The sequence below is a fragment of the Vitis vinifera genome, chromosome 18 (genome assembly GCF_030704535.1).
Source record: "Vitis vinifera cultivar Pinot Noir 40024 chromosome 18, ASM3070453v1".
Lineage (NCBI taxonomy): Eukaryota > Viridiplantae > Streptophyta > Magnoliopsida > Vitales > Vitaceae > Vitis > Vitis vinifera.
The window spans coordinates 7,705,619-7,827,514 of NC_081822.1; the positions used below are offsets into that span (position 1 = coordinate 7,705,619).

Consider the following 121,896-nt stretch of genomic DNA (forward strand, 5'->3'; position numbering starts at 1 on the left):
GGTGGCTGGAATTAATACTCTGATACAATGAAAGAGTACCCACCTTCTTGGATTTTTAGTAGAAAGAGGGATAATCAATGTGTCAAGCTCACGTAAGGCTCGCAGCACGTGAGCAGTGAAACTACTCTAAAATACTAGTCAAGTCTTCACATTACTTGGGAAGCTAGCAAATGGATGTTTGGATGGGAACTTGTTTAATAACAATGGGCCTTACGAAATGGATTTTTTTTTTCTTTTTTAACTTTTCCTTTTTTTTTTTTCTTAAAAAAAAAAAAAGAGAAGAAGAAGAAGAAGAAGACTAGTAATGAACCAGCTAGAACGTTTCAGAAAATGGAAAGACCGATTGCAAGTTGATGTAGGACACAAGATGAATGCTTTGTTTTACATATGGTATACTCCAAGTTGAAAAGAGCGCTCTCTTTTAATGGTTCTTCTAAGCAGTGTTCTCATTTTGCAGTCTGTACTTGATAAAATTGTACTCCAACAAATAAGGAAATTGAAGTTTTAGACTGCAGTGTTCTATCAATCATAGAAAAAAATGAAGGTGCAATAGTCAGATGCATGAAATTTATAATAATTTTATATTGGCTTTAATTTGAGTGCTTCGTATTTTTTATTCAAAATTTTAGATAGTATGGCAGTCTTGGCAGATAACTCCATCCTCACCAGCAGACATGGAATTGCAGGGTAAATCTTCCAAGAAGCTTCCTTTGACAAGTCGTTTGTATGGATGATCTGTACGGTTAAACTTCCGGGTCCAACGGTGTGGTTTGGTGGGCAAGGAAAACAAGGATGACAGATAACGCAAACACCCAACCCTTTCTAGAAGAGAAGGGAAAAGAAAAGATTGAAAATGAATCATACAAACCCCAACCCTTTCTAGAAGAGAAGGGAAAAGAAAAAAGATGAAAGGGCGGTCGTGTTTGGGTGCAATATTTTTAGTAACGGTGGTCTCCCACAGCCAATTCAATAATCTGGCGGCGGTGAAAGAAGTTCCTACATTCCCGGTCATTAGATAGAGTTTGGGTCTAAATGCCCTCTAAGCCCTTAAAAAGGTCACTTGTAAAAACCCTTTCAAATTTATTATCAAACTAATATCTTTGATGCCACTTAGAGTCAGCTAATTTATGTTTTTTTTTTTTTATGAAATTAATTTAAAAAAAAGGTTCAACCCATATTTTGGAAATACAATTCTATGAAAACTAAATAATACACTGTAGGAAGATATGACTTTGAATTTAAAAGAAGAAGGAATCACATTCAAAAGATGTAAAAGATTTATGAGGATGTAAGAGATGCGCAATTCATTAACATCATAATAAACATCTCATACATTAATATTAGGGGTGCAATTTCGGAGTTCAATCCAACCCAACTTGATTTTGAATGATTGGGCTTGTTTCAAAAAAATATAAACCAGATAAAATTTGAGTTAGGCTTGGACTTAGACATTAGATAACTTGAACCCGAATAAAATATTTAATAATAATAACAATAATATATATATTAAAATTAAATTGTCCTATCTAATATCCATAAGATTACTATATATGTTTTGTTCTTGTATATACTAAAATGTGAACTTCCATGGGTAAGTTTTTTTTTTTTTTTTTTTTTTCACTTGCTAATATATTATGCACCTTTTTGCGTTTTTTTTCCTCTTGGTGCAACCCAACCTCATCTAATAAGCTAACTCAAGTTTTGACCTAACTAACCCATATAACCCCCTCAGTTCGACGAATTTGAGTCCAACTCAAATATTTTTCTTCAACGAAGTCTAACTTGATTTCAACCAAAGCTCATAGAAATAAATTTTTGGGTTAAGCTTGAGTTGGGGTAACTAAGGTTACAAATTAAATTATATTAGACTGTAGGTAGATTTGATTTATCCTTAGGTTTAGCTTGGATTGACTATCAATCGACTTATCTTGCTTGAGTCACTCCTCTAATCAAACATTAAATGGGCATCCCATGCATTGACATTGTAATGGGTGACCAATATATAATCTACTCATACTACCATTAAACATAAAAGTGGTCTTGGTACCTATAACACCAACACAAATGACACGATCATATTAAGGGTAAGCACTATAAAAACTAAAGCAAACGTCTTTGATGGTAGGTGAAATTTATCCACCATCTCTTTATTGAACCTTATGATCATTTATGACTAACTTGACTATTAGAGAGATGTTGACTACTCTAGTACCTCCTCATTCTAACCATGTATGCGTAGAACGATTGATTGAATGAATTTTCCAAGAGAAATATTGCAAGGCAATTAGAGGGTGAATGGAGTTGTCATGTTTGTGGGAAGCATTGAAAATATTTAATTGCCATAGTGCAAATGCAAACTAACAATTATGACTCTTTGCAATCCAAAAGATTCCACAAACATGTAAAAGATATGGAAAGGAGACTTGATCGTGAAAAATAAGAGATGTTTGGGAAGGATGGAAAGTTAACAAGAAAAACACCAATTGATACATTCAACCTCTCTCATTCTATTCCAAAATCCTACTCTTACTACTTCTTAGAATTGAGGATTAATTCTAGAAACCAAGCATCAAGACTTATTACTAAGGTAAATATAGCAAGTCTTAATACTATGATTTTCAACTCGATACAAAAAAATAAAAAAAATAAAAATAATCCTCAATTCTAATAAAATAATTAGGAGTCAAATTCATGACTACCACTACTATCAAGATGTTTGATAGTATTATGATTAAAATGATGTAGTGAAACTGTGAAACCTTAACAAAAGTGAAAAAATGTCACAACAATTGCAGTGCAAGCAAATGAAGCCCATCTTCAAGTGCTCCACCAAAATGAAACTTTCTTTTGGGTGTAAAGCATGAACTCATCATTTTGAAGGAATGCTTGAACTTTTACGTAAGGATGAACAGAGAACTTATAGTCATCCATAGTACCTTCGAAAGAAGCCTAAGCAAAAAAATAAATAAATAAAAGATGATCAACAAAAGAATAATAAGAAACAATGAAATAAAGAGTCTTATATCTAATAAACACTTTAAGTAATACTTTTGGGACACCTCAGAGAATTTAAAAAAGGTCACTACATAACTAAATGATACATCTACTTGAATTGACCCTCTTACACGGATTTTCCTGCTCATGATTTAATCCCATAGGAAATTTGGAGAGGAGAATAGGGGGAAAAGGAAGATATAGGAGCACTCAAAGCACTAGGGATACAAGTCAATCCAATAATAAGTAAATTGGACGGGATGTTTATTACCTAGAGCTAGCATTTCTGCTAGGTAACCATGAAAAAAGATTCGCCCTTATTATGATGCATTTTATGTGAGATTATTTCTCCCATAATTACAGTGGTCGAAGAATTTCCACCACATAGTTCACATCTCATCAATCATGAGGATGTAATCGACGTTCCATGCATTAACACCATAATGGATGTCCCATTTATTGATACTATAACGAGTGGCAAATATAAAATGATCAACTTTTATTCATGTTACTAATAAACACAAGAGCAACTTTGTAGCCTATAATAATATCATAAGTAGTGTGATCATAGTAAAAGGAAAGTGAGAATTATAAAAATTAAAGTAAATGTTTTTCACGAATAGGTAAAATTTATGTTGTATCTATTTTTTGAACTTTTTGATCATCTATGCAGAAGAACTAATTGGAAGAGTCTTTGAAGAGCCATGTGATAAGACAATTAATCAGATAGTGGCATACTCTATAACTCATCAAAGATTATTAGAAACATAACATTAGGTAACTTTTTACAAAATAATATACACCAAGTGTAGAAATAAATAAAAATCTACCATCATTTTCGCTCATTATCCACATAAACCATTCAATACGACTTAAACATGGTTGGACTGTTTCATAATAAAATAGATAAAAGTTATCACGCCTCAAAACCCACTTCAAAGCTATGACGGTCATTTTACACCTCAAGCCTAAACGTTCCGAGTGGAAACGATACAAACATTTATCTTGTAATTAAAAATTACCAATTACCAAATTCCTTTTCAAAGTAGTGGAACAAAATTCTCACATCTCTAAATATCACCTTTAAAACTAACATATCAAATAAAGTATTATTATTCAAGCAATTTCAAACTTAAATGATATAGCTAATAGAAATCGAATTATGACATTAAACAAAGTCCCAACAAAGAGTTTAAACAAACATCCTAATAAAGTCAAATTCCCCTCTAACCACCACTTCTCGCCCTAATTGAGAGTACCTGAAAAAATTTATTAACAAAAAATGATGAGCTCAAAGCCCAATAAGAAACATTTATACAGTTTCATTAATCAAATAATTTCAATCATACTTGCAAATAGGAGATATAAGATACGATCATTTTTATAAAAACGTTTGAGTTCAAATATACTAATACATATTAAATTGTTTAACCAAACATTTTCATATCTATTAAAACCATTTCACATCAAATCTAAATTGAACACATTTCAAATATTTTCACTCTTGTTATTATATAACAAATGATGCTCAGTTAAGTGAGACTTTACAAATGAGTGACTACTTTCAAATGTGTTCAATTTAAAGTGAACAAAACTAAATATCAATAATTATAACCCATTAACTAGAGTCATAAGGTAAACTATTATAACCCGTGGACTAGAACCATATAAATTAGAATCAAACACTTTATTTCATTAATTCAAACTTTAAAAAAAAAAATCATATTTCCACAATTTTCATTTTTTATTAAAAAAATGCTCAAACATATTTTTCATGCAAAACATTTATTTTATCCATGCATAAAAATAAAATAATATTTTTACACATTTCAAAATACATAAAAATAAAATTATTTCTTTTTACAAAATTTGCACTAATTTCCCTGACTTTGAAAAAACGCTTAAAATCTTAAAGAATTGAGTTTGAAGAATTTACTTATCACCTAACATAATAATATATACAAGATTTATTATTGGTTATTTATCTAAAGATATAAATTTAACCATTTTAAAAATATTTTATTTAGTTTTAGTAATTCTAATTAATTTCTTATGTTAACATTATTATCAATAATATTATTTTCAACTTCCTAAACAATAATAATTAATTTAGTGAGTTTCCAAATTTTTATAAAATTCATATTCCTTCCTAATTCTATCCTAATTATTTATTTCTTTATGTATTTAAATCAAATTAAAACTTGTACCAAAAATTATTATTATTATTATTATTATTATTATTATTATTATTATTATTATTATTATACTAACTAATACCTTTTTCTTTTCCACTTTTTAAATAATATTCATGGACTTGAATTTTTATTTTTACACCAACTCTACCATTTATTATCATAATAATAATAAAAACATTTCTCTTTTTTTTTGTTTCCTCCCATTTAACTTCCTTCCCAATCCGTCCAAACGCATCCATTTTTTTTGTAACCCTACAGGCCTACACTACACTGCTATACACATCTACTTTTTTTTTTCTTCATACGTCCAGAAAAATCACATTATTTATTTATTTCCTTTTTCACACCCTATAATCCATATGTTTTCTTTTTCAAAAAAAAAAAAAACCTCTCATTATTTATGATTTAGAGTGTGTTTGACAGTAATTTTTAAAAGTATTTTTACTATTTCTAATACTTGAAAATTTTTATTTTTCAAATATTAAAAATATTATAAACATTTTCTAAAATCACTATCAAACACACATTTTTTTTTTCATTTGAATATTCGAAATTCCCCTATTTTCATCAATAAAACAACATATATTCATAAATTTTTAATATTGTAATTTAAAAATTAAATAAACTAACCCTAATTTAGATTGAAATCTTTCAAAGAATTTTTAACTGTTCAAAACTAATTAACGAATTTAAAATAATAATTTAAGGGTCAAAAATCTTACTTGAAAAATTGATCTTCAACTCTAAACCTTCAATTTTTTAGTCATACATTCTCTGATCTTTTTAATCTCTGTGTAAAAAAGTTTTTTTGAATAAAGAAGTTTAAAAGCAAAAAGACTTTTCTACCCTTATTAAATTAATTAATTTTTTTCTAAATTAAGGCTTTACCCCTAAATTGGGTTTGAGGCATTACAAAAGCATAGCATTGGGAATATCCAATTCCCAATTGGGGATATCATGCAACCATACATCACCTAAAAAATTATAAGATTTTTAGAACTTTGCTTTTATATTTTCTATTTTAATATAAAGTGAGAAAAACTATTACCTATTCATGCACTTAAGAGGTGTCAAATGGGTCGCGTTAGGCCAGTACAGGCCAACGTGTCAAGCTATCAGACCGGCACGACCCACTTAAAAATCGTGTCAGGTCGTGCTGACCCATGCAAGACAAATAGGTGGTTTGGCACGACCCATAAGTCCACGTTCTAATCGTGTGGTGTTAGGTCGGGCCATGTCGTGCCAGTGGGCCGTGGCCCATGGGTGTGCACTTTGTTAAAAATTTTAATTTAATTTTTTAAATCATTTTTTCTTAATTTTTTTTCATTATTAAATAAAATTTCTTTTTGTTACTTTAAACAACTCTAATAATTATATTTTTTTATTTTTTATACACCTTTAATAATTATACTTTTTATTTTTTTTACATTTATATTTATCAAGTTTGTAATTGTAAAATTTATAGAAATGTTAGTTTTTTGTTTTTAAAAATAGTAAAAAAAATTATATTTGAATTTGTTTATTTTTTATCAAAATAAAAATAATTTTAAAATAATGGAATATAAAATGAAATGAAATATAAAAAAATAATTCTTTTATTCAATATTTCAATAAATTACATGAAAAAATAAGGAGAAAAAAAAGTGAGATAGTTGATTTACTTTTTTACCTCTAAAACTAGTTGGTATATAATTATTGAGAGGGGTATTATAGATATTTGACATATAATAAAAAGTAAAAAGTGAAATTTAAAATGGCCAAATGGGCAAACACGGTGGGTCGACGGGTTGTTTCTTTAAGCCTAGCACGACCCACTCCTTTGGGTCGTGTCGACCCAACCTACTACAGTGTTGGGCTATGTCGACCCGGCCCGACCTTTTGGCGTGCTGGGTCACGGGCCAAAATGGGAGGCCCAATCCAATGGACACCTTTATGCACTTTAATAGTGCTTTCAAATTTGTTCCAAAGTTGCCCTCAAAAGTAAATGATAATTGTACTTTTATTTTTTTTATTCCTCTCATATCAACTTTCTCTCACATCTCACTTACCACTTGTCAGTTCCCATTTTTTTTTCTTTATTTTCCTTTCTTACCATCATATTTATTGTCACCTATTATATTTTTTATTATCATTTTTCTTCTTTTTCCTTTGACAAATTTTAAAATATGCTCATGTATTCTCTCATAAAACTTTTTAAATTTTCATTTTTTTTCATTCTCTAATCTTTCCATATTTATTGATTTTAATTATTTTTTAGACATATTAAACTTAAAATGATAATATATAATAAATAACTAATATAACAAATTAAATAAAAACAAAAATATATAATGGATAAAAATGAAAATATTATTTTACAAATAATATACTTGATGATTTTAAATATTAATTATAATAATACATTTGATAAATTAATATTTAAATTTTAAAAGTTTATTTTATTATTTAGAAGTTTATGATATAAGATTTTTTTATATTAATGCTAAATAAAAGATTTATTTATTTTGAAAATCTTATTACATGTAAAAGTAAAAATATTTTTATAATACTATTTAAAAAAAAATGTCAAAGGAAAAAAGGAAAAATAACAGTAAAAAATATAATAGGTGACAATGGATATAGTATTAATTTAAATTTTATCTTTTCGGAAATGACTTTTGTTGACTATGAAAAAAAAAGTATTAATTTAAATTTTATTCATTTTGCAAACCTCAATAAAATTCAATATAATTTAGTAATTTGGAAAAAAATACACCCTTTTAAAAAAAATAAAAAATTATTACTATTATTATTTAAAAATCAAATATCTTGGAAAGTATATATTTTTAAAATTGTGTATATAAAAAATAACTAAAAATATGTCAAATTTTTTTTTTAAATGATATATTTTTAGAGTATATTTTTAAAAAAATTAGTTTTCTAAAAATAATAAATTTTCAGGATAATTATTAAAAAAAGATTTAAAATCGAAAAGTTTATCAAACATTATGGTATAATATAATTTTGAAGAGTATATTAGTTTTTTCATATATTATATTTTGTCAATCAATTATATAATTTATACGAATCAACACTTAATTTTTGGGTCAATCCAGGTCTAAAACACAATTATTTTAAAAATAAATTATACATATACTTATTGACCTATATTAAAATGATAGTACACTTTTTCCTTTACTTTAAAGGATAATTTTGAAATAAATTTGAAAGCACGATAATTTTGGAACAAATTTGAAAGTAATATTGGGGTGGATGAATAGATACACTTGAAAAGGTAAATAAAAATCTTTTATTTTTTTTAATCATTGCATGATTTACCATTGCAGTTTTTAATATAAGACCAAGTACTATCGTTTACCTCGTGTCACTTGTATTTTGGTCCACTTTCTATTCCCCGTCTTTGCTTTTCCCCGGTTGAAGTGTCACCAGTTGCCCCTTTTGCAGACAAAAAGGCTGTGGTAAATGCCAAAATAGTAGTCTCTAGACTCTAGTACATGGTTTCCTTAGCACTGGACCACCGGGAGCAAGGTGAACAGGTCAAATATAATAGAGGATGAGATTAGTGGACGCCACATGGCCTTTCAACCCCCATGGAAACCACGAGCCCTCCCCAATATAATATTATTATAAGTTTGTATGTGAATGGCTTCTATTTGCAACGGATTTACCAAATTTTCAATCACCTTTTTTCAGATACTTAAGTATCCAAGTACAAAAGTGGTGGGAGAAATGAAGTGTAATTGGAGGTGGGGTGGGAAGGAAGTTGTTTTCAATTACAACCACAACGGCAATAGCATTCTAAAGCTTCTCTCTACTAACATCGTCACATATCCAAATTGTATTGTTGAAATGACTCAACATTGCCTTCCAAAATTAGAAACAAAATGCAGCATTTATAAGCTCAAACTACTCAAGTCAATAAGGTTGGGTTCTGAGTGCATGTAAAATCAAGTAGAGTTGACAAATATTCAGCTGAATTAGCTTCAGTTCAAAAGTTTTTCTTACCACTGATGAAGATTTAGACCCCAAGAAACCGCCATTATCAACAGTAGATAATTGACTTTATTCAGTGCTGCTCCCTATGCTTATAATGAAAAACACAGACATACCAAGACCAACGTTTAGCGATTAGTATAGTATGTCCATTAACTGAAACAATAAACTTCCAGGTGAAGTGTGTTTCTAACTGTAAACAGTGCTCTTTCTCTTTCCTTTTCCTTCATGCAATTTTAAACATTAGTATGCGATCTTCCAGAATTATTCACATGGTTGAAGAACACCAAATTTGACAAATATTGTGCATAAAACGGAGTCTACTGGAACGCACTCCCGGATTTCTTGTAAAGACAATAGCAAAGCAGTGTAGAAATGCCTCCATGTACCTACTCCACTTTAGAATGCTATAATCAATTTCCAGAACCACCAAGACACTTAAGGCATCTTGGACATATTTTCTTGTCTGGAAACTCAGCTGAAGTTTGTGAAAACATCTAAAATCTGAAGTTTTGGCCAAAAATATATTTTTATCCAACAAATCTTCAGAATTAGCAATTGATCAGCCTGGCTTTTTGAGGTGAACTAATTCAAAGGTCAGCCCGTGCATGAGTTTCCATGAATACTTGCATATTCATGCCTGGAAGGTTGAATTGTAAAGGGCCACGATATCAAAAGAGTACTACTGTGTGACAAACAAACAACAAGCTCAAGGGTATTACAATGTTTGGACATCATGTAAGAAACCCTGGAGAATGAATTAAGACCATTCATCATCACCTATGAATTAAGACCACGCTAAACCATGGTCCACTGGAAAATTCCCAAAGTGGGAACTTTCTTATTATTCTATGTGTTTAGATATATAATAATAATGCAAGGATTATTGCCGGTGGTGACAAAAGGCGTTGTTGGGCTGCCTGGGTTATCCCTTGGAACTCTGCGTATTACTAGAGTGATGGAGAGAAAATAAGTGCCCAAGTGATTGAGTTTGAATAATGGGTTCTTTCAAGGCCGATTAAGAGTAAATAATTAGAGGAGAGAGGTGCAGGGGAGCTGGGGTGGTGGGTGGTTTTTGTAATAATTCTCAAATTTCTAGTATTCACTGGCGGGTAGTGTGTAGTAGATTCCGATTCATTCCATCTGGTATGGACGGTGATGGAAAATGGGGAAAATGGATCATGATGATAGCAATGAGCAAAGAGAAACAAAATTTGAGTGGATTTATAGGAAAGAGGAAATGAAGAATGGTGAAAGCAAATCATAGTGCACCCTTGTTTCAAAGTGGGAGCCCACCCAAATGACATTAGTTGACAAGGTTTTTTGAGCATAATAAATAGAGGGTGAATAAGATATGTGTGTGCTGGTGAGCGAAGCATATTAATACTCAGAATATTTTGAGTTTTTTTTTTTTTTTTTTGAGAACAGGGAGTGGATGCGAAGAAGTGATCAAAAGAGGAATAAATGAGAAAAATAAAATAAAGAAGAGAGAAGAGAGAAGAGAGAGTGAGATAATCATATCCTTACCCAAAAAAGTAGAAGAAAACAAAACTTGAAAAGCAACCGCATGCGAAAATCCAATGGTGGAGATTAGAAGAGGAGATGGCCGCGAAAACACGGAGCCGCTCGTGCCCAGAGTTTGGAAGATATTCCAACAGCAGCATAGACTCCACCGTCAATCAAACTCAACCTAACCACAGTTACCTTTAACCTAACCCCACCACTGGCCACTATCCTCCTCTCTCTTAACGTCCTCCAAGCCTCACTCCCTCCTCCCCACTTTCTTCTTTGCTTCCAACTCAAGAAACACATTTCCTACTACCGTCGGATCGGAAATCCGGGGGCTGGGGGCGGGGGAGAGGAGATCTGACGGTCAGGGGAGATGAGTTGCAACGGGTGCCGCGTTCTTCGAAAGGGATGCAGCGACTCATGCATTCTGAGGACGTGCCTCCAATGGATCGAGAACCCTGAGGCTCAAGGCTACGCCACCTTGTTCGTCTCTAAGTTCTTCGGCCGCAGCGATCTCATGTCCTTCATTTCTGCGGTGCCCGAGAACAAGAGGCCTGGTATGCTTTTTCAATCTATTCTTTTCTCCTTTATCGTTTTTGGAAAATGTTTTATAAAGATGCTTTCTTTTTGTTTTTTCTTTCCCTTTGTTGTTGTTCATATGCGCGGTTTCTTTCAGCTCTGTTTCAGTCTCTTTTGTTCGAAGCCTGTGGGCGCACTGTGAATCCAGTGAACGGCGCCGTCGGTCTTCTCTGGACTGGTAATTGGCACGTGTGCCAGGCAGCGGTGGACACAGTTCTCGCCGGAGGCACCTTGCGGCCGATTCCCGGAATTCTGGCCGGACCGATCAAACCAGGTTTCGATGAAGCTTCTGCGACGTTCTGTACCGACGCGTGGAAGCTACGTGACGCATACTCGCTGTCGAAACCGTTCATGCGTGACAATGCCTCTGAGGAAGCCAAAAGAATTGAGACTCAACCGCCTCACCTCGGAATCTCCGCGACGGCGCGCTTCTCGAACAAGATCAACGCCGGGAGAGGGAAGAGGTCGGGTACATCGTTTTGTTCGGAAGGATCATCGGGAACGATGAGCTACGATGGAAGTGACGATGATCGTAACATGTCTGGATGCCAAGAGCGGAAGCTTCTCAACCTTTTTATCTGAGCGGAGGTTTTTGGTGTTGAAGTTGCCGACGAGTTAGGACTCAGTGAGTGGTCTTAATGTAAAAGTTGTTTTTTTTTTTTCTTTCTTTCTTTTTCTTTTTCTTATGAATAAAATTTTGGGAAATTCGAACCATGTTGCATGATCGGAATTGGGAGCTGGTGGGCGTGGGATGAAATTGAATGGGGGAAAAGTGAGGTGTGGGCTGTCAGTTAGTGAGTAGGTGTGGAAGCCACCATGGAGTTGTCCGGAACCGTACTTGACTTTAGAAGCGGGTGGCCAACGGTGCAACGGTGCCACTGCGCCACTCTCTCAACATTATTCATCATTCGACACGTACATGCTGTCATATTGCCCCTGTTTAGACCACCTGGACGCTTGCATGTTTCAGACCCTCTTTCACTTATTATTGGCCCTTCTAAATATCCTTCTCCCCACCTCTTCAAATGTCTCTTCTATTTTTTTGGAAAAAAATAAATACATATATTTGCAGTTAAAATGTTTAAGAAAAGAAGATATTAGAATTATAAGTTTTTCTTCTAAAAAAAATAAAGGTGCCATATGATCCTTTGAAATTTTTTAGGGTTATCACGATTTGCAATGAAGTTCATACGCAGCAATTTCGAGGTCAGTAGAAAAATGGGAATAGAGTTTATTTGAGTATAAACAAATGAACAGAATACTTACCGCGAATCACGGTGTGATAAGAACACATTAAGATATGTAAAATATGCAAATGAAAGCGTGGTAAATAACAGGTGCTCAAGCACCAATGGAATTGAGCATCTCAAGTCCTTTCTTTTTTTATCAAAGTCAAAATAACAAATGAATTGACACGATGTATAGGAAAAGGGGAAAGGGCGCATTAAGGGTTTAATCATGCCTTTTTTTAATTTGGAGGAGTGGAGTTGGTGAATACTCAAAGATTTAGGTTTTTCCCCAATCCATAATTTAGGAATGAATTATGAGCCTTCCAACCGCCCAACCTCCCTTTTCAACCTTCAAACATCCTTAAACTTAATTAGATTGAAGATTTTGTTTCACCCAATATTTTCGCATTGACTAAACGTGAAACACTAGAGAGTACAAAAAATATATCAACTTTCAGCGCCCCATTTTAGTGATTTCAAGGAGAGGGTTAGCGATTAAAAATATTTCACGTCACTAAATTATTATTCATTTGAGAAGCGGGCAAAAACATGGTCGAAGTTACTTGGAATTGGGAAGCAGAAATCAGAGACAAGTAGTCGGCAGTGGGCAGTCGACTTTTTGGAACAGAAAAGTTTTGCTGGTTCCACCAAAATTCACAAGAAAAGCGTGTTGAGTCAATAGTCATATCATCATTGGGATGGTTAGCCAAAACAGGAACAGGGAAGAGATGCAGTGCAATGGAGATGGGAACTGACTCTCACAGAGAGGAGGGGATGAACTGAAAGGAGAAGAGGAAGGGGGGTGGGGTGGGACCCGAGCAAAGCAACAAATGGTGGGAAGCACGTCAGCCTCCTCCACAAAATCCTCCTCCGTTGGAAGTGGGATCCACGGCATCAACCCTAACCCCCTACACCCCCCTACCCCCTACCCCCTACCCCCTCACCTCAACTAGGTTTCTTTTCTCATCTCCCATTTGAAAAAAGATAGCCATCCATAGGACAATTGAAATTTTACCCATCAGATTCGCTGTCATACGTCTCGCCGCATCTGCTGTGGATCCCACAGCCGCCTCCTTTCCACTTTCACTCCTCAGTCCTCATTCTCAATCACAAGTCACAACTACACACCACTCCCTCCCTCGCCACCACCCCGCATACAGCTATCAACTGTCTCCATTCATCATTCTCCCGTGTGCTTATATTGGCTTAGAGAAATACACTAGGAAACAAATGGGTCCATCAGACACCATTCGGCGGATTTTCCAGATTAGGAATTGTAGCGCATCCGTATACTGGTAATAATGGTTGCATATTCCAATTTGGTCCACCATTGATAAATTTCCTACCACATTGACTCATATTTATAGTTCCATACACATTAAAACCTTAAAATCTCAACCCCAACCATACCTGTCTTTGTTATAGATTCCCAATAACTGTTAACTCTCCCTGCAGATGAACCTAGACCAGATCCCATCCCTATATGAGTCACCATCTATTCAATTTACCATATCCTCAAATCAGCTTTTGTCTAATTCAATCACCTAAATCCTGACCCACAAATGTTTATGCAATGAGTACAACTAAATCAAATCCGATCAATATCCTGAAACCTGAAACCTGAAACCTCGACAGGGATGTGTGATGCTCTGCAAGCCTCCTTTGGATATGCAGACAAGGCAACTGAGAATCTAATACACCTCCGTAGGACAGGAGTAAAAAGAAGGGCGGATTATGCCTTTGTCAAGTGCTCCACAGTATTAAAAAGCATCTCTAGTAACTACCATTGGCACAAATGGATCAAATGAATGAATACCAAAAGAAAACAGGGAAAGACACTATTGAATGACGGGAAATTGGAAACATCATTACACATATTTACATATGCTTTCATCTAAGCCTATAGAGAAAGGACCTGTATACAAGCTAATTTAAATGAGAAAGACAATTTCCTGCCATTTTGTATCCCAACGCTAAAATGAGCACTCTTCTGCTTCACACAAGCCACAATCAATCACTCGATTCTTTGTCATTACCTCCTGTTTGGCAGCTTCAGATAAAAAGGGTTTTCACGTGATGTTAGCATGTAATGTATGCAGTCAAATGATATGTGCTTTACACTTTTGTTGTCAGGCTTGATGGTACACGATTTAGTTGTAATATATGAGTTCTCAGGCTACAATCCGTCACCTGGTTTCACAAGTTTTGTCAGTTCTGACATTGATCCATATCAACAGAAAACAAGAAATTTTCTACCCGAAAGAAAAGAGAGCTAAAATATATTGGAGAACAGAACTCTATGCACAAATGTCAACACTAACTTGGGTTGAAAAGGATATGGTAAACATATTTAAAAGAAAGAACAAATATGAAAATTTTTGGACTTCGTTATCAGCCCAAAAAAAAAACAACTGTATACCATCCTTACCTGCATGGCTGCTAGTGTTGATAAGAGATCTCTGCACTGATCAAGACAAGCTCGCTCTTTTGCAGATGTATTTGCAAGTTCAGCCACCAAGGAGTTCACCTCCTCCACCTATTAATGACAAATGGTTTTAGAAACATGAATGATCAATTGAGCAAACAAAGTCTTCAAATTACATAGGTTTATATGTTTCTTAGACAAACTTCGGTTTATATGTATCTTAGACAAACTCTAAAAACGTTGGTGAGGTATGACTCAATGCATTCTCAACCAAAATGGTCATGTAAACTTTTACATCCAAACCCGGGTACACAAAGAGAAAACCTAGCAAATATTTCTTAACATGAATCGAACTGTAAGCACCTTTTCGATGAGCAATTAAACTGCAAGGTTTTTTTCTGTACATGGTAAACATTTAAAGCACACGAGACAAGACCAAGATGTAAATTCTTGTTATTTCATAATTCAACGACCGATGCAGTTAAGATAAGACTCATTGACTTTGCTAGAAAAGGTGAGGTTATTGCCAAGTATGGGAACAAATTTGAAATTCATGTCCTACCCTGCAGAATATATTTCAAAGAAACTTAGGAGCAGGAGAAGCAATGAACAAACTAAATATTAAACAGTAAAAGTTGAGAATTTCACTGTTTCAGGAATCCACTTAACAATAGGGGTGCAAGCACTATGTATCATGGAACAATTACCATTTTTTTTCTCAGAAAATAACATAATCTTACAAAAAAAAGTGCCTAACAATAGGTGATGAATGGACCTGATTATTCAAGGAGTATAGTATACAAGGCACACGCTAACAGAAAGAAGGGAAAAAAATATATGTCTCTTGGATTAGCACAACCCCAGCCTATTGACAAAATCAAGTGAGCTGAAATAGGTATCTGCCACCTTAGACCATAAAAGCAGAGTTCTGAGAAACAGGTTTTCCTCAGGGAAAAAAAGGCTGATTTAAAAACATTGAAGGCCTTCCATTTTTCTCTTTCCAAATTGTCCAAAACATACAAAGAAGAGCCAATTTTCCCAACCATCTTGCTAGTCTTTCCTAGAAAACTGCAGTGCCAACCAAACAACACATATTGAGTGCTTGCAAAAGAACTCAAGTTACACCAGAAAGAGAAAACACCATAGACCACACAACTCAGTGCATGGCAAACCAAACCCAATAAAAACACCCCCCACAAACCAACACCCACAACAACCAAATTCACCCAACTCTCACCCTACCCCCTCACCAAACAATTTCCCTACCATTTAGGCACTGACCTATATGATTCAAAGTATCGGCTGATACCCATATGTCTTGGCTAAGTCATACATATGGTCTCAGTTATGACTACAAGGAGTTTGAGTCCCAAGTTGAGTATTGTGTGATCCGTTTATGCCTTGGGTTCCAATTTGGATATAAACTTTGACTCAGTTAACTTGTGAGATGACTTAAGAATCACAACATTATGACTCGGATATGATGAAAACAGAAAGGTCAAAAAAAAGAAAGCAACTTTGCATTTCTCGAATATTCACTTCATCAATCAAGAAAAAAAAATGACTAAATCAATAAAAAATTGTTTCAGTCTATATTTAGAAAAAAGAAATCAAAATAATTTATCTTCAAACAATTATTGATTTGTTACCAATCACATATTTTTTTTTATCATTTTCATTTTCTATTTTTAAAAATAAAAATTACTTCTTATTTAGTGAGCTACAATTTGAATATGTTTTGACATAGCAACTATAAAAACTTGGTATTGAGTATAACAATTGATATGGTAATGTCTAAAGAGTCTTCAATTCTCAATACTATCATAAACCAATTTGAAATCATGCTATTTAACTAATTAAAAAATAACAAATATGACAAATGTTTTCTTATTAGTTTGTTGACTTCATCTCATTGTAATTTTTATAATGCTGACAGCTGCAGAATCTGCTATTGGACCAGCCCATTTTCATTATGCCTTCTCTGTTGACCCAAAAGGAAAGCTTGAACCAAGCCATCAACAAGTCAGCTCCTCCCAGTGCACCTCAAGGCGCCTGCAGTTTAGTTCTTTGATGATTGTGACAACTATTCTACAGACTCTCCTGACTCAGGACAACCCTTTTTTAAAAAAAGGCCACAACCCGTCCTCTCCCTAAACCAAAAACTGAAATGGAAAAATTGTTAAAGGAATAAGTGGAGCAACCAGCCGCCTAGCTATAGGAAGAGTTGAAGAAGGTGAAGGGGTCTGGAGACCATGGGATAAAGATGAGGGGATTAACCATTTTCCAAAGGTTTTTAATCCAGAAAAGTTAGAGATGCCAGATATAGACAAAACGATGGAAACTACCTGTTCTGAGACTCAGCAGCAGCTGTTTTTCTCAATTGTAGGTTCCATGAGACTCCATGAGTGGCCTATCTATCCTTAGGGATTTAAATCAGAATCAAATTAATTGAACATTAGCTAAAGGCTACTGACAAGTAAAAAAGGTGTGCAACAAAAACAACAGAAAAATAAGGCAAGTAAAAAAAAAAAAAAAAAAAACTAAAATCTTAGTCACTCAAAATAAAGAGTTATTCAAAAATAATTTGAAAAGAATGAAACAAAATGAAAATCTTAATGACTTTAAATAAACACTTATTCAAAGAAAATTTTGAGAAGAATGAAACAAAGCACTTATACTTGGTCCCTATAGGGAATCGAGCCTAGAACCTCCCACAACCATACCCTAACCCCATGTCACTTGAGCCACACCTCAAAGACAAATAATGAAGGGAAATACGAAGTAAAAATGTAATAAAGAGAAAAAAAAAATGAGAATCTTAATGTCTCTCTAAATAATAAAATATTCAAAGCAAGTTACAGAAGAAAGAGAAGTAGCACTGATGGATCCAAGATATGCACTTTGCAAGGTCACCACAAATTCTCGCCCAAAATTTTCCAATATAAACTGAATTTTTATTTTTATTTTCTTTGGAAGATATTTTTTTTGATAAGTAAGCATATAATATATTGAAAAGAGGCCAAAAAGCCACACGCATACAGGGAGTATACAATCTAGCTAGAGCCTCAAAAAACACAGAGAAAACAAAAAACAACAAAAAGCCCACCAGCCCTTATATGGCGGCTATCCACTCCAGGGATCCTATAAGAGACAACGACCTCTCTCCACTATACATTCTCGCCCATCCCCATAAAATACAGACAAAAGAATTTTTTAATTTCTGGATATCTAACACCCCCCCCCCCCTAAAAGCAAGCCTATTTCTTTCCTTCCAAAGAGTCCAAAAGATGTACAACGGTATAGACTTCCATATCTTTTTCCTTTTTTTCCCTACAAAAGGGCCCCTCCAGCTTAATAGGACCTCCTTTACAGTTTCTAGAAAGACCCACTTAACACCAACCAAAGCACATATCATATCCCACAGGACTCTTGCCACTATACAATGTATGAGTATGTGATTTACAGTTTCCTCTTCACATCCACACAAGAAGCACCGATTAGGGAGATGCCACCCTCTTCTCTGGAGCCTATCAAGCGTGAGCACCTTGCCCCAAGTAGCTTCCCAAGCAAAAAACAAAATTTTTGTTTGAACTTTATCCACCCAAATGTTGTTCTTCGGAAAATTGTTAGCCACAGAATTTACCACCAAGTTATAGGCTTCTTTAACTTTAAACTTTCCGTTTTTCCCCCCTTTCCAAAAAACAGCATCCTCTTCTAAAGTAGGATTGAACCCCCTCAAAGTATGAAGCAAATTCCCTACCAAATCCAACTCCCAATCATTAAAACCCCTCACAAATCTTACATCCCAATCACCTTGGCCCACATTCTGGTCCCACATATCCTCTACTGTACCATTCCTATGAGCAGCCATCCCATATAGATGAGGAAACCTTTGGGACAGCACTGTACATCCGCACCAAAGATCATTCCAAAATCTGATTCTGGTACCATTCCCCATCCTAAAAGCCATATTCTCCCAACACCAATCCTTTTCCTTCATAATTTCCTTCCAAACCCCTACTCCAAAAGTCCCATTAGTCTTTTTGGTCATCCAACCAAACCCCTCTTGCCCATATTTCGCCACAAGTACTTGTCTCCACAAATTTTCCTTTTCACAAGCAAACCGCCAAATCCATTTCCCCAACAAAGCTTTATTTAACGGGACTAGCTTCCTTAAGCCAAGCCCCCCCTTTTCCTTCTCCGTACACACAATCTTCCAATTAACAATGTGCACTTTCCTTTCTAAATTTCCTCCTCCCCAAAGAAAATCCTTTTGCAATTTTTCTAATCTTCGCGCAACCAACTTGGGCATACGGAAAAGAGACATTTGGTACAAAGGTATGCTAGCCATCGTACTCTTAATGAGAATAAGTCTCCCACCTTTGGAAATATATTACCGTTTCTAGTGCGCTAGTCTTCTTCTCATCTTCTCCTCCACCCCATCCCACACGGCTGCACTCTTGTTATGGGCCCCCAATGGCAGCCCCAAATACACAGAGGGCATAGAGCCCACTTTGCAGCCCAGTTCCGCTGCCATCTCCTCCATCTCTTCCACCTCGCCAACTGGGATTAATTCACTTTTCTCCAAATTAATCCTTAATCCTGACACGGCTTCAAACCAGAACAGAATCCAACTGAGATAAGTTAGATACTCCTTCCTAGCTTCACAAAAAACTATAGTATCATCCGCAAAGAGCAGGTGGGAAACATGCACTGGCTGCCTTCCTCCTCCTCGGATCCTACACCCTGACAAAAAACCCCCTTCAACAGCCCTTCTGATTAGATTGCTCAGCACCTCCATTCCCATCACAAAGAGGTAGGGAGAGAGGGGATCTCCTTGCCTCAACCCCTTAGAACTTGGAAAGAAACCGGCCGACACTCCATTCACCAACACCGAAAATTTGGCTGTGGAGATACAACTCCACATCCATCCCAGCCACCTTGAACCGAACCCCATCTTTCTCATGACTTTCATCAGAAACTGCCAATTTAGGCTGTCGTAGGCTTTCTCTATGTCCAGCTTACAAATGAGACCTCTCTCTCCCCTTTTTTGCCATGCATCAATTGCTTCATTTGCAATTAATGAGGCATCAAGGATCTGCCTCCCTATAACAAAAGCATTCTGATCAGTGGATACTACTCTCCCTAGCACTTTTTTCAGTCTATTGGCTAAGACCTTGGCCAATAGTTTGTACAGCCCCCCCAAGAGACTGATTGGCCTGAATTCCCCAAGGTCCTCAGCCCCCCCCTTCTTGGGTATCAAGACCAAAAATGTACTGTTCATGCTCTTGATGAAGGCACTTTGCTCATAGAACTCTTTAAACATCTCCAAAACCTCTTCTTTAACTATAACCCAGCATCTTTGCCAAAAGGCCATAGTAAAGTCATCCGGTCCTGGGGCTTTGTCCCCATTCATCTCCATCAGGGCACTATGAATTTCCTCTTCAGAGAAAGGTTGTTCCAAGTTCTCTGCCTCTTGCTGATTTAGTTGCTCTAACTGCAGCCCTTCTATGTCCGCCTTCCAATCTGAATTTTCCGTAAGTAAATGCTGAAAGGCATTGGCCACCCCTTCTCTCACATCCTTTTCCTCAAACAGCCACACCCCACCTATCTTAATTCTGTCCACATGATTGAATCTACGATGTGCAGCCACCATACGATGGAAGTATCCTGTATTGTTGTCCCCTTCCCTTAGCCATAACTCTCTGGAATGCTGCCTCCAATGAGTTTCCTCCAAAGAGACCCACTTAGCATAACTATCCTTTGCTTCCTTTTTTGATACTGTTTCCTCCTCTGATAGTCTTCTCTCACATTCCACCCTGTCCCAGTGATCCACAAGCTGCAGGGCAGCAGCTTTATTGTCTTCCAATCTCCCAAACACTTCCCTATTCCACTCTTTAAGCTTCTGTTTCACTACTTTCAATTTTGTAACCAGCCTAAAGCTAGCACTTCCTCTCACCTCTATTCCCTGCCACCAGCTATGGATTAGCTCTTGAAACCCTTCTACTTTAAGCCACATGTTTTCGAATCTGAACGGGGAAGGACCGCGTCTCATAGTACCACCCTCCAGCACCACCGGGAAGTGGTCTGAAGCTGGCCTGGGCAGTCTTTTTTGAATCACACTGCTAAATTGATCCATCCAACTTGGGGTAACCAAAAATCTATCCAACCTGGCCCAATAACGATTATTTGGCCCCCCACTCCACGTATAATCACCTCCTTGCAACGGGAGATCAATCAGGCCTAACTCATCTATAACCTGAGCAAATTTCCTCATTGCTGCAGAAATTCTCCCTTGCCTATTCCTCTCATTCTGAGAGCGAATGACGTTAAAGTCCCCCCCTACACACCAGGGCTCTTCCCATAGACCTCTGATAGCCCCTATCTCATCCCACATACAATCCTTTTCATTTTTTGTGAACGGACCATACACCCCCGTGAATACCCAGACAGCCCCATCTTCCACCTTCCTAAACCGGCAAGAAATAGTGAATTGCCCCTCCTCCCAATCCAACAGCTCTAGCAACCTTTTATCCCAGCAGACCAGAATACCTCCTGCCGTACCCGAAGCATCCACAGCCCTCCAGTCTAAGAATCTTCCCACTCCTATGCTTCTAACCACCCACTCGGACATCAGATTAATTTTCGTTTCCTGGATGCAAAGTAAGTCTACTTTCTGACTTCTCACAACAGCTTTAATTATTTTCCTCCTAGAGCAATCATTTGCTCCCCTCACATTCCAACATAAGATCTTAATCTTCATTAACTTCTATAAGCTGGCACCCTCTAACCTGAGAAGAACTTTCCATTGATATGAAAACCATCCACTAGATTTTCCATTGATCTACTCTGTTGGCTACATGAATCATTCTTTTGAGAACTTAAATCCAACAAATTAAAGGTCAGATATCTTATAGTCACGGTTTAAAGGTTCGCTAACATGTTCACAAGTCAAAAGATATATGCTATGATTTTGAAACCTAACAAATGGCAGTAGCTCTCTGACATTCTAATTAGACTAGCATCTGACCTCCTAAGCTCTTGAAATTCACCAAAAACAATTTTCTATACAGAACAAAGCAGAACCTAAAACAGCTTTTACAAGGTCTTAATAAAATCGCAGCCATTGCTGAAATAAGCACATTTAAACTCCACCAGAAAAATCTTAAGCAACTAACAGCTTCTACTGTGATTCAAGTGATATTTCACTCATTAAATGTGAACTGAAGGTTGCTTTGAACTACTTGGCAACAGCAGAATGGTAGGCTGTTTGGTGGGATGGAGGATTTGGTTCAATGTTTGAAGATTTTTTTCTTCACTTCCTTTCTATGTGGTCCAAAGGTTGTTTGGGTGTTGAGTGTTCCTATCTGCTTAACTTCATTGGTTGTATGGGGTACCATTAATTTTTTGCTTAGTTAGTCTCTTGACACCTTTTGTATAATCCTGGTGTACTATAAGTCACACCCCCCACCCCACTTTTTTAGGCTGGCCAATGTTTTCTGTTTGCCTATTAAAAGGGGAATAGAAGGGGAAAACATAAGCGAAGTTGGAGAAAACATGCAAGCACTGTGATAAAATATTTGGTATATCAGCAACAATATAAACTTAATTTGTCCCTTTAATATATTTGCGCTCATTTATCAAAAAAAATATAAACTTAATTTGTGTTCACTTAAACAGTATTTTTTTACAGCCATTTTTCACATTATGCAAATGTTTAATACAAAATTCATACTTCCTGGTAATATATAACTTTCCTAGAATTCATAATAGGCACCTAATTTTATTTGGATCTTCACTATAATTCTTTCTCAGGTGTTAAGAGGCAAAAACTACTGAAGAAAATAATTCAACTTGATGAGAGGTGTACTAGCATTCATAAGTTGTTGACTTCTATTTATGATTAAATCTAGTACCAAAGCTGTTCCAGGTAATAATATTTTATTTAATTATTCTTTTTTGCTTCTAAAATTTACAATATCATGTAACAAAATAATTTCCAAATATAGATGATAATACCTATTTAATATCAGGCAGCTAAAAATCCATTAAAGAAACAGCATTATGTTAATAACATTCCCATATCATGAAATTAGCAGAATTTTTTCCCAATTAATGAATAAATAAATCAAGATTATAAAAAACATAACAGACAAGACATGAGAGTCAAAAGAAAAAGGAGATCACCTTTGATAACAAAGAGCATATTGAGGATGCCATTGCCTGCATCACATCAACTGCTGAACAAATTGCATCCTTCAAATTTTGGATGTCTGCCTGAGGAAATAGGTAGCCAAAAAATAAGGAATTTTATCAAACCCGAAAATTGCCAATGTGTTGGACAACTGAAATGTCACATAACATATTAAAAATAAAGATAAAACAGAGACATACCCTTGCTCCACTAACAACAGGAAGGCGGAGAGTGCTGGCCTTCAAAGCTTCGATGGCCCCGGACAAGGAATTTGAGTGGTCCCTGTCCATAGGACCCCACTCGTCCAAATACATGATCTGCACCCATCAAGTTAATCAATTTAGCATGTGCAGTTTAACAGATGAACTGTAATAAAACCTCTTTATGAACAAGCATGCAACTCAATATTCCATGTTTAACACAAATAGACATGAAAATGATTTAAGATACCAACTCCAATTGAGTCACAGTATCATAACAGAGATATTGAATCTCTCCCTTGAATAATTTTGTGTTCTCCACATTCTTGGCCCATAATTATAATCATGGATGCAAATTCTTATTCCACAGCTCAGGCCCTTTGGATCCTTTCTTTTGGGAAAATTCAGGAACAAAGAGAGAGAGAGAGAGAGAGAGTCCAGTTGTCTCCAAAAAGGAATACAAGAGGAGACAAATGACATGGAAGATAATCAAATACAACTCAGAGTAATAAAACCTTATCCAAATTATCATTGAACGATTTTAACAAGCAGATTTATATTGATTGAAAGTTTATAAACATGAGAAAACAATGAGAATATGCTGAAGCAAAATATTTATCGAGTCATGAATCCCTAAGGAGCATAACTAGAAATCTTTCTTCCTAGCACTTTTAATATATTCTTATATTTTACCTTTAAAAAAACCAGAAATCTTTTGTGTCCCTTGTGTGTGTGTGTGTGTGTGTGTGTGTGTGTGTGTGTGTGTGTGTGTGTGCGCGGGTGGGTGAATGGATGCAGCATGTTCTTGAGGTGCATAACCAGAATGAAGTTTGAATCTGGATCTTACTTGCCCCTTGAGGATTGTTGTTAGCTTCAACTTTTGCCTCATCAGTTGTAACATCTTTCTTTTGTCCCTGACAGAATCACGCAGATCCACAATAGCTACCCGTGCATTACACAGGCTTTGCTGATATAAATAAGAAAATTCAGATAAAATAAAATAAAAATAAAAAAAAACTCCTCATGGGATTTAAACATGTTAAAACTAAATAAAAAAAAGAGAATTGATACACAGCTAATTATCTGAATACACAAGGATAACCAGGACATGAGTATGTGGTGTACCTCAGGAAGGTAATGACATCATCAACATATGGAAAAAATAAATAAATCCATCACACACATTGCATGCTCCATGTTAAATTTTCAAAACTGAATACGTCTACACTCTACAGTTAGAACTTAGAAAACCTAATAATCATTTATAATCATAGGTGGCATGTAAAAGAAAAAAAAAATGAAAAACCATATCTAATTATAATTCTTAAATGTGTCTGACATACCCATAATTACAAACAATTTTTTCTCTTTCTTCTCTTCTTGTCATATTTTTATCCTTTCAATTAAAGATCTTCTAGCACATTATTTGCAGAAGAAATACTTTAAAAAAATGATTTTACAAAAGAAAATTAAGAAACCCTCTTTACATCGGTTCGGCAAGGAGCTTTAACAGAACCATGTAAAAACGAAAGATCAGAAGATATTCGATTGGTTAATAAAAATCTACGACAACAAATAACAGATCATGATTATCATCATCACAGCCAGAATCCAAGTGATACTGTTAAGCTTACTTTTCTTCAAGTTACTCACAACTTCCTTTCTTTTTTATGGAGATGGATGGAGTTGCTCTCAACATCCATTGTGAATCAAACCAGATTGCATTCCAAGAACTTAACAAGTTTTCATTACTAACCAAGTTTGCACTGACAACTTGAAAGTTGTGAACTAGCTATAACAATTACAGAAGATGCTATACATCTACATGGTTTTTGTTCTGGAACACCATATAATTGCTTAGCATTTGCTATCCATATCTCTCATTCTCAAGTGAGAAAAGGCTGCCCATTTTTGTGTATCCCTCAACCTTGTTTGGCCTTTGGTGCCTTGTGCACACCATGTATGCTTTTGTGCACCCTTTTGTTAAGTGGTGCTAATAAAATTGATCTTTGCCAAGGAAGAAAAAATATACACCTCTTATTTTCACACCATTAGAGCAACAATAATTTTCATTCCCATCCTTTATGGAAGGGATACACTAGGAGCAACATCAAGTGCTAACTTCACATGGAAGTCCCAAAAATTTGTTCCAACTTGTAGATGGGTCAACAATATTGTTTTATTCATTTATATTGCATGCCAACAGTCTCAAGAAGTAGAGAAACATGTAAAATGAAATATAACCATCAAATTCTACACATTAAATGGTATTCCTTTGAGCTAAAAGAAATTATAAACCCATGTATCTGCATCTATATTAAGGGTTTTAAAGAATTATAAAGGTTACAATATCCTGTTGGCTTTGAAATAGGAAGATCACAAATGATCAAAGAGCTAGCTGAGACCCACAACCAGTTGATGAGAATGGCTTTGACTATCATTCAGAAAATAAGAAGCCTGGCAGGTAAAAAGCCCAAAAGCTTCATAATTCCAGTCCTTTTTTATTAATGAAAAGGGCCATTCCACAGTCCTTATGTGAGAGTATAACATAAGGTGCACCCCAACAGTCCCTTTCTTAGTTTCTTGAATTCCAGAAAAATTTGGGGTTCATTTTTATGCCACTTAATTGATTTAGACCTAGATAACAAAAGCTCAATTCATGGAGAATTTCAATTTAGTTCCGTCAAGTAGACAACAAAATTTTTTCAAGCCATCTTATTATCTGTATATGAATATATGTCTCACACTAATAATATCTCTTCTCTTCCAATTTTTCTTCATCCACTTTCTTTTGCACCATTTAAGTAATCTTCTCTTCTCTTCCAATTTTAGAAAAAGGTTATTAGTGAAGTTGGTCATCCAGCTTTCTTTTTCATAGGCTTTTCTTTTATAGATATACCAATCCCTCTTATTAACAAACATCCTCAATTAGGTCAATGCTACCTTACCCATCAAGCTTAAACTCAACAGTACATAAATCACCCCCCTTTCTATATTGTTTTTCCTCTTGTCTTCTCCTTTTCCCCATCACAAATTTTTACATTTGTAAGATAATATGGTAGGAAAACACAAATGCTAGCACTTGATACTTTCCATCATCACACACTGAAATCAGCACTACGGTATGTTCTAAGTGATATTGTGTTAACTGTTAATTAAATTTCCCATAATAAGTTCAGCACCCAAATCAATATTGAGAGAGAACACTTTTTTTATGGGTAACCAAGAATACATCCATAGATCCTGACTGAGGGTCAAGACAGATAAGCAAACAAGGGTCAAGACATGCAATCAAATAATACACCATAGTATCCCATGCATAGGCTACTAATAAAAACCAAACAAATGCATTACTCCATCAAAAGAATTGCAACAGAGGGAAAAAAAATAGTTAACATATTCCAAAATAGTAAGTTGTAAAGTCTGAGGAGACTCACCTCCGCATTCATTCTTTGGACCAACAAGGAAGCATCCGCCCTGGCATTTATAAATCGCCATTGCAAATAGCGGTTATGCAAAAGCCTCAATAAGTGTGCATCAACCATACGGTTCTCCCCCACCTTCCCCCGCCGTACATCAGCAGCAAAACTGAGAATAGATGGGTTGTTGCTCAAATTACCATTCAGTGAGCCAACCACTGCCCTAACCCGAGTTGGACTGGGCATCCCCCTTAAGGGAGAATATGTAGAGGTTGTCACAAGCTTACTTGGCGATGCCGGCCTAACAGGCCCACGTAGAGGAGACTGCCCCCTGCTAGGTAGGATTCCCCGGGGAGACGACATAGGACTGTCAGTTAACAATTTCTTAGGCGCAATGAGCTTCGGTGGGACTGCCGGTGTTCTCAATCCATTGCTCTTTGACTGTGGTGAGCTGGGCTCTGGTGTACGGCGCAACCTATTACTAGTCTCTTGCCAAAACCTTGCGGGCACCATGATCCCCCGGGGCACACCCCGCCCTTGAGTACCACCACCTCCGCCACCAGACTCCTGTGCTCCAGACGTGCTTCCAGAAGATACACTTTCTGTATCAGAAGCAGCAGGATCAGATGTCATAGTAGATCCAACAACTGAATTGGCATTAACAAGTTCATTTGCCTTTCCCAACTCGGCATTGCCCGAATCCAAATTCAATCTTCCATCCAATGGAGTCCGATTTCTTTCATCAATCATAGATTGCTGCAACGACCTAGCCATAATCCCAGATCCACCCAATTTCTTCTTCTCATCAGTACAATCCATGCTTCTAGTCAATGAATTAACCTGCCGCGACCTCCCAGGCCACCGATGCTGATCAACAGGCTTAGAATTCTCCGTTTGATCCGCTCTCGTCGGCGTTGGCTTCCTCCTCTCCGGAGTACCTTTCCTCACACTAGCCGGCGCCGGCTTTGTCTTACTAACCCGAAGCGAGAACGACTCCCCCTGAAAGGAAACCGACAAACTCCTGGCGGACGTAATTAACATCTTAGAAGCGGTGGTCACTTCTCCAGCATTGCCAGGTCTGAAATCAAAGGTATTGGGACGAGGCGTCACCGGGCGCCTCCGCTCCACAGACTGCGACCTCTTGATCAGAGAGGAAGGCGCAGGCATCGGCGTCATAACAGCGGAGGAAGACGCGGTCCTGGAAACCAATGGAGATGCGCAGCGCCTGGAAGACGAAGAGGAAGACGTGGAAGAAGAAGTGGAAGTAGAAGTAGAAGAAGATAGGTAGCGGGAAGTAACCTCTCTACCCTTAGGTCTTCGAAGAGCCACCCCATTGTCGGCCTCAGAAGGAATCAGAGGAGGCCTTGTAGGGTTCTGATGACTCCCTTCTCGCGACGAGGTCTTCGGATTTGGTGTAGCTGATACTGCAGCAACCATCATAGAAATTCACAGACGCCCTCTGAAACCCTAATTTTCTCTCTCATCATAAACCCACACCAAAACCTGCAAGCTAATTTTAGAGAGAGAAAGTAAGAGAGAGACACAGACAGACGACAGAGAGCTAAGAGTGTTGCTCTTAGTGAGAGAGTGAATCTACTCTTAAAGGGGATTAGAATTTAGAAGAGAGGTTTTATGGCTCCTCTCCCCTTTTTTGGTATTTCTATTTTTTAATAATTGATATAATTTGGAAAGCGACCGTCATATAACCGTTACGCTTCCCGGCGAGAATCTACGCCGGAGAGAAAAGGAAAGTGAGAGGCGATGAACCGAGATTTGAGAGCATAACTGTCATCATAGTCTTTGCGTTTAAGCTTCAAAATTATTATTGTGTGAAATATATATATATATATATATAAACAACAAATACCATTCCCTACTCTCGAGCTCCTTGCAAAACAACAAACTCGCTTTTTCTGATGGCAACGTTCCCATATGATAGGTACTTCCATATTTTCGTATTTTGTGTAAGCGCGTGGGTAGGAATTATAATTGTCTGAACGCGCCTACACGTGTGCTCAACCTCCATTGTACACTCAGCCCTGATTTATCCCACCTGGACTGGGCCGGTTGTGAATGGTTCGAATTTTATAGTGGGTTTTATTTTAATTACCCATAAAGGTACATTAAATTCAATATAATATTAAGAAGTGATGTACAATATATTATTTTTAATTTAAATCCAACCAATGACATAAATCAATTTTATCATATTCATATGCGCCACGTGTTAATAATTAGAATTGGTTGGGTTAGAGGGCACAGTTAAAAAGGCATTTATATACATTTTTAAGATGACATGTCTTTAACTTCAATCGAATCATTACGGAGTATGAGACAGATAATTCATGAAAATACAGGAAAAAAGAAGAAATATTTTATAAATATAATGCCACGTGGCTAATGATAATACAGGGATATAAAGATTATGTTTTATTAGTCTAGGTGAAAGGATAGAATAGAAGTGTTGATTTGGGTGTGGATGGTGGGAGTAGACGAAATACAAGACAGAGTGGAGGTCACCAACTGAATGAGGAGGCAATAATTAGGTTAGGGAAGTCATTAGCGTCAGCAATTACCAAAACCAAACAAACTCTTATTCATTTGGAAGTGAAAAAGACAATCATGCTTTGAGTTATTCAAACTCCACACACATGAACACGTTCGCTCTCTTTTCTTTAAGTTAATCTTAAGTCACACTAAGCGTGGGATATCAAAAGCAACCAACTCTTTCCCACCTCCCAACCGCTACCATTTTATATTTTTATAAGTGCCACTCACTTTTGATTTAAATAAAAATTTTAAAAAAGAGTTAGAAGCATACTATTCAATCACGCGATGATAAATCACAAACCCCATGTGTATGACTTGTGAGTATTGATAAAGTATAATAATTGAAATGAAAACACGACCATCTTTTAATATGGGACGTTCACAACCTTAAAAAAACGTTTATATATATATATATATATAGTATTTCAATCGGCTAAATAGACAATTACCTTTTATGGGCTAAATAAGCCTCATGAAATTATAGTGCTAAATAGAGTTCAAACAAATTACTATATTAAGATTAAGAATAGACTTTAATACTATTTCTAATTTACTTGCTCCCAATCGTAAAAATATTGTAATCTAATGAATATTCATAACTATAAATATCATCTACACAAGTAAGAAAATCTTATACAAATATAATGTGAAAAAAAAAATTCCTCTAAGCCATCATCTAAGTTCATTCCATTTAGTTCTAAATCTAATTGTAATACAATCACAATCCCCCCCTAGTGTTGTATAGCGTTAATTAGTCCGTGATTGTACCATTGTCTTCAACGAAAATTTAAAAAGGGTCTTAAAAGATACCTTCATTTTCTCTTTGACCGTGAGTGGTTTCCCGTGAGGATCAGGTACGGATATTGGAGGGTTATTTGTAGATTGTTCTTAGAGTACATGAAACACAGACTACCACCGAGAGAAAGAGAAAGCCCTGAATGCTTTCCCCATTCTCCATACATGAAGGCTTAATGCATTCCCTTGAAGTATCGATAGAATTATTGGACAATGACAATTGACCATGAAAACAAAGGATCGCTACTGTCCATTATGGCTGCACCTTGAATTTGATTCTGGCTAGCATCAAAGCAGATGATGGTGAACACTGGAGCCGTCACAACCTCAATTAAAAGCTAAGTCCTGAGAACATATGAAGCCCACTTATGCCCATGTGATGTGAGGGTCTCCTAAATAAAAATACTAGCTAAGGCATGCGTGCACGATGGATGCCTCAAGGACCACTTGTAAAGTTCATTCCTTCTTCGACACTCAATTTCCTAAAGTTCGTTTTTTCTTTGTTATCATCTTTTATATATATATATCCCATGTCCTTGCTTTTGAGGAAGCATCAACCATTTGGGTATTGCCTCATCCTTAGATCGATAAACAAGGAAGCAAATGAGTCTAGGAGGAACCCACCATCTAGGACAAACTAGGCATTTTCAGGAACACAACAATAATCATTTTTGCGATTCATTGCCAGGATTATTAGGATTATGAAATAGCAATGCATATTATGGAGATATTTGGTTGGTCTCATGGCCCATTCAAGGTCATTGATCCAACCTCCAACCACATGAATGATGATCATATAAATGGCAATTATTAAGCTCACAATTAGTTTTATCATATCAGCTGATACAGATCATAGACAATTCATTCACCTAATCGCTGAGAGAAAAGTGCAGTAAAATGGAGAGAATTACCGAACAAACTAACGAGGAGACATGATGATGAACATGTAGCTTTCTCAAAACTATACAATAGTGAGCAATCATTGTGAGAGTTGATTACCTGGGCAGATGGATGAAAAATTAAGCTAAATCTCCTTGAAATTGCTCTCGAAGTGGCAACTGTTTCATTGCAAATGAAAGAAGCCAGCGCCCCCACCTCCCAAAATAAATGTCAGCAATGCTACATCGCTATAATTTACAAAGGCAATTGGAAAAGTAGCTCTTTCTAGGATGCTCCGTCCCATACTGTGTGTTTCTGTACAATGCCCCTGACCCTTTCCTCTCCCTATTGCTTTGGATGGGGTCTTGTTCTCAAGGGTCCCACTTCTCTCGATTTCATAGGCTCACCAGCATGTACCTTTGGAGGCCCAATTACAGTGGACATGGGCCATAGTTTGGAGGGATCAGAGGCAAGGATCAGAAACTAGATACGGTATATAGCATCATGTAGCCTTCTTGGGGAACTTCTGTTTATACCAAAAACCTGTTGAAGAGCAAATGCGTCGACCCAATTTATAAGCCTAGGAATTGGTTGATGGTTACAGCCCCTGCGCATCTGACACAGGCTAGTATGAATTGAAAGCATCTGGCTAAACCACACCAGCTTAAACAGTACTAAAGCTTTTTTTGTAAACCTGTGGCTCTGGACCAACTTTGAACTATTAGAACCAAACCCATATGTATTTTCAGCTGGATCAAACAAAATATTCCTTACGCAGCATAGATTATCACGGCATGATCCCGTCTGACCTGTAATCCTGTGCAAAATCAAGACTATTTGTGTATTGTTTCTTGTTGGATAGTCCAGTCCAAAAGTGTTCTAGAGACTAATTGCATCAATCTTAATTGATATTGCACCCAGAAAATTTAAGATACAAAAGTTAGTATCACAGTTCAGCTGTACCACTTGATGAATTCTTTACTCTTATTCTATAGAGGCTTATATATTGTCCAAATATATATATATATATATGTACTTTTGACTCAAATTATGAACGTTCTTAATTGTGAAATTGAATTAGTTTTGTTACACTATGTAGGAGACCTCGGGATTTAGGTTTGCTTAGATTAAACTGCTCAATCAGTTTTCAAGGGTTTAAGGGGGAGTGCTCTTAAAAAATATATAAATGACAAGTTTGTACCTATTATATTTTTAATCTTTTTATAATTGAAGATTTTAATAGAAGAGAAAAATTAGAATGCAACGAAGAAGAGAGGGAGAATCTTCACCATTGTAACTCTTCTTTTTTATTTGATTAGTGGATTTTTTAGTTCAGACATACTTCATGGACGTAAGGATCACATTTATTTATGTTAACATCTAAAATCTATAATACCTTGCCATGAAAATTACCTAATAATCTAGAAGACAAGCAACTGAAAACTTCAAACAAGACATGTACGTAGACAAAAACAGGTTTTCAAGAGGATAATACGAGTTCCTACTGCTATAACAAGGAGGGTATTGCTTTACTAACAATCAACATACTCTGAGAAGACCACATCAGATGAGACCTCCTACACTCACTACGTGCTTGAGCTTGAGTTGGAAGCATTAATATGATATATAGTGAAACTAACCGACAAGCTCACTGCTTGGTTGCTAAGGAAAAATCAGATACCCTCCATTTCAGTTGTTAGGTTTTGTAGGTAAACAAGCTAAATGTAAGGTTCTCTTCATTCTACTTGAGATTCCAAATGTTAGCCAAAGTCTTAGATTTTTCACCCAAGTGGGTTTCTGAAAAGCAAGATTCCAAACTGCCTTTTCCTTTTCTTGGTTCTCTCCGGAACCAAACGGGAGGAGTTTATCAAAAGAAATGAATAAACAAATAGAAAAAGTTAAGTAGAAAAAGGACAGCGTCTAGGCTCTAGGCCTGATTCAACATCATTTGTAAATCCACAGGCTGATTCGTTAATAACTTAATTCAGATGACGTTTGGTTTAACCATACTTTTATTGGTAAATGATTACAGTTAGGAGTTGGAAAGGTCTGTGACTTGAGAAACACTTCATATTATAATTGATGTTAAAGTAACAAATCCTCGTTAAGTAATGGTTGGAATTTAAGCATGGTAGCCCACATTGAAAGTGATATTTAGACAACGGAGAAACAATTTTGCAAGGTCCCGTTGCTTTTGTGACCATGATTTCCCTTTCCACTTGCAATTCAGAAAAAAGAAGTGTAACGGTGGGGAGGAAAAAGGGAATTTCCTTTGGAAGATTTTAAGAGATGGGAAAAAGAGAATGGGGTAGAAGTAATGAACTTGGTGGGATGTGGATTGATGTGGGTTGTCAACTTGCAGAAGTGTCAAGTGATATGGTGAAGGATGAATTGATATTTGAGGAAGAATCAAAATGGGCACTGAAATTAGCTTGAAGAAGAAGAGATCTCCTTGGTATTATTTGGATCAAGTCAATGCGGTTGGTGCTATTGATTATTGCATTTGCTTTGCCTTTCTGCGCTGTAGTTTTTATTTCCTGACCCACTGGCAGGGCCTTTTAGTTGCCAAAACCCTAAGAATTATGTTTATCTTTTTATGGAAAAAAGAAACTATGTGAAGGACTAGCTAGGACACTCCCCTGTATAACCTGTCTTCCTTTACATTAAGCAATTGGAACTAGGGGACCCCCAGTGGTGATGCCATGATTATCATTCTTCTCAAGCACTTATTTCTTTCAGGTGATACACCCTAATAACATCACCTACGTTATCATCCATATATGTAATATCTCATATCATATAAGGAAAAAATTTCTTAACACTACATACATAAAGATTCTAGTATAGACTCTTCTCAATTTTATAAACGTATTTTAAAATACTCACGTAAGCCTCTATTTGTTCAATCCCATAAAGAATGTCTATCTATTTCGCCTCAATATCTCGTATGACATAATGAAACTATTGTATCTACATTATGATATTCTACATTGGATAAGAGAAAAAGTTTCTAGTATTATATAAGTATGAGTTCATTTTAACCTTATAGATATGTTTTAAAATCGTAAAAACCCTTTAAACCCACAATAAACAATATATATTTATTTATCGAATACTCTTATAGTAGTAAATAACATCTAGAGATCTAAACATACAAATCTTCTTTCTTCAGTTTCTAATCATCTTCCTCACCAACCGGAAGGGGAAAATGGAGAACGGAAACCACACATGGAGGCAGTTGAGGGAGAAATGGCACATGTGCTAAGTTCTTTTAGGCGTAAATATGGAATTGCATCATTAGAGAACAGAAGAACAACTGTTAGGTATGAAAGTGGGGACGGAATTGACAGCAGGTGTCCAGAATTGGTTAGGTAACTAATAACCATTACTGTTGAGATTGCCTCATGTAAAGTTATGAAGAAAAATACTCACTGACACCAGCTGACCAGCATTGTGCCTGTGACCTGTTTGGGTAAGAGGTAAACATCAGCCCTTCAACTGGAGAGCAATACCATGCCCAATTCAGCAGTCAAGTAGTTATGATCATTCACCAAACACCACATTTTAGGCATTAACGTTCACTCCAAACCATCTAAGCTTTGAACGGTATACATTGAAATTTAGTTGAATGATTTTGAGAGAAGTCCTACTGCTAAGGGACTCCTTCAGTCTCCAGAGTTCTGTGTTCCGAAAATTCTGGCTATGTCCCTTTAAACAGAGACTGAGAGAGAGAAATCGTTTATCACTGATGCTTTATTCAAGATCAATTCAATTAGTAATCTTAATCATTTTAGTAATTTACCAGATACAGGTCCATAATAATAACAAACACATAAATATCATAAGCAATGGTCATATGAGGACCACAACAAACAGGGTAATTGAACACCATGAGAAACATGAGGTACTACATTCTTCAGGTGTCTAGCATAGACACTATGTAGAAATAGTTCTATATATGGTAAGCTAAAAAAACCCACCAGGCTTGGGATGGCCAGGTGGTGAGGGCTTTGGAATGTAAGGAATAAGAGGAGTGCCATGTTGGATAGGTCCAGGTTTTATGGAAGCCTTTGAACTTGGAACTGGATCAATGGGATGATAATCTTCCAAATTTACATTCCCTGCAATGATCTTCTTATCAGTGCCTAAGTTATGCTCATAGCCATTCACCTGCAGATTGAACAAGGATAAATCATAGTATCCCAATACAAAAATTGCAAGCATCTTGATTAATTCAAGAAAAAATAAACATTCTAATGCAAGTACCTTCAGCTTCCTGCTTGTTGCTTTCATGGTAGCACTACCCACATGATGGGTGAAGACCATATCTGGGAACAAACTCAAGAAAGTATGGTATGTCAGTATTTTAATACTTTTCTTTTGTTCTTTATTCTATTTTTATTTTTATTTTTATTTTTATTTAATTTTTTTTTCTAAGCAGTATTTGTTGGTGATAGTTTAGCGTACTTTACCTATTATAGAACTCATCATTTTTCTGACAAAAAAGAAACTGTACAGCTAGCACAATTCGGGTGGCTTATTAAGGAACTCAAAGTTGAAGCAGACATAGGAAAGGGAAAAAATGAAGAAAATAGGATCAAACACTGCACATTTCTATTCAAAGAGGTACTTTAACAGTTAGATAAGTCATGCTGGTAGAAATCCAATCCTTCAAGCAGCCCCACCCCAGAATTCTAGCCTTAGACTTCAGCCTGCGCTTCAATGCTTCACTCTTATAGAGTATGGGCATTAATTGACAAATCCCAACATTTTGTATAGTTAGAAACACCAGATCATGTGAGCACATTTCCACATCCATACTTAAAATTTAAAAAGGAAAAAGAATGAAAGAAGAAGAAGAAGAAGAAATCAGGTAGAAATGATTGGTACAACAATTCATGAAGAGAGAGCTCAAATATATAGTTGAGAGGAGGCTCTATACTAAAGTTTGGCTCATATACTAGAGTACACATTTATAGTTTCAGCAATGGTCGTAGCAGCACGGCAGTCCAAGAAAGCACCCATAAACAGAAAGCGATGGTGATCAACATCTACATGATGTTTGCATCACATGCTGCATTGCAGTTTTAACTACTATTGTCAGATGGAGGGCCAGGCCTAGAGGGTAGAGGAATTCGTGTTCATAGATGAGGCACCGAATTTTGGGTCAAAGTAGCTTTTGATCGAAACAAAAAATCAACTTTAGGCCTGTGTTGAAACGATTGTTCAAACTAGCCTTCTCCTATTTTTATTTTTATTTTAAATTAAAAATGCATTTCTTCCTTCTCTTCCACCCGCACACATCACCATGGACCCATCCATCGCTGGCGACGTTGCTGTCGGCCACTCCGTTTCCCCTTCTTCAGTCGACTTCAACCCTTTCTCCCTTGCATATTTCCTTCTTTCCCTATTTCTCTTTTCTCTCTCCATCCTACCCATCATACCCATTTTTCCTTTCCTCCAACTCCGGCTGCTACTAATTGCCGACCAGCGATGTCGTGCCATCCTTGCTGATGATGCCCACGGTTGCCCCCACCCAGACCCACACCTCCATCTTCAATTTTTTTTTTTTTAAATAACTTTTTAAAAAATGATAATGATAAAAGATGCTGATGGGAGAAAAAGAGGCCATTTTGAACAAAAGATTCAAAAGATGGCCAAAATCCACATTTGTTTGGTTAAAGAGGTTATTTTTAACCCAAACTCTGAGGCACCTCTCTGTACCCACCAGCAGTAGATCATGATAAGAGACATATTGAGGTGCAGGAACTGAGTCATGGTTTTGTGCCATGCAACATGAATGAAATGGAATCCAATAGTTGTGTCCTGGCATCTTGTGTAACTTTTATGCTTTTGCGTGAAAAGCCTGTATGACTTCAACTCAATCTGAAAAGCTGATTAATTGTATCAAGTAGCAATAACTTTGTCTTGGAAAAAACAAATTATCCTATTGGTTCAGGCAATTATTTTTAGATAAGTTCATGGTGTAATCAACCCTGCAGATATCTATGAATTTACCAAGCTCAATAAAGAGCTGCCGACACCTCCAGTCACAGTCCACCAGATCATTTGAGATTACACTTCTCAAAATTTTGACAGAAAGCCAACAGAGCAAGAGATTCCATTTCATTTCATTTCTGACCTTGGATTTTCTATACAAGCCAAATAATGATTTGACTATCAGAAATACCATCAACAAATAAACATTATGAACTGATAACAATGGGAACATATGATACCACCTTTTCCCTACAATGGACTATTTGAGCTCTGAAATCTCAATAAGAAACATGAAAAAAATGAAAAAAAAAAACTTTAGTTCTTATGCTAAATAAATAAAAACATGCAAACAACGATAGCCAAATAAAGCTCGAGTGTTCGAACTATTCCTTCTGAAATTGCATGCAATGATTTCTTTCCTTTCATTGTTCTTTCCCTTTTCTTTTAAGGATAGTATTTCACACCATTTTGAGATTAATGCAGAATCATCACCAAATACCAACAAATAGGGTTTTCTAGTATGATCATTTCTAGGATTTTCCTGTCCGACCCCAACAGTGAATAAAGAAAGGAAGTTAATTAATCGCAAACTAAAGATGAAAACCAACGGCAAACAAACAGTAGAACCCCACAAAACTCTTTCATAGCTCGTGCACAGAAAACTTTTCCAAGATAAAAACAAAATAATCGTTGTACGCGAAACAACATAAGCAAAAAGGAAGTAAGAAAAGTTACCAGGAATTGAGGAACCGGAGCAGTGTAGGAACATGAAAGGTGTCCCAACCACCAAGAACAAAACCCAGAACCCAGAAAACTTGGTCATGTCAATATCAATAATATTTCACCACTTTGTTTTCAAAACCCAGACCCCCAAAAAGGAAAATTTTCAACTGAAAAGAGTGGTATTTGCATTCAAACACTCTCCACAACCCCCTATAAGTAACTCAACCCATGAGACTTCCCTGAGAGAGATGCAAGAGAATAAGTGAGCAGGCTCTCGTCACCCAAAATTCAGAATTCCAAAGTCTACCAGAAAATCCGCGGAGATAAGAAGACGATAGTGTAGCAACCCATCTCAGAAATATGTATATATATATTTAACTTGTGGGTAAAGTCAATAATGAAGGAAGCATGTGATGTAGTGTGGGTATCATCCTGTTGCATAGCTGTAGAGATGAAGAGATTAAATGAGTTGCAGAAACAGTGGATAATGAAGTCAATTCAATGCGCGGTGTGGTGGAAAGCGAGCCTTCAGTGATATATGGAGATCGACAGGAGAATTAGCCGTTGGGCATTATTTACATTATAATCTTTGCTGGGTTGGTTTGGTTCCCTCCTCAACTTCATGTTTCTACATATGTGGGAGAAATTTGAACCAAATGAATTCGATGCAGCAAGTTGCTCATATTGAAAGGTGAACTTTCTAATGGCTAATGGCTTGTTCACTTCAAATTATTTCTGATCAATAAATTCAATTGTTAGTACTTTGAACAACAGTTGAAAAAAATGAGTGTCATCCCCCATATATAGTCTTATCTTAGACATCACAACTCACAATGGGCCCAATGGCATCCATTCCTGCCCATATATAGGTGGTGGCATAGACCACGACAGCATGCACTCTCTTTATTTTCTTCTCAGCAGGCTCAGTCAAACTGCAACTCTTATCCACAATTCATTTCATCTTGGCCACTGGGATGGTATTAAGATTCCTATATAACAATTAATTTATTTTAGTTGATCAAGTGTCTTCAAGCTTACCTCAGCAGCTGCGCCGCTTGAATCCAAACACCACCGCGTGGTGGTGGGTGGAGTGGCTGCTTGGCAATCTTGTTAAACAGAGATATGGAACGCCATATTCTTCAAAGATTTTGTTGGTTTGGGGAGAAAAAGCTTTGTTACAAAGACTTGAGAGCGTCGAAACGTTGAACCCACCCATGCCTTCTGAATTTAGTAGGATTAAATACGTGAAGATGGTCAATGAATCCAGTAGGGTATGCACGGCTAAAAGTCCAATACCCTCTGCCCATCCATCAGAGGGGACACCAATAAACATTCAACAACCTACGAGGTATGCGTTTGGAAATCAGTACCATGTGTCCCAGACACGAAAACCATAACCAAGAAATTGCCGCCACTAATATGGGAAGACTGCAAGTAAATAAGGGCCCAAAGCACTTCCAATGTGGCTATTGCTAACTGGTCCTTAGCGTTCATCTTAGCTTTATACCTCGTAAGCTGTAGCAGAAACCTCAACGCATTCCTGGTAAAAATGTTAATAGTAAAGATGTCAAATAATGTCCTTTTATTTTATCCGTATAGAAGACCTAACCTGGTTTATGAAACCCGACTTCTAGATTTATGTGCAATTGAGCAAACGATCTTACTACTGAAGTCGGCCTTCGTGGGATTCCAGCACTAGATTGAGCTTCCTTTCCCATCAAACTACTAAAATTAGGATGGTTGATTGGACAATAGGCCACCGGCGATTTTCAAGATATCAGCAATTAATATCATGCAACTTTTCACTTAGTCAACGAAAAATGACAAACATGGAGAAGGTAACATGGTGTTAAATGGGTTTCAGTCCGTCTTGGATAGTTGTATGTGGAGCAGTTTGGCATTTAGAGCGCAAAAGAAATCAAACTTTAACAATTCCTTCCCACAAGGAAAGGGACATTTCGCACCAAATATATGCAGATGGAAAATGCAAATGCGCATGGAAACCCAGATAAATCATTCCCCTTCACATCTTGCCTTGACTTTAAGAAGTTCAATACAAAATCCAAAAGAAAATCAAAACTTCCAACTTTAAGTTGTGTCTATTTAAGACTTAAATAGACACAAAAGGTACACTGTCTCTTAGGTCGTAAATTCTATTAAGGAGTATGATATATATATAGAATTCAAATCTTTCAAACTTAAATTTTTAGTAAAATTGGTAGTTAAATATGGTATCAGAATTTGGTCAACAATTTGCATTTTCATAGTTTGTTTGTAAGATGCAAGCTCAAATATTAAAAGATTAAGCTTTTAAGAAAATTGGTAATTCAGCATATTCTAGTTAAATATATTATATAATCAATAATAATATTGGTTGGTACGAAAATCGGTAGTTCAACAAATTTTAATTCAATATCTTATATACTCAATAATAGTAATTTAAAGTTGGAATTAAGAAGAAGCTACAAACAAAAATAGAATAAAAAAATTCAATTACTATAAAAACCTAAGGAAAAAGAAAATAGAAGTAACAAGAGAAAGAAAAAGGTGATAAAAAATTATATAGTTTTTTTATTTAATCGCTCATTTAAAAATTACATAAAAGGGAAAAAATTAAGAAAATTTACCTTCATCTTTTTAAAAATATGAAATGCAATACTTGTTTTTAAATAAAAATATTTTTAAAATTTTTTTATTCACCATCCTTAAAGAAAATTCTAAGATAAAAATATCAAATTAAAATTGAAGAATTACCCATAAGGGTAGACTGAGAAAAAAAATTACTAAAAAGGGTGGGTAGATTTAATAATTCTTATGAAGGCCTCATATTTTTATTAGACCAATTTACCCTGAATTTCTCAAATTCATTTACCAATTGAGAAGTACATCTTCTTTCCTAACAATTATAAAGTATAAGTACAATACAAATGCAATATAGTTATAATAAAAAAATATTAACATTACGATACATTACAATATACCAAAATAACAAAATATGGAATTCGTTTTTTACTGAACTAATGTTTCTAGGTTATCATATTGTATTCATATCATAAAGCATCATTACAAGCCAAAATTATAAAAAGACAACAAAAATACATTATTGTAATTTCAATACATGAAGTTGTTGATGGTAATCCAAATGTATAAAAAAAATCTATAAAATTAATTTTTTATATAAAAATATAAATGTACAATAAAAATACACTACAATTACAATATAAATACAATAACATTACAATACATTATGATAACGTAAAATTTTCAAATTTTGTATGAAACTAGGCAATTGTGGGTTTTTTTATATAAAAATATAAATGTACAATAAAAATACACTACAATTACAATATAAATACAATAACATTACCATACATTACGATAAGATAAAATTTTTAAAATTTCAAATTTTTTATGAAATTGGGCGGTTGTGGGTTTTTTTGGCATATATATGTCTAATATACAACAAATATTGTTCTTTATTATACAAAATATGTCTTAATTGATTACAATTTTAAGTTTTCAACAAAATTCAAATATGTTAAAAAATACCCAAATAAAGTGGTTCCAAACAACCAAGAAACAACTGAGAAAATTTTTTCTTCTGTCATGTCAAACAAATCTCAACAACAAAACTAAAGTGCAAACCTTTTCAATGGAAATCAATAATAATCATATCAAACAACCCGGAAAATAAATTAAAAATAAAAACACATCTTCAATTTGAGCAAAATAATATAAAAAAATTCAAAATAAATAAATTTAAATAACATTTTATACAAAAAATGTAATTTCTTTCTCAAAACCTCCTTCAATATTTCAGATCTAATATTTTACATCGACATTGTTAAAATTATTTACTTTTCGTTCCTTCAATCCGATTTTTAAATTATTTATTTATTTTTTCCATAAACTGATTTTTTTTTTTTTTTGACATTTAAAAAAAAACTCACCTTTAATGGATTTCTTACTAGATTCACACAAAAAAAACAAGCTTTGTGTAAACGATTACAAATCATGACCTGAAGTGCTGGACATTTTTCCTCTTTCCCTTTTTTCTTCTACAACACCACCGACAAGCTGGAAGTAGGTTAAAGAAAACTATTTTCACTTTGCTGTTACTTTTCACTTTGCTATTGCTTTTCACTTATTAAGAGTAGTCTTGGCATTTAAACAAAATAAGGTCTTTGGAGGAATTATCATAATTTTACCCTATCCTTCATAATAATTATCAAATTTACCCACCCTCATCAATCATATTTTTCCCCAGCCTACCCTTAAGGGTAATTCTCCCAATTAAAATTATGTAATAAATCTTAAAATTATTATTTTTTAAATATACATATTATATCATCATCTTCATCAAATATTTTAAAGACAAGCCCATAGCAACAATTTAAAGACCCTAGAATATGAATTTGCTATGGTTATATTTAATTCGCTAAAAGTATGAAGAAAAGAAAAACAAAATATTAAGAAAAATGATTTAAATGATTTTTTAATATTTAATTTTATTATAAAAATATAACAAAATTAAATATAATTAAAATTAATTAAAATTTTATATATTTTAAAATTATTTAATTTTTATACCATTGAGGAAATTTTAAATAAATTTTAAAAAAATATGTAAAAATAATTTATCAACTTTAAATTTATTTTTTATTTTCTTCAATTTTTTCTTTTTTTTCACTTTTTTTTCTAAATTTTCTTTCTCTCACGTCTTCCTTCAAATTTTATGAGAATCAAACATAAACTATAATAATTTCTCAAGAAAGAAAGGAAAATCAATGAATTTCTAATGTAATAATTTCCTGAGACACAAATATTTAAAAAAAAAAAAACCATACCAGGCAAACTGTAACAGTGCTGTAAAGGCCTCCGTGCTCTGTAGTGTAAACAAACGCAAGAAGTAGTCCGTCTTTCATCGAGTTCGGGCATCACCGCCTTTGCGGTGGGGCGGTGCTCCAATTAGAGTTTTAAACCAATATGAACTCTTTTATAGTTTTATGTCAAAAAAAAAAATCTCTCCAATTAAGGAATTGTCTCCGATCTGAAGCCAGTGTCCTGAGTGACTTGAATAAAATTTTGTGTTTTATAAGAATTAATACTTATTAATTAATAATTTAATTTAAATTATTTTTAAGTTATAAACTTAAAATTAATTTGATAAATTTAATTTAAAATTTATTTTAAATAATTAATTAATATATTTATCCTTATAAACTTAAATAATATTTAATACTACAAAATAAATTTATTTGTTACACATTTATATTTATTAAGTGATTACGGTGCTTTATCAAAAACATTCTTTACTAAAACTTAAAATCATAATCACTAACATTTATTTTAACTATTATTTTAGATTTTTTTATTTTTATTAAATTTAAAAATATTTTAGATTATTTTTAGTTTTTATTAAATAGATTTAATATTATAAATTTATTATATTAATTTTTTTATATTAAAATTATGTTTACAAGATTGTGGTGTTTTCAAATCTTTTAGATTTTTTTATTTTAAAAAGGTTTTAGTGTTTTTATTTTATATTAAGATATTTTGTTTATTCTTATTAAAAAAATTGGTATTTTATATATATATAATTAAGATAAAAATAAAAAGTCCAAAAATTATAATTAAAATAATCTATAGTCGTAAATCATAATTTGTAACAATTATAGACATTGAAATTTTTGGTAAATTAAATTATCGCTAAATTGATATTTAAAATTATGACTCATTAATTTGAATTTGACAAGCGTTGAGTTTATTGCATTGAACAATACGTAATTCAAAAGGTAATAAGTGACAAAATTTGAAAGAATATAAAATCAAATCAAATCAAATCAAATAATTGAAGTTAAAAGAGAATTAAAAATAAATATTCACTTAATAACAAATTTCCTAAACAAAACAAACAAATCTTTTAATTAAAATTAAAATAAATTTTAAAATAAATTTTTTTGTTATAACTGAAGTAATGAATTGATCGCTCGGATTTTGTCGTTTATTGGATCAAAACAAAATTTATAACCTAATTTACTATTCTATAACAATTTGTACTCGATCAAAAAGTGGTTTTTAGTACAAACTACTGTAGTATAGTGATATTTAGGTATCGTCCACAAGGATGGATTATTCTCGGTAATTAAGGCTTGAACGAGATGATAAGAAATGATGGTGATCAAGTGAAATTTACTTGAAATTGCATGATAAAATCTCAAGATAGCAATGTATTCAAATTGAAATGAAAATGAAGTGTAAAAGAGAAGAAAATTAATAAGATGTGAGATTCTCAGAGTTAGGATTTTCTAGAGAGCGATTTCCATGGTGAATAGGTGTTAAGATCTAATTTTCATCAAGTTAGATTGAAAACCTAAATTTTATCTAAACCGATTTTTGATTTAGCTTTAGATTTAGATCTAATTTCTCTTCAAATCAGGTAATCTAATCCAAGAGATCAATTTGAATCATAAATTCAATTCATCTTAAATTATCTTCCAATGATTCACACTATGCAACTATTCAATCTCATCAAATCTAGCATTAAGAATTTGATGAATCTACCTAGCTTGTATTGTAGTAATCATCCAAGACAATTTGAAGAGAAAAATCCCCAAATTTCAATTAATCAATCAATTGGATCAAATTACCTTAGCAATTCAAACTCAATTCTCTTATTCACCATAGATCTTGCCTCTAGATCCTCCCTCCTCCTAGAAAAACGAGATTTAGTCACTCATGCTTGGAGATTTGATCTCACAAGACATGTTTGGCTACCGAGAAAATAAGAGAATCTGAAGGAAAGTGGAGAATTATATAGAAAGAAGAAGTATGAAAAGTTTTACAATTAGAAAATGTATCAAAAAGTTTCCAAATGAATCAATCACATTTCTATTTATAGGCCAAGGTCAAGTGGACACTTGGCATCATCTAAGAGGTCTTCCGGAGGCTTCTTCATCAAGGAATCTGGAGAAAATGCATTTTCGCACAAACCCCTAGCAATTTCGCATGATGGTGCAAAGTGGAAAGTCCATTAGCTGCATTTTCGTTTTGCTGGAGCATTTTGCATGACTGTGCGAAAATTTCGCATGGTCATGCAAAATCACTTTTCACATTTCCCTTATGTGCTGCAGCCAAGCCTATTCTGTTTCATTTCGCATGACTATGCGAAATTGAAAAACATGTTTTTCCGACTCCTCCTTGCAATTTCTCCCATTTCTTCATTTTTAATCCATCTCCACCACCTCAATTAGGCTCCAAATCCCAATCCAAACCGATTGCATTGCTTCTTTCATTATGCATTTGGATCATCATCAACTTTATTTGTTTTCTTCAATTTGATTCATCTCTTTTGGCACAAATTTATCAAAATCATACCTTGAAATGACTCCAAAACTTCATAAAACTTGTTAGTAACTCTTGCAAGGGCAAAAACATGTTAATTGAGTGTTTTAAGCATGATTACTACCCAAAAGATGTGAAATTCATGAGAATTATTATCTAAAATATGCTCTTTTGAGTAGTAATCATGAATGTCACCACATTAATTATAATAAATGTTAATTAAGTATTATTTATGACTTTCATTAATACTCATTAATGAAAACCATTAATGTTATTTATGAATTCCGTTAATATTCATTAATGGGAATATTAATGGAAGCCATTTGAAAAGCCTATAAAAGAGTCTCCCATCCCCTGTAATATGTATCCCAAAACAAGAAAGAAATTTCTTACTTTCTCTCATTCTCTTTATCTTTTATTCTCTAAACTTTCTCAATTCTTTTTTGTGATTTATTTTCCCCTATTATATATTATTATCAAAGTAATATATAATTTATCTCTACTACTTTATTTGCGTTGCATTTATCCTTGTTTTACAACACGAATTGCTCTAAAGGTAATTCTCATATCTTAAACTTGAAGTTATTTATATAGAATAAAATTTTACATATTTATATTATTGTTGAATTGTTTTGTTATATATTGTTAAAAGTTATAAACATATTATTTGATTTTGTTTATGATCAAAGTTATATTAATGCTATCAATTATTGTAACTAATTCTAATGATATTGTTTTTTCATATATATATATAAAGTTATTTGACAATGTCGAATCTTACAAAACTTGAATTTGTGACACTTGACATTTCGGGAAAGAACTATCTATCTTGGATCCTTAATACTGAAATACATCTTAATGCAATAAATCTTAAAACTACAATCAAAGAAGAAAATCAAGCATCCCTACAAGATCGTGCAAAAGCATTGATTTTCCTTCGCCATCACCTCCATGAATGTTTAAAAAATGAGTATCTTACAGTAAAGGACCATTTTACTCCATGGAGCAATTTGAAGGAAAGATATGACCACCAGAAAACTGTGATTCTCCCAAAAGCTCGATATGATTGGATGCACCTAAGGTTGCAAGATTTTAAAATTGTTAGTGAATATAACTCCGCACTTTTCAAAATCAACTCTCAATTCAAGTTGTATGGAGAAAAAATCACAAAAAAAGACATGTTAGAGAAAACTTTTACCACGTTTCATGCCTCGAATGTGCTCTTACAGCAGCAATATCGATAACGTAAATTTACAAAATATTCTGAATTAATATCATGTCTTCTTGTTGCTGAACAAAATAATGAGCTTCTGATGAGAAATCACCAGTCTCATCCAACTGGATCCAAACCATTTCCTAAAGTGAATGTAATATCGTCCCAAACTTGTGGGCGTGGACAAGAACGAAAACGTGGTCGTGGTTGTGGTCGTGAAAGAAATCCCTGATACCATGGTTCTTATAGTAATAATTCATCAAATTCTTAGAAAATGAAAGTCTCATTGCACTACCAAAAGTGGAACAATAATGAGGCAAAACAAGAAAATTGGAAGCGTTTACAAGATAAACCTCCTAAGACCATGAGAATAATTGTTATAGATATGGTATGAAGGGGCATTGGTCGCGTACCTGTTGTAGGCCCAAACATTTGGTCAACCTTTACCAAGCATCAATAAAAGCAAAAGGAAAAGAGATAGAAATGAACTTTAACGATGGTGATGGATTGGACCCAACCTACTATGATATTGTTTTCTTTGGAGGTCTTAGTGAAAAAACAGATCATTTAATAAATTATGAGAAAATTAACATTGATTGATATTACTTTATATATCAAATAATATAGTATTAAGTCTTATATTTACATATGATTTTCTTTTGTTATTTACATTATATCTTGTTTTTTTTTTAATATTAGTTATATCTGAAATCCATGTGTTATTTGGTTTTAAAATGAATGAGGATGATGTATGTCTCATAGACTGTGCAACCACGCACACAATTCTTCGAGATAAAAAATATTTCCTCGAATTGACATTAATAAAAGCTAATGTAAGTATCATATCTAGTACTACAAACTTAGTTGAAGGATTTGGAAGAGAAAACATAACATTACCAAATGGAACTAGATTCCATATAAATGATGTTTTATATTCTAGCAAATCCAGAAGAAATTTGCTCAGTTTTAAAGATATCCACAGAAATGGATATCATATTGAAACTATGAATTGAAGATAATGTAGAATATCTTTACATTACTTCCATTATATATGACCAGAAGCTTATAATGGAAAAACTCCCGGCTTTCTCCTCTCGGTTGTATCATACAACTATAAAACCTATTGAATCATATGTTGTCGTGAACCAGAAATTCAACGACCCAAAAGTTTTTGTCCTTTGGCATGACAGGCTAGGTCACCTAGGGTCTTCAATGATGCGTCGAATAATCGAACACTCACATAGACATCCACTAAAGAACCAGAAGATTCTTTCGCCCAATGAATACTCATGTGCTGTCTGCTCACAAAGTAAATTGATAGTCAGACCATCTTTTACTGAAGTCATATCTGAGTCACCAATCTTTTTAAAAAGAATACATGGGGACATATGTGGGTCTATTCATCCACCATGTAGACTATTCCGTTATTTTATGATCTTAATAGATGTTTCTACTAGGTGGTCACATGTTTGCCTCATTTCTACACGTAACGTTGCCTTTGCTAGACTCCTTGCACAAATAATTAGATTATGAGCACAATTTCCAGATTATCCAATTAAAACAATACGTCTTGATAATACTGGCGAATTTACTTCTCAAACATTCATTGACTATTGCATGTCTGTAGGGATAAATGTTGAGCATCATGTTGCTCATACTCATACCCAAAATGGTTTAACAGAAACCTTCATCAAACGTCTCCAATTAATAGTTCGACCATTACTAATGAAAACCAAATTACCTACTTACGCCTAGGGACATGCTATTATGCATGCTGCAGCTTTAGTCCATATTCGACCTACAACTTACCATGAATGCTCCCCTTCACAACTTGTGCTTGAAAAACAACCAAATATCTCTCACTTACGAATCTTTGGTTGTGCAGTATATGTACCAATTGCACCTACACAACGCTCTAAAATGGGTCTCCAACAAAGACTTGGGATTTATGTAGGTTTTAATTCTCCATCTATTATAAGATATCTTGAACCTTTGACAAACGATGCTTCTACAGCTCGTTTTGCGGATTGTCATTTTAATAAGAGTGTTTTCCCGTCATTAGGGAAAGAAAAGTCGATTCCTGAAGAACGATGAGAAATTAGTTGGAAGACATCTACGATGACCCATCTTGATCCTCGTACAAATCAATGTGAATTAGAAGTTCAAAGGATCATTCATTTGCAAAATCTTGCGAATTAATTATCAGATGCATTCATTGATACAAAGGAAGTGACAAAGTCACATATCGTGGTTGCAAATACTCCAGCACGGATTGATGTCCATGTAGAACAATTAATAAATAAATCTAAGATACGCTTGAAGCGTGGTAGACCTATCGACTCAAATGATGTAACTCCTCGGAAGATGAGAACCCAAGAAAAACTAGGCACTCTAGAAGAGGCCATCAAAGCAATTGATCAGTTTAAAATTGATAAATTTATAACCCCAAAAGAGGCACAAATAATACAAAAAACCTTTAAAGAGGCACATATTGAACAAGAAGCTCCTGAAGAGGCACATATTGAACGAGAAGCCCCTAAAGAAACACATATTGAACGAAAAACCTCTAAAGAAGCATAGGTACCTAAAAATTGTGAGATCTCAATAAGTTATGTACACACGGGAGAAAAATAGGATGAAATAATATTGTTATTAACAATATTTCGTTTTCCAAGTGGCCTCTGATATCATAAGTAATGATGAAGATCCCAAACCACAAAATGTGGAAGAATGCCGACATAAAAATGATTGGCCAAAATGGAAAAAGGCTATACAGGCAGAGTTAAACTCATTAACAAAACGAGAAGTTTTTGGACCTGTAGTCTAAAAACCTGAAGATGTAAAGCATGTTGGGTACAAATGGGTATTTGTACGAAAGCACAATGAGAATAATGAGATCATAATTTATAAAGCGCGATTAGTAGCACAAAGTTTCTGGCAGAGATCTGGTATTGATTACGAGGAAACATATTCTCCCGTCATGGACGCAATCACATTTCGTTTCTTAATTAGTTTGGTGGTCTAAGAAGGACTGGATATGTATCTCATGGATGTTGTTACAACATATTTATACGTATCCATGAATAATGATATATAAATGAAAATCCTTGAAGAATTTAAATTGCTTGAAACAAATAGTGCAAAGTCTCGTAGCATGTACTCAATCAAGTTACAACGATCCTTGCATGGATTAAAGCAATCTGGATGCATGTAGTACAATCGTCTTAGCGAATACTTGCTAAAAGAAAGATATTTGCATAACCCTATATGTCCATGCATCTTCATTAAGAAATCAGAAACCGGATTTGCAATTATTGCAGTGTATGTTGATGACTTAAATTTTGTTGGAACTCCTGAAGAGCTCACAAGAACAACAAATTACTTGAAAAATGAAATTGAGATGAAAGATCTTTGAAAAACAAAATTTTGTCTCGGCTTGCAGATCAAGCATTTTCCAAATGGAGTTTTAGTACATCAATCAACATACATTAAAAAAGTTTTGAAGCATTTTTATATGGATAAAGCGCATCATTTAAGTTCTCCAATGGTTGTCCGATCACTTGATGTGAAAAATGACTCATTTTGTCCTTGCGAAAAAAATGAAGAATTACTTGGTCCTGAAGTACCATATCTTAGTGTTATTGGTGCATTTATGTATCTTGCCAATTGTACACGTCCAGACATTGCTTTTTCTGTCAATTTATTAGCAAGATACAATTATGCTCCAACTCGAAGACATTGGAATGGTATCAAACATATATTGCGTTATCTTCACGAAACTACTGATATGAGTATATTTTACTCAAGGGAATCAAAGCAACAATTGCTTGGATATGCAAATGTAGGATATCTTTTAGATCCACATAAAGGTAGGTCACAAACAGGGTATGTGTTTAATTGCAATGGTACTGCTATTTCATGGAGATCTATCAAACAAATAATAATGGTCACATCATCAAATCATTCAAAAATACTAACAATTCATGAAGCAAGTCGTGAATATACATGGCTAAGATTTATGATCCAACATATTCGGGAATCATGTGAACTATCTTCTATCAAAGGTGATCCGATAATATTATTTGAAGATAATGTTGCATGCATTGCACAAATAACAGGGGGTTATATTAAAGGAGATAGAACTGAACACATTTCACCAAAATTCTTTTATACACATGAACTCAAAAAAAAGTGGTGAAATTGATGTGCAATAAATACGCTCAAGTGATAATCTAGCAAATTTATTCACAAAATCATTGACAACCTCAACATTTAAGAAGTTAATACACAGAATTGGAATGTGTCAACTCAAGGATATCAACATGAGGGAAAGTATGCTTGTAAAAAGGTGTTAGTGTACTGTACTCTTTTTTCCTTCGTCTAGGTTTTGTCCTACTGAGTTTTACTGGCAAGATTTTTAACGAGACAATCCTAACATACTAAGAGCAACTTAAAGAATTATAAGAATATTGTAATTTTTTTCCTTCTCTAGGTTTTTCCCATAAAGTTTTTACTAACAAGGTTTTAATGACGCATATTCTTTAATGTGGTGGGCATCCAAGGGGGAGTATTATAACTGAAGTAATAAATGTCACCACATTAATTATAATAAATGTTAATTAAGTAATATTTATGAATTCCATTAATACTCATTAATGGAAACTATTAATGTTATTTATGAGTTTCATTAATATTCATTAATGAGAATATTAATAGAAGTCATTTGGAAAACCTATAAAAATGTTTACCACCCCCTGTAATATGTATCCCAAAACAAGAAAGAAATTTCTTACTTTCTCTCATTCTCTCTGTATTTTATTATCTCAACTTTTTCAATTCTTTTTTGTAATTTCTTTTCCCCTATTATATATTATTATCAAAGTAATATATAATTTATCTTTACTATTTTATTTGCGTTATATTTATCATTGTTTTACAACAATTTTCTTATTAACAAATTTTTTAATTGAAGAAAACAAGTTGTTAAAATCAAAAAGTTAAGTTCTTTGAATTATGCTGCCAAATCTCGAAAAAAACTCCAAAATTCGCATATATTTCTTGTAGTTGTACTTCTTTTACAACTAGGATTTAAATTTGAAAACATGATCACCCACTAGAATTTTAAGCTTAAATTCAAAATATGGTTAATAACTATCATTTTATCACAAAAAAATATCATAATGTTGAAAATTACTAATTGGAATTTTTTTTTTCTTATGAAGTAATTGAGGGGTTTTTTTTTTTATACAAAAGGTAAATTATGTTGATTAAAAAGCTACTATATTTAAGTATTAAATGACTAGTAAATGATGATGTATTATGATAGTGATTTTCAAATCATCTGCTTATCGTGATTATGACACTTCAAGGAGTTAATCCACAGATTTTGAATGAATCAACTCAAACATCATCTTGATAAATTAATTAAATACAAAATAAGTATATAATAAATCATTAATGAAAATAAATTTAAAAATTTAGAAGATAAGATTTTTTATATTTATACTAAACAAAATATTTATTTATTATTATCATATAGATTTAAATAAAAATATTTTTATCGTATTATTTTAACTTCTTCCTTGATTAAAATATTTAATTTTTTTTTATATAAATTAAAATATTTTATTGTGATTATAATCTTTTGTGGGCCCTTGGTTTATTCAACCATGGCGCTTTCACCTGGGGTATGTGTGTATAATCATGATTAAAATATTTTATTTTATATAAAAAAAATTATAAAATAATATAATAATAAAGAAGTAGGAGATCAAATAGAAAAAGAAAATTAAAAAGCCAATGAGAATAAAGAAGGCATTTGGATGAAGAAACATGGTCTGATAGAGAAAACTCAGAACCCATTTTCTAGATACCCATCATTTATTACATAGGAGACAGCATGAAGAGAAGGAAGAGACGGAACAATATCCACTGGGAGGGGGAAAGCTGACCTCTATACATGGTTTGGATGAACAGGGAAAACAGACACTATTGCATACCAGGCCCCCATCCCCTTCTCTTCTCTTTTATTCCACAGGATCCACATCCATACATCTGAGATAAAGCTGACCAAGTTCATAAGCTCAACAAGCTCACAAGCACCATTCATAACATGATCAAAAACTGCGGCAAAGATATGGAGCACGCTTGGCCCACTCAATTATTTTCCAATATGTTCTCTTTTTGCTATTCCCAGTGGATCTCTCAGGGGACCGACCGAGCTCTGTTTCAGTTCCATTTAACATCTCCCACATCACATGCACATCCCTATACTCACAAGTCCTCACGTCATTTCGCAGCTTCAGTAGGCCTGCTTTGTTGTCAAAAGGGGATCACATCAATCAATCAAAATTTACAGATTCTAATAAATATCTTAATCACAAAACTCAACAATCCTCTATACTCATAACTAATGAGCCGCACATGAGAAAATATAACATAAAATTTCTTTTACACCCACACATTCTGGTTCTTCGCTCCGACCAAACACAGCCTTGAGCTCCAACAGATAATAGATTTGAAAAAAACAAATTCTACTATCTTCCGAGTTCCAAGATCATACCATTAAAACTCCCAACGAACAGTCAACTATTGTCACAATGGGTATAATCAATTTCCATTTGCATTCACAAAATAATGTAAATTTGATTGCGGAAAGGCTTAAGGTTTTGGGCTTCCTAGACTGAAATTATCTTATAATTTATAATTTCACTCACTTGCTTTGTGGTTTTAAATTGAAATCCCTATGATAAATAATATTTTTTAAAAAAAAAAAATTGATAATACGGGCAAAGCCTAAAAAAGACCTTCTGAACGGAGAATGTTTGTCATACACCAAATGTTCTCTGAATGACTGAATCAATAATCTTGACGCCTTGGTGATTTAGGTCAAAAATGGAAAACATTTCAAGTGTATACAACTTTGCCTATGGCGTAGCATCACCATTCAGAAAAGCAGAGATGCTTTAAAACCATCTATCTAATTCCAGAATGATCGGGCAGAAGAAGAAGAAATCCAGATAATGTGGACGAGAATGAAGTGTTCAAAGATAAAATCCAGTTTCCAAATCGCATAAGATCAAGCAACAGTCAGAGGAGAATCCTCTCCTGTGATCAACATATTCAAAGGTTAAAAAAATCAAACGATGGCAGCACTTACCAGTTTTTCGAATTCCAAAACGCTTAGCAACGCCGTTCCAGACTGTTCGCATGGGAAACATCATCTTATCCCACCATTCCATTGCTAATTTGCTACCCCAAGTTCTGGTAATGTTCCGCCCTCCTCCGCTTCAGCCTGAAGAGAGAGATCAGAAGAAGAAGATGACCTGTACACCACCACCGGTAAAATCAAATTCAAATTCAAATCCACTATTATATCAAATATCAAAACAAGATCACAAATCGAATCATTTTGATTTGATTTTATTTTTTATTTCACATCGAAATCGAATCGAAATACTCAAAAATAAATAAAAGGGAAGAAAATGAAAGGGTAGAGGAACTGACTTTGGCGACACTTTTCTCTCTCTCACTCTCAACCTCTCCTCTGGAGCTTCTCCTAACGGGAGAGAGACTCGTGCCCGAATTAATCGGTTGGTCCTTCCCCGGCTGACGCGATCATTTTCTCTTTGGGCGCCACGTGTCGTTCCTCCCGTTGAATCCACGTCCGGATCCAATGCTTATGTCGCGTTGATTGCGACACTTTCTCGCGGAGAATGGACGCGTAGGCAACCTTGGAGTCCACGTGGGGGATAGGCATTGGCGGGATTACTGTTTAATGTTTTCATACCATGCGTAGATATTATTTTGCAAGGTGGTCCCCATTCGTTACGATCTTTTGCTCTCAGTCGTGCCTCATTAACAATTCTGTGGTGCGAGGAGCCTAGGACCAACCTGCTGAGTGACGCGTGGTAGATTCAAGTCATTAAATGAATTTTAATTTTATATTTTTTCCCTTAGGAATCAACGGGTAGAAAGTAGGAAGGAGCGTGTAGGACACGGGCTCTAAAAGGGTGTGAAAGCGCAGAAAACTTAAAAAATCAAAGCCTATCAAGTGGACTACGTGGGTTTCGTTTAGGGCGGTAGAGTGAGCTACGTGGCCTGCATAATTAAAGCAGTATTGGTACACGTGGTCCAGTACAACGGGAAACGGAAATGGATGATTTGGACACCACACCACGATTCCCACAAAGGACACCGACCATCCATTGTCTATCTATGGACCTTGATGGTTGATCCGGTCCACAATCCCAGATCTTGGACTACATATATTCTCTCCCATTCTGCCTCGATACTAAAATCCTACTGTTTGTAACTTGTACACACGATCCCTTCCAGGTCCCCAATATTCAGGTTGAAGGGATATTTTAACTTTTAAGGTAGAAAGACGTTTAAAATGAACCGTTCTGTACGAGTCAGAGTTTACTCTGGGTGCAGTGAGCAATCGACACAAATCCCGGGTAACAGTTTCCTGTTCAGTTCTTACTTCAGAGAGTCAAATGATAGAATGTAAATTAGTGATTCAGGTGTAGTGAATAATCGTCTAGGTGCGTTTTTAATACCACTGCACATCACTGGCTTAGCTGAGAATTAATTATGCTAGTAGGTCCAAGTCCTTAATTTCTGTGGTCAGATTTCAGGATTCTGTATAAGCTATATGTATCTGGTCGTCAATTCAGCTTCTGCCATTAAAACATAACAATATCAGAACAAACCATCGCACCTACCTCAAAGCTATTCCCCACACTCACCCCCACCCTCCTACAAAAGAAGGTGGTGGGTGGGGGTGGGCCTGGTTAATCAAATCGCTGTGCTACCACTGGACCCATGAAAAAATTTAAATTTCACAGGTACCCAACCGAAGTTGTATGATGACTTTTATCATTTATGCCACTTTAACTTATCAATTTCAGTCCCTTGGCGGGGCCTTACATGCACATGGAAGAATCCAAAATTCAAATTATCAGGATTTTGCAATCCACTTTAACTTATTCCTGTTCGAAAAGCTCGTTCAAAAAGTAAACGAATTTTTACATGTAAAAGAAATGTAACATCAAATTCAATAAAACAACCATGATTTTTAAAACAACAGACATGTTTTCCTGCAAATAATGAAGATTTGATTGTAACTGTAAGTTTCTCCTTATGAACTTGATCAGTATTGAGCAGAGGCAGCATTCTGTTTTGCACTTGCATTAGCTTTAACCGGTTATGTATGAGTTAAAAGAGTAAGACATCCCAATGCTAATCAGTGCACACTTTCCTTAAGCTTGCCATGTATGTCAAATATATAGTCCACAGGTATGAACACGAACTGTTCATCAATGGCTGCCACAAAGATGCCAAAAACATAATAATAATAATAATAAATAAATAAATAAGTAAAATCAATGCACAATTACTCCCAAAACAGGAAATTCAATGCACTGTACACCTAGCAGTTGGATTGCTGTGAGAATCAGAACCACTGATCAGCAATTTTGGAGAATCTTAATGTTATGTTTGATTCAAGGGAAGTTTTAAGAAAAGGAAAAAAAATGTAGGAAAATGGTTTTCTTATGTTTGGTTAAATATAAAGTTATAAAAGAAAATTAAATATATTTAAAATTAGCTCCGAGCTTAGATATTTTTAAATTATTTGAGCTTAATATAGAAAAAAAATGAAATGAATTTGAAAAAACATACAATAATAATTTACTAATTTTAAGTTTGACTTTTATTTTCTTTCCTTCTATTTTTCATCTCTGTTTTCTTTACCTCACATTTTCCCTCAAATTTTCAAGGAACCAAACATAGCTCAAGTACTTTTCAGTTGGATTTATTCCTATCTTTTATTAGTAAATATAAGCTGAGCGGTTTAAGATTAACTCCATAAATCTGATATCATTAAATCCAACCAACCAAGCAGTAGGCTTAATTTCTTAGGTGAGAGCTAAATTTTCCCCCTAAGTGTACCCCTTTTCATCAGCAACAAAATAAAGAAAAAAGTGTACCTGTAGGTGGACAGGAACAAATCTGAATGTAACAAAATCACAGATTGGCCAGTACAGAAGACCATTTAGCTGAGTTGGGAGCAGGTCTCGCTTCAATCTGGCAACAATCTCATCCCCACTTTCACCTGAGGTAACCAAAATATTGGTCAAAACAAGCAATGAAATTGAAAATTTGTATGTTCAAAAGTTCAAGCCCATATTGTTCATATCCAATAATGCTAAATGATCAAGGAGACACACATTACCATCCACAGGAAACTAACATTCCCATCACCATAATAGACTTGTTATCCAACTGAATTCACACGCTTCTTTATTTCATATTCCATCAGAATAGGTTTCCACTTAACTTCTCTTACCTAGCCAATTTTCATATCAGACTTCTTCATGCAACTCATGAGCTTAATGCTAGGACTCCAATTGCATCATAGAAAGCATTGGGAAATAATGAGGAAAAGAAAATAAGAAGAAAAAGGGAACGAACCAAAAGTAAAGAAAAAGAAAAATAAGTTTAAACTCAATAATTCTTTTCTCTATCATGATTTTTCCAATTTTATTCCTCTTTTATATAAGGAATAAAGAATTTGAAAATGTATAAGTTTTTTACTTCTGTGATCCAAATGAACTCTAGAGAAAAGCCACTCAACGTAAAGGCATTCACCACAATTATTCATTGGAAACAGATGAAGTTTTAGACTTCAAATTTGTTGCTTGTGAAAGAACATGTCTTTCACAGAATTTTAGTACAAATCTAAGGAATTCCTTTATTTCTATATTTTTCTCCATCTGCCAATTGCACTCCAGAGTTCTTTCTCGTATCTACAACTATATTATTTTATTATTTTAGCTATTGTATTGGGCAACAAGACACACAACCTGGTATCTCCCTCCCCGCCTCCCCCCTCCCCCCCCTTCTTCTCCTTCTCTCTCTCTCTCTCTCTCTTTGGTGTTCGAGCACATCATTAGATTATTGGCTTGGTCCTAGGTTGTTTCTTAGAGTTGTACAAGTCCAACAAATACCTACACAAGAAAAGATTTTATGACTTAAAGACAATGATTATGTGCATTTCATCATTCAGGTTTATTCTTTCCTTCTTTAAAAAAAAATTTATATATTAGATCATATTTTGATTTTATATTTTGCATAATTATATTCTATAATACATTGTGTGTTTCATTTCGATGTAAGTTGAATTTGCAAAAATTTAATACTTATGCTTAGATATATCCTATGTTAGTTTTGTAATAAACTTAATATTATACTTTTTGTTTTTAAACATATTTGAGATTGGCTACTGAAATTCTTCTCCACCATTCTACTGCTGCATGTGTTTTATTAGGTCTCCTTGTCCTTTCATTCACAATGTATCATAGAAAAAGAAAATCTACAGTTAACTAAAGAATCTACATAGCATTCTATCAAAAAGCTAACTAGTTCTGCTATATCACACTGAAAATTTTAAAAACCTTATGAGTAATATAGTTTCTAGTTGAATTGCTTGCAGAACATTGAATATCTAACTAAATTGCATAGCAAGAGAAGACAGATACATGGGCATGTCCAGAGCACTACAAATTTACATTTACATGTTTTCATGTGAATACACTCTCCATGGTGGCCATTCCGTATTGCCTTCTAAAGTTATATGATGCTGAAACACAAGTTGACAACAATAACAAGAAAGGTATAAATTTGCAACCAAACAATTACTCACTTTGACATTAAAAAAAAAAAAAGATAATAAAAGACCAGCGTTCAATGATGTCGAGTGGTCCGGCCAAGCTATCAAATATTCTTTCTTGTATACTTTTGTGAATTGGGCAAGAGTGTATATAGAGGATCACACTTTGTCTATGATTGACTTTATAGATTGGTTGTTTGTTAAGTAATGGGATGGGTTTCTTGTCTCCTTACTGCCTAGCTTTTTTAGCATTTATTTTGTATACTTAGTGTGTACTGTTTTCATCATTTCTAGGCGTTTTTAATGCAAACTCTTGTTTACCTATCAAAAAAAAAAAAAGGGACGTGTGTTTTTTAGTCGAGTGATTAGAAATACAAATTTCTTGTGTACCTTGCAGAGCTGCATTAACAGAGAAGAAAACAGAATTGATACAAGGTCCAAAGATAGCCTGTCCCATGATTATTTTCTTCAGGGTAGTGATCACATCTCGCTTTGGTAGGACTTTTGCCACAAAGTTAAACCACAAATGCTGTGAAGGCCCTAAAATGAGCAATCCATAGCCAGTCATACGTAATGTCCTAATAGGGTCAAAAGAGCCCGAAGGTGGCAGCATAATTTTCTGAACAGAAAACATATGATCATCAGTCAACAGGAATGCATAGTTGAGAAACATAAATTAAGAGCTAAAATTATAGTAGTATATTAAATTCCCATCCTGTGAAATAATTTTTTCTCCTTTCTACGAATTGCCTCAATTGGGATGCAGTAAAGCATAAAATTATGCACAATCTTGTAATTCTGCATTAATTTCCAATAAAAGAAAAAAAAAAACCGAAAACATACTAATGAAATCCCCAGAAATATTAAAAAGGAACGAAATTCTAGGGTTAACCTGGGACGTCAAGTCGGCAGCTGCGAAGATAAGGGAGGATGTAACGCTTTTGGTGATGAGAGGACTGGTTTCGAGCATGCCCAAATACCAGCCCAGAAATCCAATCTTGGAGGACCGCGATGATGATGATGAAAATGAACGGGAAGAAAGTAGATTAATTGGGCGAGAGATTTCTGAATTCCTAATATTTCTGAGTTGGTGAACCGATGCAAATGAAGATGGAGTTGAAGTTTTTATCTTCCATGGCTGTTGCCACTTGCCGATGATTCTCACATAACCGCTTCCCATTTCTGTCTTCCTGGAATCAAAAATCAAATCCTGTGTCCTGTATTTGGCGCGCTTATTAATTTAGAGATTAGATGGAGAGGAAGAAATTGTAACGCTCTTATCGTCTAGGGCCCAACCAAGAAGGCCCAATTTGGTTAGGGTCAAGCCCAATATCTAATGGGCTTGATTAGATGAAGTGGGCTGGCTTATTACAGAAAGGAAAGTGTTTTGTAATGCTTATTTGTTTTTGAAAAGTACTTTTGAATAAAACTCATGTGTGGCAAAATTTGGATAACATTTTTTAAAATTTTAAAAATCGTATTTTTCGGAAAAATATTTGATAGGTGATTCTCTTAAAAACATTTTTAAATAAATAATATTTTCACTAAAGACACTATAAGTAGAAACCCGCACATTATTCAAAACGTTTTTAGTGAAAATATATTTTAAAAGTGATTTTGAGATAATCATTGTTTTTCAACTTTGTAAAAGTGTTTCCAAATTTTATTAAACATTTGATTTTTCTAAAAAACACTTTTAAAATGAAAATACTTTGTAAAAACATTATCGAATTAACCAGAATAGCACATTTGATAAATCAACTTAATGAATTAAATATTATTTAATAATTTAATTTAACTCCTTAAATATATTAAACACGTTCCAAAAAATAACTTAATATCATAACTTAAAGTTAAAAAATAATTTATGTGCTAAATTAAAATAATTAACTTATTCTTAATTTCAAATTATTTTTACCTCATTTACCTAGATCAATGATAATATATTTTCTCATTTTTATAATAAATATTTTATAGTTATTTTCTCTATTTACAACACTTTAAATATATAATATTTAATAAATAAATGTATTGTTTTAACTTAATGACAATAAATATTAAATATTAGTTAAAACTTGTGGAAATAAATAGGTCAATTCAATGATTCAAAATAAATTTTAATTTCATCATACCCTTTTAACTTTTAATACTTAGAAGTAAAAATTAAGTGATAAATTAAAATCAACAACTTAAAAATAATTTAGCTTAAACTCAACTTAATTCATCAACTAATAGCTATTAAATTCTACCAAAACCTTCTAATTTTGTTAATAAAGATTAGAAGGGTACCATTTGGACTCCAATCCTGACCTTTACTGTGTGTATCTGTTTGCTGTATTCCACACAAGTACTTCTGTTTCTTGATTAGTGCTCCCATCCACTCAGACCACTCCACAATAAAGCTATGGGATGTGGAATTAGGGTGCCTTCTCTACAGCTTGAATGGGCACAGGTACTGAGCTTTAAATTTTCTGCTCTGACATCTCATATTAGCTCCTAAGCTCCTACCGGTTGTTTGGTAGGTTAATTTAAAATTTTAAAATAATTTAATAACTTGATTTAAGTTATTAAATAAATTAATTATAAAAATAATTGAAATAATATAGGATCACAAGTTAACATTTAAGTATGTATTTAATGGAAAAAAAGAACTGGTTATCTTGATTTATGTCATGGGAAGTCATTTATTCATCCTCTGATATCCAATAAGCTGCTTTCCTGGTGCATGATAGTCCGAGAATTAGAGATCAATGAACTCTTCTCTTACCTCTCAAAATTCAGTCCAAAGTGTAAGGTGGTGTTTGTTTTTTTACTTAATTTTAAATAGAACTTTAATGCTTAATAGTGTTAAATATTAGGTTGTTTATTTTTGTAGTATTTTATTTCTATTAAGTATTAAAAAGTAAAAAAATTTAATATGTTATTTTTTCTATTTAGAAAAAATTATATATTTTGATTTTTTCTATTTAGTAAAAAGTTTATAATAAATTATGAAAAAGTAGAAAAACAAACAACCTAAATTCTAAAACTAAATTGCTTTCAGCAAAAAGCCAAAAAAACAAACACCACCTAAGTGTGTGCGTGCAGTGCTCTCCAAGAGAAAAGAAGAGAGTTATCTTCAAATGCACACCTATCTCAATATACATACATGTAAATAAATTTATATATATATATATATATATATATATATATATATTACACATTACACATTTTATTTGGACTACTTGATTTAATGGGTCAGTCAAGTGAATTATGATGAACCCATAAAAAATCAAGCAACAATATATGTCCAGTCCCATTATGGATTACAATGCAAAAATTAAATTAACACTGATTTATGATATTATCAAATTGATTATGTAAGTCCATACATAAAAATTTCAACAAATTATATGTGATAAAATAACTTAATTGCATGGTTTAAAGTTCAAAATGATGTGATTTTCGAAGTTTGTTGGAACAAGGAAGGTGACGAGATTGCTGCTTCTTTTTCTAACAACATGGTTTGTGTCTTGAAAGTGCATAAAGAGGAAGGTAAGTGGTTTCGTATTGTGATGTTGTGAATAGACATGAATGAACTCACACTCTCCAATCAAGATTTATATAGACTTTGAACCACTCACGTATCCAAATGTCCATCAACTCCATAGCCAAAATAGAAATTATTTTAAGACTTAAAGCTCAAATCAACTCATTGTAAGAGTGTAAATTGCACAACCACGATTTTACCAATCAAAATAAAGAGTGTAAAGTGCCGTAGGTAAGCGACGGTGGCATTGAAGATTTGGTTGTAAGCGACGGTGGGTAAGGTGCGGCATCGATTTCATTAGCCATTTTTACGGTAGCAATGGCGGTGGCAGTGGGAGGCGGTGTAGAGTGAGAGTAGAGGTGGTGGGGGAATCTGATGCCGGGAAAAGGGAAGAGTGAGGAGGGGCTTCTTGTTTGGCGTGGAGAGGAAAGGACACGTGCTAGACAAAAGCAGTTGACAGACTACCATATTTATTAATTAAATAAATGAGTTATTTTTATCATTAATTTATTTAATCTTTGCATCTGGCTTTTGTTTTCTATTTAAAAAGGGAAGTGTAAAAAAAAAGTGATTATTATTTTACTATACCTTGGAAGTTTTTACAAATTATTATTATTATTATTAATTTAATTTGTTAATTTATTTTATCAAAAAGTTTTTACTATCTTAAAATTTAAGATTTGTGAAAATAATTTTTGATTTATTTATGTACGTATGTATAAGAATAATTAATGAAATTGATTTCAAATGCTTAGAATGATGCACCTTAGCTTTAATCAAATATCATTTTTAAAATGTAAATAAAGATTTACAATATCCCAATATTCAAAATTTTAATTAAATATTTATACATTTGATTTTATCTGATCAAATATTTAAAAAAAATATTTTTTAAATATTTTTGTAGTATTTTTCTGAAATATTTTGTTTTATTCAAAGTAAAGGATGTGTAAAATTTAATATTCATTATTTAATAACTTAACTTTAAATTTATTATTTAATTTTTACTTTAAATTATTAAAGTTATCATATAAAATTTATTATAAATCATCAAATTAATATATTTATCCTCATAAATTATAATTAAGATAAATGAGTTTAAATAACAAAGAAAATTATAGAGTAGTAAAATATTTTTGAAGGTAATTAAAATAAATAAAAATAAGAATGTAAAATAAAAATATTAACTTAAAAATAAATAAATTATTTTTATTTATTATTTAAAATTATTTTTATTTTAAATTATATTATTAAGTTAAGTTATCAAATATATTTAATTTATTTAATATCTTAAATTAAGTTATTAAGTTGGTTTAAGTTAGTAAGTTGATTTGTGAAACACCCGTTCATACTCTATCTATCTATATATATATTATATTCTAAGTTAATGTTTTTCTTTTTTAAAAAGACGAATAGGGATTTGGTCTGTGGAGGGCATCACAACGACCTGGGATTCTCTCCTCTACTGAGGAAGAAGGGTGATGACTAGTGGGCGAATAATTGTTAGATTTCGACGTTAAATTATCTGTATATTTATTCAAATCAAACGGCCTAAATTGATCTAGAGGGCTTCCTAAACCCAAAAGTTTATCGCAAAGCCAAAGGGGTTCTCCTTCTACCTGTATGATTCTGTGTTCGACGAGTTCCGTTGGATCTAGGCTCAGGCAAGCTCTTCTTTCAATTCAGGCTTAAACCCTAATTTTGTTTCTGTTTCATTTAATTTTAAACCGTAATCTTTATTTTCTTTCTTCCTGATTAGAATGTTGTGGCTTGTTATTGAATTGAGTTGAAACAACCAAAAATATAAAACTGGAAGATTCAAAATTTGAAAGTTTCTGTTTCATCGTAAAATGTATTCTGTCTTTTTCTTTTTCTTTTTAATTTATTTTATTTTAATCTTCTGTTTATGTTATCTGCTCAACTTGTCTGCTCCTGGATTTGTTAGGGTCTGTAAAATTATGATAACCGATACCGTAATTGTGGTATTTTTTTAGATCGTATATTATATTTGTTTTCTCAAATTTGCGTTTGAGTTAGTGTTATCTGTTTCATTTAATTTTAAACCGTATTCTTTATTTTCTTTCTTCCTGATTAGAATGTTGTGGCTTATTATTGAATTGAGTTGAAACAACCAAAAATATAAAACTGGAAGACTCAAAATTTGAAAGTTTCTGTTTCATCGTAAAATGTATTCTGTCTTTTTCTTTTTCTTTTTAATTTATTTTATTTTAATCTTCTGTTTATGTTATCTGCTCAACTTTGTCTGCTCCTGGATTTGTTAGGGTCTGAAAAATTATGATAACCGATACCGTAATTGTGGTATTTTTTTAGATCGTATATTATATTTGTTTTCTCAAATTTGTGTTTGAGTTAGTGTTAAGGATTTTTATTCTTTCCAAAAGAGGGGGGGAATTTTCTTTGAAGGTGGTAATGTCATTTCAGGATTCTACCGGTAGGCAAAAGCATTGTTTTTCAAGTGCAGACTTAGTTGCATTGTAGATTAGCTTTTGCTTCTCTGCTTCTACCGTGTACCAGCTGAAACATCAGTCTCAAACCGACCCCTTAGTCAGCTTGAGAAGGATTCTGATGGATCCATCCATCATGAAGCTCCTCGAAGAAGACGAGGTACCCTCCATATCTCTTCCTCAAATTTCCTAGCCTTTGTATATTATTCTGAATTTGTACATTTATTATTATTATTCTTTGGTTATGGGTATAGGATGAAACAATGCATTCTGGTGCTGATGTGGAGGCACTCACTGCTGCCTTAAACAGAGACATAGAAGGAGATACCTCAACTTCTCAGCCTTCAGATTCTGAAAATGGTGTGTATCTCACAGGGACAGATCTCATCCTTATTTCTATCCCTGATTTGTGATTTATTGGTTTGTAAGTCCCTTTACCAGGATAACAAATTGGTAAAAAGAAATTAGAGTTAGGTAATTGTTAGCATTGAAGAATCTGTTCAGTTCAAGCAATTTAGATGCTAAATTCAGTGGGGACTCTAACAGAATTCTATTTGGCATAGTCACCATAGAACTTTGAGCAGCTACATGTTTCGAGGAAATCTCATGTAAAGCATATTTATGTCTAGCATGTAAAAGGTGATCGTTGTTTAGCTCAGAAACTGATTTTAGAACTATTGAGAATTTGAATTTAGTGTATGCTACTGCAGTGGGGTTGAGTAACATCTTGGGGATTCTAGATGGGAAAAAGATTTGTCTGAAAACCAAAGGATATTTTTTTTAGAGGCTGAGTGTGCGTGCATAATAGCTGATGGGGTTGGGATGCATTTTTTTTTTTATCTGAAGGATTGGGATGCATTTAACAGCAGAACTTCTTTTTCTGTGGGAAATGGGAAGAGTTGAGTTTTGGAAGATGGATGGTGTGAGGAGAAGCCTTTGTGTGTTTCTTTTACATCTCTATTTGCTTTAGCCTCATCAAAGGAGGCTTGGGTGGTGGATTTGTGGGATCTGACAGGGCAAAGGGGTTATTGGAACATCTACTTTTCTAGAAATCTTAGTGATTGGGAGCTTCAAAATGTAGAACATTTTTTTGTTGGATTGCAAGGCAAGTTAATGAATGGAGAGGAGGAGGATAGGGCAGTTTGGATGGATTTGAAGAATGAAACCTTCTTAGTGAAGTTTTTTTATGCTCTTTTAGAGTTGACGAGCTCAATTTCCTTTCTAGGGATCATTTAGAATCAATGGGCTCCATCTAAGGCAAGTTTCTCTGCACAAGAAGCTTGTTGGCAAAAGGTTTTGACCCTTGACCAACTTCAGAAAAGAGGGTGGACAGTGATTAACATATGCTTACCATGTAAAGTGGAAAAAGAGTTGATTGATCACACTCTTCATCAGTGTCCCTAGTCAAAGGTTCTTTGACGGTTGCAATTTTCTCTACTTGGGTTTCTTCAGTTTTGTATGCCATAGTAAGACTCTACTAGGTTGGTATGGATCTTTTGTTGAATAAAAGTAGAAGGTCTAGAGAGTTGCTCATTTGTACATATTTTGGACTATTTGGAAAGAGAGAAATCAAGGTCATTTGAGAATGACAAGTTGTCCAGCCAAAGTATGAAGAGCTTTTTCCTTAGTAACCTTCTTTTGCGGGTAAAGTTGTACATTAGGTGTTGGCTCAACGTCTCTCATTAAATTTGTTAATTGGTTGGGATCTTGTTGGGTGGGAGATATCTTTTGTAATTTCACCTTGGTTGCTCCTTGGCTCTTTTTTGTTGTTTTCTTTGGCATCTTTTGCATGCTCCTATGTACTTTGTTGTGCTATTGCACTTGTTTAATATATTTCATCATTGCCTATAAAAAAAAAAAAAAAAGTGCTGATAAATGGTCTGTTGGAAGTTGTAAAACCCTCATTTTGTTGAAATTCAGCTTTATAGAAAACAGGGAATGTAATTGGTTTTTGATAAGCCAAGAGCAGAAGTTAGATGCCAGCTTCTTGTGAAGTTTGCAGTGAGTTGGATACTGTTTGGATGTTACTGGATTACAGTGGGTTAACACCAGGCTATCAATCAAATTATACTGCCACTGTTGCAAATAATTTCTAATCCTATTTTTTGGCTAGAGGATTGAGCACACTTTCTTTGATTCCGATTATTGGACTAGGAACTTATAGAAGTTCTAAAGGTTATTGTAGAGACTAGGGACTGCCTGACAAATATAATTTTGAAATTTCTTCTAATGAATAGGGGATTATTATTATTATTATTACAAAATATATATTGATGGGATTATTATTATCATTGCTATTATTATTATTATTATTATTATTATTATTATTATTATTATTATTATTATTTTTTATCAGAATTGCTATTATTATTATTATTATTATTATTTACCCTTGCTGGTTTTATTTGTGAAATATGGATAATATTGAGTGGGATTATTGCAATATGATCAGTATTTATCTTCATTCTTCTATTATTGTTACCTCTAATTTTGCACTTGAGGCTTGACTCTAGTGGTAAAGGGTTGGGGAGGGTTTGTGGGAGGTTCCAGGTTCAAGTCCTAATTGGGACAAAAAGAATTTACCTATCAAAAATTATAAAAAAAATAATTGTTACCTCTAAATTTTTTTTAAAAAATTTGTAAATACTTATATTTTCCTAACAAAAAAAAAAAAAAAAGTATTGGAAAACATGTATCACTCTCAATTTTTCTTAAAACCTTGATTAACTAGCCCATTTTAATTTTCATTACGCCTTTGGTTTAAAAACTCATACATTAGACATAAAAGTGTGCAATCTCATGCATGTGATCAACCATTTGTAACTTGGAATCTTTGGCCTTCTTTTATTTTTTTTATTTTTTTACATATGGTTAGGGATTACTTAGTTTTTTGTTCCTTATGCAATTTAAAAATGATGCAGTTTTATCTCAAGGAAGCAATCATACTTCCAGTCAGTTGTTTTCACAGTGGCAAACATCCAGCCAAGATGAAAACACGGACTCTCAAAGTCAACAAGAGCTAAAGAGTTTGCAGCAGCAAGAGCTAAACTCATCTGACTTGGAGCAAAAGCAGCATGGATCTGGTGTTGAGAATCAGCAACAAGTTGATGCCTCACATGACATAAATCGCCTCCCTTTGCAACAGAAACAATCCCAAGATGATCCTCAACAGCTGCAGTCAGAACCAAATCCCATACAGTTTTCTCAAGCACCTGGGATACAGATTTCAGAAAAGAATTCTGTCCAGATTCCAGAACCAGACAGAATTCATAATCCAGATAAACAGCATCAATTCCCAGAATTACAGAAGATAAATAATCAACAGGGAATAGCCACTGAGCAGGCAAGTAACTCGGGGAATCAAAATAAACATATACCATTTGGAATGTTGCTTCCATCTATAATACCCCACCTGGATAAAGACAGAGCCTTGCAACTTCGAACTCTTTATGCTAAACTGAAGGTAGGTATCTGACAAGCATCTATTTATGAACCATTCTGTTTTATGCGATTAACTGGATTCTTTTCCTGCAAAAATCATGGTGAGTCATTTTCTGTTGTTGTTTTTAGAAAAATGAAATCCCCAAACTAGCATTCGTCAGGCTTATGAGAGGTATCGTAGGAGACCAGATGCTCAAGTTGGCAGTAATGAAACTGCAACAATCACCGGTGAGCCAAAAATTGGTGTGATGTAATTATGATGAGCTTAGTAGTCTCTAAATAAGTCACATGTTAATATTGGGATCAATCTAAAATAATGGATGCCTGGAATTATCAGACCGGACCCAGCCAATTCCAATTACAGTCTCAAGCTTCAGCGCTGCAACAACATTTGAAAACACCATCCAGTATTGGCTCACAGTTCTCTGATCCTCATTCATTTTCACAACTTCATCAGAAGGGCCAGAGCACTCCTGCAGACTCATCTCATATGCCCTCTTCAGCCATGAAAGTGCAGACTGATTCAAGCTATCCAACCACTGAAACCAATTCTCAAAAACCCCGGGAGATGGAACGTCAGTCAGATTCACATGGAATGCAAGGGAGCCAAATGTCTTCTTCCAGCTTGAGTTCTGCCAAACAAGAAAGGGAGCACTCTGTGATGCCAATGCAAGGTCCTAACAAGCAGCAGCTACAGCAACAGCAACAGCAGCACCAACAGCAACAGCAACAGCAGCAGCAACAGCAACAGCAACAGCAGCAGCAACAACAACAACAGCAGCAGCAGCCTCAGCAACAGAAGCAGCATCTGCACTTTTCACAGACACCTTTTACTATGTATGGGAGTGCTGGTGGTAATTATCACTCATATACAGGCACTAATGTTAATACTTCAGCAACATCTACAAAACAGCAACCTCATGATTCCCAAATGAGGCAAGTGCCTCTTCACCAAAACATTGGTTCAACTCAGATGGGAGGGACAAGTCAAGCCATGAATCCAATGAGTGTGCCCAAATTTGAGAGGCAGAGTTCTGTTAATGATCCCAAGAGAGTGCAGGGTGGATCTCTTCCTCATCCATCAAACAGTTCGACATTGCAACAGAGTTCTGTTCCTTGGCAATCATCAACAAATAAAGAGCAGATCTCATCAATGGCATATGTAAAGCAGGAACCAGCTGATCAAACTAATGAGCAGCAGCAAAAATCCCAGCTGTCTACCCCACAGAGTTTGTCTTCTTTCCCTGCTGTACAGGTTGAAAAGGGAAATGCCATTCCAGGAATTTTAAAAGATGAATCTTTGGAGAAGCAGGCTTCTAGAATTGGTTTCTCATCATCTATGAGTATGTTGCCTCCAAATTCAGTTTCATCTTCCATGGGGACACATCTGGACCCAAATGTCACGGTAATATTTTATTTATTTATTTATTTGAGAATAACCTATTATATTATTTTGATCATTGGTGCTTCTCTGATCCATTAAATGTGTGAAGTCTTAGTATGTTGTTTGTCTATCTTCTTAACTAGTTGTTGGTGATGGGTTTGATGACATGGGATTTGATATGCTTGAAAAATTAAGATGAGTTGTATTGTATTATTTTCCCAAGGAAAAAAAAAAAGACAAAAAAACACCAGCTTAAATATGTTTTTTTCTCTCAATCCTCCCTTTTAATCTCTGTAAATTTAACTAAAAAGAGAAAATAAGCCCCCTATCTTTGAGAATCTGTCAAAAACCTTGCTTGTTTGGGAGAATGAAACATGTCTTCACTAATCTTGGTGAGGATTGTCTTGTAAAATGGAGAAAATCTTTTAACTATCCTAACAAGCCCTTCCACTTATAAAAAAAATAAAAAAACAAAAAAAAAACTGTCCTAACAAGCCTTTCCAAATCTCCATAACTCGAAACGGGGAAAAATTAATCCATGAAAAATTAAAGGTAGCAACTTTGTTTATATCACTATATTAAGTGAAGGTTAATGCCACTAGATCAAACTTCTTGTTTCTTCAATTTACCATGTCTTGGATCATTGAGCTAACAACAAAGAATGTGAATTGATGTAGTGAAACCTTTTGAAAGGTAAAAGGAAGTATAAGCATTTGGCTCTTAGACAATTACCTTAGTCCCAATAGTTGTAGTGGTTGTCTGCAATAGAGGACTAGGGGTGGGCCTTCTACCCCCCAACACCAATGAATATTTTATATACTAGAGGAAGGTCCATTATTCACCTTTATCTTGTATTTTCTTTTGTATATTTGACAAAATCCTTACAAGACTATAACATAAGTACTTCTCCCACCATACCCACACTCCTTAACTGGAATTTTTTTGGGTCCATTACTGATAGCCCACCACATGGATTATAATGGACAATCTAAATCATTCATCAATGTTGATGCCAAAAACAGTGCTTAATTAGCTAGAATTCAAGTCTAGTACATAGTTGGGGCCTCGATATGAAGCTCGACTTTATTAGAGAGCTTGGGCCTTTCCAACTTCACTTTTGCTTGAAAATGTTGTCAATATGATACCAACTTAAGGAACTTTGATGTTGAGGTTAGACAGAACTTTGATAAACTTTCAGCAAGAGAGACATTACATTCCTTTATTGGTTCAGGAAATGGGTTTTTAAAGCCAACGCCTTAATAAGCGAGCTCCATTAATAACTTGCCTCTGGTGGCTAAGTTGTTGGAGTGGTTGGTGATATGGATGCTGAAATAGCAGGTGAATTATGAGTTAATTCTCCCTCAAGTTTTTGCACGGTGCATACGCTTGCTTCTAGTTGTTCATTTCAACAGGCTTAGATTGAGAGACCTTGAAGCTATGACCTGAAGTTGTGGCCTTGGAGCTATGACCAAAGCTCTTACTTCAGTTTTCATGGTTGGAACTTTGGCATTCAATGGGCATAAATGGGTATATAGGGTTATGGGCTTCCCCCTAAAACTAGGTTATGGGTTCTCTTTGATCGGCCTTGTGGGCATTGTCTATATCAACCTTATTGCTTTGTGTGCAGTTAGATCCTAGTAAAAAAGCAAAATTTGTCTTAGTTCCTACCATACTTTGCTGATAAAAGGTAGCCTTCTTTCCAGTTGAGAATGGGCATCTTGATGGATGATGGTTGCTAGACCAAGTTTTGGTAGGATGTGTGGTGTGAAGAAGTTCCCCTACAAGATTGATTCCTAAAATTTTGTATCCTAGCTTCTCAAAAGAATGTTGGACTGCCTGAGCTTTAGAAAAAGGTGGAGGGCGAGGATCAGTAGAATCCAAGATTTTAAAGGAGTTTGCAAGATTGGTAGTGGCAATGTTGGGAACATTATGTGGGTGACATGGAGTCTTTTTTCTTGGGTTGGCTGTGATTGCAACTGTGGTCACTTTCCAAGGTTGGTTCCTTATATATGAAGTTTGAGAATGGAGCTCTAAGTTCAAGAGTGTAAAACTACCAATTTGACCTAAAAGTTTAATCTGTTAGGTAACAGTGGACTTGTATGTTGAGCTAATTTGAACCTTATCCTACCTCATGGGCAGTCTCATTTTAGGCTTGCACCTGGATTCAATAAATTGGGTAAATTGGAGCCTTGACTCTTAGGATGTCATGAGTTCGAATCTCAATGCATGTTTGCCCCCAATTTATTGAGCTCATGTGCAAGTCTAAAAAGAATGTTGCTTGTGAAGCTAGGTGTTACGACTTTAGCCTAGATCAACTCGATATTGTTTGTCCACCATGAGTTAACAGTTAAGTCTTTGGGTCAAGTTGGTAGCTTAATGAAGAGCTTTCTTTCAGTATCCAGAAAGGAAGTATAGTAATCCTAGGCTTCCTTCAAAGTTAGCTTCTTTCTTTCTTTGGGAGTTGGTTTTGGGGAAAAATACTCACAATCAACCAGCTTATGGGGTGCGGGAGGGCTTTAGTAAAATGGTGAGGATTCAGGTAACCACACACTTTTACATTGTTGATGTTTTAATCGTTTCTAACTTTTGTGTTCTCTTTGTTGGGGGTATTTTGGGTTCTTAAGTGATTAGTGGAGGACCCTTTGCTTGGATAGTATGAAGCTTTGTAGGGAAGGTTTGAATGAGTGTGTGATGGTTGCTCCATCTTTGTTTGTTTAGTAAAGAGCATGATAAGAGGATTATGCCTTTGACTTTTCATATTTTAGAATAAAAGATTTGTTTCAAATCATTGTTTGAATGGCCAAAGTCTTCTTAGGTTGAAAACCAAGTTTCCTTTTTAGACGTCATTGGTAGTATGTGGATGGCTTAGGTTGTTGATTAGCCTTTTGTTCTTTCTTTTTCTTCCTGTATGCTTTGGTTCTGTCTCTCTTTTGTTAGTGCTATTCCTAATCTACAATTATTTGCCTATTAAAGAAAAAAGTCAATTCATTTAATCGGGAATTATCCATAGCTATGTAGATAGTGGTGCCATTATTGTGAAATACTTGAATCTTTTTTCCACTTAAATGAAGCTACTGCATGCAAAGAGGAGCTGCAATAGCCTATGTTAGTATTAGGTTTTTCTTTCCCTTTTTCCCCCCCTTAAATGTATAGGGGATTTTGCTGTGAAAGTTGGACTAGCCTTCATGAAATACTCTACTAATACTTTATAAAGGAAAAATTTAAGTAACAGAGGCACCAGACAATTTGCCTTTTTCTCCATCATTGCTTTTTAGCTTCTCTGCCTTCTGTTGTAGAATTTTTTTTTCTAAAAAAAACCCTGGTATAGGTGGATTATTTGTTTGAATATTGGATTTACTTTATTTCTGTACCTGTTATGTTCATGCTTTGAAATCTATATGCACACCATTTGTTATCATTTTTATCATTGGCGAACTTTCTTTTGTTTTTCCAGCTAGGCTCCCGAATCCCATCTGTTACTTCTCCTGTTGGAATTAATACAAGGACACCCCCAAAAAAACCTTCTATTGGCCAGAAGAAACCACTTGAAGCACTTGGTTCTTCACCGCCTCTGCCAAGGTGAAGTAACTTTCTTGTTAGACCATGGCTTGAGAATATTTTAAATGTTTGAAGCAATTTTATGTTTTTCACTCAATCTTTGCCTTGTTTTTTAAATTTTTAACATTTTGCATGCTTATTTCATTGTGAATGTTCAGTAAAAAGCAAAAAGTATCTGGAGCCTTTCTGGATCAAAGCATTGAACAACTGAATGATGTTACTGCTGTCAGTGGAGTTAACCTGAGGGTATGGCATTATTCCATCACTGGTTCTGCCTAGTTTAAAGTATTGTTAAGTAGATATTGCAGGGTCTTCCACTTAAGAAGCTTAAAATCCTTTTGATGATCTGTTCTTAATAGGAAGAAGAAGAGCAGTTATTTTCCGGGCCCAAGGAGGACAGTCGAGTCTCAGAAGCATCTCGAAGGGTTGTGCAAGAAGAAGAAGAAAGGCTAATTTTGCAGAAAGCTCCTCTTCAAAAAAAATTAGCAGAAATCAGTTAACTTGTTTTATCCTCTTTTTTTTTTTTTCTTTTTAATGAAGTTCCGTAGTTGTGTATTCATGCATTTTGTAGTTGAAAAAGGCTTTATGAGCTGCACATAGATTGAGTATGATATGTGTGTGTGTGTGGCAGTGGCTAGATGCAGTTTAAAGAATATAAGCAATGATGTGGAGCGATGCTTATCATTGGTGAGATACTATATTCTTGGTTCTTTTTTTTTTGGGGTAGTATGTTCACTTGTTTTCTTTTTTTTTTTTTTTGATATGTTATGTTCACTTGTTTTCTTATGCAACTCAATCTTTAGTGTGTTGAAGAAAGATTGCGTGGATTTATAAGTAATTTAATCAGACTGTCAAAACAGGTAAGCTCTTATTTCTTCTTCCTGGTAATCTGAATCTTCTTGTCTCACCACACCCCCCCTCCTTTTCTCTCTTCTTTCTCCCTCTCTCTCTCTCCGACTGATTTTTAAAGAATTTCGGTAGCGAGCTGATGTTGAGAAACCAAGACATCGGAGTATTATTACCTCAGATATTCGACAACAAATCTTGATAATGAACCATAAGGCCAGGGAGGAATGGGAGAAAAAGCAGGCTGAAGCAGAAAAGCTTCGTAAACTCAATGAGGTGAGTGTAGTCTTTTTTTGCATCTTGTGAGGGTTATTATCCACTCAGTTAATATGGATTAAGTATCCAAGGAGGTTTGGGGTGGAGATGGGGAGTCCTCTAAAGTGGAACTATAGATCTGGATCAAGTGTCAAAAATTCAGGGTGGAGATGAGAGAGAGAGATGGCATTTGCTTTATATTTTATTTAAGTATTCTTTTAATCCACTATTTATTTTTATTTAATATGTGTTAATGTAGCCTGAGGGTAGTACTGGGGTTGATGGTGACAAGGACAAGGATGAAGGTCGTGTAAAATCACTCAAGGTATTAAGGATGATTGATCTTCCAAATATTATATTTGTACCACTTTACAAAAGAAAAACCTTTATTTATCATTTTAAATTTTCTACATCATGTGCAGGCAAACAAAGAGGAGGATGACAAAATGAGGACAACAGCTGCAAATGTTGCTGCTCGAGCTGCTGTTGGAGGAGATGACATGTTGTCCAAATGGCAACTTATGGCTGAGCAAGCTCGCCAGAAACGTGAAGGAGGAATTGATGCAGCCTCTGGTTCTCAACCTGGTAAAGATGCAAGCCGCAAGCTGTCTTCAACCTCTGGAAGAAATGCAAGGGAAAATCAAGAAGCAGAAAAAAGGGGCTACTCAACTGTTGTTTCTTCACCTGGTAAGGCTGAATCTCCTTGGTTAACACTTAATTTTAGAGATTTATACATGATAATTTGCTGCTCAACTTTAGATGTCATTGCTGATACACTGAGACTGAACCCCCAAATAAACTGCAATTATAAGCTTTGTGGTCTTATGCTTAGTAACCCTGGTTTAAAATTTCATGTGTCTGGGTGTAAAATGTGCTGGTATGGTGGCTTGTCCTTCTTATTACAAAAGTTTATGCACATTTGATATCGAATAACACCCATATACAGTCTAAAGGTAATTTATTTACCTCAAATGATAAATGATTGACCTTCCTCAAATCATAAATTGCTGACTCATGTATCAGCATGCTTCATCTGTTCAAGGGAGAGGTGGCTTGTCCTGCTTATTACAAAAGTTTATGCATATTCAATATCAAATGTCATCCATGTGTGCTCTAAATCTAACATTGATACTTAAAATGATAAATGGCTAATTCACCTTAAATCATAAATGGCCAACTCATGCTTCATCTAGTACTTTCACAAGAGCATTAGTGTTAGAGAGAGAGAGAGATAGAGCTTAGTACTTTGACACCACCATCTAGTACTTTCACATGAGCATTAGTGTCACAGAGAGAGTGAGAGAGAGCTTCATCTAGTACTTTGACACCATCATCCATCATTAGTGAGAGGAAAGAGGTGGAAACCTCAAATCATGAATGGCTGACTCATGTTTCATCTAGTACTTTCACACGAGTTATGGTGCTAGAGAAGGACAACGTAACTTTGGAACACAGAGACTTGAGTATGACTTTTGAGAATATGCCTTTTCTGGAGGCATTTCACTCTAACTTATTGACAAACTTGATCTGAAAGTACACCAAATTCAGAGGGTGTAAAAACTCTGCCACCATCTCCTAATCCCAATTAAAGATCCTAGATCTTGGATTCGAACAAGCAGTCATCCCTGCCCTTGCCTCTAAATAATACACCACTCAACCATCTCTATGAACTGCTAGAGTGAAAAGAGCCGAAAAAGGATACTTTTAACTTCATTTCCTCACACCACTGAGCTATCCGAAATTTTTTGTTTCATCCTTACGAATGGAGATGCTGGTTCTCACTCGAAAATCTTCCTAACCTACATATTGCTTTCTAGAGGCTGCAATCAAAAACCTCCCTACAGATCCTGGAGCACTGACCCCGCCTGCTATATCACCATACTTCCTCCTGATGTCTCTCCTCTAAAGGCAATCACGATCACAAGAAAATCTCTATAACCATTTTCAAGTAACACCTTATTCAACAGTAAGAGCCTTCTTACCTCTATGCTTCCTTTGCTCCTCTTGGAGAACACCTTGCCCCACTAGCTACAAGGATCTCCATTGGAAGGTTGACTCTCTTATAGAAACTCTATCTAAATTTTCTCCAATCTGGGTTGCACTTTCTTTGGGATCACTCAGGAAGACATGATGGAAAGGCTAGTAAGGGCAATTTTTTCTTTAAAAAAAAAAAGCTTGCCACTATTTGAGATCAAACTTCTTCCAAGAGGCCAATCTTTTTTAGATCTCATCTCTACTAAATCCCAAACAACAACAAATTTTGAAGAGGCTCCCAAATGCAAACCCAGATATATTGTGGGAAACTAACCCAGTCTACACCCAAAACATAAGGCTAGTTTCTCAACCGTCTCTACTAACTCTATTGGAATATGCTCACTCTTTTCCATATTTATTTTTAAGCTTGAAACAACTTCAAAACACATCAACACCTATCTCGAGTATAATAATTGCTTGCTGGTAGCATCAAAAAAAAAAAAAAATGAAAGAAAGCCAGATCTGTGAAGAGAATATGGAAGATCAAAAGACCACCCTATTCCCTTCCTTTTAGCTTGAAGTTATTAATGAAACCTGTGTCAACTACCCGGTCCATGTTGCGAAACAAGACTCCTAGTACCAAAATAAATAAGTAGGGAGAGAGGTGATCTCCTTGCCTGGGTCCTCTTGAACTCTGGAAGATACCAATTGGAATCCTATCCACTAACATTGAAAAATGAACTATATACATACATAATTTAATCCAATCATTGCATTTTTCCCCCGAAACACATACTGTTCATCACCCAAAAAGGAAGCTTTAGTTCACATGATCATAAGCTTTCTCTTTATCCAATTTGCGGGCCAACTCTTCTCTTGGGCTTTTGATTTTGAAGTCACTAGCCTCATTTTCAATCTAACACTGTTCGACAATTGAAGGCAGGTAGGTTGAATAATCTGAATAAACAATCAGCATTTTGCAGAACTCTAAACTACTTTTGGTGTGTCCTGTGACCCATAAAATTATAATCTTGGTGGTTCAACCACCAGTCCTGTTTGGGTTAAAAAATGCGGTAAAAACACTGTTCTGCGTTCTTTATGCTAAAAAACTAAAAAGAAACGACATGAATTTTTTTATTTCTGTAACCAAATCCACGAGTCATTGATCTTCTTAACCGTGTGTATATTGTGGAGAAAAATTAACTTCATGTTACATCATCCAACTGGCAATGTTGGAAGAAAAATTGTGAGAACATGTGATTTGGCAAAAGATGTGTCCTTGTAGATTTTGTAAGCCAAAAGAAGAGAATTCATTTAGCCAAGCTCAGATGTTAGAGACAAAGCAATCCTTCCAGTATTGGAGGATTGATATTTGACTGATAACAAATTCTGTAGCTCTGTAGAATGCAGGTGGATGTTGTTTTCTTGGACTTAGTCTGATATCGAATATGGCCCATTTGTTAGAGATATGCACATACTTCGAAGGCTATACTGTATGACAACACCTTTAATTTACTTCCTCCAGTGCCTTTGATGCACTAACTGTTTTTCTTTTTCCTGCTAAAGAAATGGGGCCTTTCCTGCAGAAAACTTCTCAATTCAACTTCTTCTCAGCATTGTGTGGTTCTTTGCATTGTCTCTGTTTTCTTACTTAACTCTTTTTTGGACAGGTGGTGTTAGAAAATTTGGAAGGAACAATGCCATAGTGCCCCAAACTAGGGTAGCTCGTAATATCACTGTTAAGGATGTCATTTCAGTATTGGAAAGGGAACCACAAATGTTGAAATCTACTCTGATATATCGCTTGTACGAAAAAATGCGCTCTGGTGCTGCAACTGAATAATCTATTTGGTGCCTGAGTTCCTAGTTGTGAATGCACCACCGGGCTTACATTTGACCCATGCTGATCTTGCAGCACTGAATACATGCTATAATTTATCTTCAATGGGAGAACTTTGCAATGGAAGGCTAACATAAATACTTGCTGTAATTTATTTTCAGTGGGAGAAGTTTCAGGGGAATGGGAACATGGATACTTGCTATAATTTATTTTGGATGGCCGAACTTTGCGGGGAAAATTAACATGATTTCAGTATGTAACCGAATGATTGCATTCTGCAATGTGAATATGAGCTCTTGGTAATTTGTTTGTACCTTTTACAATCATGACATGGCCCCATTCCCATCTGTATGTGATGATGCTAAACTAAGCAGGTGTGGTATTGGTTTAAGCTCCCAGATGTTAGATCAGAATATTGGCTGAGTCAATAAGCCACAGGTTTAAGTGACGTTTAACCTAACACGCACAAATCCCTCGTCTGATTCAGGATGTTAGAAGGCAGGGAAATCATAGCATATGTACCTTGCGAATTACCCTTCATCACAGAATGTCCTTTTGAGGTGTTTTCCCTGCCGGTTGGTGTTAGAATCATCACAGTTGGTTCCTGCCAGCCAATTAGTGTAAGATTGTTGATGAGTATGATTGGTAACATGCTCGGGCTTTTCATGCTCAAGATTTGACTTTGACTAGGGGGCATATCTTGTCTGGGACAATGAATTCCGTGGCCTCGATGATAAATGAGCATTAAATGCATGTTTAACATTCGACACTCATATACATATATATACTTTATTTCTAATTAATCATGAAGAATAGGCCCTAAACCTTGGAAGGCTGATTTTTTTTGCGAAATATAACGTTTTTCAAAATATTGAGGGGATTTGAAAAAGTCAAAAGTCTGTAGGCCAACGCAGTCAAACTTTAGAATTTCACATTGGAGTTGATAGTTTGACAATCTGTTAATCGACGTGTCATAAATAGCATTAAGTCTTAAATTATGACCAACACGCCGAGAATGGTATAAAAGTATAAAACGTTAAATCACGGAATAAATAAATGGAAAAAGGGCTTTGGAATCATGGAAGAGAGCAGCTTCAACGAGAGTGTTGCAGAGATATAAATAGCCAACTTCATACCTGATGGTTCTTGTTTGATTTTAAAGCTCCCAGATCATGTCCAGTGCTCGAGTCTACGCAGACGTCAACATTCACCGCCCCAGAGATTACTGGGACTACGAGTCTCTCACCGTTCAATGGGGGTAATCACTACTCATAAACCCTAATTTCTTCTTTCCTTCCCCACCCCTTTTTCCACTATTGATCTCGTGTTATAGTCAACATGTTTCCATGTCCCTGTTAATCGCGATCTAGGGATTATTCAAGGATTATTTATTTATTTTTTTGAAGAATCGTTATTTCTGGGTTAATGTTCTAGGTTTTGATTTAGGGTTTATGTCCGCAACAATTAACCCTAGGTTGTGGTGGAAACATTATTCATCAAAAGTCCTCTAGTCTTGTTTTTTTTCTATGCCTGTCTTGCATGTGCTGAGGTCTTTGTAAGATGCGTAGTAAAACACCGAGCAAGATATTAATAGAAAAGAAAAGAAAAAGACAAAAAAAAAAAACAAAAACAGATGGAAGAGCAAACATCTGTTGCAGTTAAGTTGTAGAATATACGGTGAGGTATCTTTCTGACCTCTCAAGAAGTTTTTTTGAGACATGGTCATCATGCGTAGTGAATGATATTCTTTGGCATCAGTCTTGTTCTTAACCTTATTTGTATTTTTCTTTTTTATATCCAGGGATCAAGATGACTATGAGGTCGTTCGAAAAGTTGGAAGGGGAAAATACAGTGAGGTTTTTGAAGGTATAAATGTGACAAACAATGAAAGATGCGTAGTCAAGATTCTTAAACCTGTCAAAAAAAAGAAGGTATTATACTTGTCTTCTCTTGGTTTAAGAGTAGTTTGTATAGGCCTAAGTGGGATATATATTTACATGTGTATATGTTCACTCATTTTGACCTTATCTACTCATTCATGAACGTTTAAAACTAAATCATTGTGCTGGGATGGGTGAGCCATGTGCTATGCATCTTTGCTTTTCTTTTTACATTGCCAAATCAATGTGTTTTGCCTATGGTTTCTGTTGTTGGACGAAGAGAGGAATGTAGTGTTTCTTTATATTCATATTCTAGGATAGTGGAATTCTCTTAACATCTCCATCTCTTTGAGAAGATTTATGAACTTACCTTTCCTAATTCTCCCTAAAAAGGAAGTGCAAAATCTTCACAGTTAGATTTTTTTTATCTGTATATTTACAGTTTACCCATTTGTTGATTATTAGTATTATTTTTTTGAACGAAATTTGTTCATTAGTCAATGAGCTCTTAAGCTGACCTTGAAAGCAACTATACAACATAATTGACAGAGTATTTCTTTTTAGTAAGGCTTGATTTTATTGATTCTATGGTTATGTTACAATATTGTTTGTGCCCTTTTTTTAGGTCGCTCATAAAAAAAATTGAAAGCAGTTCATTCCTGCAAGCTTCATATATTGATTGTTGATGAATCAGCTTCCTGCACGTGTGAATATTTTGGAAAATTCTCCTATTATAGGAAGCAAATTTTTTTGCTCCTTTTTTTTTTTTTTTTGTTTCCAAAATCTTCTTTCAAATCATTTGCATACTTGAAAATCCTTTTTGCGGTAAATTTTCCCAGGTTTCTATGGGAATTCTTATTACTGGCATATTCCATTGACTTTTCAGATATCAGTGCAACATATTTACTTCTGTTTTGCAGATAAAGAGGGAGATAAAAATACTTCAGAACCTTTGTGGAGGCCCAAATATTGTGAAGCTGCTTGATATTGTCAGAGATCAGCATTCCAAAACTCCTAGCTTGATTTTTGAATATGTGAACAGTACAGATTTTAAAGTTTTGTACCCTACATTGACAGATTATGACATACGCTATTACATATATGAGCTCCTCAAGGTTTTTCCCTCTTCCAATCTGATGTAGTCAATACTTTTGAAACTGCTTATTTTCTGTTTTTTAACAAGGGCCAATTGACCCTCAGAAAATTTCTTCATTCGGCCAAAATAGTTAACTAGGTGTGTGTAATCCATTGTTTGCATTCTTATTTGGATGGTTCACATGATCATATCACACTCTTGAAACTGGATACCAACCACGAGAGGGTAGATTCAAGATATACCAAAGGGCAGCTTTGATGGATTAATTTAATATGCTTGAATGAATGCAATTTTATTGGTGGAGTAATTTTATATGCTAGAATGTGTGCAATTTTATTACTTGCTTGTACTCAGCCCATTCTAGTTCTCTTTCTTTGGGTGATTATATTTTTATATTAGTATTTCTTTAATCACCAATTAGGTACCAGCATACCAATCTTGAGGGCAAGAAAGCATTCTTTTCCTTTCTTCCTGTTGTGAGGATGCATTACTTCTCGATCAGAATGAAATTATCCATGGATTTTTAATTGGGAACAAAGATTGTTCGTGCCATACTGAGATTTGAAGTTGGAACACCTGTCTTGGTGCTCTCATGTGACTAAAAATTGTTACACTCTAATTATTATCTTTTCCTTCAAAACCAATTTGGAAATTGCAAATATACTGACCTATTATTTTGATAGATATGGCATCACTAATTTTGCTTCTTCATTTCAGTAGTTGATAATATAATTCTTTAAATTGGCAACAAACTATTGGTTCCTGCCTTGAACTCAGCAGTCCTCTGATAGACTACTTTTTAAACTTATCTGATTTATTTGAATATCAGGCATTAGATTACTGCCATTCACAAGGTATAATGCATAGAGATGTCAAACCTCACAATGTTATGATTGATCATGAGCTTCGCAAACTTCGCTTGATAGATTGGGGTCTTGCTGAATTCTATCATCCAGGGAAGGAATACAATGTTCGAGTTGCTTCAAGGTGTGTCTTTATAAATTCCTAGGATCCTTAATCAATTCACATGGTGTTTAGTTTCCTATTATATCCTCACACTAAAGGTCTTCTTTTTTAAAAATGTTTTATTTTATTCTATTTTATTTTTAAGTTAAAGGGACAAGTACCATATTGTTTTTCTACCCATTGCTCATACCTTGAGTATTTCTTGTTAAATTTTTTATGATAGGAAATCACACTTCCATTGGATTTCTTATTATAAGAAACCACACTTCCATTGTAAGATCGGAAGGATGAAACAAACAGGAATAAATTTCCTCCAGATGCAAAATAAAAGAATGGCCACTAGTGTTAAGAAGAAAGAGAACCAACCATAACTGTGAACAACACACAAAAAAAAAAAAAAAAAGAAGAAAAAGGTTGCATAGCTGATGAGTGGTTTCTTAGAAATATCTCCATAGTTGATGGGAACATTGTTATAAGTATACTTTCAGACCTTAAGAGAGTAGCTGATGAGTGGTTTCTTAGAAATATCTCCATAGTTAATGGGAACATTGTTATAAGTATACTTTCAGACCTTAAGAGAGGAGGAAAAGTTGACCAAGGCTTAATTCCGGAGAAACCAAGTATTTAAGCTCCTTGTATGACCTTAAATAGTTAATTTAGCTCAAGTTGATTCTTAGTATATGTTATATTCTTTGATAGGCTTTTTAGTATATTATTTTTTAAGACAAGGATGGTTTAATAATTTTCAACGCTAGATTTTGTAGATTGGTTTGGAGCTCCATAGGGTGCAGATGTTTTTCGTGTGTCTGTGCCTTTTTGTTTTTGGTTTCTTGTATACATCGTGTATACTTTTCTTTTATCTATCAAAAAAGAAAAAAGAAAAAAAGGATAGTTTAGTAATTTTCATAAAGTGGGCTTAGACTAACAGCCCATGGTCCTATTAGAGTCCTTGTTTTACTTGCATTGGGTTAGTAGTTTATTTTTTTGTCCTTTGTCAATTCCCTTCACCACAGACCCCACCCCCACCCCCACCCCCGCCCCTCTTTTTCCTATTTCCAGTAGCGGAGGGAGTCATACTCCTATTAGAAAAGAGAGTTTTGAGTCATATAAACTTAATAGTCTTTAGAATTGTTCTTAAATTTTGAGAGATTTTTCAACATTTAATTAGTTTTTGAGACCATGGTTTTCTTATTTTTAGGTGTGATTACCTAGGAGTCTAGATGTGATTGTTTGAGGTGTGTTTCTTCTTTTTTCAGTCATTCTTAATGTATTTACCACAATTTATAAGCGTAGAAATTTCTAAACATGCTGGAAAGACATTGATTCTGCATCATAAGTAGTTGCTTCTTTCTTGGCTAGGAAGGCTGCTTGAAATGGATGTTCTAGGATCCATTTAGCAGATTCCTTGGCAATTGTAGTTTTTAGCCTGGTCGTTTATCTCCTTGCTATGCATGAAACTTACCAGTTTGGAATGGATCATGGGATCAAGTTAATGATTGGAATTGAATTGGACCAACTTCAAAGGAGGAGGTACTTTTTGGAAAATAGGTGTTTCTTTTGTCTCTCTGAAGTAGAGACGGTTGATCATCTTTTTCTTCACTGTGCAAAGACTCGGGTTCTTTGGAATCTTCTTTTCTCCCTCTTTGGTGTGTCTTGGATTCTCTCTTGTTCAGTGAAGGAAACTCTTCTTGGGTGGCATGGGTTGTTTGTGGATAAAGGTCGTAAAAAGGCTTGGCAAGCGGCCCCTTTATGTATATTTTGGACAATGTGGAAGAAAAGGAATTTGATAGTGTTTGACAATGAGGAGTTATCGATCCAAAGATTGAAAAATTCTTTTGTATAGAACCTGTGGTCTTGGTCTAGGGTGTTTGTAGATATGTGCCCTATTTCTCTTGTGAGTTTCATTGATTGGCTAGGTTGTAAGTGAGGGCAGGTGATGTTTTTTGTTTCTTTCCCTCCCATAGTTGTGAAAGACACGCCTAGACTCGGGGCGGCGCGGCGCCACCCTCTGACGCCTTGCTTGAAGGTAGGCGATGCCCCTTCACGAAGGCGCCGCTTAGGCGCTCACCTCCGGCAAGGCGCGACGCGGTCACCTGACTCGCCTCTGGCCAGGTACGCCTTCTCCTTCTCTTTCTCCTTCTCTTCTCCAGTCGCCGTCGGGTTGTAGAGGGTTGGGGCTAAGAAGCCCTAATATTTTTTTTGGGTCCAAAACGATGTCGTTTTGGCCCTTTTTATTTTAAAAGGAACATGCCAAAACGACGTTGTTTTGGAGCCTGTTCCTTTAAAAAAAAAACAGGCCAAAATGACGCCGTTTTGGCCCTGTTTTCCCTTCTAATACCTTTTTTGGTCTTTTTGAACCTGACACCACTCCCAATTGTGCCCTAGCCTGAGCCGTGCAGTGGAGAAGTGAAGAAGAAGAAGAAGAGGAAAAATAGGAGAGAAATAGAGGAAAAACAGCCGTGCAGTGGATTTGGATTTGTTTTTATGCTTGGAGTTCTTTATTTTTATGTTTTTTGTTGATTAAATTGAAGTTTTGGATGATATTTGATGATTTATGTGTTTAGGACAAATAAATGATTGTTAAATTTGATTATATTATATAAAAATATATATGTAAATTAGGGTGTGCCTTACTTTACTAAAGCCCGCGCCTTGCGCCTCAGGCTCCAGGACTACTTTGCCCCTTAGTGCGCCTTGAGCCTTTTAAAACTATGTTCCCTCCCTCGTTGGTTTAAGCTTTTAGACTTCTTTTGCATACTTTTGGTATACTCTGAGGGCACTGTTTTTGGTGTCTCCTCTTTACATTTTATACGACTTTTCTTTGCCTTTCAAAAAAAAAAAAATGAACTGCTTTCTTTTCTTGTTTTCTCTATGGATATAATCATAGTTAATTTGTAAAACTTATTTTTTTTGTTTTTCCATTTTTTCATATTGTGTATCCTATTGTAATTTTTTTATATGGTTGAAAAATATGCATATACACACATATCGAAAGCATGAAGTATAAAGTAATATATAATCGATTTCATGAAAGATAAGTAGGATTTAAAAAAATAAATTATGTCATACCATATGAAAAAAATCGAATATTAAAATTTTAAAAATTCAATTTGACAAAAATGTGAATTTAAGTTATAGGTTTATCGTAAAATCCAAAAAATGAACATTTTGAATTTTTAGTTTCAAATTCTAGCTAGACATATATACTTACATATGTTGTGGATATGTATGTCTTTTCATGTCATCTCCAAAATTCTAATTTTTCATATTTGTTATCCTTCTTTCCCCATGGAAAATAAAATCTCAAAAAAACTAATATAGTATGAACAAAGGTTTATTCATCAGTTACCATTTTTCAATATTAACATTCAAATCATTCAAATAAAAATTCCCTAATATTTTTTGTTAGAATAAATTTAATTAATTTCCAACATTGTCTTTGACAACAAGAATATAATTTTTTCATGTAGAGGTATTTAACCCTCTCTCTCTTTTATGATTAATGTCTAACCTACTTTACATTATAAACAATGAATATAATAATTTCGAGAAAAATAAAAATGAATTTGGTTTTAATTAATAATTATGAAAAATATTTGAATGTGTACGTATTGTTGTATCATTTATCATTTACCAAAAGATATGCTTAAAATAAGATGCAAATTGCAATATGTATTGATTTCCATTAAAAATGTATTGTATTGTGTATCTTAAGTTTTTAATAGCTATGAGTGTAATATACCCTCTTATGGTAGAGGCCAACAAAGAGGAGATTGCAGATTTGCTTTCTAAAGTTGAGGGGGTTGAGGGGTGGGAAAGTTTGCTATGCATCTAATGGGGGAGGGAAGGAGACTAATTTGTGTAAGAAACCCAAACTTTGCAAATGACCTTGGTTAATTAATTATGGTGGTGGCAAGGAGTTAGTCCTAGTAAAGAAAGGAGAAGTTTTTGGTCAGTCTCCTAAGAAGATAGATTAATGAAGCAAAGAATTATCTCTTGGAATGTTAAAGGGTTGAATGATTGGGGAAAAAGAAAGGTTTTGGAATTTTTGTTTTGTCCATTGAGATTATAAGAAGTTTTGGTCCGTCTATTGATGCAAGGAGGTGATTTTTTGGGATAGTCGAACAATGGAGTTGTTGGATATGGAAGTAGGAGCTTTCTCTTTGCCATGCAAGTTCACAAATTGTGAGGATGATTTGTTTGGTGTTTTCAGGCATTTATTGGGTTGTTCTGGTAGCTGAAAGGAGATTTTTATTTTTACTTTTATTTTATTTTATATATTTATTTATTTATTTATCTTGAAGGAATTAGGCCTCATTAGAGGGTTTTGCACAGAGCCTTGTTACTTTTGGGGAATTTTGATATGGTCCTATTCCCCCATGAATGCAATAATTGTTTGTCTTCAACTATGAGAAGCTTCAATGGATTTATAGAAGATTGTAATCTAATTAATATCCCTTGTGAGCAGGAAGGGAATTTGACTCCTAAAATTTTAGCTTTCAAGGCCCTTAGGAAAGGGGAGCTAAAGGAACTGGTGTTAAGGGAAGAGGTGCTTAGAGGCACAAAAGCTTGAGTTAGATGGGTAAAGAAAGGGGATTGCAACTCAAAGTATTTCCACAGGGTGGCTAATGGTAGACGGGAAGTTTATCAAATTTTTGGTGAACAAAGAAGGAGTAGCTTTAGGTAATGGTAAGAAAGTGGTAAGAAAGTGTTGATTAATCTAATTGAAGATACTAAGGAATTAACTCCCTAATTTCCGAGATTTGACTGAAAATGCCAGAGAATTAATTCCCTGATTTTTGGAATTGTATAGTTGTATGATTCCTTGATTTCTGAGATTGTATTGCTGTATATTTCTTGTTTTATTTTGTTGATCTGTTGGGTAGAGGATTCCTAGAACTTAGTCAACAATTCAACTGAGAATTTAACCTATTTTTAGTGGAAGAGCAACTAAAAAATTCAACTATATTGTCGAATTGCTGATGTTATGTTGATCGACTTCATTTCTTTCACAAAGATTGTAACCTAATTATATGCTGAAATTGAACATTAATGGTGTCAAGTGAGAAATGAGGGGTTGAAGAATTTTCTATAGCATAGACTTGATTTGTTTGTATAAATATCTTGCTTGCTGTATAGGCAATTTTCTAGGATGTTAATATTTGCATGTTCCCTGTAATCCAGATACTTTAAGGGGCCTGAACTTCTTGTTGATTTGCAAGACTATGACTATTCTTTGGATATGTGGAGCCTAGGTTGTATGTTTGCGGGAATGGTAACAGTTACAGTGGCAGTTGGTGTTAATTTTCTTTTACATATTACTTGAAATGCAGTTTGTCTTATCAATAAATGTAACTTTCAACTACTCAATGGAGGTTTTTTTCCCAACAGATTTTTCGCAAGGAGCCATTCTTTTATGGTCATGATAATCATGACCAGCTTGTAAAAATTGCCAAGGTAATGACAATCGTGTGTTTAGCTAAATTATGTTATCTCCTGGTGGTCCTGTTTTTTCTTTAATCCAGTAAGCAATGCCATGGTTGAGTGTACTCAATTGATAAAAACACGTAAACATGTAACCTAGTAAGATTGTTACCAAATAGAGGTGTAACTTGGATAGGTTTGCCCGACCCAAGCTATGTACTTTGGTATATAGCTCTTTATATAAAAATATATCTTATCATTGCTTGCTTGAAAAAAGATCGTTTTTAATACTTGAGTTGATCTTGGGTTAAGTTTTTTTAATTTGAACTTAATTTAGGTTGGACTTGGGCCAAGATTTGAACAATTTGAGCTTGATTTAACTTTTTTTTAATATTTATAATTTGTATCATTTTATATGATAATATTCATTTTATTTTTTAAAATATTTTTAATTAAAAAAATCAAAATTTATAATTATATCATAAACCATTTCATTTTTCTAGAAAGATATATAAAGTCATTTTTGCTTTTTTTTTTTTTTTGTTATTATCTTGAATTGTTGTCCCATTTACTATTTAAATTTTGATATAAATATACAAAAAAAAGTTTTAAAAAAGTATCGTGGATGGATTCAACCCAAACTAACTTTGCCAACCCATTTTTGAACCATACAACCTAATCAACCCAAGTCTAACCCAACTAACTCGAGCTCAACCTTGAGTTTGGAAAAGTTTAGGTTAGGTTAGGCTTGGGTTGAAAACTTCAAGTTTGAGGTCAGGTTGGATTGAGTTTGGATTGAATGTTTTTTAATTTTGGTTGGGCTTGGGTTGGTCACCAACTCAACACAACCGGCCCAAGTTGCATCCATCCTGCAGCCTTTGGTCTAATTGCAGCCACATGTGCGACCAACATGGTTTATAAAAGCTCTAAGGCCTGTGCCAAGGCTCATATACAGTTGCATTTCATCCTGTGAGTTGTAGAATCAGAGCTTAATTTGCTAGCTGCTTCCTTTCGTGCTTAAACCCTAGTAAGGCTGCCCTTGACACTGTTAGTTGGTGAAGTTCATTTTTAACCTAGTTGATGCCACCCAAGGCTAAGGCATTACTTCAAAAACTTTTGGATTATTACCCATGCTGACCTAAAAAAACCACAGATTTGAACACAAAAGTTTGATGAACAAACACATAACCCGCAGACAAACCTTATTAGAATGTTGAGACATGATTGTTAGATATCTAACTGGAGAAGAGAACTGAGAAAACCACCTGTCATAGGTGGTTCAATATAAGACATGAAAACTTTGAATCTGAAATATTCGAAGTACACTTTTTAGCTTGTTTGTACTCTGTTTTTTGCTTAGTGAGATGTCCTCCTCATATCTCCTTTTGTCTTTCCCTTGAAAAAATTAATTTCTTATTAGAAGAAAAATTTGAACGCAACCTTTTGTGGTGAACTTTTCCACATTAAACACCATGCTAATGGGTAGTGGCGACTTTGCTTTGTTGGTTCCATGGTGATTTACTGCTTAACATGGTTGACCGCAAACGCAGCTATGCAGAATTCCTTGTTGCCCTAACAAGCTAGCAGGCTGGACGGCATGAATGTTTCTTGCCATACGTGAGCAGGCACATAATTGTTGGGCACATTAGCATAGTCCTGGGGTTGCATGAACTAAAATCTGCACATTATTGACAATTGAAAGTAAATGCTTATATGACATGTAATCTCTTCAGGTTCTTGGGACAGATGAGCTAAATGCATATTTGAACAAATATCGTTTAGAGCTTGATCCACAACTTGATGCTCTTGTTGGAAGGTATATCTGAACATGAGTTACTATTTCTGTTTCCAGCATGCATCATGATTTTATTCTTTTACTTCTTTGAAAACACAGGGAAGCCACCTTGTATCCATTATAAGATTAAAGTTGCTTCTCTGAATGAAGTGATGTAAGCTAAGAAATGATGATTTTGGAAAGACAAATCTCTACATTTCTGTTAGAAGGCAGACCATGACACACTTACGTTCTTATTTAATTCTTCTGCAGGCACAGTAGGAAACCATGGTCCAGATTTATTAATCCAGATAATCAGCATTTGTTTTCACCAGAGGTAATTATTTTTGTGTTCTATGAAAAACCTTTAGGAGATCTATTTTTAGCTGAGACCTACCTTGGTTTGTTCCCTTTGGATGGTCTTGTTTTTTGTAAACTTTTCTTTGCCCATCCAAAGAGAAAAACTATCTGTTTTGGCTGAGGTAGTTATCAGTTCTGTCACTATTTATTATATATTTTCGATTTTTTGTGCTTATCTTTGTGATACAGGCCATTGATTTTCTTGATAAGCTCCTTCGATATGATCATCAGGACAGGCTTACAGCAAGGGAAGCAATGGTATTCCTAGATCAACTAACTGATTAGTGTTAACAGTTTCTGTTTCATTTAATATTTGCTGTGTCGATATATGCCTTTTATTTCTATTATTGTTATATAATCTCCCATATGGTGCATCTTTCTGTGTGCTGTTTAAAAATCTTATTTATGGCTTGTTTGAATTAGAGGTCATTTGAGAGTGATTTTTGGTTAAATTGTTTTTATCTATAGTGCTTTTGTCACTGACGCTTTTATTAGAAACACTTTTAAAGAGAATCACTTAGTGTTTGGATATAAACTATAATAAGTGCTTCGATAGTGTTTTTGATAATGGATTATATAACAAAATAAAAGATTTTTGGAAGAATCACCTGCCAAATGTTTATTTACAAATCACTTCAAGTAATTTTCTAGACTTTTAGAAGTGATTTTTAAAAAATTTTCAGACACCTAATTTTTTATTAAAAAAAAGCGCTATCAAGCATTATGAAGTGCTTTTATCACCTTCCAAAATCACTCCCTAACAGGCTTTTAGCTTCTTGGAAGCCAAATGCTCTTTTTTGAGTTCAATAAAAGCCTTGTATGTGTGTTTGAATGGTTTTAAAGTGCGTGCTTTTGGTCTTAAAAAAAGACTTAAGGATGACAATTTTGCTTCCCATTGAATCCCATTTTAGAGTACTAGGATGGGTGATCTTCTAGGAAGTCCTTGTGTTGGACCCCTTAAAAAGGAAAAATGAGGAATGAATCATGGAGGAAAATGTTGGTTTGGTTCCTTTTGGAGGAAAATGCTGGTTGGAGTGGAATCAAAATCCTTTGAAATTTCACTGGAGGCGGTAAAAGGTAAGGTGTTTGGGAAGATTGTGAAGAGGGGTCGAGGATATTCATCCTGAATCAGATTTGGGGAGAGGGGTTGCTTGGTTACTAGAGGGGGTGGAAACTTGCTACAAAGGGAAGTTTAGGGAGCCCTTTAGAAGGGTGTGGAATGAAGGTGGAAGGGGCTACAAGCTGGAGGAGCTGCACAGCAACAAAGCTGGAAGATTCCTGTTTTATACAGTTTCGTATGTGAGGGAGAAAAGGTTTTCCTTAGTTTTCCCATAAGGAAAAGTTTTTTTAAGGGGTTGGAATGTCCTTGCCACCAAACTAAGGAGCATTGGAGTTGTCCCTAAGCCTAGGCTTTTAAGGAGTCTGTCTAGTGTTTGGAGGAAAAGGGAGGAGGTAACCCTTTAGAGAATGCTTCCTTTGTAGAGGTGTTGAAGTAATGCAATAGACAATGGGTGAGGCAGTTTGGATTGAGAGCAAAACAGAGGAGGTTTTGTGCAATTTGGTGTCTCTCAAGAAATGTCTCATGGGGTTGGTGGGTGGGGGGGGGGGGGGGGGGGGGGGGGTGGGATGTTTCTTCAAACCGAATGTCGGTTTTGGATTCATTGAAATCGTGGCTTTGCATCCTTAAGGATTGAAAGGTGATTTACATCTGTCTTTGTTGGGGGGCCCTCTCATTTTATTTGAGTTTGAAGTTGTTTCTGAAGTCGAAAGGGTTTGGATTTTAGGCCTAGTTTGCTTGAGGGTAGAAGACTATAATTGGATGTTGGTTACTCCAGAGAAGATGCTTGTGTGGGTGAAATATGGGTGAGGGTGTTAGGTTTATGGGTGCATCTTTAGGGAAGAAAGTTTTTCAAGAGGCTTGGCGATGCTTGTGGAGGTTCTGGGACAATGGATGAGGAGACGATGGAGAAGTGTCACTTGAAATGGACTAGAATCCTTGTCAAATCTAGTGGGAGCAAGGCACCAGGCCAGTTGCTTGTTGTGGATAGAGAAGTTGTCTTCGTCATCCAACTATGGTGGGAATTTTCGCCATGGTTGACGAGGGTGGTCTTTGGGGGAAGTTTTAGAATCTAGAGATTGGGAATGAAAGGGTGGGAAGTGCATGAGGGGCAGGGAGAGTGGAGTAGGATAAAGGGAAACGTGCTGGGGAAGACTTGTAGGCATTGGGTCTAGAGCCAATTCTTGCAGCGCACACAATGATGAAGGTGGCAGTCTCTTCTAGAGTAGACAGTAGCAAGGCCAGTGAGTTTAGTGGGTCTCCTTGTGGGATGTTGGGGCTCAAGAAGAGATGTTCAATTCCCTTATAGTAATATTTGGAGTACTTGTGTGCCTACCAAAGTGAGCTTCTTTGCTTGGGAAGCTTATTGGGGTAAGGTGCTAACCTTGGATCAACTTAAAAAGAGGGGCCGGTCTCTAGCTAATAGATGCTTCCTTTGCGGTATGGAAGAAGAGTCAATTGATCATATCCTTATTCAGTGCTCTAAGGCAAGAGGGTTATGGGAGTTATTGTTTGCTCTGTTTGGTGTTACTTGGGTCCTCCCTTCTTCGGTTAGAGATACTCTTAGTGGTTGGAGTGGCTTTAAGTTGGGCAAGAAGCGTAGGAAGGTGTGGAACGCAGCCCCGTTGTGCATTTTTTGGGCGGTTTGGAAGGAAAGAAACAGGATAGCTTTTGATAATGAAGAGTTATCAATTCATAGGTTGAAGAATTCTTTTGTTTGTAATCTTTGGCTGTGGACTAAATCGGTTGTAAATGATGGTCCTCTTCCTTTGATCAATTTTTTTGATTGGCTAGGCACTAGTTGAGGGCTGGTATTGTATCTCTTTTTCTTTTTGTGCCTATTGGCGCCTCTTGTATACATCCTGTATGCTTGGGTCAGCCTCAAGGCGCCCTTTTCTAATATATTTTTGTTGTGTGTTTGCCTATAAAAAAAAAAGACTGGACCATGCCTTTTGACCCTTTCAAAGGACTGGCCCAGAGGTCTTTTTTCCAATCCTTTTAATGGAGCTGAGTTTAAAGGCCCAAGAGAGTCTTTAGTGTTATCTTGTTGATGGTTATTTTGTCAACCTCATGGCGATGACCTTTTTTTTTTGGTAAGTAAAGAGCATTATATATATGAAAAAAGGGTGCCAAAATGGTGACTTAAGGATACAAGATAGATACACCCACCCCCACACAGCTGAAACAAAAAAAGCTGTCAAAATGGAGGTACAAAAACATCCCCACTCTCAACTAGAGCACAACTAATCAATGAAACCAATTAGCGTCAAAGGACCATCCTTTATAAACACAACTTAGTCTTTGACGAAAAAAAACAAACAAAAAAACTTTTTAGTTTTTGGATGGAAAACACGTCATCTTCAAAAGCAATTTTATTTCTTGCCTTCCAAACCGTCCAAAAGATGCATAAGGGGCTTGCTTTCCAAACTTCCCTTCTCTTCTTACCCAGAAAGGACCCATCCTAACCCAATGGTGTTGCCTTAACTAAAGATGCAAGCACCTAAGACACCCCAAAAATAGTGAAGAACATCTCCCATAAAGCCCTCATCTTAACACAATGGAGAAGGATGTGATCTATAGATTCTTCATGTATTTGGCAAAGATAACATCTATTTGCTAAGGATCATCCTCTTTTTTGCAGTTGGTTCAAGGTAAGAGTTTTTTCCCATGTTGCTTCCCAACCAAAGAAGCTCACTTTGGGTTGCACACAAGACTTCCAAATGATATTCGTTGGGAAAGAATTTGGAGAACCCGTCTCTAAGGCTTTGTAGAGAGACTTGACGGAAAACTTACCACTCTTTATCTCCATCTAGAGTACCCTATCCTCCTCATCCCTCTACACTCTCTTCCCATTCAGACACAACAAGAATTTGTCCCTCATCTACCTTCCAATTAGTGAAGGGTCTAGAGAAGAGAGGCTCTAACTCCCTCCTCCATTAGAGAAACTCTACACATTTTTCACCCAAGTGTCCTTGGATACAATGAGAGCAAATAACGTGGGAAAAGAATCACATGAAGGTAAAGCCCCACACCACTTATCCTTCCAAAATTTCATCCTTTGCCCATTACCCACCACAAAGGCAAGTCTACTATCGACAATGTGCCACTCCTTTCTAATTGCTTTCGACAACCCTACACTATACCCGTCCCTTACTTCCCTAGAACACCATCCCCCTTGTTCCTCCCCATACTTCCTTGATCTCTTGATTCCAAAAGGTCGTTCTCTCATTCGTAAACCACCAACTCCATTTACAAAGAAGGGCTTTGTTTAGAGTAGAAAGACATGTAACTCCCAAATCTCCTTTACTTTTGTCTAAGCAAACTATCACCCACCTTGCAAGATGAGGTTTCCATTCAAGAGCCCCGCCTCTTCACAAATAATCCCTCTGAATCTACTTTAACCTCAATCTGATCATTGTGGGTATGGAGAGCACAAACATGAAATAAATAGGTCGGCTAGCCAAAGTGCTTCATATCAAGGTGATCCTCCCTCCTTTAGAGATATATTGTCTCTTCCATATAGCTAACCTTTTCTGAAACCTCTCCTCCACTATATCCCAAGTAGCCATGGACTTAAAAAAAACACCCCATGACAACCCCAAGTAAGAGGAAAGGAGGCTCTTGACCTTACAACCAAGTTCTACAATCAAGTCCTTACCATTTTCCACACATCCCATTAGAATTAACTCGCTTTTATCCATATTAATTTTCAATCCCGAAATGGCCTTAAACCACATAAGGAGCCAACACAAATACACCATCTGATCCCGAGAAGCCTCACAAAATACAAGTGTATCATCTACGAACAATAAATGGGACACCTAAACCTCTTCACCCCCTCTACCTCTCACCTGACAAGTCGACCAAATTCACAGCTCTCCTTAGGAGGCAACTAAGTGCCTCCATTGCAATCACAAATAAATAGGGTGAGAGGGGATCTCTTTGTCTTACTCCCTTAAAGCTTTAGAAAAAAATCCGAGGAGGTCCCATTAACTAGAATAGAGAACCTAGCTATGGATTTACACCACTTAATCCACCCTAACCACTTTTCCCCAAAACCGATTATACTCAATTGAAAGCAAGAAGGGCTAGCACACATGATTATACACCTTTTCTATATTAAGTTTGCACATCATCGCATAATCATTGCTCTTCAAAATCAAATCTATGGCTTCATTGGCAACAAGGGCTGCATCCAGTATTTGTCTTCCTCCATAAAGGCATTTTGGGTCTTGGAAATCACTTTGCCTACCACCAATTTTAACCTATTGGCTAGCACTTTAGCCAGCCACTTATACAACCCTCCCACTAAACTAGTTAGCTTGAAATCCCTCAAGTCTTCTGCTTCCCTTTCTCCAGGATAAAAACTAAGAAGGTTGCATTCAAACTTCTGACAAAACAATTGTGTTCATGAAACTCCTTGAAGAATCCCATAACCTCCTCCTTAACAAACTCCCAAGAAAACTGCCAAAAGGCCATAGAATACCCATCTAGCCTTAGTGCTTTGTCCCCATTAAAACCCCTAAGGGCATAAAAAACGTCCTCCTTAGAAAAAGGCTCCTCTAGCCTAGCCACTTCCCGAGCCTCTAGCGTCGCAAAAGAGAGGTCACTTACACTGGGTCTCCAATCTTCTGTAGAAGACAACAGGTTCTTAAAAGCTTTGACCACTCTTTCTTTAATTTCATTTTCCTCTATTAACCTAAGTACCATTGATTTTAACTCTGACCATCATATTTCTTATGAGCATTAGCCATCTTATGGAAAAATCTAGTATTCCTATCCCCTTCAACTATACTTCCATTGATTTCTATCTCCAAGATATTTTTTCTTAGAGAACTTATTTTTTGTATTCTTCCCTTGCTTTTCTCCTAGCTTCCAACTCTTGAACAAAAGTGGACAAATCGTCTTGTCTTTATCCTAAAGTCCACTTTATTCAATGCTAAAACCTGTTCTAGTCTCTTAGTGGCTTCTAGGCTTTCAACTTTGTAGCCAAAACCAAACTAGTGGACTTGCTAAAATTGAGTCCCTCCCACCAAGCCTGCAACACATCCTTAAAGCCTTCCTCCTTCAACTACATATTTTCAAATCTAAAAGGCATTGGACCTCTCCTCATTCCTGCTAAAAGGTGTTGGACCTGTCTTCATTCCTTCCCCATCAAGCAGAATAAGATAGTGATTAGAGACTAGTCTGGGAAGAACACAGTATACAACCACAATAAAGTGAAATTCTCAATCCTCAGAGACCAAAAAACGATCGATTCTTTATTTAGACGGATTATTCAGGTCACCACTCTAAGTAAAATGGCCTCCCTATAGAGGTAAGTCCCTCTCTAAATCCTCAATGATCTCAGAGAACCTCATTGAATAGTTCAATCTGCCTTCTCTACTGCACTCCATAGGGAATCTAACCACATTAAAAGCACCTGCCACATGCCAAGGACCACTCCACAACCCTCTAATAGCTCCTAGCTCACCCTAGAAATCTTCATTTTCTTTCTTCAATGTAGGACCATAAACCCCTGCAAAACTCCAACAAAAATCATTCTCATAGTTCTTAAACCAACACAACACTAAAAAATTCCCTACTTTCATTTCCATCAACCATAACACCCTGTTATCCCCAAACACCAAAGCACCATCGGTCGCTCCCCTTAAGTTAACAACCTCCCATTTTAAGCATCTTCCTACTCCAAGTCTTCTAACTATCTTACTAGACATCTCTTTAATCTTAGTCTCCTGCAAGCAAACCAAATCCACTATTTGAGACTTAATCAAAGCCTTAATCACCTTCCTTTTGTCATTGTCATTGACCCTTCTTACATTTCACGATAAAATTTGTAACTTCATTTCGCATGATGTATTTCCCCTTCACATCCCTCGTGCACTATTAGAGTTCATCGAGTACTCAAATTTTTTCAATTCCCTTTCAAATCTTGAGGACTTCTGAAGTTTCCTTCTTTTGCCAGTCATCTTACCCTTCTGTTCTTTCCTCTCTTTCATCCTTTTTAGAAGCTTCAAGATCTCCCTCTCAAACCTCTCGGTTGGCATTAAATTCACTAGACTACTTGTCATCTATGAATCGAAGACCCCTCCCTCTTTTTCCACCAGCCCACCTTCCAACTTCCTTATCGACAAAGCCTCTCTAGCACTCTCCTCAACCCCCAACACTAACCCAAGCAAACATCCTCTCATGCTCCCATCCTCCAAAATTACCCTCAATGGGTCAATGACAACATCCCCTTCCTCATCGGCCGATCTAGCAAGCACTTCGTGACCCATATTAGCAACCACCATTGCCTTTTTCCCCTTAGAGAAAAAAGGAGAACCCTGACCCCCCAAGGCATGGAAAGAACAAGGCAAAGAAGAAGGGTAGGAAGCTGCCTTTAGTAAGGATTCATATGTTAAAATTACGCACTAGGCCATCAAACTTGACCCCTTTGCCTCTGCAATCACCATGCCATCGAGCACCTCCTCGTCGGCCCTTTACTCCTTAGCAAAGACTTTTTTCCCCAAAAGCACTAACCCCTTTTAAACTTCCACCATTACTAAACTTAGTTGGGCCCTTTGACCCTAAAGCAAAACCATTGAGTTGGCCCTCTTCCACAGCTGAATTAGGCCCACCACCCCTTTTCTCCACCAAGACGCAGCCCACGCCAAGCCCCAGTTGGGCCACAACCCCTTTCTATCTCTAGATTTTTAGCCCCATGGGCTTCAGAGACCAGCCCAAACCTTACATTTGCATTGTCGACTGCCGTCTGGCCACAACTGTGGGCCCACTCCCTTTCCCACTTAACATCCCTCCATCACGCCTTTCCTTTCCAACTACTCTTCCTCTCCCACCTTTTCTAGCAACTTCCTCTACAATCCTAACATAAACTATACCAGGCAAGTCAGAGTCAACAACCACCTTTCTGTCTTTGACTTCACCACTGGAGTATGACACGCCACCTCCAACAGATTGCACAAGCGATCGCAAGAGCCTCACGCTACTCCCCATGTGTGTATGCTCTCCTCCATCATCCTTAACCTTCAGCTACTCGCTTTGACTCTTCCTATTCATCAGCACCACCACCAACACCCACGGTGTCACTTCCCACCATAGTTGGATTGCAAAGCAAGAGGAACCCACAACCAACTATAATGACCCAGGTAAGTCTTTCCCCTTAGACTTCACTAAGAGCCCGGCCCATTGAAACTGCAATCCACAGCAATGAACCCCTCCACAACAGTCCTCCAACTTTCTGAATACCTCTTGATTCTAGAAGTGCAGAGGAAGACCCATTACCCTCATCTAGATTTGTTTAGCATGCTCTTTTAACTGAAAGCATCCTACCTTTGGTCCCCATCTCTCCAGATGTAACACCTTATCCTCGAAGCAACAAACCCCCCTTTTCAACACCCTTTCTGCCTCCTTTGTGTCCTCAAACTCCAACAAAAAGTTCACACCTCCCAACTTCATAAAGCTCACTCCCCTTTCAAATTCCAATGATGCACCCCCCATCTCCTTAGCATGGCCAAATCCGGTACCAAATCTGCCACCTCTCCCCACCAGCCAACCAAACAACGCCCTAGTTGCTCCTCCCTACTTCTCAAATCTCTACCCGAGCCAAATCACATCTCCTATCCTTCCTACCTTCACCTTTGCAACCTCAACAAATGTCCTTCTTTCAACCTCCGCCTGGCCTCCACCCCTCGTACCAGCCCTGTCACTTGCAGAAACTGAGCCAACCTTGGCTTCAACAGGGGTAGCAACACCAAGAGAACACAGCTTCTTGGCCAACGTAACGCATCCCCCAAGTATCCCTCTTCCCTTAGGGAAAACTGGACAGGATCTTTTTTCTTCCAGGTCGAGAACAGAACAAAGGATGAACCTACCTGCCTCATTTGCACACCTTTCCAGCCTAAATTTCCTTTCTTCATCCTCCCAACTTTTTACTACTCTCCTAACCCTTTCCTCCCTTCAACAAGCTTCTACCCCCTCCAATAAGCAGCTCAACCAAGATTTTGAATTTGCAAACTGAATCCATGAGGACAAGCCTCTACTTCTCCCCAAGATGATTCCTCGTAACTTCCCACCAGCTGCCTCAACCAAGATTTTGAAGGACTTCGACTACACAGCAAACCAACATCTACCACCCCTCATCTCAACATTCTCTATATATCCAGAAAAATTTTATATTTCCTTCAAAGTACAGTTTCTTCCCTTGTTGCATTTTCTTGACATAGCATTCTCCCTCCTTTCCTTTCCTTTCTCAACATCTAATTTTTCCTAGCAGCAACTGGGGCAGAAATGTGTTATTGTCTTATGAGATTCTCAGTAAATCTGCCCAAATGATCTGACTTTTATTTGTGATCTTTGTTGATCCCTTTCTAAAGGAGATGCTTTAGGGTTTGGCAGGCTGGGTTTCAGGAGTTGATAAAGTCCTCTTAGCAGAAGCAACAAGTTTTGAAGGTAACTCATCATTTCCCCCTTCTCCCCTTTTTTCTTCTGCTAGGTTGCCTGCCCTTGGCAGTGGTCCAGCAATTTAGTCAAAGGCAGGGTATTCCTTGGGCCATTGGGATTTGGATGCCGCCTGCTAAGGGTGATGCTTCAAGATGGTAGTTTGCTGGATTTTTCGGGAGTGCTGTGAAGGGTCCTTCAGATAAGGAGATGGTGGTCAGGGCTGTGGAGTTGGAGCCCTCTAAGGCCATGGAGTTCGAATGCGTTTTGGTGGGGGAGGACCCTAGACCTGATAGCGTTCTTTGTAAGTTTGCCAATTTCAGTAGCTTGTAGGGATGTTGATTACCGGTTCTGAGAAGGAGATCAGCTCCCTTCCGAGGAAAATGAAGGCATGAAAAGGGCATGGGATTAAGGCCTCAAGGGAAAAGAGGAAACCTTTCTTGTCATCATATTTTGAGAGGGAATCTGAAAACTAAAATGCTCGGTTAATTACAATAGTTTTCCACTCATCTTCAGAGGAAGAGGAAGGAGTACTAGGGATTCAGCACTTGTTTTTGTGAGGTTGCTTTTTTGTTACCAGTCTGGTTTTGGGTGTTTCTGATAGGGATAGTCCAACTCTTTGGGGGTTTGGTCATTGTTTGGGTAGTTGTTGTTTGCTTTTCCTTTCTTTCTCTTGCTTGCCTTTCAACCTTAATTATATATTTTGTGTGTACTTTGTTGCATCATTTTGAAAGCTCCTTTAATATAGTCTCCTAATTTACCTATCAAAAAAATGGAATTCCATTTTAGATTGTATAGGAAGCTTTTTTATGTTTAATGGAACTTTCACAATACCAAGAGTGCTCCTTTCAAATCATGGTTTCACATTCATCTTTAGCTTCTGCCTAAAGTCAAAGGTGGAAAGCTTTCCCAAATGTGGCCTTCATATGCTAGTCAGACTTTTTTTTCTTCATTATTCTGTAAGATTCACTGAAATCACACCCATAAGTTTAAGAATTTTTTTACTTTCTACCATTGTTTCCTAGGGTTATGTCTTATCTTAATTAGCATTAATGAAATGTTGTTTCCAATAAAAAACATTACATTGAACTTCTCCTATTCAAGCCCTCTGGTGTTTTTTTCATATTTTATTTTACTTTTTATGCTTGAAAATCCTAATCTTGCATCTGAAGCTAGCATGTGGTCTCCAGACCTTCAACTTCAGCTGAAATCCAGCATCTGCAGGACATTCACTTTCTTATTTGAATTTCTCACAAGATTGAACAAGTTGATTTTCCAAGCCCTCTTGTACCAAATGTTGCCTATAAATTCACCACCATCTGCAGTGATTTATCCTTGCCATTTGCCACTTGTTTCTGTTCAACTATCTTAAAATTTATTGATCTTGTTTAGAATTTGTTTTCTGGGGATAGTAAACTGAATTGGCATGGGTTGATTTCCATTTGCTACATATCTAAAAATATCATGTAGGAATCTTAGACCTAATCCAACCCAACTCCACCCACCCCTTCATCACCTCTGCCAAGGCCCATGAGTGCCTTTTAGTTTCGATAGACAAGATTTTATGGAATGGGCTGGTCATATCATCTCATGTAATTTTTCCTGTAGTGTATAGCTTAGATATTTGACAAGCACAACAATACACAGGAAAATCAGACATGGAAATATTTCTTTTCTTAATAACATTTCATAAAAAGTTTAGGTGATTTGTTGGGAATAATTATGAACTTGAAAATAATGTGAAGTGGGTTCTCTTTTTTATTTCTGAGATGCCATTTTGTGGAGAACAGGCTGGACATGTAATGCAATATCTTCAGTAATGTAGTTTACCAGCATTAGTTACAATAATACACCATGCATTGACACATCATCTTCTTGATAGCCATGAAAAATGATTGCTTTTGACTTGATGGATTGGATTTGTTTGTTGATTCCTTCATTTTTGTGCAGGCTCATCCATATTTCTTCCAAGTGAGAACTGCAGAGAGTAGCAGGATGCGAACACAGTAATTCCACTCTGATATCCTTGTACATATGAGCTTGGATTCAGATTGTTGTTTGGCTTGTAGTTTGTTCTAAAATGTATTATTACATGAGTACTTGTCGAGGCAGTTTGTCACTCACGAGATTTTTGGTAAGGTGGGTGTATTCTTCACCTGCCCATTTTTCAAAGACTGTTAATAATACTTGAAGCTTATAAATTTATCACTAGGTTTTCGCAAAGTTAGATTTTGTTTGTTGCTTATGCTAAATTTCACTTGTTTATTATGTCTTCATTGACTAATTTGTATACTAAGTTTTCATGAACAATTAGTGCTTCACATGACTACCCTGGTCATCGTAGATTGTAGCTCATCCTGGGCATTCTTTGGTGATGCATGTTTATATTTGATACAGGTTCACTGCTCTTACTTGGTATTAAGAAGTGGGTAACAAATTGATTACTTGGCCTCCATAAAATTCCTCTCTTTGGGTTCTGCTTCAGTTACGTTTCTCTGTTGCATGGTATGAAAATGGGGCAAATTCCAAATTCACGTAAATATCTCACTTCTGCTGTTCCATCAATTCATGCTTGCTGTGGTATTTAAATCTGCAAAACTCTCACTCCCAGGCAATGTTCCTGAGTTGAGATGTTCGTCTGAAAGTTTTAGATTTCTGTGAAAGTTTGCTTGGTAAGAAGTTCAATTGCTGGTCCACCGACCATTTGTATGGCTGACCAAAAAATATATCGGGAAGTTGGAAAACTCGTAGCACTTCAAGAATCAAAATAATGTCCCTCAAAACTCAGACGCAAATGTGGAAATGTTGATCATTATAATTGATCACTGTTGTGACTTGATATCATAGTACATAGCGTACGTCGTTTATCAACAGGTGTTGGGAAGTGTAAGCAGGCCTTATTTTAATCTCCTCACTTGAACTCTACTCAAGTGTGAACAAATAAGCTGCTACCACACTGTTCCAGTGAAGAAGTTTGAAAGGTTATGTTCGCAAGTTGCAACTCCCGTTTCACTTTCATCCTAATCCAACAGAATCTGACCAACAAAACTATGGATGCCCCCTAGTGTCTTTCACCCAATGATGTCAATGATGTTGCTTAGGAATCTACTGGAAGCCTCAACCACCAACATTTATTGTGGACTGAATCGATCATACGGCTAAACCTAATACCAAAATAGGTAATCACCTCTATTTTCCTGGCTTCTAACTCTGGGACGCTGGATGGGTTGTAAAATTCAAAGAGTGATGGAGTGGAATTCAGCTTTATGGTTGAGAAAGAACAAAACCCACAGAAAAAGAATCGACATGGTGGATGGAGTTGGAGTGGGAGATGCCGCGTATGACGTGTGCAATTTATTACCGCGTCTGCCAACTACCAACAACACTACGGAGACTTGGAATAGGAAAGATGGGAGGCGAGCCCCCTAATAAATGAACTGTAGGATAAACTTTTTAAAGGTCTTGAATAAAATCTTTTACTTGTTAAATATAAACTAAAATACTAATTGTATTAATTTAATTACTTATTAAATTTTGATCCTCGGAATCTATGGACTCTGATTGCGCTCCACGCTGGAAGCAAACATGGAGAAAACGACGTCGCTTTAAATGCCCTACAAATTGTAAATATTTTAGTGGAGGAAAAAGGAAATCAAATAAAATAAAAAACAAAAAAAAACAAAAAGCCAAGAAACGAAGGAGGTTCCTTCCTTCCAAATTCCAATCCAGCGTCAACCCAACCCACTCTATATAAACCTATATATCGGTGTCTGGCTCATCTTCTAGTGTGCCTTTTGTTTTTGGTATCCGAAGGCCTTAGGGTTTGTTTGATAAGGAAGATCCACCATGGGTGGAGGCAACGGCCAGAAGTCCAAGATGGCTCGCGAGAAGAACATGGAGAAGCAGAAAAACGCCGCCAGAGGTCTCTTTTCTCTCCCTACGTTCAAGTCTCTAGGGTTAGGGTTATGGTCTGATTTTCTTTGTGAGATCTGCGGTTCTTTTTCTATTTATATGACTTGATCTTGGATCCGATCTTCGCAGGAAGCCAGCTCGAATCTAACAAGAAAGCCATGAGCATCCAGGTATTTTTATTGCTATTTCTCGCTTTATTTCTGAAAAAATTTGGAGGCAATTCGATTTTCAAGACATTCAATTTTGACATATGGAGGGTTATCTATCTTCGGTGAATTCTTACCCTTTTAATGGGAATCAAACTGGACATAAATATATTTTAGGTGGCTTCCTTAATACACGTGTTGGTTTTCTGCTATCTGATAACGTAGTCCGAATGCTACATGCCATTTTGAACTAATAGATGCCTTCTGTCCTTGTGTTTTCTTCATTGGGTTTCTTTAAGTTGGATTGCATCCAGCACCACGTAGGGCAACCAACCATTGTCAAAAGCACAGTCACTCATTATTTTCTGTGGTGGTAGTGTTCTCAAAGCTGCAGTGCGTTCTCAAAGATGAATTTTTCCGAAGTTATTCACACTTATAGCTGGTTAAACTTTCTCATTCCTAGCACCATGGTTTCATTCTAGGAATCAAACGCCCTTTGAAGTGTAAACGTGTGTCAGGAACACAGGAACTACCCATGTTCTAAATTATTTTTTTTACCCTTCCTCTTTGGTGGTTGTGCTCATTATCTCAAGATAAAAGCCTATCTTTTCAATAGAAGAAAAGATTATGTCTTCCCAAGCCTCATTTATTTATTTTGTATTTTTGTTTTAAGGTTAGTCAATTTTGTGTTCTTATTGTGTTGTGTGTTTCTTTGTCCTTGATTTTAATTTGATTTGCAATAAATATTCTGATTGGCACATTTCCATATAACTTAAAATGGCTAAGGGAAATCCATCCAAATCCCAACTGCGGATGAGTTACTTCACCTGTTGATTGACCAATGTAGTGGCCATTATGTTGTTCCTCATCCTTTGGAGTTTATCTCATACCAAGTCTAAACTCCTACCAAGTCATTTTGAGGTCTGTATTCGCAATGCAATGTTTCATTGATGACAGTTAATAAGACTTTTCTATGAACTCTACAAGAACCCCTGTCTTATTTCCCAATTTCAGTTACTATTGCTTCATGAATATTTTATTAGGTTTAAGATCTATGATAACCTCATTAGCTTCAGGTTAAACATGGGCAAATGGTGTCTATGATTTAGAACATTGAAATTGAGTGGAAATGATGTCAGATTGTAGATTGTCTGCCATTTAGCAATCTTAATTTTTTGTGGATATATTGTTCTTCAGTGGTCATTGTTTGCTGCAATGATAACTTTTTGATCTTGTCGAGCATGAAAACCCCAGATTTTATTTTGTGTGATATGTTTACGCAAAAATGCTGATGACTAGGTCTATTATAAGTCTCTCCCTATCAGAGCCTGAAATGGAAACGCACAACAAACATCACCCTCTGGATGCTCTTCTACCTATCTGCTTTAACCCACTGATTGTGTCCCTTAGGGTACATCCTGCAACTAGAGATTACTGATATTCATTATCACTGAATTTGGTGATTCTTAGATGCAGATTCTTGTTTAACACAGCATATGGTTTTGAATTGTCATAAAGAAAACAGGCCTGACAGGAAAACCATAGGTGTCACTAGGCCCAGGTGTTTGATGTACGAGAGTGGAAAGGAAACTTCATCTTTTCGTTTCACTTATGTAGTATGAAGAATGCAAAATTTTATGTTCCCCAATTTATATTTCTACTAATTCCATTTGGTTACTTTCGTGTAATTAAGTTTTTAACTCTGAGAAACTTTTTCTTATCTGAAATTGTTGATGCCTGTTGATGTTTGGTTTGTTGCTGATGCATGGAATGTAATTGAATGCAGTGCAAGGTGTGCATGCAAACATTCATTTGCACAACTTCAGAAGTGAAGTGCAGGGAGCATGCAGAAGCAAAACACCCCAAATCCGACGTTTATACTTGTTTTCCTCATCTGAAGAAGTAAATAGAACTGGGAAACTGGAAACTGTGATGGGTTTGGAACTTCATCCCTAATATTTCAATATGATCTAAGTTTGAAACTGTTTGTGGAATATGTTCAAATTGTTTCTCTAGTGGTCTTGCCTATCCCCTATTCAAGTCTGTAGTCCCCGAAGTAAACATGTATTTTGGTGTTCTGTTCGTCTGAATGTTGTCTCTTTGAAGGAATGCATTGCAGTCTTCATTGCAATCTTGAGGACTCTTGCAGGGTAAATTCTCCCTGATTATTTTAATCTCTCATTTTTATAATTGTGACATCTATCATTCACGTAGAAGAACATGATGGCATTGCTGCCCCATCCAGGGCAGTATATCATGCTCACATGAGAAATCATATGATAACTGCATTGAAAATTTAGAGATGGCTAGAGGAGTCAAGCCTTCCAACTAACTGATATAGGCTGTGGTTGTTCAGGTTAATCTGCCCGTGTGCAGGCAGCCTTACGTGAACTGCCTTCTTGGGACCACCTGTCTGCGTATTACTAGCACTAGATTATGCAAACCAACTTTTATAGTGCTGGTTTTACAGGTTGACAAGTTTTTAAGGTTTTTGACAAGCTTTCGGGACCATTTCTTGATTGCTACCTACTTGTTTAAAGACATCTATTACACCTTGGGAATTGCAATGTGCAGAGTGAAACCGATTAGCATGTGTGATATAACAATGAATATGGATCAACCTCTGAGCCTTATTGTATGTTTTACTTGTGAGAGTGCCCTCATCTCACTTCATTTCTTGGCAGTTTTTAACGTGAATTTTTGGAAAATAATAGACATTAACATGTAAATTAATATTAACAGTGAGGGGTGGTCCATTTGGATTCTTTATACAATTCTATTAAAGATTATATATTATGATAGCCAGTCTTGGTGGTCAAGTACCGTTGTAACCTGAGTGCTTGAGAGTAGAGATGAAGATTTTAAAAACTAGTTACATTTTATTAGCTACCGCATAAACTAGGAAATAGAAAGGGCGAAATAAAAGTATCTTGTTCGAGAATTCTAAAAATAAATATTATTTAAAGCTATGTTTGATTTTGAAATATTCAAGTAATAATGTGAGAAAAAATTAAGGGTAAAATTACAAGGGAGAGAAAAAAGTAGGAAGGAACTTGGTTGATTACTTAAAATACTTGCTGTACGAGTCTCTTGGTGTTTGCCTTCGGTACTGGAGGGCTTGGTGTCTTGAGTATTCTTCATAGAAATTGATGTAGTTCACCTTTGTTCAAATACATTTCTTCCACATGCTTCAGGCTCCCATATACTCCATGGTATGATCGTGCACCTTGTGATAAGCGCGAGACTTTGATTGATCATTCTTGGAATGATCTCCAACCAGCTGTGGAGGCCAGTGGAAGTTGGGAAGCTTACAGAGTTCACGGAAAACATGGGCATAGGGGGCGTAGAAAATGACTTTGGCCTTTCGTTTTCAAGTTCTTACTCTCCGAACGGAGGTCCCTTCACAATGTTATTGGGATCTTTTACTTTGCTATGAAGAATTCTCGCTCGGAATGCTCTATTTGTTCCTTATTGAACGCCATCAAAACCTTCGTAGTGGCTGCTACAACTTCTTCTAGGCCTGCGTGCTTATCCATTGTTGTGAAGGTTTCCCCAATGCTACGTGGCTTCTCCTTTAAATGGATTTATAAAGGACTAAGTTAGCTGGTAAACCCCATTCAGAAGTTAGGTAGACCGTCGAGTCATCATAACATTCTAAGCACTTATTCCAGGGCTAAATAGTAAATCCATGTCACAAGTGGTGTTTGTTTTTTTAAGAACTTAAAACTAAACCGGGTTGTTTATTTTTATTAAATATTAATTAATTAATTAATTAATTAATCAATAAAAAAATATAGTAAAATAAAAAAATAAACAACTTATTTAAAATATATATATATATATATATATATATATTTAACAAAAAAAACTAAAAAAATAAACACTTTTCAGTCATGAGGAACATATATAATGGGACACAAACATTATGCAGATAAACACCATGAGGTCAAAAGAGTGTATGGACTCACTCGACATACTATAAAACCAAACCAATGCAGATCCTTCAAACCTGAGGAAAAGCCTTACATAGAGCCATCATTCCCCTTGCAAGAGAGTCATCGCATATTCGCATGCTGAAAACGCATTATAAATGATAGACGAGATCCCCCCATCCATCCCATTGTAAGTTTGAAACTTGGGAAAAGCGAATCAAGATGGAACTTGGACTCGACTTGGAGTATGTGCGACGTGAAGGGAGTATTGAGTAGTCATTGAACAATGTGATTAACCATCTAATGCATAGGTCCCCCTTTCATTAAATCGACTCGTGCCTTCAGCTCATCGATTTGTACACTGTGCGTTGTCCTGTTCCGGACTTGTTTATCTTCCTTGATGAATGAGGTTGAATTTGCTTGTTGGGTGTGATAGAATTGTAGTTGGGGGTCATCAAGATGAGTGATTAAGTGAAATCTTATTAAGAACGTGAAGAATAAGTTGGTAATCTTATTATTTAATTCATTAAGCTGCTGATTAGATTTTGGGGTGGCAGGATTGACTTGCCTATAATACGGCCAATCAACCTGGATATTAAGTGGGAGAAAATTGTATGAATTTGATTTTGGATGTATCCTAAATCCGCAAACTGCCAGAGCACCTACGTCAGCTAATTGGAAGCTTTGCTTCTCCCCAACGTTCCCGTGCTGGGCCAGTGTGGGAGCCACGCCCGTGAGAAACCAAGAAAAAGGTGATGCAAAGCAAAAGCACCCGAATATGCTTTGCTCTCCCCTGCAAATATCCCTTCTCTCTTTCCTACTACCATGATCATCATCCTCATCATTTCTCTATAATACTACACCTATTTCACACACACTCTCTCTCGTTATCTGATTTTGGGAACTATGGAGCTTGCTCAGGAGCTCTTGTTCACAGTTTCTCTTGCTCTCCTCTTCTCTTTTCTTGTGGCCAAACTCGTCTCCCTGGCCATGGCTGCTGACTTGAAGAGCGCCCAGAATGTGGATGATCACATCGTTGCCAATGAGGTTAGGTTTGTAGAAACCGAGACTAGGGTGGAATCTGTTGATGGAGGATCGGGTCTGGTTGAGGAAACTTGTGAAATTACGCGTGGCGGTGAAGTGCCGGTTTTGCCTTCGGAGGAGGAAGTGTCGGAGATTGTTGAATTGCCGGAAAATTCACCGAGGGAAAGGTCGGGGCATGAGATTTTAGTGAGTCATGATGTTGCTGTCGTTGAGGAACGTGACGAGAGGGAGTTGGAGAGTGAGGAAGATGATTGGGAGGGGGTTGAGAGGAGTGAATTGGAGAGGGTTTTTGCGGCGGCTGCCAACTTTGTTGGTTCTGGGAACAAGGGTGACGGGTGGTCAAGTGATGCGCAGATGGAATTGTATGGACTTCATAAGATCGCAGTTGAGGGGCCTTGCCATGAGCCTCAGCCTATGCCGCTCAAGCTCTCTGCCCGTGCCAAGTGGTATTATACTTTCTTGTACATTTTCTCTTCTCTTCTTTTGGATGGTATTTATCCTGTCTTATGCTTGATCAATTGCCTGAACCAATTCAATTCAATTCAAGTTGTTTAACTCAACTCTGAGGGTAAATTTGAGAAACCAACCCAAATTATTGATGTTGGGAATGAATTATAGGTTTATATAAAGCATATGAAACCCTTGTTACGTCTAAATGATAGCTTATAATCAGAATTTTGGAATGAACTAATAATCCAAAATGGAAAACCCAGAAAATAGAAAAGACAGGAAAACAGGAAAAGAGCCCCTTCTTTTTTAACAAAAACTAACATTACCAATGAAAAATAAAAAATCATTGTGTTATTCGTTATTCTAAACTATACAATGTCCTTACAACCTTCTATGGTGCAGTTGAAATGATACTTTTGGCCTTCTGTGGTCTTTATGTTGTTTTTACATTTTTTTCATCTTCTCTGGAGTTTCGACCTCTCTGTTTTTTGAACTGATCAGAGGTAGCTGGTACCCATTTAGCTGAACAAGAAATTAAAAGATCTATACAACAATAAATGATCATCTCTATCCCACTTAGAATTACCTTACCCCCACCCCCCCTTAAAAAAAATTGTAAAACTTAGATGGACTGAATGTGCGGAGAACCTTTGGTCCAGCCCTATACCAGATTTCACGGTATAGTTTGATTGCTAGCTACAATAACAGGGTTCAGAGCTGCTATCTTTGAGTGATGGAGGGCACTGATTACGTTGTGCAAGGAATGCTTGGCAAAGGATGGGAAACATGAGTAGGGAGGTGGCCATGGAGCAGTATATTGCTCTTCTTTCAGATAGAGTTCCTGGGTGGATGGAAGCTAGTTCTGCTGTAAGTCTTTTGCTGTTGAGGAAGCATACCGTACTTCTGGTAACTTATGCCAGGGAGAATGCTGCCTCATGTTGCTTGAATGTTTCTCTTTTTACAGGGAGATGACAAACCAGAGTCCTCAGAAGGCGGAGTACATGATATACTGGATCCTAATCAAAGCTCATTGCTGCATGATCAAATAAGTTCTACAAATGAAACGTAGGTTAAAGAGTCTTGTTTATTCACCTAAGATTAACCTACAGTGATCAATTTGGATTCCCCATGTTTATTATAGTTCATTACATTGTTGTTCCTCCTGACCATTTTTTTTCCCTGCAGGAAACCAGAACTGAAGTCTGGTACTTTGGGAATTGATTTGACTGAGGGTTCAAACTCTGTGAGCACGGTATGATTATAAATTCATTCATCTTGCACTCTCTTTCCCTACTACTTTCTTTTCCTCGAGGGTAGTCATGTGTAAGAGTTTCTGTGGGAAATTTTAGTGAGCATCATAAGTTTGTTTTTTTGGGGCAAGAAATATCTACCCTGATTTAAGTTTGAGTAAAGAAAATGAAGGCCTAGGACTATTATTACATATATGTAATACTCATGCTCAAATCTATTTTGTAAAGCTTCTGTATAATTCAGAATTTCTCTGGGTAATTTCTTTTATACTTCATACGATGCTTGTGTATATTGATACAAATATGTTCTTTTCCCTTTTATTTTCTTGATTGAAGCCTTTCTCACAAGTCATGTTTTGAAATCTTTAGATCAGAACTCTTAACTAATCTTTGTTAATAGATAGTGCGATGAGCAAAACAGCAGCTATCAGGAGGAATGTTGTGAATGAGTCACCTCAATTTGGAGGTGTGCACTCCAGTTTGTTTAGTTGGAGGTGATATATGTGTGGCTACCAACTTTTATAAACAGAAGAATTATGGATAACAAACCATTTTCAATTTACCATCATTATCAGCTGTTTTACTTCCACCTTCTGATTGATCTGTCATAAAGTTGTTTATTCTTTGAAAATGTCCAAATTAAATGAACTATGGTTTTGTTCTGTACATTCTTAACAATCTCAATATTTTGTATGCTATTCAATCTATAATGGCTGTGGAAAAGAAATGTATGTCAATCAAACAGTTAGAGCAAATACCTGAGGCTGGGCTAAAGTGGCTAGGGGTTGGACAATCAAGTAAGAATGTGGCTTTATTGGGAAATTTCTCACATGTTTGAAAATTTTAAATAATAATTTGAGCTTACAAGCTATGCTACTTGAGAGCTTTTTTATATGTTAAAACATCACTTGGCAGTATTTTCAAAGAAAAAAAATGCCTGTAATAGCAACTCAAGTTTCTGTTTTATTTGCAGCAGAACAATTTGTCATTTGTATATTCTTAATAAGAAACTGAATAAGGAAAATTCTGGAAAATTAATCATCTGATTAGTTGTTGATAAAGAAGGTTGCTTTAATAAGACTCAGAGAAACTCCAATGGGTCCAAAGTTCTGACTCATTCACTCTCACTAGAGCTGATATTTCAATCATTTTACTAACTTCTTATCCAGAAGTCGTATCCATTTTGTAAAGATCAGCAACTTCTGGATTGTGTCCACCAAATGCTCTACATTACATCATGGCTTTCCACTCTTATTATTACCCATTTTTTATTTTGCTTTGTTGATTGATTATGGTTGAAGTAGTCAAATCATCTAAACCGCATTAAACTATACATAACTTGGTTTGGTGTGAAATTTTTTCAGGAGAAAGAATGACAAACATTGCCTTGCTACTCTATCTCCACCACCACAAGGGGCATTCTACTTTGTCACTGGAGCAGAATAAGGACTAATTCCTATTACCAAGTATAGGTGTGTATCGGTGGTTCTTGTGCTGTTTATACTGTGCCAATTAATCATAATCCTATCTGTGATACCATGTGTTTATAATCATTATATGTTTTTGTGCATAGATATATATATTGTGTGTACGTGAAGCCTCTTTGCTTCCCAAGATTCATTATTCTTGTGCTATGATGTTGGAGGCAAATAATTGATATTTACTTGTTACTGTTGATTTTCTCTGTGATCCATGTCTCTGCCAGTCATTTGCTGCTTTTCCTCTTTTTTTTTGCTGTCTTTCCTTCTTCTATCTGAAATTTCATTATGGGATTTCTGAAAGATGTACCAAAGAATGTCCAAATGGAGTTGCACCATGCATCCAACTGTGGGTAAAATTATTGACGGTTTAAAACTCATTTCATGCAATTATGACTGCCCTTTGCAGTTGAAATTGTGGTGATGGTGAGCAGGATGGTAGTGCTCTGCTAGCACATTGAAGGGTTTTGGTTGGATTGATATTTCTTTTGTTGTTTGTTCAAGAAAAGCGATATGATTGGATTTCTTTGCAACTAAAATGAAGATATAGTAGCATCTTGCTTTTAGTAGAGCTGGAAGTGAATCAGGTTCATTACTAAAACAATCTGAAATCTGAATCTTGTTAAAATGTGAAACTACTGTTGTTTTCCTTATTATCAAGTTGTGCTATATATATGTATGTTAAGCTTGTTATCTTTGTTACTCTGATGGTTTAACATTTCTTGGCCCAAGCCATCTGATTGGCTGCCTGATGGAGATTAAACCTTGAGTGTAGAGAGAGAGAGAGAGAGAGAGAGAGAGAGTTCTGTGATATCATGTGTAAAGAGGAGTTGAGTTGGAGCAGTCGCCCAACAGTATAGTTTGGGTTTTGAACCAAAGTTTAGAAAATAAAATTGTATTAGAATTTGGTTTGCCTCTTGGCTGGTAATGGTCAATGTATGGTTGTTAAAGGGCTTTCTAAGTTCCCTTTTTCCTTTTTACCTCTCAAAATTCTCTAAAAAATTGCTCAGTCCAGATGGACATTGGTTTGCTGTGAGTTAGAATTGAAGTCATCATTGATGCCTGTGTGTTGCTGTCTATCTTTAGCATTATCAGACTCCACAAGATTTGGTATCATGCCATATTCATATTTTATATTTAATTAGATTTACCATTACTTTATATTTGCATTTGAAGTATGGCACCATCTGGATGAATAAAAGTTTATTTTTGCATAAGCAGAGAAGCCATTTTGCTTGTTCCTGGGTCCAGTCAAAATCTGAGAGTTGGATAGCAGGCAGCTATAGTAAAATTAGATATTATATTATAAACTAATTGGAGAAATCATCCTTATTCTACAACTTAATTAGTAATATTCTCTACCAAACACAAGTAACAATCAGTAATTTTTGCCTGGAGCTGCATAGGAGCTGCCTCCATGACCCTCCCCAGACCCATATCCAGACCCAGAACCAGAACCATAACCCCCCTCATGACCACCATGTGCTTCACCACCACCTCCTGAACCTCCGCCGCCCCCACCACCTGACCCTCCACCGCCCCCACCGCCTGACCCTCCACCAATACCACCACCATACCCTGACCCTGACCCTGAGCCATATCCATGTCTACCATTACCATCCCAACCAGACCCAGAACCAGAGCCACCACCCCCTCCACCACCAGAACAGTAGCCTCCACCATTCCATCCGCTGCCAAATCCACCTCCATTTCCACCACCTGAACCATATCCACCACCTTGGCCCGTACCAGGGCCATAGCCAGAGCCACCTCCCCCTCCAGAGCCACCACCACCTCCACTACCATAACCACCGCCAGTGCCATCACCTGACCCATGATTACCACCACCACCACCATTTCCTCCCTCTTCTCCTCCATTCATGCCCCCAGAGCCAAAACCTGAACCACCACCCGAACCTGATCCATATCCACTCCCAACACCACCATAGCCAGAGCCAGAACCAGAACCACCTCCACCACCACCTCCAGAGCCTCCTCCATAAGCACCGGCCCCAATGCCACCATGTCCAGCCTCTTCATGATACTTATTTTGGTACCCATTGCCCAGACCATGACTTCCATCACTCAAAAACCTCCCCTCCCTTTTAGCTTCAACAACTACATAACAAAAGAGGCCCAGGCATAAGAAAATGAGAGTCCAGGCAACCACATTATCTTTTCCCATGGTTTCCTCTCACTCCAAATGCTGTTGCACTCTGGCCAACAGCACACCTCCTACTTATATTGCCCAAAGAGGAAAAAAGGATGTGAAAATTGGAAGGTTAGTGCTTGCCACCTTGTTATTCCCTACTGTCTTGAATATGGCCCTCCTCCCTCCTAGGAATTGGGATGTAGGAGTTGAAAAGGGCGGCTAAGAAGAAAGCTTAGAATTTAGATGGACCACGTACTTTGGAGCTCATGAAAGCAAAAAACGTTAGAAAGATAATGTTGGGCGGTTGTGGGTGGTGGTCCTGTGAAGGTATATATACATAAGAGTAGTTCTTTTTAGGGTTAGGGATAGGGCTTGTAGGGATTGTGGAACAGATAGTGCGTGGGGATGATGGCTGGAGAGAATATACATGATGAACTGAGGCGTGTGAGGTGGTTCTGGTGGTGAGGACGATTTGCATGATCGGGCATGAAGTTGGTGTTGGTAGATGGGTGTCGAAGATTGTAGGAGAGATGAAGTTAGTATTCCATGAGTCACATTCTTTGCATGGTTTCTTTAATTGCTAGCAACTCAGTTTGGTTTGGAAATTGGATATAATAGCTCAATCAGTGATGATAGTGAGTTGACTCGATCACTCGAGTGTTCTCAGCAACTTAGAAGCCCAAGTACTCTCATGAGTTTTGGGCCAAAATAGCTCTACAAAAAATCTCTTTTATTCAAAATAGTTCTTTTATTGCCATGCAGGATGATGCAGCGTAGAATTTAAAAAAAAAATTATATATAGAAACTTAAGAGTCTTCAATAAAGATAAATTTTTAAAAATACTAAAAAATTATTATTTTATTTATCAATAGATTAATACTCTTAAAATAATAAAGTTATATAAATAAATAAAACAAAATTATACAAAACATGCTAAAGTGTGAAATAAAAAAGTGTAAAAAGTTGGAGTGAAACTTCTGATTAAAAAAAAAAATTAATCCCCTAAGTAAAAGGTTATTTTGAATATTGATTTTTAGGATTTTTTTTCTTTTTCATATAGGAGGCCTATTTTGGCCCAAAACTTGCCGTGGTTGCTGGGCTTTAATTGGGCAGGTGCAACTCAAAGAAAAATGCATTTGAACATGCGGTAACCGTAAAAGGACTGACATGGAGTTGAAGCTCCTACTCCTACAAAACACAAAAATGTGTTGTGAACCTCCAAGAATTAGAGAAAATATTTCATTATATATAAAGAATGTTACGGAGGAGAAATTGATACATCTATTGGGTTGATTGATATATCTATTGGATTTCAAAACATTTCATTTCTCTCATTCTTTGTATCTTCGTCCTGAGCTGATAAACCATCTTGCTTCATTGGCTATCTCTCTTGCTCTTCCTTACATTTTTATACACACCACTTCTAGTCCTTACAAACTCGTATCTCTTTCATAACTTTTTTCTCTCATGATTTAGAATAGATATTTGATATATTTATTAGCTTTCCTTATTATAGAAGGTATCTATTTCCAATCACATATAACTTAGGAAATGTTCCATATAATATTCCTTTTACAAAAAGAAATATATTTCAATTTGAAATTTAAGACACCTCTCAACTATCTTTACCTTAATCAAATTTCATTAAATAAATCTTTTATCTCTCTATAATTCGCAGTTCCTTTACGCACATCATTCTCCTCATATGTTATTGTTCCTTTTGTGCATTATTAAAAAATATTCTCTTGCTTCTTGTATCACTAATAAGAGAAAATTTGAGTTCGCCCTAAATTAAAATTCATTTTATAATCCTCTTTTATGCTCTTTCAAAAATTTTCCAAACATCTTCAACTAGACTCTAATAAAGGTATATGGGAATTTAGCATGATTGGATCAATCATGCATACGAAAAAGAATATAAATTTTGGATTTCAAAATAATCAATTTTTATTCATTCATATTTATCTTAGGTGATCCCTCTTATATCATTGGGTGTCTTACATTGTTCATTACATCTCATAGCACCACAAATAATTTTCGTCAATTTATTTTTCTTGTTATTTTTTCATTTGTTAATTATGATTTAGAATATTTGTAAAAATATTTTTGTCAATATTTCTTATTAAAAGAATCTAATTTCACTCACGTGTCAACTTAAAAAATATAAAAATATTTTATATGATATTCTTTATAAATATATATATATATATATATACTCCAATAATAAATTTGAGACATCTCCCAACAAAATGGGCACAGCTAAGGCCCGAGCTCTGGAAAATGTCCAGGAAAGAAGTAATAAAGAAATTAGAAAAATGTCTAAAATCATCACCACATTGAATCTTCGTCCTTCGTTCCCATTTTGAGGATGGCATTGTTATGTTATTTCGGAAACAATTTCCACTGAATGTAATGATTATTGTTTCCTGTTGCTTACGTGATGGAAACAGTAAAAGCCGCGGCAGATACAGATCCTTGAGCTATTTGGCCCCGTGACGTGATGGAAATTTTCAGAACTTGCGCACATTATATGGCTTAAAGATTCCCTATTGAGTTTGATTTTTGTGAACAATTTTATCTTTTCCTTTTTTTTTCCCCGGTCCCACCAATATTCCAGCAATGCAAACATACCCTAAATTTGTGTGAACTGTGTTAGGGTTGGTTACAATGTGGACGGGGCCACCAAAGACGATGCACATGGGGTATGCTTATTCTTATATATTGGCCACAAAATCAGATAAGGAATAACAAAGCAAGAGACGTAAATGCCTCAATAATGGCTAGGAGCCCAAATTTGGTGGCTGTCGATTCCAATAATACTTGGAAGACGCACATTTGCAGAATCTAAGTAATCCAACGAGCAGCGACTTTTGCGACTTTACTCAAATTATTTTCATAACAAAGTTGGATTGGAAAATGACCTTCCAACCACTCTATTCACTACTTTATTAAAATTTTGTTTGAGGAGTCATTGTAGTCGACACTCAAATTACATGGGTAATAAGATTAAGCCAAAGGTGGGGAAAAAATCATTTTCAAACTAGCAACTTTTCAATACATTTTTTATGAAAAGATGTATTGGATGTGAATTGGATTCAAAATCTATGATGTTATTCAAATTCTTCTTATGGTAAGAAGATTCATCTCCTTTGACCCTATTTAAATAACGTGAAACTACATCATTTTGTTTATGAATTAATTTTCATTTATGATAAAGACACAAGAAATTGCATCTAAATACCTCCATCACAACATCTTGTGATGAAGTTAGTTCAAAAATAAAAGAATTTATTGATTGATAATATAGCTAAATAAAAAGAACGTAAACGTCAATGGAGACGATGGAGATGTGGACGAAACAGACATTTACGATCAAATCACCTAAAGTGCCCACCACCCTTTATTCTCAATTGAATTGTCTCCCTAATCGCCATGAATTCTTAAACCATAACCAGCCATTTTTATCATTATTTTAAATTTTTTTGCAAACTTGAATTGATAATATTGTTGAATTGATGAAAAACCAACATGATAATGAAATATTGCCAAGAGTATGTAGTCCGCACGTCACTTTGTTTCATTTATTAATCGAATTATTAGGGTTGGGGACCTTAGGCCAGCTCTTTTATAATTTATTATTATTTTTATCATTGTATCTCACTCGTACAGTCGCTTTCTCTGCACCAACAATCATTACCATATTTTCATACATCTTAGCTTGGGGCAAACTCATCTATGGATTCTTTAGATTGATTCATGAATACATACAATAAGAGTAGTACAATCATTGTTTTTTATGAAGAGTTTTTACCTCAGACTAGGTTCTTGGGCTCTTGAATCAACAGGGAACCAATAGGTCTATCAATAGCCTAGAAAACATAGACGTTGAGTCCAAACTCACAATTAATAGTGGTAGGGCCATTCCAGCTAATTGTGACAGGACACCTAATCAGAGTGGGAGAAATGAACATATCAGTCTCTCTACTGATTAAGCCTTTCAAACAATTTAATAATTCTGTAATCAATCAACATGTCTCGTCCTTATAAAGTTCTAATCACTTTTATTCTCTGAAAATTACCATAGAAGGCATGAGTAGGTCCAGGGTCACTTCCATTAGTGGTCCTTCAAAAAACCTGTCTGTGGGTGATTAGAATGGTACAATATTGAGGCATTTTGGATTAATACAACATTTAAGTACTTACATTTGTCAAGCTGGTTTGAAAAGATTGATAATAATTCAAAGAAAAAAGAATCTAATAATGATTGGATGAATGCAAAATTATTTTAACTACTGATTAATTAAGTAAACAGAAATGAGACCCATGCAAAAGCAAAGCACTTTTTTTTTCTTTTTTCTTTTTTGTCATGTTAATATTGGATAGTGGGATGAATTTTTCTGAGAGGATGTTTAACCCAAGGGTAAAGGGTGAAGTATATTGACAGAGGTAGATCTGGGTGGTTCTTGCCAACAGCTCACCAGTTGAGAGTTTCATCTACTCTATTCCTATCTGCTTATTAGTGGGCCTTTTTAGGAATAAACAAGCTCAGAGACATTTTCTTTTCTGTTTTTAAAATTAAAATATATATATATATAAGAAAATTTTCTCAAAGATTTTTAAAAATGGAATATAAATTCTACTTTTTATTATATAATATGTTCTATTTTTATAAAGAAGATTTCTAATTTTAATGGGGTAGCTTACCTTTCTATGCAACTACCATTAAGCATTACATTGGTATGAAAAAGGAAAAGAAGAAAATCTATACATATTAAAATAAAGAATAAGATGATGTTTATTTTTTTACTTAATTCTAAATAACACCTTAATGTTTAATATTATTAAATATTAGGTTATTTGTTTTTATAGTATTTTATTTCTATTAAGTATTAAAAAATAAAAATAAAAATTAATATGTTATTTTTACTATTTAAAAAAAGTTATATATTTTGATTTTTTCTTTTTGATAAAAAGTTTATAATAAGTTATGAAAAAATAAAAAAAACAAACAACTTAAATTCTGAAAACAAATCACTTTTAACAAAAAGCCAAAAAAACAAACACCACCTAAATCTTAACTCTTTCAATAGAAAAATCATATGCACAATTTTCATCCTTTTGTTATTAGTTATTACATTTTTACAACAATCGAATGAAAATCAATGTTTCTTTGTGTGAGGGCAAAATGAACCTTAAAATCCATAAATCACAATTCCTAAGTCCTATCTGTATCTATAATGTTATATATATGCAACCGTGGGGGAATGACCTACCTCAGCAATCAGCAGTGAAGATAGAAAACAAACCAGCTTAGCTAGTAGCCAAGAAAGCCAATCATTCTGGTATGTGAGGTTCTTATTCATTCCCTACAGCTTTAAAACAGAAATATCACCCAAAGAGGCCCATTCAATTCCCTTCTCTTCATCCCCAGTTTGCAGAGACACACGGAATATGAAGACATGGAGGTTATCAATAGTTGTACTCGTGAGTTTCCATTTCGCACTTGTTGTAGCAGAAGAGATCAAGCACCAACAAAAGAACACTTACATCGTTCACATGGACAAGTCTAACATGCCAACAACTTTCGATGATCACTTCCAATGGTACGACTCTTCTCTAAAGACGGCATCAAGCTCGGCTGATATGCTTTACACCTACAACAATGTAGTCCACGGTTTCTCCACCAGGTTGACGACGGAGGAAGCTGAGTTGCTACGGGGGCAACTGGGAATTCTCTCCGTCTTACCTGAAGCCAGATATGAGCTTCATACAACCCGGACGCCAGAGTTCCTTGGACTTGGAAAAAGCGTTGCATTTCTCCCGCAAGCTGACTCAGCCAGCGAGGTGATTGTGGGAGTATTAGACACGGGTGTCTGGCCTGAGCTAAAAAGCTTTGACGACACTGGGCTGGGTCCCGTCCCAAGTAGCTGGAAAGGCGAATGTGAGACAGGCAAGACCTTCCCGTTATCAAGCTGCAATCGAAAACTAATTGGGGCAAGGTTTTTCTCAAGAGGGTATGAAGTCGCATTTGGACCAGTTAACGAAACAATAGAGTCAAGATCACCAAGGGATGATGACGGCCATGGAAGTCACACCTCAACTACTGCAGTTGGATCAGCAGTTGAAGGAGCTAGCCTCTTCGGTTTCGCTGCTGGCACAGCCCGTGGAATGGCAACACATGCCAGAGTTGCTGCATACAAGGTTTGCTGGCTTGGTGGATGTTATGGCTCTGACATTGTAGCTGCAATGGACAAGGCTGTGCAAGATGGTGTTGATGTTCTATCCATGTCCATTGGTGGGGGATTGTCTGATTACACTAAAGACAGTGTTGCCATTGGGGCTTTCAGGGCTATGGAACAAGGAATCCTCGTATCTTGCTCAGCTGGAAATGGTGGCCCTGCTCCTAGCTCCTTGTCCAATGTTGCACCATGGATAACCACGGTGGGTGCTGGAACTCTGGACCGTGACTTCCCAGCATTTGTTATGCTAGGGGATGGAAAGAAATTCTCTGGTGTGTCACTTTACAGTGGAAAGCCATTATCTGATTCCCTAATACCGCTTGTCTATGCTGGTAACGCAAGTTCCTCGCCAAATGGTAACCTATGCATTCCTGACAATTTGATTCCTGGAAAAGTTGCGGGAAAAATTGTTCTATGTGATCGAGGGTCAAATGCCCGAGTACAAAAGGGTATTGTGGTAAAAGAAGCAGGTGGAGTAGGGATGATTTTGACGAACACGGATTTATATGGAGAAGAGCTGGTTGCAGATGCACATCTCTTGCCCACAGCAGCTGTGGGCCAGAAAGCTGGTGATTCCATAAAGAGCTATATCTCCTCTGACCCTAATCCAATGGCCACAATCGCCCCTGGGGGAACGCAGGTGGGTGTCCAACCATCACCTGTCGTAGCATCGTTTAGTTCCAGAGGGCCAAACCCTGTCACTCCTGAAATACTCAAACCTGACATAATAGCACCAGGAGTCAACATCCTAGCAGGATGGACTGGTGCAGTGGGACCAACTGGTTTACAGGTTGACACCAGGAAGGTGAGCTTCAACATCATTTCAGGTACATCCATGTCCTGCCCCCATGTAAGTGGGCTAGCAGCACTACTCAAGGCTGCTCACCCAGAATGGAGACCTGCAGCAATTAAGTCTGCCCTCATGACCACAGCTTACCACACATACAAGGGTGGTGAAACAATACAGGATGTTGCAACTGGAAGGCCAGCAACTCCATTTGATTATGGTGCTGGACATGTAAATCCAGTATCAGCTCTGGACCCCGGCCTTGTCTATGATGCTACTGTTGATGACTATCTAAGTTTCTTTTGTGCCTTAAACTACAAGCAAGATGAGATCAAGCGGTTCACAAACAGAGACTTCACCTGTGATATGAACAAGAAATACAGTGTGGAAGATCTTAATTACCCATCCTTTGCAGTTCCTCTGCAGACGGCCTCAGGCAAAGGAGGTGGTAGTGGTGAATTAACAGTTGTTAAGTATACAAGGACTCTGACTAATGTGGGCACCCCAGCCACATACAAGGTCTCAGTGTCTTCACAGATTTCATCAGTGAAGATCTCTGTTGAGCCAGAATCACTGACTTTTAGTGAACCAAATGAAAAGAAGAGCTACACTGTGACATTTACAGCTAGTTCTATGCCATCTGGTATGACCAGTTTTGCACATCTTGAATGGTCAGATGGAAAACACATTGTTGGTAGTCCAGTGGCTTTCAGTTGGACATGATTCTAGAAATATTTGCCTGCAAAGTGCAGATAGCATCTCTTTATCATATAATTAACTGTGTTCTATATGTATGTTGTTTTCTATCTGTACGTTGTACAGAGCCAGTTGTAGCAATTGTCCTGCTCTGTGAACCACCACGTAAGAAAATAAGTGCACCAAAAAAGAAAATTGTACAGTGAACCATGTAAGTGATTGGCATGCCAATATAGAATCAATTTGTAAGTTGTATGAACTTTACTTCTCTTCATTTTAATATTATATTGCTATGCTCTTCTCATCCCTATGGTTCATTATATTGAACTAATACATATTAGAAAGTGTCAAATTTCTAATTTAATTTAATTACTAATTTCATGACAATCCTTTTTATAGAGCATATTGTATAGGGGTCTTTTCCTTTATAAATGTTTTGGGAAACAATGCACTTAAAAGTTACAAGAGAAGATGAAGGACTAGCTTCAATTCCCAAACCTTAATTTATGACCCAAATGAGGATCTAAGTTCTCTTGGGACCTTAAATAATTAATTTAGGTCTTAGCATATGTTTATTTCAGTCAGAGTAATTTGTAATTTCCATACTACTGACATGAGGATTGATCTTAATAATTTATTTATCTATTTATTTATTGTTAATTCATATTCTTTTAGTTTCTAGTTAGAATCCTTCTTCATATTAGGAAAGAAAGTTTCATTCTTATTAGGAAAAGAAGTTCAATTAGTCTAAACTAATGTAAAAGTATTAGAATCTATTAAGAGTTTTCAACTGCTACTAAGCTTAGTTTGAAGGTATGATTGCCTTACAACCAAGTGCAATTTACTAAGATAACAAAACAGAAGCATGATTGTCTACAGACATAAATGTGATTGCCTAGCATTTATTTTTCTTCAAGTTCAGCAATCCCTAATCCAGTCACCCCATCCTACAACTGAAGGAAAATTCTCAAGGCCTAGAAATTTAACTATCCTGCATCATTTCCTTATGGAAATAAGTTTCCACTGGGTATACAGAAATGTGATTGAGCTATGGGACACCTGCAAAACAAGAAAGCATGGGATGTTTCGAGACTCAGGTTTAGGGTGTAGATGCCAGGAGTGTAGGACCTGAGACTGTTTTAGGTTCAGGGTCTCTCTATTTATTTGTATTTTCTTTCCCTTACAATGTTTTTAATGGTACAACAGGTTGATTTTCTCTTATCAGTGTATGTAGTCACAATTGGTTGCACCATATTTAAAACTTTGTGTCTCGATGTATATGGATTTGATTATCTTTATGTTCTTGAACTAATATGCATCGTTTATGTTCTGCCACCCCAATAATGCAAAAGGCAATTCTTGGGCGCATAGCATCCATATGATCACATCAAGGACAAAGAAATTTCCTGTCTGCAACCTTTTTGCTTCTTCCACTGAATTATTCAATTGCAGCAAACCACAGATGAAATCAGGGCTGCCACTTGTCCACAGGTATCACAACTAATTGCTACCAGGGAAAATGAAATTTGACTTTGAGAAGGCCAGTCCATAGGTAACCAAGTTCTTGGAATTATTACAAGTACAACAACTTTAGTTTCCGGAGT

At 35.8% G+C, this 121,896-nt stretch overlaps 9 protein-coding genes and 2 long non-coding RNA genes across 20 annotated transcripts; 6 read left to right on the forward strand and 5 right to left on the reverse strand.

Moving 5' to 3' along the window:
- The first annotated feature begins 10,793 nt into the window (after positions 1-10,793).
- Positions 10,794-11,984, forward strand: LOC100255841 (LOB domain-containing protein 38). Its single transcript, XM_002285214.4, has 2 exons — positions 10,794-11,248; positions 11,368-11,984. Exons 1-2 carry the CDS (start codon positions 11,065-11,067, stop codon positions 11,850-11,852), a joined length of 669 nt encoding a protein of 222 aa, XP_002285250.1. The 5' UTR covers positions 10,794-11,064; the 3' UTR covers positions 11,853-11,984.
- A 2,324-nt stretch (positions 11,985-14,308) lies between these two features.
- Positions 14,309-31,497, reverse strand: LOC100242050 (QWRF motif-containing protein 2). 5 transcript variants are annotated; one of them, XM_010666223.3, is made up of 7 exons: positions 31,082-31,497; positions 26,756-28,247; positions 24,166-24,285; positions 23,319-23,435; positions 23,112-23,201; positions 14,928-15,035; positions 14,309-14,689 (listed from the first exon to the last, which is right to left on the reverse strand). In XM_010666223.3, exons 2-7 carry the CDS (start codon positions 28,175-28,177, stop codon positions 14,615-14,617), a joined length of 1,932 nt encoding a protein of 643 aa, XP_010664525.1. In that variant the 5' UTR covers positions 28,178-28,247; positions 31,082-31,497; the 3' UTR covers positions 14,309-14,614. The 5 variants fall into 5 exon arrangements, with proteins under 5 accessions (XP_010664525.1, XP_059590647.1, XP_059590646.1 ...); XM_059734664.1 differs by lacking the exon at positions 31,082-31,497 and adding an exon at positions 30,098-30,213; XM_010666224.3 differs by lacking the exons at positions 14,309-14,689; positions 31,082-31,497 and adding an exon at positions 17,270-17,338 and having other exon boundaries at positions 14,939-15,035; positions 26,756-28,531.
- A 3,221-nt stretch (positions 31,498-34,718) lies between these two features.
- Positions 34,719-38,240, reverse strand: LOC104882526 (uncharacterized). Its single transcript, XM_010666225.3, has 3 exons — positions 37,697-38,240; positions 35,228-35,289; positions 34,719-35,131 (listed from the first exon to the last, which is right to left on the reverse strand). The coding sequence occupies exons 1-3, from the start codon at positions 37,782-37,784 to the stop codon at positions 34,928-34,930; spliced, it is 354 nt and encodes a 117-aa protein (XP_010664527.1). The 5' UTR covers positions 37,785-38,240; the 3' UTR covers positions 34,719-34,927.
- Positions 38,241-52,067: 13,827 nt separating this feature from the next.
- Positions 52,068-53,895, reverse strand: LOC100260909 (uncharacterized). The gene is made up of 3 exons (XR_788251.3): positions 53,751-53,895; positions 53,404-53,569; positions 52,068-52,554 (listed from the first exon to the last, which is right to left on the reverse strand). It is a non-coding gene; the product is annotated as an uncharacterized LOC100260909 (long non-coding RNA).
- Positions 53,896-55,182: 1,287 nt separating this feature from the next.
- Positions 55,183-59,166, reverse strand: LOC100247188 (uncharacterized). Its single transcript, XM_002283254.5, has 4 exons — positions 58,811-59,166; positions 58,309-58,537; positions 56,237-56,361; positions 55,183-55,571 (listed from the first exon to the last, which is right to left on the reverse strand). Exons 1-4 carry the CDS (start codon positions 59,096-59,098, stop codon positions 55,488-55,490), a joined length of 726 nt encoding a protein of 241 aa, XP_002283290.1. The 5' UTR covers positions 59,099-59,166; the 3' UTR covers positions 55,183-55,487.
- Positions 59,167-62,782: 3,616 nt separating this feature from the next.
- On the forward strand, positions 62,783-77,536 carry LOC100252311 (transcription initiation factor TFIID subunit 4b). 2 transcript variants are annotated; one of them, XM_019216457.2, is made up of 15 exons: positions 62,839-63,111; positions 63,890-64,072; positions 64,167-64,272; positions 66,834-67,375; positions 67,483-67,581; positions 67,691-68,758; positions 72,192-72,316; positions 72,454-72,541; positions 72,655-72,790; positions 72,927-72,982; positions 73,099-73,155; positions 73,277-73,417; positions 73,656-73,721; positions 73,819-74,083; positions 77,041-77,536. In XM_019216457.2, exons 2-15 carry the CDS (start codon positions 64,034-64,036, stop codon positions 77,211-77,213), a joined length of 2,961 nt encoding a protein of 986 aa, XP_019072002.1. In that variant the 5' UTR covers positions 62,839-63,111; positions 63,890-64,033; the 3' UTR covers positions 77,214-77,536. The 2 variants fall into 2 exon arrangements, with proteins under 2 accessions (XP_059590730.1, XP_019072002.1); XM_059734747.1 differs by having other exon boundaries at positions 62,783-63,111; positions 73,819-77,536.
- A 696-nt stretch (positions 77,537-78,232) lies between these two features.
- On the forward strand, positions 78,233-100,429 carry LOC100266111 (casein kinase II subunit alpha-2). 2 transcript variants are annotated; one of them, XM_002285174.5, is made up of 10 exons: positions 78,233-78,468; positions 79,012-79,141; positions 80,011-80,205; positions 81,016-81,173; positions 86,337-86,427; positions 86,544-86,609; positions 88,310-88,392; positions 88,624-88,687; positions 88,900-88,968; positions 100,157-100,429. In XM_002285174.5, exons 1-10 carry the CDS (start codon positions 78,383-78,385, stop codon positions 100,214-100,216), a joined length of 1,002 nt encoding a protein of 333 aa, XP_002285210.1. In that variant the 5' UTR covers positions 78,233-78,382; the 3' UTR covers positions 100,217-100,429. The 2 variants fall into 2 exon arrangements, with proteins under 2 accessions (XP_002285210.1, XP_059590731.1); XM_059734748.1 differs by lacking the exon at positions 100,157-100,429 and adding an exon at positions 98,143-98,216.
- Positions 100,430-101,214: 785 nt separating this feature from the next.
- LOC100243793 (uncharacterized protein At2g23090) lies at positions 101,215-104,395 on the forward strand. The gene is made up of 3 exons (XR_788253.3): positions 101,215-102,128; positions 102,248-102,288; positions 104,051-104,395. It is a non-coding gene; the product is annotated as an uncharacterized protein At2g23090 (long non-coding RNA).
- Positions 104,396-106,926: 2,531 nt separating this feature from the next.
- ACBP (acyl-CoA-binding domain-containing protein 3-like) lies at positions 106,927-115,217 on the forward strand. 4 transcript variants are annotated; one of them, XR_009464851.1, is made up of 6 exons: positions 106,940-107,686; positions 108,452-108,557; positions 108,655-108,755; positions 108,876-108,942; positions 110,305-110,412; positions 115,021-115,217. XR_009464851.1 is itself a non-coding variant. In NM_001281090.1 (5 exon segments), coding segments are annotated over 5 exon segments (870 nt in total). In that variant the 5' UTR covers positions 106,927-107,102; the 3' UTR covers positions 110,317-110,608.
- Positions 111,797-112,603, reverse strand: LOC100254044 (glycine-rich cell wall structural protein 2). Its single transcript, XM_010666623.1, has one exon. It carries the CDS (start codon positions 112,601-112,603, stop codon positions 111,797-111,799), a length of 807 nt encoding a protein of 268 aa, XP_010664925.1.
- Positions 115,218-117,683: 2,466 nt separating the features above from the next.
- On the forward strand, positions 117,684-120,596 carry LOC100257444 (subtilisin-like protease SBT1.7). The gene has a single exon (XM_002283243.5). It carries the CDS (start codon positions 118,022-118,024, stop codon positions 120,317-120,319), a length of 2,298 nt encoding a protein of 765 aa, XP_002283279.2. The 5' UTR covers positions 117,684-118,021; the 3' UTR covers positions 120,320-120,596.
- The last annotated feature ends 1,300 nt before the right edge of the window (positions 120,597-121,896 follow it).

What these genes read in the sequence shown, in the direction of transcription:
- LOC100255841 (XM_002285214.4), top strand. Translation starts at nt 11,065, where the DNA reads ATGAGTTGCAACGGGTGCCGCGTTCTTCGAAAGGGATGCAGCGACTCA. An exon ending in GCCCGAGAACAAGAGGCCTG is followed by an intron (nt 11,249 to 11,367) that starts GTATGCTTTTTC and finishes GGTTTCTTTCAG; the next exon opens with CTCTGTTTCAGTCTCTTTTG.
- LOC100242050 (XM_059734663.1), bottom strand. Translation starts at nt 28,177, where the DNA reads ATGATGGTTGCTGCAGTATCAGCTACACCAAATCCGAAGACCTCGTCG. An exon ending in TCCAAAGAATGAATGCGGAG is followed by an intron (nt 24,286 to 26,755) that starts GTGAGTCTCCTC and finishes TATTTATATCAG; the next exon opens with CAAAGCCTGTGTAATGCACG. An exon ending in TATGCTCTTTGTTATCAAAG is followed by an intron (nt 15,036 to 23,111) that starts GTGATCTCCTTT and finishes TGTCATTAATAG; the next exon opens with GTGGAGGAGGTGAACTCCTT.
- LOC104882526 (XM_010666225.3), bottom strand. Translation starts at nt 37,784, where the DNA reads ATGACCAAGTTTTCTGGGTTCTGGGTTTTGTTCTTGGTGGTTGGGACA. An exon ending in CTCCGGTTCCTCAATTCCTG is followed by an intron (nt 35,290 to 37,696) that starts GTAACTTTTCTT and finishes GTTTGTTCCCAG; the next exon opens with ATATGGTCTTCACCCATCAT. An exon ending in CAACAAGCAGGAAGCTGAAG is followed by an intron (nt 35,132 to 35,227) that starts GTACTTGCATTA and finishes TTCAATCTGCAG; the next exon opens with GTGAATGGCTATGAGCATAA.
- LOC100247188 (XM_002283254.5), bottom strand. Translation starts at nt 59,098, where the DNA reads ATGGGAAGCGGTTATGTGAGAATCATCGGCAAGTGGCAACAGCCATGG. An exon ending in CTGCCGACTTGACGTCCCAG is followed by an intron (nt 58,538 to 58,810) that starts GTTAACCCTAGA and finishes TTTTCTGTTCAG; the next exon opens with AAAATTATGCTGCCACCTTC. An exon ending in TTGTTCCTGTCCACCTACAG is followed by an intron (nt 55,572 to 56,236) that starts GTACACTTTTTT and finishes TCTTTGTGGCAG; the next exon opens with CCATTGATGAACAGTTCGTG.
- LOC100252311 (XM_059734747.1), top strand. Translation starts at nt 64,034, where the DNA reads ATGGATCCATCCATCATGAAGCTCCTCGAAGAAGACGAG. An exon ending in CTCTTTATGCTAAACTGAAG is followed by an intron (nt 67,376 to 67,482) that starts GTAGGTATCTGA and finishes TGTTGTTTTTAG; the next exon opens with AAAAATGAAATCCCCAAACT. An exon ending in TGAAACTGCAACAATCACCG is followed by an intron (nt 67,582 to 67,690) that starts GTGAGCCAAAAA and finishes TGGAATTATCAG; the next exon opens with ACCGGACCCAGCCAATTCCA.
- LOC100266111 (XM_002285174.5), top strand. Translation starts at nt 78,383, where the DNA reads ATGTCCAGTGCTCGAGTCTACGCAGACGTCAACATTCACCGCCCCAGA. An exon ending in AACCTGTCAAAAAAAAGAAG is followed by an intron (nt 79,142 to 80,010) that starts GTATTATACTTG and finishes TCTGTTTTGCAG; the next exon opens with ATAAAGAGGGAGATAAAAAT. An exon ending in CTTGATGCTCTTGTTGGAAG is followed by an intron (nt 88,393 to 88,623) that starts GTATATCTGAAC and finishes ATTCTTCTGCAG; the next exon opens with GCACAGTAGGAAACCATGGT.
- ACBP (XM_010665772.3), top strand. Translation starts at nt 107,103, where the DNA reads ATGGAGCTTGCTCAGGAGCTCTTGTTCACAGTTTCTCTTGCTCTCCTC. An exon ending in GGATGGAAGCTAGTTCTGCT is followed by an intron (nt 108,558 to 108,654) that starts GTAAGTCTTTTG and finishes CTCTTTTTACAG; the next exon opens with GGAGATGACAAACCAGAGTC. An exon ending in ATAAGTTCTACAAATGAAAC is followed by an intron (nt 108,756 to 108,875) that starts GTAGGTTAAAGA and finishes TTTTCCCTGCAG; the next exon opens with GAAACCAGAACTGAAGTCTG.
- LOC100254044 (XM_010666623.1), bottom strand. Translation starts at nt 112,603, where the DNA reads ATGGGAAAAGATAATGTGGTTGCCTGGACTCTCATTTTCTTATGCCTG.
- LOC100257444 (XM_002283243.5), top strand. Translation starts at nt 118,022, where the DNA reads ATGAAGACATGGAGGTTATCAATAGTTGTACTCGTGAGTTTCCATTTC.